The sequence below is a fragment of the Protomyctophum parallelum genome (assembly GCF_964188405.1).
Source record: "Protomyctophum parallelum genome assembly, chromosome: 17".
Lineage (NCBI taxonomy): Eukaryota > Metazoa > Chordata > Actinopteri > Myctophiformes > Myctophidae > Protomyctophum > Protomyctophum parallelum.
In genome coordinates, this window is record NC_139719.1 from 6,185,575 (window position 1) to 6,329,197 (window position 143,623).

Consider the following 143,623-nt stretch of genomic DNA (forward strand, 5'->3'; position numbering starts at 1 on the left):
CAGTCCGGGTGAACGGAACAGACACACATGCCCTGGTGGATTCCGGCAGTGTGGTGACTCTGGTGAGAGGAGACCTGGTAACCAGCGGTGGGCCCGAGACGATGCCGGTCAGCTGCGTGCACGGCGACCTACGCCGCTACCCCGTGGCCCAAATACACATCCAGACCCCCCGAGGCAGCGTGACCGTCCCCGCCGGAGTGGTTCCGGACCTCCCCGTCCCCCTCCTGATCGGCACAGACTGCCCACTCTTCAACAAATACTGGGCACCGGGCCTCCGCCCCCCACAGCTGAAGAGAGGGAGAAGACGCCGTCCCAGACCCGAGACAGGGGGACACCGCGCTTGCCCCGCCCTCGGGGAACCCGCAGCAGAGCCTGCATCACCGGCGACGACCGCCGCCTCTGACGAGACCGGCCCGGGAAGGCCCCACTCCTCAGCAGAAGAAACCCCACCACTGGACGAGGACCCCTTCGTCGACTTCCCCCAGGTGGAGGGACCGCCCACTCGGCTACAAGGAGAGTTTGCCACAGCCCAGTGGACGGACCCGAACCCCGCCGGCGCGCGGAGAAACCTCACCAGTGTTGAGGGGAAGCAGTGCGATGGGGTGAGTGAAACAAACTTTCCTCATTTTCTAGTACGAAATGGCCTACTTTATCGTGCCGTCAAAGATAAAGTAGGCGCTGTAATTGAGCAACTACTCGTACCTAAATCTCATGTATTACGCGTGTTGTATTTGGCACACTCACACCAGCTAGGCGCTCATTTAGCAGTACAAAAGACGTATGATCGCATATTGGCTCGGTTCTACTGGCCGGGAATAAAAAGAGCGGTGGAGGATTTCTGCAAGTCATGCGAGGAATGCCAACTCACGGCCCCGCGGGGGGTCGTGCACAGCCCTCTCATTCCCATGCCTATTATCGGCGTCCCGTTCTCGCGCATAGCCATGGATATAGTGGGACCCCTACCCAAGTCGGCGCGCGGGCACCGATACATTTTAGTCATCCTCGATTATGCCACACGATATCCCGAGGCTATACCCCTACGGGTGGCCAATGCAAAAACAGTCTCTCACGAGCTCATGATGCTCTTTAGTAGAGTAGGCTTAGTGGACGAAATTCTGACTGACCAAGGGACATGTTTCGTCTCGTGCGTTATCAAAGCGCTGTATAGCTGGCTGAAAGTGAAACAAATACGCACCTCTGCCTACCACCCCCAGACAGATGGGCTGGTAGAACGGTTTAATCACACGCTGAAGAAAATGCTAAAAAGGGTGGCCGAAGAGGACGGACGCGGATTGTTAGATATCGCCAAGGAGACGTGGGAGAGCCAACCCTCGCCTCTGCGAAGCGTCATCGAACATGTAGAAATACTACAGGCGCGCGCCAGGCGCATCTGGCCGCTCGTCCGACAGCATATGGCAGAGGCACAGGCCGCCCAAAGTAGAGTGTATAATAAAGGCGCACAAGTGCGAGAATTCCAGCCCGGGGACCAGGTCCTCGTTCTTGTGCCCACAACAGAATGCAAATTTCTAGCCCGCTGGAAGGGGCCCTACGAGATTGTGAAGAAACTCAGCCCTGTCAACTACCGAGTGGCCCAACCAGGGAGGAGGCGGGGCCATCAGGTATACCATATAAACATTCTGAAAAAGTGGTTTCCGCCGGAAACCATCCCGTTACCTGCTCTGTTAACCCGCCTCCCTCCCCAGACCCCGCCAGTTGCTGTAGGAGAGGGCTTGGCCCCCCAGCAACAACAGGATATCCGAGAGCTCCTAGACCGGAACAGAGATGTCTTCTCCGAGCTGCCCGGACGCACCTCGGTAGTACAACATGACATCGATACGACCCCTGGTAAGGTAGTCAGGTTACGGCCGTATAGGATCCCGGAAACTCGTAGGCGGGCCATACAGGAGGAAGTAAAGAAAATGCTCGAGCTCGACGTCATAGAAGAGTCACACAGCCCCTGGTCGAGCCCCATAGTTATCGTTCCCAAACCAGATGGAAGCTTACGCTTCTGTAACGATTTTAGGAAACTAAACGAGATATCTCAGTTTGACGCATACCCCATGGCTCGCGTAGACGAACTAATTGAACGGCTGGGCCCCGCTAGACACATTAGCACCTTAGATTTGACTAAAGGATATTGGCAAGTTGGCCTCACAGAGCGAGCCAAACCGAAAACAGCATTTACCACCCCAGACGGTCTGTTCCAATATAAAGTCATGCCCTTCGGTGTACACGGAGCCCCTGCCACCTTTCAACGATTAATGGACAAAGTCCTTAGACCCCATAGTGCCTATGCGGCGGCATATTTGGACGACGTTATCATCCATAGCGCCACCTGGCGGCAACACCTGGAAAGGCTAGATGCGGTACTTAACGCCCTGCGCCAGGCGGGCCTCGCCGTTAACGCCAAGAAGAGCTGAATCGCCTGGAGCGAAACAGACTATCTAGGCTATACAATTGGACGTGGCTGCATCAAGCCACAAGAGAAAAGAATAGAGAGAATACAGAACTGGCCCCGACCCGCCACAAAAAAGCAAGTGAAGTATTTTCTCGGCCTGGTATCATATTACCAAAAATTCGTAAAAGATTTCGCCGCCATAGCAAGCCCGTTGCACGATCTCCCAAAAATAAGTCTACCCCACCACGTAAGATGGACCGAGGGAACAGAGTGCGCATTTCAAGCGTTGAAAGACGCCCTCTGTGGAAGCCCAGTGCTGATCACGCCTGACTTTAACATCCCTTTCGTCCTCCACACAGACGCGTCTAACACAGGAGTGGGCGCTGTCCTCGCCCAGACGCTAGAGGGAGACGAACACCCCGTCACGTTCATAAGTAGAAAGTTGCTCAAGCACGAGAGAAACTACTCTACAGTGGAGAAAGAGTGCCTCGCAGTGAAGTGGGCAATCCACCACCTACGTTACTATCTGTGGGGGCGAAGGTTCACCTTAGTGACAGACCACGCACCACTCAAGTGGATGTCCACAAACAAAGATCGGAACGAGCGGGTTACCCGTTGGTTCCTAGAACTACAGAACTACACATTCACGGTGGAACACCGACCCGGCAAGGACATGCGCCACGCAGATGCGATGTCCCGAATGCATGAAGAAGAGGAGGAAAATAAAGCCCCTCGCCTCAGCAAGGATCTTAGGGGGGGAGTGTGTGGGGTCTCGCGAGCGACACCCCGCGATGGTAAGTGCGTTGCCAGGGCAACCAGACACGCTGTCAGACAGAAGACGCCTCGGGCCGTTAGGAACGCCCTCGGCCGCCTAATAGGGAATGTATACGTCCCGAATCTCCTCCTCCGCCAGATTGAGCTGATGGACCGACCGCACCCAAATCAGCAAGCGGCCACACCCGTCATATAAAAGGAAGACTCAGTCTGCGTCTGACAGCGGCTGGTTCACACACACGCTCACGGAGGCACGCACAGCAAACCGTCGGGGGGTAAGAAGACACACACACTTCCACCGAACACACACTCATGTGTATAGCTCTGCATGTCTTAACTGTCACTCTCCTCTCGTCACAGGCTTTTAGGATCGGTCCAGGAAATGTCCAGGGGACAGAGTCCGCGGGACTGTATGAATAAAATATAGGAACAGGAGTTCCAGTTCCACGTATCGAGCTGCGGGAGGAAGGCAGCCCCGCCAGCGACGGTGACGTGGGAACTACAAATAATAAGGTCGGAAAGGAACCTATAATTCTTGATATTGCATTGAGTCCTGTCTGGCAAACAGGCGCTCATTATATACGCCGGAACGGCTTGACGGCTTGTGCTCTCTCTGAGCTGAACCCCCGCTATGGGAGAAGATCCACTACAGTAAAAGATAACGACCGATGACGTCACGAAGCAAGGCATCGCCGTCACCTCTTATCGTTTGTTAAAACCCTAAGCCCTCCAGTGAGGAGTGAGCTATCAGAGACTGTACACACCTAAGTTGAAATCTAATCTTCTGTTCTCATCCTTCTCCAGGCTGGCGAGGACGCCTGGGAAAATAATATTGTATAAGTCATCTGGAACCTATGTGGGGTTTCTCCTGCCTGCTGTATGATTTACTGAACTTCAAATAAAAAGCCGTTTGAAACTGCTGCAATCCCCTGTTCCGCCTGCTCATTGGACACAGACACTCCACAGTATATTGCATATTACACTGTATTTGTAAAAGGAATCTAACTTTGTGCTGAGGAGGGTTATAAAAATAAAAAACAAAAGTTAATAACACAAAGTAGAGAACAAATATACAGGGTATACACTGCAACATCCTCAGTGATGAACACAACCTCTCCGCCTCCACATGCTTGGCTAAAAAGAAAAAATCCACCGGGTCATTATCATGAATTATTAATCAACAGTTAAGTGTTAAACAGTAAATTAGTGACTGTAATTTTGGAGAGAGAGGTGAACAGGGTGGGTGGGTGGTGGAAGGCATTTGGTCCAGTTAAGGCTTTTCAAGTGCACAGCTTTTCACTGTAAAGAGCACTTCAAAGGGAACCATCTGCACTCTCACTCTCTTGCTCTCTGTTGTGTGTGTGTGTGTGTGTGTGTGTGTGTGTGTGTGTGTGTGTGTGTGTGTGTGTGTGTGTGTGTGTGTGTGTGTGTGTGTACTGTGTAGTATATCAGAACAAACTAGAAAAAGGTGTGTTCAAAAAATTTAGGAGTAATATAAAAGAAAATGTTTGTTTTTTGCAACAATTTTCTCCATTTTGTTGAGGAAATGCAGAGCCAGATCACTCATAGCATCTCCGAGGATAGAATTCTGGACATTTGCAGCATTTTGTACAAAACATGCCACTCCTGAAAACGTTGGAAGGCAATCTTAGCTCTTATCTTATCTCAGTATAGAATCTGAGAAATCCAACAGGCTCGTCTCGATCACATGACTACAGAGATCACGTGTACCGATTTGCGTTAGATTTTGATGAAATCTGTACGACTAATGTAAACAATGTGTTTTGCAGAAATCAGCCTCATGGTGGCACGATAACCGGCAGATGGGGAGGGATGCAGGGACAAGGTTCTCCATGGCCTCTATAGGGAGTGCACATACAAAGTTGTATACACAGATCGATGTAGTTATGGGTAAAAACAGGAATTGCCCTGTTATAGTGCCACGTGAAGCTGATTAGGAAAACAAATTGTGGCATGTCGTCCTCGGCCTAGTGGAAATGTGCATGTATAGTTTCACGGAAACTGCACACCGTTTGTGATTTGTGGCGTTTTGTTCGAAACGGACCAATCAAGATGGAAGATGAGAAATGGTGCAGATCCGTGTTGATCACATGACTATGGAGATAGTGTATACCGAATTGTGTGACGTATGGATAAAATGTGTACGAGTAATAATTGCCAAAATTGGCCTCATGGTGGCGCTATAACAGGCCGTTGTGGAATATTTGGGGCAGAGGTTCGTCATTGGCATCCATCGAGTGTGTGTGCACAGTTTGGCATGGTTCGGGCCAATGGTGCCGGAGATTAGCTGGTAACGGACGGACGGAAGGACGGACGGACTCTCACACACACACACACACACACACACACACACACACACACACAAGGACGGATAGTGCTCTCCCCATGCCTTCGGCCTGGTGGAGACAACAAAAGAGGAGGGAGCGCACACCAATAGTGGGGAGGTGCTGACCACGAGGGACAAAACTTGGAAAGGAAGGAGAGATCGCACAGCTCGTAGTCACGACGCAAAAAACCTTTATTAAACCCATTCTGACCGGGCACCCATTTTGGTGTTCACCATGTTATGCTTTAGCTATTGAAAAATAGCAGATCTACAAGCTCATATCGCGCCACCGAGTGGCGCGATACGAGCTTGTAGGTCTGCTATTTTTTTTAAATCGAAGAGCGACTGACATTTTTAGAATCTGATCTCAGGTCAGAATGGGTTCATCAGACCAGTGTGTGTCCGGCGGAAACCTCGTATGAATCTGATCTCAGGTCAGAATGGGTTAAAGACCAACGTTTCGGCACCTAGGTGCCTTACTTCAGGGCGTGATAGCATACCCTGAAGAAGGCACGCAACACCTCAAAAGTGTGCCGAGTATATATCCTGTGAAAGTATGTAACAGCTGAGGTTGTGAAGAAAAAAAAAATCAGTTGTAAGAAAAATGTATACTTAATTGTAATTCTGTGAAGTCGCCTAAACTGAAATAAAAACAAAGTGTGCTGAGATTAATATATTGTATTCATTCATGTATTTCATTATTTATAATGAGTTCAGATTAGAAGCTCGACCTGCCTTTGGCCAGTCTCGCGCCTATAGTGCCACAAAAAAGGTTGGGGGAGTGGGGGGGAGCCTAAAGTGATGACGAAAATGACGCTGTACCACGAAGTAGCCAGTGGAGGTACTGTGTATTAAGGCAGTGGTATGCGTACTGTACAATACAATGTGAAGACATTGAGGGTGGGATACTACCCCTAGAACCTTGGTAGAGGACTTAGCAATTGTTGTGTGAAATGTTGAGTCATTTGGAGCTTGCGTGTGTGAGAGCCTGCGCAAAGCTAGAAGAGAAAAACTACCCTAAGAGCTTCTGGGGGTACACAAGCGAATGTGCATTTATCCGTTCAGGCTTCTCCTACCAGTACACACCACTCCGTTAGCACACATCTCTCCATGCAGAAAATAATCTGCATGCCACAGGAATTCTAATGCCCTACACTGCATCCCTGCAACTGCCATATTAACTGTACAAATATTGCTTATGCGTGCCATATTGTTATTGCGCAACATTTCACTGTGACGCAAATTACATCACAATTTCAACAATTACAGACCCCTCTCCGTTTCACTGCACAACCACACACACACACACACACACACACACACAGTACAGTATGGTACAATACAGTGTGCTACAGTACATTACAGTATGGTACAGTACAGTACAGCATGGTACACTACAATACAGTATGTATACAGTTTTTCGGCGTCAAGCTTTCTCAGCGTGTATTCTGCACAAGGCCGTCTCGAACTCCATGGCCATCCTCTCGGATTAGTGTAGCTGGATTTATGTTATTTTGTCATTCTTTGGGGTAAAAGAATTGTAGCGTGTAGCAGTTGCATCATGTAACAAATAAACAGGTCCATTATCCAGTTCCAATAATATTACATATCATATTACAGTTTTTAGAGCTGGGGGCGTGTAGAATGTCATATTGCAATTTTGGGCATGTTAAGAAACGCTTTCGACACCCCGTGGATTGCGCGAAACGGCCTTGAATTAGTCATGGGAGTGTTTGAGACGTACCCAATCAACATGTCCGTACTATTCTCTTTACCAGTCAGCTGATGTCACATACGGAATGCGCACTTTGGGGATCGTGGTATTACATTTCTTCATGCTGGCACCATAGAAGACATGACATGACTTTGTCACATTTGGGTTAATTATTCCTATTGCACTGCATGCTGTCACCTTTATGCCTCAAAATAATTTGTTTCTATTGAAAAACACCAGTAAAATAACATTTATTATATTTTATTTCATTCAAGTCATGATGAAGGAATGAGTTGAATGGGTGCTGCTTAATGCTGTGCCTGTGGCCCCGATGGTATATGGTCTTCGCTCGTAGCATTTTATTGAAGAAGACTTGAATTGGGTGTGATACAGGGTATGAAAGCAAACTTCCCAAGGATTATGGAGATTATTTTTTTTAAAGGTTGAGAAATGAAAGAATTATGGCCGTTTCTAATCTCAACATTTTACAAAAAAAAGACGCAAAAAGAGCGCTGTTGCCATGTCTCATAGAAACAAGTAAATAGGTCTATAAAAATAATCCCAAAAGAAGCGCATATACCAGGGGTCTGTATATTTTGAATGAAGTGCCATGTTTTTATTTTCTAGATAGTGAGTCTGCCATATCCAGATTCATTTTAATGACACCACATTAAAATAAAAAAACATATTTTGATTGTCCACAAATATAAAGTTCTTCCTTCTTTTTAAATATGTTCTTGCACATTGTTATAATGATCATTATATATGCCCCTGCAGTCAGAGTACATAGTTTTAATGAATGAATGTGATGCATTGTGAGCTGGTAGATCTGCTATTTTCAAAAGTAATCTTGGAAATTTTTAATTCAATTTTTGGATTAGCCGTCCTTAGTTGGGCAAATGCATTCATCTGGGGATCCTTGACATGGGAATGTGCTGTGTGAGGATCACTGGTTTAAACAACATTAGGAGAAAAGCCCAAATAACCACTTTAGAAACAAGAAAAGCAACCACAACTAGTACTACCAATATTTATACAAGCAACTTTACAGAAAAATAAGCCGCTTATAATAAACAGACATGGCAACACTCCAGCAGAGTTCAGAGCCGCTCAAGTGTAAAATCAAACAGCAGTTATGCGCAGAGTGTTTTTAGGTCAAGGGGCTTAATAGCAAATTGCGCAAAGCGAAAATAATTAATTAACATATGGACACTCCCACAATGCTAAAATATTCAGGAACGCCGTATGCCATATGTGTGTGCGTTCAACACGGGCCGATATGCCTTTCATAATACGACTGTGCGCAGAGCAAGGGCAATTTATGTATTACCCCATTGTAAAACGGACCTTCAAAATCCAGCCCAATGTCTTCAATCAAAAAACAATACTTCAGTATCTTCTCATGCAGAAAACTCATTCTGTGAGATAACACATGGAGGATCTCTTCTCCAGCGGCAATGATTGATATTTTCTGTAATCCAATCCAATTTTAAATGGATTTCAGTGTTGGTGAAGGGCACAAAGTTTGTTACAGGGATGTAAAATAGTCTACAAGTAGCATACGCACCTCCCCAGCTGGGTGGGTGAAAGATTGCACCCCGAGGTCCCTGTTTTAATTTGAACTCAGCTATCTGCTAGTAAAACTGGAGGACCATGAAATCACTGTGCAGTCCTAGAAGGCATAGTGGTCTGACGTCAATCATCATGGCCTTTAAAGGTTTTATGACATTCATTTTCATTTATTTTTCTTTTTTCTTTTAGGTTTTATGACCTCAATTACACCCAAAAAACCTGAACTTTGAACATTCAGTGGATTTTCTGTGGTCTGAAGTTTTCTTTGGGGGTTGGAGCTACTTTTGAGCTACAATGAAAACAGGCAACACAGTGAAACAGTGGCATCTGCTGGCAAATCCCATTGATATATATGCGATTTTCAGTAAGTGATGTCACTTACTGCCGGCAAATCAGAGCACCTGTTTGAGCCAGAAAACCCCAGATCACAGAAAATCTACTGAATGTTAAAAGTTCATGTTTTTTGGGTGCAATTGAGATTAGAAAACCTAAAAAAAACAAGAACAATTCCAAAACCTTTTTTTTTATGTCACAATCCCTTTAAAGCCTGATTCTTACTTTGTTGTATGGTCAGGTTAACCTGACTGACTGACTAGTGTGACTAACCTGACTCTGCCAGATGGTCAGGTGCCCAAAATAGACAATACAAGCTCAAAGTGCGTTACATCCGTGACGCATTACAGGGCATAATGTTAGAATGATGGCCGATGTGATGGCATTTCTCATTACTTTTATTAAACCATGTGACGTTGTGCGCAAGTACACATGCGTGCATGTGCATATAAACACGTGCATGACTATTCATTATGCACGTGCACAGACTGACATTTTCAGTCGCTCTCTCACAATTCTTTACTTAAGTAAAAGTATCACATCAATACCACAACATTAAAATACTATGTTACAAGCAAAAAGCCCTGTATTCCCTGTATCACTTTCGCAAAAGTCCAAAAGTATTTGCATTAACATTTTTCTAAATGTCCTAAAAATAGCCCTGAATCTACAAGCGTGTTGCATCGTGAAGTGTTGTGAGCTTTTATATCGGCTTATTTTCGAAACAGCCAAAATTCACATGCCTGCAATTAAGCCAAAAGTGTAAAATAGGACTTAATTGGTTAATGTACATTTTGTAATAATAATCTAGATCAATAAAGCAACTAAAGCTGTTAAATAATATTAATTATAGTAGAAAGAGTAGAAAGTATTGACATAAAAAAAAATCATGTAAAGTAAAAGTACCTCAAAATTGTACTGTACAGGTACTCGAGTAAATGTACTTAGTTACGTTCCACCACAACTCTCTCTCATATACATACAGGCTCCCCCCCCCTAAACACTAAACAGTGTTAATTCTCAGCTGTATATTGCCCTGTTTTGTAATTCGCCAGCCAGTTGCTAAGCAACAGTAGAACTTGTAAATCACATTCGGGCATCATGACTGCGGAGGCCTGCCTTGAGGGGTTGGGTGGTGTTCATAGGGATTGGGTGGGTGGGGGTGGGTGGGGCGTTGAGTGAGTCAGGTTAAGAAGTTCAAGGGACCCGCTGAGTAAGAAACCGTCTGTCGAAAACCTGTATCTCCATTTCAACTTTTTAATGCAGTCGCACTGTGAGCTCAGATCTGCTGTTTGTGCCATTTTTGAGGAGGGCTATATGCCCTCCTAAAGGTCCTTACACACTGGCGAATTGGCGACGCGATTTATTCGTGCGAATAATTCGCATTTTTTTAAAACCAGTTGAAGTCAATGCAAGCTTCCACATCAGTGGCGAATGTGCGAATGTGCGAAAATGCGACAGTTTTCGCTTTTTATTTGTTCGCTCTGGTGTCGAATTTTGCAGACATTCGCAGGCGAACTGCAGCACCTCTGACCAATCAGAATGCAGCCCAAACTTGTTGCTGTGTATAAACAGCGGCGTTCCGTACAGTAGCTGTCAACAGAGCAGCCGTCGGTCCGGCTACGCAGGTCGGGATAGCACAGCGGCACACACTGTTGCACACCTCCCCTCCTACAACTCGTTGGGTGTGTGTGCGCTCGCGTGTGCGTGCGTGCGTGCCGTGGACATGGCACATGGGTGTGCAACGCCAACAGAGCAGCAGTCGGTCCGGCTACGCAGGTCGGGATAGCGCAGCAGCACACACTGTTGCACACGGTCACACCTCCCCTCCTACAACTAGTTGGGTGTGTGTGCGCTCGCGTGTGCATGCGCGCGTGCATGCGTGGTGCGTGGACATGGCACATGTGTGTGCGTGTGCTAACAGCACGCAACGGCAACAGCGAGCAACGGGCTCCGCCAGACTTTGGTCTGTATATGTAGGGTGGTCTCAGGTAAAGTGGGCCATCACTAAGGTAAAATGAGCCAAGGTTTCTGCCTCCTAGACCTTTGCGTTTTAACAGCCAATGCTGCACATCATGTGCACACAGCACATATGTCTTGACACAGCTGTGCTTGACAAAACAATTGATTTGATTGGTCTATTTTTTATTTATTTTTATCATGGCAGCCATTTTTCAAAATGGCCACCAGCAACAACTGTTTTCTTATGAATGATGGATATAATATGATATTTCAGACTCATTTACCATATAGTACTTGGTAAGTGTCTTTTACATAATTGAAAATTGTCATTGAATATTCAAGATGGCCGCCATCACTTGTATGATTGTCTGATATGGGTGATCTCGGTGTCAAATCAGTATTTTTTTATGATCCAGAATTCAAACTTTGGAATTGGCCAGAAGCTTCCTTCTATCTCACAAATGAATATCAACAGGGCATGTGTATAAGCTCAGAAGCCCATACAGCCCGCGCAGTCTTTTTCCCGTGGCCAACATGCTTGACACAGTGTCACAACCCGTCAATGCATGGAACACTGGTAGTTTGTGTGCTTTCTCCTGCCATAGCCCTGCTGCAATTTAATGGGCTGCTATAAGTATCGGAAATTTCTTATGGTGCTGACTATGTTCATGACTTTTATTGACACACCCAATAATAAAAATAGGTATTCCATTGAGTATCTCATGGTCAGAAACCATGAAATAGATACCAAGTTTGCGTTTCTAACTCATCTGGTTCAGAAGTTCAAGCCAAACATATTTTCTGCGTGCTAATATTGTGGCGGCCATATTGGATTTCATGGAAACTTTCAATGCAAAAAATGTTCGTATTCATATTATTGATCAACCTGTGAAGTTTCGTGGAAATATCTCTGTTAAAAAAATTGCCCTATTCACCCCTCATTATAACTAATAGGGGCTAATATTGGGGCGGCCATATTGGACTTTTGCCCAACAATTGACCAGGTTGTCCATATAGGTTGTGATCCTACTGGGTCATAGATATTATTTCTGGTGGACAACGTTGTATGTTATGACAAATGCAGGTCAACCCCCTTTGCCCCCTGGGTAAGTTATTAGTGCAGCCACACCCGGCAGCCAGCAAAAACTAAAGTCCTCAATGGGCCCAAAAATTAAGAGCCGGGCCCTCATCACACCATGTACACTCAAGACACTGCCCCCGCTGCCACCCGTAGATCTCCATATATGGAGCTGACCTGTTCTGACATTCCATATGTTGATCTGACCTCATCTGTACACTCAAGAAAGACACGCTCCATTTATGGCCAGTACATAATTAATTCCATATGTTGATCTGATCCCCCCATGCCAAAGTGCCAGCACTCACCCAGGCGGATGCATGCACGCTCGCTTCTTGCCCTCAGGGTGTCTTACTGGTTTTATTAATACAATGTAGGGCTAATGACATTATTGTGGGTATAGCCCCTCCTATATTCAGCTATAGTGTCGATTTTTGTCCTAACAAAAACATGAAATGCCATTCACAATGAATGGAGAATTTACGTCATGTGTCTGAGCAAATCGCCGATTTTTGTCCTACACAGACTAAATTCCCATTGACAATGAATGGATAATGTACGATGAAAAGAGCACCCCTCACTTCACACGGATGTGATTTCTTTTAAATCAGAAATGACTGTTTTTCTTTGCAGCTTGAGTGGCCCATTTTAGCTGAAAATAAAAAAAGAAGTCGGCTAAGCAGTATACGTGATCACCTTATCATTGACAACTGAGATTGCTTTCACCTGGCATTTACCCTGAGTAGTCATATATGACTGATATTATTTCATCTGTTGCGTGTGATGCATTGCATCTCCCGCCATAACAACCATAGACTGTTTTATGTCAAGTACACTTGTAGCGAGAATCATGTGCATCCATTGGCTGTTCAACTTTAAAAAGCAAGGCTAAAAAAAACGGTGGCCCATCTTAGCTGATCAGGTGGCTTATTTTACATGAAAATGCTACATCTTAAAAATATGTGACAGCTTGTTTCAGAAGCTGTAGGGACTAAACTATTATTTGTTATTAAATACATTTAACTTAAACATGATATTAAACAGTCAATAATAATCATATAACCCCAATTTAGTGTCATGCATTGCTTTTTCTCAGTTTAATTACCAAATTACCAAAAAGTGGCCCAAATTAGCTGACATCCCCCTATTTATTATTTTATTTTATCGACGGCACGGGTGAGCAGCCGACCGGCCGTCGATCCCAAATGACTCTGGACTCCACTTCACGGTAGTGAAGAAGACAAGAAGTGGTGGAAAGGATAGTAGGATATACCAATACAAACAAAAGAGGTATTAGCGCACGCTGCACACCAATTTAGTGAGGATCGAGGTGCATGCTGACCAGTGACCACGGGACGGGAGACAAACTTGTAAAGGATCGGTTGCACAGCTCGTAGGCTAGTCACGAATCACGATACAGAACACTTCTATTAAAGACCAACGTTTCGGCACATGAGTGCCTTCTCTTTAGGGTATGAAATAAATTAAGGATACCAATAATGACATAACGCAGGAGAAGAGTAGTGGAGTGGAGTGGAGGAGGAGAGGAGAGGAGGAGGAGGAGTTGTTCAAGTTAAATTGATGCGTTGACGTTATTATGGTATTTACCATAGGCAATATGCCAATATTGAAAAAAGTTAAAATAACCAGTGAACAGGCTCATCAAAAAGGTAATATTTGCACTAGGCTATTTCTGCTGTGCAGACCCGTTTTTGACCCGAAAATAAAGACTTTATAACCGAAATTCCCATTGAGAATGAATGGAGAATTTACGCCATATGTAGACGGTTATTTTTTGTCCTACACAAATATTAAATTAAATTCCCATTGAGAATGAATAGAGAATTTACGTCATATGTGGACGAGCAAATCGACATGTCAACATGGCATGATGATGTACAATGATAAGAGCGGGTGTGATTTTTAAAGTTAAAATATATATTGGAACCACAGGTTCTTCTTTCATTTTCTGAAAATTAACAGGTTTAGACATACAAGGTTTTCATCCGACAGCAATGAAATGCATTGTAGAGAGAAAAAACTATTTTCCTGCTCTAAATCTTTTTCCAATATGTTGACTATAACCGCCTTAAGCTGGATGCCTTCAGGTCTGAGAAGATATGTATTGGGACGTGAAATCTACGGGGGGGGGGGGAGTGGGTGGGATTGTTTGTTTTTGTGTTCCTTGCTTTTGCTGTTATGTGTTGTTTTATATGCGTTTTGTTTTCTTTAAGTCATTCATGTTGTTAACGTGTCTTATTGTGATTTTTGTCTTAAAATAAAAAACATTTGATAACAAAAAAAAAGATTCTGCAGTAGCTCTGAGAACTGAAGACTATTTTGGATGTGACTGAGGCAAAGGGAAGTTAGGCAGAGACGGTCTGTCTGTCTGTCTGTCAGTCTGTCTGTCATGCAAGGTTTGCTTTGTATTTTTAGAACATTTTTGTTAAATCCATTTTCCTGTTATTAGGCAAGGCATGATTGCCTAACTCAATTCAATTGAGGGGTTTAGCAAATATGAAACGAATCAATCAAAAGTAAAGACTAGATTATGTATGTACAATTAAAGGGCAATAAAGAGACTCACACTAAATGCTTTTTATTATTTGATTGTTATCATGATCAAAAAGACAATGATGTAAGTCCCCCATTATGCTCACTCTGAGCTGTTGCTGAGCTGATTAAGGTCTTACATTGTTTTATATCAAGGTCGCTTTCAGTGCTGACACTTTCCCTCTCTAAGAGGCTTTGTGTTGACTTGTGATTCTTAATCTGCGCTCCTCTGACGACACGCAGGCCAACAAACTGAAGGCCAAGATTGTTCGCAACACACTGAACCCTGTGTGGAACGAGACGCTCACCTACTACGGCATCACAGAGGAGGACATGTACCGCAAGACGCTCCGGTAACCGTTTACGCGAGACACAAAGGTTACAGGGTGTAACCTTTGCTTAGAGAGGATTGTTTACATTGTATATTGATTACTGGGTCTCTCTCTCTCTCTCTCTCTCTCTCTCTCTCTCTATCTCTCTCTCTCTCTCTCTCTCTCTCTCTCTCTCTCTCTCTCTCTCTCTCTCTCTCTCTCTCTCTCTCTCTTTTTCAGCCATCTGCGTATTAGCGTTTATCCCGTTAGGCCCCATCTATCTCTCCCCTCTTATCTCTTCATCTGTCATTCTTGTCCACCGCTTTCCTCCACTTCATTGCTGTCATTCTCTCCTTTCTGTCTTTATTGATCATTTTGTTCTCTCTTTCTCTCTTAATCCTCAATTTTCTCAGTTCCTTCCCATCTTTGTGATCCCTTGATTCCCTTCAATACCCTTTCTTCAATCATTCAATCTTTTCCGCTGTCTGTCTGTCTGTCTGTCTGTCTGTCTGTCGGTCGGTCAGTCAGTTCATCACGCAGAAGGAACATTTCAGAATTAATTGAGTATTTGTTACAGAACAAAAGTCCACCACCTTCATTCAGGCACACAAGGCCGCCAGCGCACAAACAAAATTCCCATGTGACTCGCCTCTTCCCTCAGGGACAAGCTGCAAGCAAGTTTGTCAGGCTTATGCTATGTCCAGACGAGGACGTATTCTGCGTTACCCGGTCAAGTATGTATCCCCTTTCTGTCACACGGAGACGGCGTTTTTGGGGACTACGGGCCGATTCATACTCTATTTTAGAGCAGAATAAAAGTCGGTTCGGCTCTGTAGAGCCTACAATGTGACGTCATTTGAGGTTCGGGGGGGGGGGGGGGGGGGGGGCGGGTACCTTTCTAAAGTCGGCTCTTCGGTGCTACTGAAATTTTCTGACGAGCCGAAATCATTTCGGCACTACAGCGCTGAAACAGCGGTAAAATAGGAGTATGAATCGGCCCTTAACCGGCTAATTTTGAAACCACCTCCCAAAGTAGGAGGTAATTGGAGCTGAGCCATGCCAGGTGGTCATTTATAATAACTGTCTTTGAGTTGGTAATTAGTGCTTTAGAATGGGAACTTAGGTTTCGCTCAAGACTGGCCTTTGTACTCTACAATAATGTTTCACGTTTGTTGAGATCTGCTAAATATGCCATATTCCAACTATACCAATTATAGAAAACTAATATTATACTAAAGATGAAGAGAGGCCTTTTTTTCCCTTACATGAGACTATTTTTATACATGACGCTCATAGAGTTTCCTCTGGGTAGTAACAATAATTTCATTTCTCCTAAAAACAAGACTAAAAAGGTTTAAAAATCAAGGCAACACAGGCTCTGAGTGCAGGCCGTTGCAGTAAACACAACACACGTTAATATTAATATTATAAGTAAAAGACAACACACGTAACACTAAGTAAAACAACACACGTACTAAGTCAAAATAATATGGAACAAACAATCCATGCAACACAAACCATGCACACAAATAAATAACTGACTGTGTTTACAGCACAGCGACGGCTATGGCTATAGGCTACTCTGACCTACGGAGTACGGACAGCAGCGCAGCATACCTAGCCAATAAGAGGGTTCCTTGAAAGGGGCCAATCAGCGTGTTTCTTTTGGCGGCCAATCAGAGGCAGGCAGGCAGGCCAGGCGGGGCGTGTCTCTGCCTATGCTCGGACACAAACGGAATATACGAGTGTGAGACAAGGACTGAAAGAGAGAGGGGAGTTCACACACGGGTGTGATTTTATATATAAATATTGAATCAATGAAAAGTATTAACAAAAGCTTGTGACTATAAATAATGGTCTATACTCTAAATAAACCAAAACTGTTTTTGTTTATCCAAGATGCATACAGCCACCAGCACACTGTTGCTTTTGTTTAGGATAGTTACTATAGTAGAGCTGTGCTACTCCTGTCAGTCAATGCAAATAGATCCACTGCTTTTAACCCACAACGAAAAGTGGATGAGTGGATGTGTGATAAGTGGAGAAATGACAAGACAAGATGAAATCCATGTGGTGTAAACTGTTGGTCAATGCATGTAAAGAGAAAAACCTGTGTCTCTCACGACGGTGGCTCAGGGGTAGAGTGCCTGGATGGGAACCGCAAGGTTGCCAGTTCGAACCCGGGCTCCCCCAGAGTTAAGTGTCCTTGAGCAAGACACTGAACCCCTAATTGCTCCCGATGTGCTAGTTGGTGCCTTGCATGGTTTCCGCTGCCATCGGTGTATGAATGGGTGAATGTAATGCACAATCCATGTAAAGCATGTAAACACATTAATCATTCAGCATGCTAGCCATGGTTCATGACTCTCGTATTCATACGAGAGTCATGAAGAAACTTCACCCTGTTTTTTGCGCTCGCTGCATTTACAAGATTTCCGTATATATAAACATTCAGATTTCAAATATAAAGTACTCACAATTTGTCCCACGGGTGTTAGTTAGTTGCAGCTCCAGCGATTAGAATTTCTGCATCCTGCGTTGTTTAATAAAAAGAATTTTTATCCGAGGTGTTATTTTGCCATTGGCTTTCAACTACGCGCCCCTAACGGTCGGGAGGAGGGTGGCACTCGGTGTGTTCGATATAGGTACGCTGACCGCCCTGCCAATACAGACTAATAGGCGAGTGCGCTCCCGGTGTGCAACTGTGGATTTCCCAAACGAACCCCGTTTGAAAAAAGTAGCCGGGGAGCTCGGACAAAAATGCTTTTTATTAAACAACGCGGGACGCAGCAATTCTAATCGCTGGCGCTGCTACTAACTAACACCCGTGGGACAAATTGTGAGTACTTTATATTTGAAATCTGAATGTTTATATATACGGAAATCTTGTAAATGCAGCGAGCGCAAAAAACAGGGCAAAGTTTCTGCATGACTGTCATGATAATCATCATGGCAGTCATGTTCCAGGGCTATCAGCATGCATACTCTATTCACATACTGTATGCATGCTCACCACACTCAGGGGTGCAAGGTGTAACTGCTATGGAGCATAATTAACAGCTTCCAAGCTAATACAGCTCAAGAATCAAGAGCACTACACGGTACATACGGTACAAGCAGTGAAATATTCAACTCCTTTTTACTATATATTGACACTTGCTTTGGCAATGTAAATTAGGGATGCTCCAAAAGGGAAATTCTTGGCCGAAACCGAATTTCCTACCATTGCTGTCATGGCCGTACCTTAATGCTACCTGATTTATGGCAAAATAAATGGTTATAGCAAAACTTAACTTAAATAATAATCACTATTATGGGCCAATAAAAGATTTATTCAGCTCTTTTGAATGCATTCATTGCATACACTATTCGGTAATATATTTTCTGCCTATTCAGGTCGAAACCGAATAGGCCGAAAATGCATTTTGAGCCATTTTCTGCCGAATATGTTCTGCGGCCGAATATTCTATGCATCACTAATGTAAATGTATGTTTTCTCATGTCAATAAAGCTCCTTTGAATTTAATTGAAACGCAGCTTTATTTACACTTTATTGCCTAAAGATATGAAATATTGAAAATAAATCTTCACATTTTGAAGGTCACCTCGTTCAGGTAAATGACACCACGTTGTATGTCAAGTAAATTAAACAGGCTTAACCCATTCTGACCGGGCACCCATTTTGGTGTTGGCATCATGTCATGCTTTAGCTATTGAAAAATAGCAGATCTACAAGCTCATAGCGCGCCACCGAGTGGCGCGCTACGAGCTTGTAGGTCTGCTATTTTTGAAAAATCGAAGAACGACTGACATTTTTTTTTATCTGATCTCAGGTCAGAATGGGTTCATCAGACCAGTGTGTGTCCAGTGGAAACCTCGTATGAATCTGATCTCAGGTCAGAATGGCCTCAGCAATGTGGGTCTAGTGATGGAGACTGAAATGGTCAACACCCGCCCAGCCATATCTTCACACGGACCATTTACTGTTAGCCTGCATCTAAAGCCTTGGTAGCCTGTGCATGTCATCAGGCTTTATGGCCCCTGACAACTCATGTGACAAATTGCCTTGGGGCTCATCTCTTCCCCCAATACCTGAGAAACATCCACAATCTACGCAACCCCTGTCACCATAATCTTGTGGAGATGAGGAGGGTGGTGGGATCACTAGCAATCTGCCAGTGGAATTCTACTACATCTCACATCACTCACTGCTGGGTTGGGTATAGTGAAAGCATGCCCCCATGTGGAGGGAAGGGGTACGTTTAACAGAGCACAACAGATTGAAAGGGAGATAATATGAATTTGTAGTGGACTGGGGAGAGATGACTGCCCAGTGCCCACTCCCCAAGAATCTCACATGCTGGTCTTAAATCTAGCAGAACAGGGAAAGGAAATCACACTTTTCTCAACCATTATATATTAGTTATTGTTGTAGTATACAACATGCTGTGTACTCATACAAGGTACTTGTACGTGAATATGCAGTGTACTTGAGATGTATTGTGTACACCTGGAGTGTAATAGACTGACTGTCTATCAGCCACTGAGACATAACAATAACGACAGCTCATAGAGGAAGGTCGACTTTGCTCTATGAGCTGTCTCCAGTGGCTGATAGACAGTCAGTCTATTACACTCCAGGCGTACACAATACATCTCAAGTACACTGCATATTCACGTACAAGTACCTTGTATGAGTACACAGCATGTTGTATACTACAACACACATTAGTAGGCCTATATCCCGTTGTTTTTAAAATGTTCATATATTGAGAAGAAGAAGAACAGAAAAATAGCAGATATACAAGCGCATCTTGTAGATTGGCTATATTCTCAGTATTTGTGATTAAAATAGCCTACCTAGTCTGTTGCTATTTCATCATCATGGGAATTGTTGCCTTCATGCATGCATGGATCGATGGAGTCCATGACCCAGGCCTGGAATCCGCCAACTTCACTGATTCTGTAAAAGCAGTTGTACAAAGTGACATAATTGGAATTTCCTAGGCAAATTATGAAATATTGCAGCTCAGTTTTATATTGCACATTTCCCAGATATCCTTCCTTGGGTTACAAATAAAAACAGTAAAATAAAATGGAATTTTTGGGGTGGTGAATGTTTGACAATGTAAATGATTAGGCTACCATGCAGTGTTGGGGAAATTGATTGATTGATTGAAATATTTATTAACAGTTTGCAGAATTTACAGTACATTTCAAGCACAAACTCAATACAAAGACTGTTAACTGTGAGTGGACGACCCAATTAAGCATTACACTTGTTTACAACAGGGTCCACATTGTTCAATTCATCAAAACATTTAGAGACATACAAATAGACATTTCTATGTAGCTAAAGAACAGAAAGACCAGTTGCTGGTCAGTGGTGTCCATTTTGCCAGCTAAAGAGCAAGTTTCTAAATTTGGATTGCTGCTGCCTGGCAGTGCCTGCTGCTGTACATTTGCCGTTGCACGTGTTGTTGGGACGAGGAGTAGGCTACGGCTAACGCATGAGCGCATGTTCGTAAGTGACTGAAACCACCCGAAAGGCTGAAACACTGAATGAACGGCGTCCTGTTTTATAATCTTACAGTAGTACGTGGTTGACGGTGGTTCATTCTCCGCAAGACCTACCACTGTGGAACTCGGCCGCGCCGGTGTCAACTTGATAGTGTGGCCGCTTGCTGGAGCATTTCCTCGGGGCAGGGAGAAACGTTGCAATGGCCCGGTAAGGTTGTCTTGAAAACGTGCATTATAGTAGGTACACTGACACTGTAGTCTACTATAATGCATGTTTAGCATTGTCTTATTAATTTATTAGATATCGCATACATGATCATATCGGCCTACATCCTACTCTCAGTAGTCAGTAGGCCTACGGGCATGCAGGTTCGAAAAATGTAGGCTGCCACATTTAAAAGCTACCGCTTTTAAAATCTTTGAACCAAACACAAATCCAATCGTAATACGTGTTTTGAATTTTAAACCCGTACTGACTGAAGCCTTGTTTGCCGTCGACTCGCTGTGTGTGTGTGTGTGTGTGTGTGTGTGTGTGCGTGTGTGTGTGCGCGCGCGCAGATGTACGGCAGATGACTACAAAGCAGCTATGTTGCTGAGCGGAGTGGGTGATGCCCTTGGCTACAGAAATCAGCTGTGGGAGTACAACCAGTCGGGGCCAAGCATTCACCAGGTAGAGTGGAGTGGACTAATCCGAAAATCCAGACTATGAATAGAGTTTTGGCTAAAAGCACTACTTGAAAAGTTGCACACAGTAAAAGTACACAGTAAAATATTGAGTGTTAAATGATGAAGCTGCAATCTGCAAGTTACATGAAGTCATGAATGATGCACCCCTGATTCAAACCCAGGTCTTCTCTGGGAAATCAATACACTGGTGGAGATCCTGGCGGTGACGTGAGGTTACCAACACACTAATATAACAGGCAGCTAGGGGTCTCTCCAGCTCAAATACATTGTAAGGTGGGACACCAATGACCAATTTCATCCATTTGAGAGAACCCATTTATCATATTAAAAATTATCCAGACCTATCCGTAAGCAACTCGGATGCTAGACCTAGAATGCCTGTGATCATTTAATTATACTTCGTAAATTTTCATGTATCTCAGGCATAGATGGCTTGCACCGGGAGCTGGTCGATTTGAGTGAAAAATGGTCCTATAGTTTTATATCCATGTGAAAGTTCTGGCACAAAACACGTATTTAGTGAATTATCTCCACTTTTTCAAGAGATGCACACGGACATCTTTCTCTCCGGGCGAGGGGACGTATTTGTAAACAGGACGTATTTGTCAAATCAGTTCATCGATTTTTCCGGTCCCCCTCGCCCGGAGAGATAGATGTCCGTGTGCATCTCTTGAAAAAGTGGAGATAATTCACTAAATACGCGTTTTGTGCCAGAACTTTCACATGGATATAAAACTAGAGGACCATTTTTCACACCACGTCTTTGTAATAATTTAATGGGTTAGTACAAACGGAGCATTCATCACATTTAGGCCGCCCATGTAGAACCCGAACTGAAATTAACCTGTGTGTTCTATGGCTCTGTATGTGAAATACTGTACATACTGTATGTAACAACAAGAGCCGTTCTAGGGCTACTCGGATGCTTGCCGCAATTTGCAACAGCATTGACAGTCCACACATCCATCCTGATTGTCAACATTAAACTCACCACCATTGCAATTGTACATTGGAATTGGAAAGCTTGAATTATCCTCTATATCTGAAAAGTTTTTGTTTCATAAAAAGTAGACTTAGAATATGAGCTACTTTATATCAAGAAATTCCATGCATGTGATGTATTGGAGTTTGGAAGTGCTCGTTTTCAATAACGCTACCTCCACCTGCCTCCTGCATTATGTACAATTTCAGAACGAGTGGTACGCACTACGCAGGGCCGTTGAGTGATTTCCAAAAAGCGCTTCCAAACTCAAACACTTTGAAAAATAATCACCTGCACGGAATTTATTGCCAGAAAGTAGCTCATCATAACATGTCTATGGTGGATTATTATGAAACCTGCGAAACAAACACGTTGCAGATAGAGGATAATTCAAGATTTCTGTACAGCTGCAATATTGGTGAGTTCAACTTATTTACCATAATACAATCAGAGAGATAGGACTTTTGTGTTTGGATGAATGAGCTGTCAATGGGAGATACTGAACATGAACAAACACTATAATAATGATTACTAATATGGGAATGTAGAGAAATTCAACACTTGAGTCTTGAATGAAAAAAAATGAAAATCACTCACTCACGCAGCTTTAATTTAACTCTGAGAGTATACAATGAACCGAATGCAGACTCCGTCAGGGTTTTACAGTGTAGGCACTTGTACATGCCTGTATAAGCAAATACTTGATATTGGTGTATTTGGCTCGAAGTGAAAACATTTGTGCTCATATTGTTTTCCCATTCCTATGACAGGAGCTGAAGGAGCTTGGTGGATTGAAAAACATCAAGGCTGAGCTTCCTGATTGGCCAGTGAGTGATGACACCGTGTTGCATTTGGCCACAGCAGAGGGACTGGCCACTGGTGAGGTGTTAATTGTCTTCGATCCAGCCAGGGTTGATTGGATTGATTTGCTCTCTGATTTAACTCTAATGAAGCCTTGTGCTGACAAAACACAAGTCTCATTCCTTACGGGCCTAGCCTACAATGTTTCATATCCTTTTAATTATCTTAGGTCAATTCATTGTAAGTGGAAGGTGGTACAAATTCTACTTAGAATTTGGAGTGACATATGGCAAAACAGCCTCTAGTCTGTTAACAGATTTGCTAAGCCTTTACATTAGATTTGAATTTTTTTGGCATTCTACTGATGGCCTAATTTAGTGTGTGTGTGTGTGTGTGTGTGTGTGTGTGTGTGTGTGTGTGTGTGTGTGTGTGTGTGTGTGTGTGTGTGTGTGTGTGTCAGTATAGGAGGATGTTTTATACCAGGGATTTCCAAACCTTATTATATGTTGTTTAAAGTTGGCCAAGGCTCCAAAAAGTGACAGAATCCAGCAATACCTTTTAGGGTGTTTCATTTCTCCCCGGCCTGACAAACAAAAGAAACACTGAAGACTAAACTTACAAAAGACAGAAAATTACTTGAAAGCCAATAGGAAACCAAACCCAGAACTTGAGAAACTCTATTAGGCTATAAACTCTTCCAAAAAGGGACCCCTAGCAGCTCTCCCTGGATGTTACCTGCTTGTTGCCCCAGCCACTACTGAACCTCGGCATCCTGCAGCCTCCCTTTTAGACTGGGTGAGGCCATACCAAGACACAGAACTAATTGGTAACCACTTAACTCAAATAAGGCAAACTATGGCCCATGACTTACACAATGACTTAGTTTAACTAAACCAATTCAAATACCTTTCAGATACATTACCCAACATCAAGATAAATAGAAAACCTAACACAAGAGCTCTTGTAACACACAGACACCCCTCCTGCTCTATAGCACTTGGTACCTTCCTCCACTCAGTCAAGACTAAAGAGGATCACCAGCACTGCCAGGTGCCAATCAAACACCCATGACAACCAACATATATGCTGTGACAATACCTGCAAAGTACTTGTTCTCTTTTACAATTCACTGTGAGTTACAACAATAAAAATATGCACTCATGTCCATTTCAACCGTTTTCCAAGTCGGCCAGCAAGGTTAGTTAAATGGGTGAAACTGTCGTTTAGGTGTGTGCATTGTTCTCCATCCCATCAGTGTATGTGTGTATAGGGCATGGGCTGCCCCGTGACATGTTGTCAGTTAAGAACGAGCACACCATTCAAAGGGTGACCGAAAAGAACATGGCAGCAGCGTCCATTGAAGTTCAATGGAGAAGTGGCGCCATGTTATAATCGGTTCCTCAAGCTTTATATATATATATATATATATATTCCTCTTGCTGGGCTCCACTTTGAAAACATGTTTACATTGCCTGTAGGGAAGGTAGGGGAAGAGCTCTTGCACGAGGTGGCTGGTCGCTATGTCGAGGGCATGAAAGACATGGAAGGCAGGAAACCAGGGCCTTCGAGCATCCTAGGTGAGACAGAAATACACATTTAAAAAAGAAATCGAGTGTTTCAATAGGTTACCTTGTGCATGAACAACAGAGTAGTGAAACGCCCCCATGCTTTCCCTTGTTTTCTCAGGAGTGTCTCAGCTTCGTCCTGGAGAGGAAGAGGGCTTCAGAGTGCCCTATAACCCTGAGGGTACCGGCTGTGGGGCGGCCATGAGGTCCATGTGCATCGGGCTTAGGTTAGACATTTTGTCCCCTGCTGCATCGTCGTGTATGTGCATGTATCAACTTCGCTGATTTGCCAACCGATCTGTCGGTTTCATGGATTGGGGAAGCTTTGCGTCATGTTTGTGCCGCTTAGCCAATATACCTTAAGTCCCCGATTGGCCAATATAAACCCCTGCTTCATTTGTGCTGCGTTGCCAATATAACTGGCTGTTTGCAATGATACAGAAGGTATGAAAACTGGTCATAGTGAAGAAAGCGAACCCCTAGTGGGCTGGTGCCGGTCTAGTAGTTATAATTTCGGAAAACAGATATGGAGAATGTCCTGAGAAGGGTATTTTATACAGAAATGTCAACCACTAAATTAAAAAAAGTAAAGGTGATTTTGTTGTGACTTGTGACTGAGTTTAGTTTATTTTTAGAATGTGGTTATACATTTCTCTCACGGGAGAGGTCAAGTATGGTATTCCAATAGAATTAGATTTAGGATATTAGGACAGTTTATTCTACACTGCATGATAATGTCAATGCTCTAGGAGTTCTATCTAATTGCTTTTTGTATCTAGCAGACTCGTTTTAGACACCCAGTACTTCTTTAAGGGTCAGACAAGATTTTGCCTAGAAAATCTTACTCATATTTTAGTGCCTGTACGTAATGCCAATAACGGCACACAAAATGTAAAAATACTATGCAAAGTTGCAAACTATAAACTAGTCCACGGTGAAGAACCTAGGGGTTCTTATCAATTCCGAGCTGAATTTTAATGCACACATTGATCAGGTCACCAAGACTGCCTTTTTTCATCTTCGAAACGTATCACGAGTTAGAGCATACCTGTCTTTAGACGATGCCAAAACATCCATGCCTTTGTCTTCTCTCGACTTGACTATTGTAATGCCCTCTTGTACTCGTTTATGAAGCTCTTAATGGTCACATATGTCTCTAACCGCCCCCCTCAGGTCCTCCACTGCTGGCCTACTCGAACTCCCTAGAAGGGTGGCTACTAAGAAATATGGCGAGGCAGCCTTCTGCTTTTATGGGCCAACAGCCTGGAATAAACTGCCACTACAGCTCAGACAGTCGCCCTCTATAGACATTTTTATTTACCGTAGTTTCCGGACTATAAGCCGCTACTTTTGTCCCATGCTTTGAACCCTGCGGCCTATACAACGGGCTCTATGGCCGGTCCACACAACACCTGCAGCTTATGGTCCAGTGTGGCTTGTATATGTACACATTTGTTTTTTCCCCTAAATTTAGCGGCGCGGCTTATATTCAGGTGAGCTTCATAGTCCGGAAATTACGGTATTTCAATTATAATTTTTATCCCACGATTTTGCAACCCATTTTATTCACCTGGGCGCTACACTTCCTCTGCCAACCTGGGGGGGGGGGGGGGGCAGCGGAATGACCTCATGCTTCCTTTTATGCATGAGGAGTCCAAGCTGCTTCTTTTCACCTGACGGGGGAATTTCCCCGGCCTGACGTAGTGCGTGGAAGGAACACGTTATTCCGACCAGTTCCTTTCCCCTCCATCAGGCGGCTTGCCAGGGGGAGGTAGTTTAGAGACCAGGATTACTGCATGTTTTTGTGAGGGTACCTACCCTAGGGGACACGGGGAGAACATGCAAACTTAAGACATTTTTAAGACACAGCTTAAAACTCATCTCTTCACTCTTGCTTTTAGTTGAGTTTTAAATCTCTGTTCATATTTGTGTACTGGTCTGCCACTGTTTTATTGTCTCCACCAGGCCGAAGGCATGTGGGGAGAGTATGTTTTGCACTCCGTCCGTCCGTGTGTCCGTGTGTCCGTGTGTCCGTGTGTCCGTGAACAGCTAATCTCGGCCACCGTTAACCCGGTCGATGCCATATTTTGCACACACACTCCCTGGATGCCAACCATGAACCTCTGCCCCAAACTTTCCAGAACGGCCTGTTATAGCGCCACCAGGAGGCCGCTTTGTGCAAAACAAGTTTTTCGATGCCATATTTTCCACACACACTCCCTGGATGCCAACCATGAACCTCTGCCCCAAACTTTCCAGAACGGCCTGTTATAGCGCCACCAGGAGGCCGCTTTGTGCAAAACAAGTTTTTGCACAGTACACCTACAGATTTTGTCCAAACATCACGCAAATTGGTACACAGTCTCTCTAGAGCCATTCAACGAAACGGGTCTTTCACATTTATCAGACTCCATCCTGATTGGTTAAGATTGGCTTCCAAAGTTCACAGGAGTGCTCAGTTTCAAACAAAATGCTGCAAATCATGAACACATCGCGCGATTTCCGTGAAATTGTGCACCCACATTCCCACTAGGCCGAGGACAAAATGCCACATGAACAATTTCAACTCAGCCTCAAGGTGGCGCTATAACTGGCCGAAAAGTGTTTTTACCTCTAACTGCACGGATCTGTGGATAACCTGGTGGAGACCTGTGCCCGGAAGGGCACTTTTTCTAGTTCTCTTTGGTATTGTCCTATTGTTTTAACTGCCTGCCTGTTTTAATGTTCTTGTTTATCTTTTTATTATTTTTATTCTGCTCTGTGTAAATAAAGTTTATTATTATCATTAAATATAATTGGTTATATTATGACCTCAAGTGCCCAGAAACTGTGTCCAGCCTCGAAAGCGTTCGCAGCCCACCCATCTGATCACTTAAGTTCAGTGTTAAGTGGTCAATAAAGCTGTTATTGCTTTGCTTTGTCTCTGTAACTTGTCTCCCAACAGGTACCCGAAGCCTGACCAGCTGTTGTCACTCGTGGCTGTTGCCGTGGAGACTGCCAGGATGACCCATCCTCACCCCACGGGTTTCCTGGGAGCTGTGGCCTCAGCGCTGTTCACCGCGTACGCCGCCCAGCGACGGCCAATCACCACTTGGGGCCTGGGACTGATCAACGAGGCATGTCCCATCGCCAAGGCCTTCGTCCAAGGTCGCGGCTACGCCGTGGAGGAGGTGCTGAGAGACTGGGGTTACTTCTGCGAGAAATGGCAGTGGTATGGTCAGCACAAGTCATGAGCTGCCGGGGGGGGTTATGTGAAGGATCCAGCTCCAGGCACTGAATGACAATGAGTCAATAATCTCTTTAAGGCTGAAGGCTTAATGGAAGGCTTAATAGACTTGTGGCATGACATTCGGTTTGAAATTCAGTTCAATAACGTGACCTTATGGTTATTATTTCCAAACCACGTAAACATCGCAGACACTCGTGGGACGAAAGGATAAAAGACACATCGATTGCATAGTTCAGGAAGTCAACTGAATGCATACATACAAGGGGTTTGATTCCTCCATGGCATCTCTGGTTTGGCAGGGCACTCCAAAGGACACAAGTAACCATGTGCAGGGGAGGGAAGCCAGCAGGGGAGTGATAACATGTCCACTTGCATTACATTCTCCCGGTGAAACTCCTCGGTGCCAGGTCTGGGGCAATCCGGAAACCCATCGTCAAAAAACACCCTGTTTTCCTTTCCTTCCTGTTATCCTGTTTGCCTCTGGGGGCAACGCCAAACAGAATGTGGATAGCAGGATGTTGCCCGTTTGCCCTCCTCTTCCGGTGGGGTGCCTAGTGTAGCTCTTCTGTTCTGTTCTTGAGAGATTATGTCCGGCCCATCTGGGGAAAATAACTGACACACAAACATGGAGCCAGGCAATAAAAATCATACATGATTACCAATACATAAAATGGATACATCTATCTCTTCACTACAGTGTGAGTTTCTGTAGGAGCCCGTATTGATTGAAGGGTGGTGAGACTGAATAGGACTTCGATTAAACGTTTCATGGGATTTGGTCCACAGCACCTCCAGAATACTATGCACGCATGCCTGGTTTAGGTTGTGCGACTCTGTTGCGCATCAGGCTGCAGGTTTACGACGTCGCAAACATTTTTCAATCTCACCAGCAGAATCAACCACATTACTAGGCTAATGAGATAGTTGACCGACTTGACAATTATGGTCTTATACTTGGTCCTATATAGTGTGAGTCTTTCACTAATGACTGTTTTTCTTGTGGATAATATGCCTTGTTGTAATCTCTACCCTCCACCCCCATCAAGGTACCTGGACACGAGGGGCCTCAGCAATGGTGTGGGACCCATGTGTGTCCCTGAAACCTATGGGCCAGCAGAGAGGGATGAAACCTATAAGACCTTCAGCCTGTCGGGCTGGGCAGGACGCAGCGGCCATGATGCTCCAATGATCGCTTATGATGCCTTGCTGGGGTCAGGCTCAGACTGGGAGGAGCTTATGAGCAGGGCAGGCTTCCATGGAGGTCAGAATTTAAAGACAAGATAATTGCTTTTTTTTAACCCTAGCATCCCTATTTTGGGGCGAATATTCAGCAATAACATTGCGGATTGGCAGTCTCAGAACACCATGTTATTTTCACAAAGAGATTTGGTGTAGAGAGAAATACGGACCTAGTAAATAGACCTGGGGTACCCCTGTCAAAGAAGTGGTTAATTAACCACACACACACCTTTTTTACCCTCTTGTACGTCGACAGCACAAGTCCTTTCATACATCCAGAAGACATTTCTACAGAAAGAGCCATGTTTTTTTTTTCATTCTCTGACATCCTTGAAAATTGCATCATGCACTCAGTGTTAGTGTTGACTTTGTTATAATATATCTAGAGGGCAGACTGTCCAACCTTTTCATTTGAATGAAAGTTGCGCATGAAGCATCCAGAGGTACCTCTACTTCCTGGAATGGCTCAATGTATATGAAATGGAGTCAATGAGAGCTCAGTGACAAACACTATTTCTGAATGACAGATCTTTTGTAAAGTAATCACTTCTGGCAAATAACAGAAGACATACCGGTAACATTGTCTGCTGTGTTGCTTTTCAATGTGTACAAGGGTAATTTTATAGAGGTATCTAAAGAGCAAAAAGTGCGTTTCTGAATGTGCCGCGAGACCGTCCACCGTTTCCTGACTGGCAGCCAAATCTCGCTATTACCCCGAAACAAACGATACATGCTGCCGTTTAAATCCTCAAATAAAATGTACTGTGCACATCGAAGCGAAACGAACTGTGATAAGTCTTCTTTTATATGCCTGAACCGTTTATATGACACAGGTCAATGGTCCATAAATAATGTTCGTTATGAGCTGGTCCAGCTTGCTCCAGTCACTGCTTTGTATTCATGTAACTTCCGGTGCGAGATTTGACTCCCATGAAAGTGTCATGGCGCAGCTGTTCTACCGCGGTTGTGGGGCCAATGGACCATTTGGCTAGTGTGTGACACTGACCTGTAACTGAGACCTGTAACTGCTGAAGTCGCTGTGCAACTTGATAAGAGTGACAACTATTAATGTTTGAAAATAAAGTGCTTCAGTCTGTTGAGATATTAAACGGCTTACATAGCTTTCACTTCCTTTGAATACAAAGCAGCCTTTCTGGAGAACCTCAAAGCAAACTTCAGTCCTCTTCTCATAAGGATGAATGATAGAAGTAATACAAATGGATCGACATTTACAAAAGGCGCTGTTGAAATAACCACGCGAGATTCACTGAATGAAAAGATAGCCATTAAATAATCCTCTTGAATTAAATAATCCTCTTGAATTAAACCTGTTCTGTTCAAACTCATTGTCTGTGCCCTCTCCACACCCAGGTGACAGTGACAGCACTGCAGTGATTGCCTGCTGTTGCTGGGGCCTCCTCTATGGAACCCGCGAGGTCCCCGAGGGCAACTACGTCAACCTGGAGTACAGGGAGCGACTGGAGCGCAGCGCCGAGCAGATCTACGCCCTGTCGCACTGCTGAAAGAACACAGCAGCCCCGATCCCCGTTGCCACAATGTGTCTGGAGGAACACAGACACTATTGTAGAACGACCTGGTGCACTTGATCTGGGTTGCAGTCATTGAGTAACAGTTTGTGGCAAGTGTGGCATTACTCTACCTAGAACCATGCTGTCCCACTGACCCAGAAAACATGTTCTGCACAGCCATAGCAAAAAGAGCTACTCACTTAAGACAAGTCACTAGAGGGAACTCTTACTGCCAGACAATTTCATAACATGTAGTGTTTTACTAAAGGGTTGAATCAGACCATCCCCATGACTAAAACTCATTTAACCCCTTCCCAATATCAAGTTCTCCCCCATGGAAATTCAATGATCTGATGTTGTAGAGGTTTATTCCTAGCCTGGTAAACGCCTCCTCCTTGAACTTGTTTTAGTTATAACAAGGGAGTGGTTTACCAGGCTAGTTTATTCCCTCAAATATTAATGCAGCAACAAATGAGTTTGTTAATAAATGTCATTTTAACCAATCTGTGTGGCAGAGTATGTTAATGCAGCATAACTGCAGTGGTAAGAGGTGGTCTCCCTGCTATTCTACTGCAGTGTGGTCAGGTAGGACAACTACTGGTTGATTGAGGTATTGCATGAAGCACACGTTGTATAATATCACCACAGGGCCTGGTCTGGGCAGTGGTGGGTTCGACTCCCTAGCCCGATGGCCTTTGCCAGGTGTCTCTCCCCTCTTCCCGTCTGTCTACTGTTCACTATCAAAGGCATAAAAAGCCCCCAAAACAAATCTTTAAGCTCTACAAGCTTGTAGATATGCTAAGAAAAAGAGATCACCCACACAGGCTTACCATTTTAGCTCAACTGTAGTTATTTCCCCCCCCCCCCCCCCACACACACACACACACAGTACACCACAAGTGCGAGAGACTCCGGTTCAAATCCCAGGTAAGACACTAATCTTACAGATAAGTCTTGGGTCCAGTAAATTCAATGATTGAATTGAAACAAACAAATGTTATGTAGTTAAGTTGAAAACTTTATTTTTTGGTCATTGTTGTTTTAATGTTTTTTTTTGTATTTTCCATTTTTATTATTTATTATTCCCCTATGGGAGAGAAGAAAGGGAGGGGTTTCACTACTGGATCAAGAGTTAAAAAACAAAACAAAAAAAAACAATCAAATGTTTTGCTAAAAAAAAGAAACGCCTCTCCTCTCCGATTCCCTCCTTTTCATGCCATCGTTCATTTTAATCCGCGACACATAGTGTCATAAATTCCATGAAAGGTTGCGTTTGTCTCAAAACGCAACATTGGAAGATAAAAGTTGTCTTTGCTCCGTTTATCGTCAGAGATTTGTTTTTTGTTGAGATGTAAATCCTCTCTCCGCGTGTGGTCCACCCAGCATGATGCCAGCCTCACGTCTCTCTGAGAGGAAAGGAGTTGAAGTGGAGAGTGGAGGGTTGAACAGGGCTTGGCTGCTGCTTTCTGTCCCGTCACCTCTGTCGATAATTCATTCTCCCAGCCCTCCTCGTTATTTTTTTCCGGGAAGGGGAGGAGGGCTGAGAAAGAGGTTGTTGAACAGCAAGAGGAATAAGGTGCTTTGTGACATAATGGTCCTCTCCTCTCCCCCTGGGCTATTGTGTCCCATCAGTCCCAGTTTATGTCACTCACGTTCACAGTCCAGTTGTCACATCCAGGAGGCGAAGGAGGGTGTCAGGCTTTTTGTTCAAAGGAGCATGATGGGATGGGCCCGGGGGGACAGAGGGTCTTCAGTTTCCAGGCGGATGGAAGGGTGAGGGGTGCGCCTGTACCTGCATCGCTGTGGGAGGTAGGCAGAGAATAAAATACAGGTTCAGTAAAGGCAGAAGGCTGGGTTGTGTTTTCTTCTCAAAATATACTGGAACCACATGTCTCACCTATCCTGGATAAACACAGTTCACGCCTGTAATGTTAACAAATAGACAATCGGTTCTTTAAACCTCTGTAAAGCGCAGTAAACGGGTAAACTCCACTGACTAAATACATACATATATACATACTCGTCATACAAGTGACCAGGGTTTTTTGGAGGACTGAAAAAGTTTTGAGGTTGCCAAACCCAACAGAACCTTGTATTTTGCAACTCTACATAATTTAATGCGTTTTCTTGGGTTTGGTTCAAGACAGAGCATGTAGACTTGCATGCACAGAGGACCATTTATCACAGGTGCAGCTTTTACAATGGCTTTCTTGACCGGTCTACTTCGCAAGAGCCCGAATCTGCGTGGAAGCAAATGGTCTGAACCAGACTCAAAAAGCTGACATGGGTAGTAGCACACATCTAGCCCATTCTGACCGGGCACCCATTTTGGTGTTGGCATCATGTTATGCTTTAGCCATTTAAAAATAGCAGATCTACAAGCTCATAGCGCGCCACCGAGTGGCGCGCTACGAGCTTGTAGGTCTGCTATTTTTGAAAAAAAATCGAAGAACGACTGACATTTTTAGAATCTGATCTCAGGTCAGAATGGGTTCATCAGACCAGTGTGTGTCCGGCGGAAACCTCGTATGAATCTGATCTCAGGTCAGAATGGGCTAGTAGTTGCAAGGCCCCCCGTTACTGCACCTTGTGGATGTCCTATGTAGAAATGTTGATGTGCTCCTTGCTGCGGCCCATGCTGGGGGTGCTGTTGAACTGAACCTGGGCCTTGCTGGGGCGGGCCTGGCTGCAACATGACTAGCTGATGGTGGGTTTGGTTCCCCGAGTGGTGGGGGCCCGCCATGGCTCCCTGGACATGAGCCTGCGGAGGAGGAGGAGGTGGGGTTGGTTAATTAATTCAGTTAAATGGCTCTGACAACATCAAATATCATGCTTGGAAGACGGCGTCATAAGTGATCTCTAACGTCGACATGCCAAAGCTGTAATACCTGTGCGATCTGTCCCAGGTTGTACGTGTGTGGGATCCCTTGGTGGCCGTGGATGCTGTACCCCTGGATGGGGTAGGAGCCCTGGGGAGACGTGTGGCCTGGCGGCATGTTGGGAGGGGTGGGGGCCGAGAGAGGGCCCGAGTGGTACAAGGACTGGGGCTGGGGTCCCGACTGGGCGTTCTACATGGGAGACATAAGCATTAAAAGGGATAGTTCAGATTTTTTGAACTCAAGTTGTATGAAATACTTTCCATTAATATAGTGGTTGCAACTGTATTAATTGATTGCCAGAGTCCCGTGGTGGGAGTTCTGCTCTGGTTTTGGTGAAATATCAAGTAGTTCCGGTCATTTTGTGGGGGGGCACTGGGGGCCACGCAGTAAAGGTAAATGAATCCACAAAACTAACGTAATTTGTATCGTTGACCCATTTCTAAAATATTAGTGCAACTTTCGTTCTTTTTTTTTTACCCCTCAAGACACTATCCACTTATTGTCAATGGGGAATTTAATGAAAATCTACAGTAATAGCTGAATATAGGAATATTGTAATAAAATAATCGATTTCCAAAAACATTTAGCCATTTGCTGCAAAAAAAAAGGTTAAATCGGACCAATCAATTTAGTCTATCATAAACAAATTGTATTAGCCCATTCTGACCGGGCACCCATTTTGGTGTCAGCATCATGTTATGCTTTAGCTATTGAAAAATAGCAGATCTACAAGCTCATATCGCGCCACCGAGTGGCGCGATACGAGCTTGTAGGTCTGCTCGTATGAAACCTCGTATGAATCTGATCTCAGGTCAGAATGGGTTCATCAGGACCAGTGTGTCCCCGGCGGAAACCTCGTATGAATCTGATCTCAGGTCAGAATGGGTTAGAATCCATAATGGAATGGCAAAGCAGTGTTTTCACCTGTCCAGGGCTAGGGGCAGCATGCTGCGGTGGGGGCTGGTTCCCTGTGGGGGTGCTGGAGGGCTGAGGTTGATGCACTGCACCAGAGTGGTGGGCGAAAGACTGGGGAGCTGCCAGGGAGAGAAGAGAGAGAAAAAACACACCAACCCATGGGTTATTCCATTAGCTGGAGGCTATCCAATCTATTATATATATACACACTCTACAACACAGAGCTTTCATGGGAATAGTCCTGCAGTTAGCAGTTCAGATGAACATTAGATTGTCTTGTCTTAATTAAATATGAATATACGAGAGCAGTGATGCGTTTACCATGCAGCCAACTTTCAATACTTAGGGTTGGGATCCAACTTTAGGTCCGACACACTAAAGGTCCGACAGTCATTAGACCCGACAACCTACCCCAAACCCTACCCCAAACCCTAACCCAACCCTACCCCAAAACCTACCCCAAAACCTACCCCAAACCTACCCCAAACCCTACCCCAAACCCTAACCCAACCCTACCCCAAAACCTACCCCAAAACCTACCCCAAACCTACCCCAAACCACAACGCAACGCATGTCGGACCTACCCCAAACCCTACCCCAAACCCTAACCGCAAGCACAACGCAACGCATGTCGGACCTACCCCAAACCCTACCCCAAACCCTACCCCAAACCCTACCCCAAAACCTACCCCAAACCCTAACCGCAAGCACAACGCAACGCATGTCGGACCAGTGCATGATTTACCATTTTCTGCATGTCGGACCTTTGCTGTGTCGATCAGCGTTCGCACCCCCCCCCCCCCCCCCCCCCCCCTCTCTCAACACAGCATCAGGGAACGTAATGTCAGAATAGAACGATAAGATAGAATTTCAGGGTTTAACCCATTCTGACCTGAGATCAGATTCATACGAGGTTTCCACTGGGACACACACTGGTCTGATTAACCCATTCTGACCTGAGATCAGATTAAAAAAATGTCAGTCGTTCTTCGATTTTTTTCAAAAATAGCAGACCTACAAGCTCGTATCGCGCCACTCGGTGGCGCGATATGAGCTTGTAGATCTGCTATTTTTCAATAGCGAAAGCATAACATGATGCCAACACCAAAATGGGTGCCCGGTCAGAATGGGTTAATACTCCCCAAGTTCCCAAAGTCGGACAAGCCATTGCATTCTAATGCATAACAAATAAAGTAATTCGTATAAAAATGCAGAACCAACCTCCGTAAATGCCCTGCTGTGGGGCCTGCTGTCCGTCTCCCTGCCCCTGGAACTGAGGGCCTCCAGGGGGCGCCAGCGCCTGAGGGTGGGGGCCGCCTCCCTGGCCAATCATCCTGGCTCCGCCCTGCAGCATGGAGTACATGGGCTGGAGAGGAGAAGAGAGGACAGAGCGTGTGACAGGGATGGATGAGAGAGAGAGAAGGTGTGTTTGAGCATGAGAGAGCTTGAGAGAGAAAGAAAACAAGTCATTCTCAATTGTTAAAAAATCACTTCAGGTTTTGACTTAAATGCTGGGGGCGACACACTAGAGGTTGTGAACAGTGATTGATTGCTCCCTCTCTGCCTTACACTTCATGGAACAAGCAGCACTTGAAATTCTCTTTATAGTTTATTTTAAAACCCTTGCAATCTGACCTTTAGTTCTTTAAAACCCCTTTCAATCTGACCTTCAGTTCGCCCTTTTCGAATTCCCTCCCTCCCTCCGGAAACAACAAAGCCATACGGCAATTATTATGCATTATTAATATGCAAGAGTGAAGTACAACCAGCAGAATAAGAGATGGTGGGATAAGAACTGGTAAAAGTACTTAATCTTCCTAAATTAGTTTTTTCCTATCATTTACTGTGACGTCTTGAACACAAGGAGAATGTGTCGCTATAATATTCCTTTGTGGTTGATGTAACACAAGTAAATTAGCCACACATGAATATAGCCACCAATTTAACTACTCAGTTCACACACATACCCATGCAGAGGTGTGTGCATCACTCATGCATGAGACTGGAAGTAGATTTCAAAGTAAGTTTTATCTTCTTCAGCTGTGTTTTTGATCAGGCCGTAATACTCATGTTTACAAGTCAAGTTTGCACCGTTTTGAAGTAAGCCAAGCAATGTTGGCCTCTATTTTGTGTGCGTTTTCTTATTTCTTTAGATTCTTCAGTCACAGTAAAGGAATGTAAATTCTCCCTTGTATTCAAACCATCGCAGGTTGAGTAAATGATCCGTTAAATCCTTTTAGGTTTAAGTCATTACTTTGTGTCAAACTTAGAGTAAACAACAGAGTAGCAAAGGGACTTTTCTAAGGGAATTCTAAGGAGTATAATATTATATACTGGCACTCATGTATCAGTGAAGGGCAAGTGTATATTCTCAGGGGTAGGCCTGTCACAATTCATAATCATAATAATTTCCATGTTGAAAAAATGTCATACATTTAAAAACAAAATTGCAGATCTACAAGTACAAAGTTATTACAACTAAATATGTCTGCCATTTCTTTGTACATTTAGGTTATTTTTCATCTGCTCTGTGGTCTGTGCAATTTTTGATTATGAAGCCTAAAAGGCAAATGGAAATTCCATTGTATTCACAAAGTCCAATCGCAATTATTTGTATGACAATTAATCGTCAACTACAATGTTGTAATGGTGACAGCTCTAGGGAGGGGCCCCTGGAACATACATACATTGCCCCACCCCAAACTCCCGGGCGATCCTACCTGTCCAGGGTAGGGCGACATGGCCTGAATGACCTGCTGCTGGCCGTACTGCTGCGGGTTGTACTGTAGGTAGGACTGGGGGTAGGGCGAGGCCACTAGCGGGGCCCCGGCAGCCGACGCCGTGGCCTGCAGCATTTGGGGGGCTGAGGTACCATGATCGGCCCGTTGAGCCACCACTGAGCCTGCATGAGACACGAGACTTTAGAAAGGAACCGTACAAGAACAGCACAGGCAAAGGATATAGCAGTGTGCATTTCGGGTCATTCGAGATCGATCAGGTTATTCAAGTCGATAAAGATCATCACGGCGTTATGATTCCAGACAGGTTTCAGATGACGCCATCTGAAGACTGGAAATATACGTAGCTCTAGGACTTTGCCTTCATCATCTTGTTATAAAGTCACCATTTAACCCATTCTGACCTGAGATCAGATTCTAGAAATGTCAGTCGCTCTTTGATTTTTCAAAAATAGCAGACCTACAAGCTCGTATCGCGCCACTCGGTGGCGCGATATGAGCTTGTAGATCTGCTATTTTTCAATAGCTAAAGCATAACATGATGCTGACACCAAAATGGGTGCCCGGTCAGAATGGGTTAATCCAAGCTTTTGTGATAAGAAAGAAGCTTTAACACTGGCCCTTTCACAGGGTTCAGATCACAGAATCAACAGATAAAACTGTTTTGGAACATTGTCCAAACATCTCGGGTCATCTGATGACATCTCAGGTCTGGTTACGATCATGTTTTGATTCTCGCCGTTTCAAATATTTGACCTGAACTCACCTTAGACATTTGGCATAAACACAATGGTACTTACAATGGATCAGTCTGACATTGCACAGTAATAAACAACCAGGAACAGACAACAGACCACATGTGAATTGAACAGAGTCCATTATTTAACAATGTTTCATGTTTCACAGAATGTAGTGATACAAATTGATGCAGGGAATCGTAACAGTGTGGTGGACTATGCATACCTTTGGGCCTGGGGTATTTCCCCTGGTTGACTGTAGACATGTACTGGTACATCTGAGGAGGCTGGTGAGACATAAGACATTAAATCAGTGGAAGAATGCCTAGATTGGAATGCATACACCTAATCCACAAGTTCTCTGAAACCCCTACAAGTTAACTTGAGCTTGATCTGCATTTTAACTTCTCAAAACTGTGTTGGGTAGCGATTAAACACTTGAGTGACGAAAATAGCCAATACACCATTGCAACGTGTTGTGAACGTGTAGTTCCATTTTGTGGGAAACTTTCACACCACGTCCAGTCCCAAACATTTCCTAACTAAAACCAATTTACATTTAACCCATTCTGACCGGGCACCCATTTTGGTGTCGGCATCATGTTATGCTTTAGCTATTGAAAAATAGCAGATCTACAAGCTCATATCGCGCCACCAAGTGGCGCGATACGAGCTTGTAGGTCTGCTATTTTTTTAAAAATCGAAGAACGACTGACATTTTTTAGAATCTGATCTCAGGTCAGAATGGGTTCATCAGACCAGTTCCAGTTCAGTTCCAGTTCAGACCAGTTCATCAGACCAGGTTTTCCAGTGGAAAACCTCGTATGAATCTGATCTCAGGTCAGAATGGGTTAAATGCAAAAATCCAAATGGTAATGTTCCTCTGTACCTGTACAGAGTGTATCTGTGAGACGTAGGAGAGGTAGGGGGCGTTGTAGAGAGAGGCCTGTCCCCCTGGGTGCTGAAGAACCACTGGGCTGGGGGGCGTGGGCCGAGGTGGGGTGGGGGCTGTGTTGGGTTTAGACTGCACAACAAAAACACAGAGGTAAATGCATCACCGGACCAAAGTAACCCAATGATTTGTTACATTTTGTAAACAAATAATGAATTCTGAATTATTATATCAGATTTATGTTTATTACTTTTACATTCCAATTATCCAGTCCATGTCATGCAGACAAGCATAGCTCTTAAAAGGACCTTCTGCATACTAGAACTTAAAGGTATATTCAGTGATTTCACTCAAAAAACCTTAGGTTTCGTTTTTGGCTGTGGGACCCAGCCTTTCATCCAATCAGGATAGAGAGTCAAAAACGAAACCTAAGGTTTTTTGACCCCCAGGGGTTAACTGGGGACAGGGAGGAACTCCTTATATGGTCAGCACACTCTATAGTAGGGAGGATTATCACAACAAAACAAAAAAATAAGTGTTATTTGAATTAAGTGAAATCACTGAATATACCTTTAAGGGACACTGCACCCCTTTTGCAACCAGATCTTATTTTAATTGTGTTTGGGAGACAAGAAACACTTTCCAGTGGGTAATGTTGTTTTTAGTTATTTTAGTATTTCAAAGTGTCTGTGATGTCATGTAAAGTTCTCAACGGGCCCAAAAATTATGGCCCGGCCCGACCCTACCCTAACTGGGTGGGCCCGAGGCTCGGCCCTACCCTAAAAATTGCCATAATGTTAAGCCCGAAGCCCAACAAAAGCCCGAAAGAAAAAAAAAGAGAGAAAAAAAAGCAGCACTAAATGGCAGCGCAGCGGCGCCGTGTTTCAGTGTGAAAGTGAGAACGGAGATCAGCGGATTTATCGAAATAAAGGATGTATGTAACTCACGTTAGAATAGGCATTAATGTTCCATAACTTCCATTTCCAATCATTCTAATGGATTCCATACAGTGGTGGTGGTGACTGGTGAGTAAACATGAATAGCTGCTGCAGCTCCCTCCCTTAGTTTCCTCTGAAGTGAAGTTGCTTTACGTGTAGCTATAAGTTATATATCACCATCATGGATCGTTTGGTGACGTTGATTAATAATTAGGTTTTATTCATCGCAGCCAGCTGGGTTAACGAGACTCTCAGTGCAACATGACGAAAACCTGACGCTTCTTCAGCTGTGATAATCCGATTGATTTGATAAAATATTTAAGCATATGGCAACTTGGCAAGTTAACTGGTGGTTAGTAGCTCGTTTGGTGCGCAAACTAGAGGGAAACCAGCGGTAGCAAGGCACGCAAGTCTCTCACCGTTCACTGTTCTCTAGTCTACTGCCTGCGCGCGGGGCAGGCTGCAATGCTGCTCTGGCCTCGTACACACATGCTGGACTGACATGATCTGTTCTGTCTGTGTTTCATGGCCGCCTTATTCTCAATGCTTTTCTAATGGAAGTCACGTGGTTTGACATGTGTGTACGAGGCCTCCGAGTCTGAATCTGAAATGCCAGTGCGATGCGACCCCGTCTCCAGTCCTCCTCCTGTCACAAGTGAATCGCCTAGCGCAGCCCTCTTCATAATAAATGCATACACGTATACACAATCACATTACACAAATAACAGAATTGCTATTTTTATTATAATAACACTTAAAAAAAAAAGGAAAAAAAAGAACAAAATTGCGGAAAATCACAGAGCCCGAGGCTCGGCCCGGCCCGACTAATTAGCATATTATTTGGGCCCGGCCCGGCCCTAAAACGTCGGGTCGGGTCGGGCTTGGTCGGGCCTGGTCGGGTTCGGGCAGAGTTTGAGAACTTTAATGTCATGGACACTGGTCTCACTGCTGGATTACTACAATTACCATAATGCTTTGCTGCACTCACCCCACCTTGTGGAGAGGGGTAGGGCTGCATTACCAAGACAACATGTAGTCCAAGAAGGAAGTGAGACCAGTGTCCATGACATCACAGACACTTCGTCTCCCAAACATCATTAAAATAAGATCTGGTTGCAAAAGGGGTGAAGTGGACGTGGACGTTTTTGCTGTTCTGACCACCATGGCTTACCATAGTCATCTGAGGTTTGATTGGGTTGAACTCTTTAGCGTTGGGATTTAGTGTCGACTTCTTCACTTGTCTGGAAGAAGACAAAAGACGACAACAGTCAACCAACAGACAAACACAAAAACTAACCCGTTTATTAGGACAATTCAAATTGACCACTCACTCAGGCATGCCCTCCGTCCGCTCAGCCGATTCCTCGCATCCTGGGGTTCTCGCAGGCTGAGGGACAGCTGGTGACTGCCGGTCTGAAATGGGTCCTGTGGTGGCGGTCGTTGTAGCGATAGGCGTAGCAGCTCTGTCCTTGGACGAGTCCTCACCAGTGGCAGGTGATGGCTGGGCCTGTGGCTGAGAGGGGCTGGATGCCGGGGTCTGGGCTTTAGGCTCCGGGCTTGGGGTCAGGTCTGACGGGGAGAGTTTCGCTGGGTTGGGCATGGAAGCCTCACCGGGGGCAGGGGGTGTCGCTGCTGCCGGGGAGCTTGGGGAACTAGAGCTGCCTCCACTCGGCTGAAGCTGCAAAAGGAGGGTTAAATGGATGAATGGATGGGCAGTAATGTCAGGTAGGAGGGACAGAGAAGAAATATCTAATTTGTTTGCTTTTGGAAAGGGTAACCGACTAAATACACACAGAGACAAATCCGATTTTCTTTGTGAAGAAAGTATCACATTGTTTTTTGAAAAGCAAAACATTTTAGACCACTAAAATTCATTACATTCAACAGCCTTAATGTTGTCTAAATTGATAAGCATTGCTAATGCGCAGGAACCCGTTACTGAAACCGAGTATCACAGCATTTGGTATGTTAAAAATCCCACTTGTGTGAAGTGTTAAATGTTTAGTAGGCCGACAGGAAATGGGGAGAGAGATGGGGGGGGGGGGGTGACATGCAGTAAAGGCCGTTGGGAATCGGATCAGGAGTCGAACCCGCGGCACACTGCCAGGCTGGATTACCAGCCAAGGTGCCTGGACCGCTGAGCCACGGCCCAGTCCGTGACGGGCACATCACATTCTATGCTCAGCCAATCAAAACATCACATTACGTGCCAATACACACAAAGCTGTGCATAGGAGGGCCCCTCAACAACATGTCAACTAGCCACATGAAAGGGGTGCCCTTCTTTGTGAAGTAGTCTTAACTTTGAAGAGGACACTAACATGCTGCCCTTCTGCAATACATTTCCATTTTCTGACGGCTCAACTCTTACCCTGAACTCCTTGCCAAATTTCCGCAGCTCCTCAATCTGAGACCTCTGTTGAACCGAGGGAGCTACAGCAAGGCAGAGGGACAAATGATTAAAGGGAAACAATGATGATTTTAAAATACAAAAGACGGACTGATCATGGGTCATCTCTCCTTGCCACGGTGGAACACATCATTTGAGAAACTCGGGACAGTTAATTTCAACACACACACACCTTTATTATTCTTACTGTCCTCGGTGCTGCTGGGGCTCTCAGCTGAGCGTTGTTCTTTCGCGGCCGTGCTTAGGATCTCGTTCACTGTGGAAGAGGAGAGACAAGACACAAAAGGGGTTAATTAGCTTCAATCTAAAAAATGTATCACTTCAGTAGATTCCTGCGTTAATAATTGTCACATTCTCCGATACCGGCAAGCCTCCTGTGACCGCGGATGACATCCGCTTCATTACAGAATAAAAATGGCTTCGACTTTGACAGGAAGTAGAGCTATAACAAGAGCAGAAAGGTCACTGGCTTTACCGTCTACGGGGAACAAGGGGGCAGGGCCAGAGGTCTTCTGGGCAGGCATGGAGACAGACGATGTGTCCAAATAAGGTGTGTCCTGGGAAGAGCCCGACTTGGGAGAGCGAGCGGCTGGTTAGAGGACAAGGATAACAGAACAAGTCAGTGTCGGATGCAAAAGTTAAAATAATAATGCTATAATGGGTTGTTAAAACAAAGTCGCTCACTGAATGTGACGGGGGAGTGTGCACCTGTGGACTGACTGTGTGCATTTGGAGTGCGGATTGTTCTACTTGACTGTGGTGGTCTTTGGGCCTTGGGAGAGGTTCTGGAGGACACTGGGGGGGGGGGGGGGGGGGGCGACAGAAAAGAGAACGGTTAGCTCATATGTCTTGTCATTTTATGTTACATGAGCAGTCCTCGGTTTCAACAGATTTTATTCCCCTTTAGCACGGACGCTGTGCCGACAGAACAATCAGAAGAAACTGGGTGCAGCAACAGCTGGTTATATTTCAAAATTATTTATCAGTCAACGTGTAAATTACATCAGTGAACGCAGAAAGAAACACCACTCACCTCCATTGACAGGCCTGCCGGCTTCAGACAGTGAGTGAGGGAGAGAGTGTGAGTGGGGGACACTGTGTCCATGTGGAGGGCTGGCTGGGGAGGGTGCTGTGGAGGCCGAGGTCGCAGACACAGGCCCACCGGGAGAAGCAGGGGTGTAGGGGCTGGCGGGCCCAGGGGCTGGGCCGGGGCTGCTGGCATAGGCGCCGCTACGACCAGACAGGGGACTGCTCCGCTCTGAGGGGGAGGCAGCTGGCTGCGGGCCCGTGCCGGATGGGAGGGGAGGCCGGGAGGACGATGGAGGATTGGAGCGGTAGCCACCGCCGCTGAGGCGGTTGTGGGGCGGGGGCCCTCCGGGGCCGCCCCCTGGACCCCTCTCGGCCCGCTCACGCTCTCTGTTCATCTCTCTCTGGCGTTGAGGTAACGGAATGTACTTGCCCTCCCTGACAAAAAGAGAATGATCACATTACACCCATGGAACAAACATCGGACATTAAAGTCAAACAGTACCACCAAATCACCCTACTGCACATGTTTGCCCCCTGCAAGGATTTAAAGAGGTGATGTTGTCATTGCAGGGACTTCTGCCTTTGCCATTGCAGTTTAATGGCCTCTGTTCACCGTACAGTTGTCCATTCTTTATAAACACTTCCCTTATACTCATATCGAAAGAACAAAGGTCAGTTCCTAGTACAACACAAAATGTTTAATACACGCTCCTCCTTCCACTGCCAACTACTAGGAGTTCTATTGGTCAGAACTCAAACCACCCCCCCCTCACCTATTGCCAGCCCCGGGGCTGTCTCGGCCTCTCTCGCGATCTCTGTCACGGGGGCTCTCACGGCCCCTCTCGCGGTCATTGCCTTCACGCACTACGGCGCTGTACTTGTCCTCCTCGCTCTTGCCCTCTTCATTTTCCAGGTTAACGCGGTGGCGGTATGTGGCGCTCGACTCGATCTCGCTGGCCAGGCGGGCAGCACGTGCCTCCCTCTGTCGGAAGCCCTCTGTACTTCCTTTCTCTAGTTGTGTACTGTGGAGAGAACAAAGGGAGATTAAAGAGGGAACCAAAACCAAGGGAATAGCTTCTCTCTCTCTCAGTCGATATAATGACTTCATGAGAATTTCAAAGCTACATTTCAAAGCAAACCAAATTTGTAATCACGAGTGAGAGTTAGTTCCTTTTGTCACTGGTGTCACTTTTCACTGTAATTGTTCTGTCCCCTGTACTATGTTTACTTGTTTTTGTATTGTATGTTTTTGTATGGATAGTTATATTACCACTTTTAAAGAGCCTGCTCAGGGACTACAGATACAAATTTGCTCCTGGCCAACTCTGGCCCATTTACATGGATTTTAAAAATGACATGTTGATTAATGCGTTAATCAACATAGTGCGTTGTCCCTGTTAAATAAATAAAATAACAGCAGCCATGAGGGCTTTGCTACAAAGTATTGTAGACTTGATTAGCTCTGCAAGAAAATGTCTGACATGTGCCCTTTTAGTACAAGGATAATAGTGGCCACAGCATGAGCTATAGAGCACAGATTGTATTTGTACTTAGATTTTTTTATGGCTATACATGTACTTAGAGACCATTTTTGGTCCACTGTAAATGTGGCATATTAATAAATACATTTTACCCTATATTCTGCTTATTTTTGTACTACAGCATTTGGGATTGTTTTTCATACAGAAAAGCAGATCATTCTGGAAGACAATGCATCCATATGAGGACTTACGTGTACATTGAAAGGCTGGAGTCGTACGTTGATGTGACTCCGTATTTCACCTCATTGTATCTGAACATCTCATTGGCATCCCAGCCATTAGACTGAAAGGAATGAAAGAGAATCGTGTCATTAAGGTACAGAGTGTAATTGGGCATTAATAACATTGAATACGTTCAAGCAACACTTGAATGATGAAGCCGATTTCTAAGAAGATTTCTAGTTAAAAATGCTTTCCGATGAGAGTCCTGCAACGGGTCGGATACCCGCGGATACCCGAGTTTGACGGGTGGGAACGGGCGGGACAATATACCTTTATAAATTAGCGGGTGAGGGCGGACCGCAGCGTGGGTGGGGGTGACCTTTTTTTAATCAGCGGACCTGCACTGCACGATGTTAAACAACAACAGCTGAGCTGGGGTTTTTCTCAACAGCGGAGACAAGTTAAATCCGTCACATGACCAAGGAATCGTCAGTGATGTCGATTCCTTCATAATGGCGTTCCGTTTCTGCTGCTGTGCTTCCCTATGTGCTACTTCCTTGTTGCATAGCAGTGACATCACGGTCGAATCCTTGCTTCCCTTATCGTAGCATTTCACGTGTGGAGTTTATTTTTTTATCACCAGGCTAAAGCCTGTACTGTACTTGTACATTACTGTACTTTGAGCTGATGAAGCACCAAGGGATTATAATGCCAACAGTCAACACAAGCTAACCCAGGTAATGTTGGCCTAATGCGTCACTCTAAGTGTAAATAAAGTTAAAAAGATTAGCCTGATGAGTGATGACCGTGTTTCTTTTTTATCATCCTCTCCTTGTTGATACATTATGCCATTTAGGTCGAAATCATGATATAACTTTATGTTGTGATAATAAGCAGCAGTAGCCTCAGTCAACTACATGTCTTCCGTTCCATGTGCAACGCACTGCCGCCGCCGCCCACCACCACCACCACCACACGGTGTTGGATGAAATAAATTCAATGATAGCTATCGGTGCCTGTGATACGAAGGGGCGGATCTGGTTTTGAGTTTTATATAAATCCCGGGTAACGGGCAGGTTGCGGAACTGATGATTGACGGGCCGGGTGGGTGCAGGTTTCGAAAATTGTACCCGTGCAGGACTCAATTCAATTCAACTTCAATTCATTAGTCATTTTTACAAATAGGTGTGCATTAGCATTCTACACCATGTTGTGTGTGTGTTGAAGTGTACTTACAGCATCATTCTCCAGGTCGTAACTCTCACCATTGCTGTCTCCACCCTCCCATCTCTGCAGCACCTTCTCCTTGTGCTCTCCGTTGACACGAGTTGCGCTGATGGCAGTGTCGGTGAACGTGTCTAAACAAAGCAGATAATGCATCACTATGGCTATGTCTAATAACAATCACAAAAGGAAGTAGGGTCACACTGGAAATAATGAAAAGCTCTGCTGTATTTTATTGCGTCAATGTTTCGATCAATCAGTTCTTCAAAAGGACATAAGTCCTGATGAAGATCTGATTGATTGAAACGTTGAGGCAATAAAATACAGCGGGGCTTTTTCAGCATTTCCAGTGTGCAGACTACTTCCTTTTGAGATAAAGCTGCTCGTCTCACACCTGGGCCACGGATGTGCGTGCGCTACCTTCCTCATGATCTAATAATAATCTCCCCAAATATTTTGTTTTGAATGTGGCAAGCGTTTGCCTCTTCAGAACACCAATTTACGATACATTGCACACCCATTTGCTGTTTTTCCTACCACTTGGCGTACACTTTATTTGCTTTAGATTCCACTGACTGATACCCCTTTTCCCTCCAACTGACCGTACGTGTCCCAACATAGCCAGTAGGGCTCCATTTCATATCAAAGCATAAAATGATTAATTATTTCAACTGACCCAAAAGTACACATTGTAGAACAAATGAGATTTTTAAATCACACGACCCATCAGAGGGGAAAAAATAGTTTAATGGGGGAAAATGCTCTTTTCATTCACCAATGTCTGACTAAACCCAATTCCATACTACTACTTGGACCTCAAGGTGAAAATTCTTCTCTAAGTCTCAGTAGAAAGTGTAAATGATAACATCTGAAGACGCTAGCAGTCACCACTTCCTGTTATCAGCCTGTATCAACAGTTCAACAGCATGCAATGCAGCCAGTACAGACATTTGCACATACTGACGTTGTCAGCCATTGTCCGACGTGGCGTTGGTCGCACTGTCCGACTATTACTAACCATAACTAACCATAACTCTAACCTCAGTCTTAAACGGCCACGTAAGTCCATATAACCTCATCAGTCTTAACCGGCCATGTATTACGTCAGTTTCACAATTTTTTCGTTTCAGCGTCAGTAATTTCACTTCCACATTTCCTAGTCACCTGCTCACGGTAGGCAGTATGTGGAATTGTCTATATTGCCTGCATCGCATGGTCCAGATAACATACTGGTGATTATTGGTTGATAATATCCGTAACGGGTGTGATTGCGCAACAGAGGAAAGTGTCATGTTATGTTTCAACCCATAAGTCAAATTTGTTGTGTGTACCTCTGGTTGCGAAGTTCAGGTCCACATCTCTGCAGTTCATGATGACTAGGTCTGCAGGGCTGAAGATCATGGTGTCTATGATCTCTTCCCTGCGGGGTGGGACCGACGACGAGCTCTCCTCCTTACTGCGCTTGTGGACGGCGTCCACTGCTAGCTCACACTGAGGGCAGAACACACAAGACGGGGATGTTTGAAGTGAACGTAAAAGACAAGGCAATGCTTTTAAAATGCCCCATGAACTCAGGCCATACCTTCTTTTTTACTTTTAGTAAATTACTTTGAGCATTTTGGTTAAAGGACCATACCGGTGATCTGGCATGTTTAGCTCAACGACTAATGGCAATACTCACGGCATTTACTGCACTTTTTTTAGTCATACAATGGTTAGTTTCATTGTCGAGGAAGCCAGTGGTTCAATGTCAATACAGTATGGAAATTACTAGTCATATTTGGTAATTATATGTATATATGTGTATATCTGCCTAAACAATGATTTATTGATGCCGATATGGTCCTTTAAAAATCGAGGAGGTTGCATGTTCTTACCCGAGAGCTGAGAGTCTTAAAGACGCCTTCATATACAGTGCCATTCTTAACTCTTACATCGCAGGTGGATCCCTAAGAAACAGTGAGAATGTTTTAGAACAAAACACAAGTCTAGTTGTAGTGGTCGAGGCAGACGCTGCATTGCTCTACATCAGCGGTTCCCAAACTGTGGTGCGTGCACCCCTTGTGGTGTGCAACATGGAAAGGCTAATAGGGTGCTATATATTAACATATTATGCCAATATAATGGCAAGCATATGCAGAATATAGCCAATGCTGCATAAATTATGTCATATTCAGGTTCATATATGTGCATACAGTACATGTGGATAAATAGGAAATATATGTCTCTACAGTATATAGCTTATGCAATTTATATTTCCATGTGGGGGGGGGGGGGGGGGGGGGTGGTGCGTCAGTTAGGTCGGGAGGTAACAAGGGGTGCATGGCCAAAAAGGTTTTCGGAACCGCTGCTCTACATTACACAACACTACCAGATTTTCCCAGACTGGGTCATAGCATTTTAACCGACTACTTTATGATCAGAAGCCATTTGCTTATTTTCTAGGGCTATCAACAGGCCTGACATTACAGATCAGGATCGAGATGGGATGTTTTGGAATGAACTTGCTGTATCCTTAAGTAATATGGCCCTAGTGTATGGACAGGTCAGTCAGTATGCTCCATTGAATCTCTGGGGGTATAGAGGGTATGCGCGTGACATCATCATAGCAGGAAGTTATGCTGGAACGCCTACTGAGTGGCAAAAACTAAAAAAAAAAAACTGCTTTTTTGCCTTGACAGCCCATACATCCAAACAGAAAAGTTACCTCTGATTGCATTAAATTATGTTAAACTCACTTTGCCACTCATGTTATGCATGTGCATACCCTCTATAAGCAGCATTGACTCATCAAGCTGCTTGCAGCATTGACTCATTAAGCTACCTGAATGACATTGATAACATGGTCACATGACTCACCACCACAGCTGTAAGGAAATGGAGCATTCTGGCATTGTTGTACACGCCCTCAAATGCCTACAGATGGAAGAGCAACGTCATTCAGCACAGAAATACAAATCATCAACAATGATGAAGAGCAGGAGCAGCACAAAAACACCTGACACTGCCTGAAACTGTAAAAAATGATCATTAAAAAAAAAAAAAAAAAAGGTGTCTGTTTGTTGTACAGCTTCACTTAGGCTTGGCTACTTAAGTTGTGTGCAGGTGTCGCACATGGAAAATAGATCTACAAGCTCCGTATCGACCGTGCAGTGCATTGTACATTTTAGATCATCATTTCGATGCGCGACAAAGCACACAGCCAAATGGACATACTCACAGCAGACGACTGGAAAGGTGGCTTCACAGATGTTCGATTCCTGAGAGATAAAAGAGACATCAACATTAGAAGGCAATTAGTATGTCTGCCTCAAAACGGGCAGAGAGCAACTTGTTCTCCATTCTTGCTACAGTATTTATTGTAGTATCAGTGTCATTCCACACTTCCTTATGTGTAACTTGTTTGGTGGCTTTTTCACATAATCCTGATTGGTTGGTCTGACAATTCTGTTGCACTTAATGGGCCCAATTCACTAAGATGTTTATATTTTGGCCATAAAGGAATTTTCCGAACTTCCCACGTTAGTAGGCAGTAGTATAGATATAAAATATAATGCATTCTAATGACATACAGCAAGCTTTGGTCACATGCAAGTCTGCATCCAACTCCGTCTATTTGTATGTCTCTAAATGTTTTGATGAATTGAACAATGTGGACCCTGTTGTAAACAAGTGTAATGCTTAATTGGATCGTCCACTCACAGTTAACAGTCTTTGTATTGAGTTTGTGCTTGAAATGTACTGTAAATTCTGCAAACTGTTAATAAATATTTCAATCAATCAAAAAACTCATCCGAGTAGAATTGAGAAAGAGCGACCCTCCGCAAAATACACTGACATTTTTTTTTTAAGAATCAGAATACTAACGTGGGAAATTTGGAAAATTCCGTTACACCCCAAATATGGGCGTTAACAGATTAGTGAAGCGGGCCCGATGTCTAGCACTTACAATTAATTTGAGATTACACTACACTGCGACTTCTAGATTTCTTCTGGCAACAGTCAATTCATTTTAGATTGAGATCACTCACACCTACAGTAGTTGCATCGCTTCGTTGTTGCAAAACGACAGGGGATGCAGTGTGTTGAATGGTGATTTAACCAAACATTTATGTGCAAAATAAGTTTTTCGTATTTTTGCACGATAGAATGGCTAACAAGGAGAAATTATTCACTGATACATGCCTATTGTAATATTGTACATGTTTTGTGGTTGGTGTTTCTGTCCCAGAGCGAACCGATGCAAATTTGCTGCTAGCCAATTGTTCTCCGTCTAAGCAAAAATAAAAACTTGAATATATATTTTTTTGTAATGATATCAATGCACGTCATGTGGTAAGTGGTAGATGACGAGATACACTTTCCATCTCGGACAATCTGCCATTAGATTAGCCTCGCCATGTCGCTTTCACTTTCTCTGGAGTCGCATTATTGTGTCCCCCATTTGTCAATAATGCGGTCAGTTTGGACACTGTGAGATGGACAGTGTATTTTAACCAATCAAAAGCTCCATAGATAGACCCCGTTTCATAGGACCAAGCACCAAGTTGTCTCCGTGACGCGCCCACTTTACGCTTAACCGGTAGGCCTCGACCTAAACGGGGACATCCCCGGCCTTTCCTAAGCACGCGTGGCCCAGCCTACTCACCTCCCAACCGGGGTTCTGTTGTTGTTGTTCCCACTGGTCGCGGAGGACACACCGCTGGGGCCCGGGGTCCCGTTAGACGCTTTGCGCCCGCCGGAGCCGGGCTGTTGTTGCTTCAACATGGCTTTCCTTTCCACGAACACTTCGTTTAGCTGCTTTACAAACACCGATAATAAATCTATTCGGATGTTTAAAAAGAGGATCACCGTTTCAGCCCTGGACGTGTGGGCCCGTGGAAGCCCTCTCTATCTGTATAGCAATCTATCACAACCGGCTAGTGTGGCTAATCTGGCTAGCTAAATAGCCCGTCGCCTGTGGCCTTCCCCTGTAAGCAAGCTGAAACACGCGAAATGCGGTGGCCCACTCGGTCACGTTCCGTTCAAACCAAACACAGAAAATGGCCGATCCACTAGCACGCAAATAACAGCTATTTGCGTAAAAAAGCGAGCCGTTTTAAAAGGACACCGGAGCGATTAGCAGGACTGGCTACTAGTGTTAGCTTGATGTCCCGTCCTGTCCTACTGTCCAGGTGACCAGACTGCTTTCTTTCCCTTTTTACGTTCACTTCTACTCGGCACGGCGGTCCGGTCCTTCGGATTACAAAGAAAACCACGTCTTTTTAGTGTAATTTCTTTGTCGGTTGCTGTTGGGAGTTTCTAATGTGATGGCTTCTTGTTTAAAAACCTGCACTACCTCACGGTAGATGAGGTTCACACTCGCTCCGCGCGCGGGGTAGAGTGGGAAACCGGTAGTACGTTGCGCTTTTTTATGCCGAAATTGGTGACCTATGCGAAATCGGGGACCCCGCCAGGCCGCCACCACTGTAAGCTCGCGTCACCACTGACCACCACACGAGGATGGAGTGAGGGGCCTCGGACGGTTGAGATGAGCCAGGCTATATCATATGATTATCTTCTTTCTTATCTTATCTCAACTTCAATTTAAACGTCATTGTCACATCAAACTGTGACATAATACAGGAAGCGAACAAAACAAACAAAAATGGGAATCCGTATTATCCCTTTGTTTCTTTCAGACCCTCGTCCTTGTTTGAGCAAAGTTGTTATTGTTAAGACAACAATAAGGCGCAACGAATGCAGGACAGGAAGTAATAGCAGAGCAAAGTTGAATCATTAGCCAGCTGAGATTATTATTGTAGTTTTCATTCAGGTCATCTTTATCAAGACGTATTTTGTGCGTAAAAATGCCACACGACAGTGTGATTTGAGTCTATCTTATTAGCCAGGCTATCGATCTGGGCCCTCGGTGGGAAATGTTAATTCTCAACAGCGAAATTGCAAAAAGGCGTCCCCTACCTAGAGACACACAATTCGATGACACTAATATCGGTGTAACACATTCAGATGGGGCATGGTCAAGCGCGTGCGTGCGTTAATAACCTACTAGTGAGCGCGTGCGGGGAGCCCCGTATGATAAATATTTGTCTATTAGCTACAATGTTACCTCTGAAATAGCCGGGGGAGGGTATGTTTTACTGTACACGTGGCAGGCATACCACACACATTAACACGTGATGTTTGACTTTACCAGTCAATGGCTTTCATTAACAATGAATAACTTAAACATCTTCATGTTTTTAATTCCCCGTTTGAGGTTGGACGTTTTATATTAGAGCATTTATTTTTATTGTATATATTTTTTGCATTGGACTTGGAAATTCCACATTATTGTAAGAAAATATGTTGTTGGTCAAGCAAGGCAGTGGGGCCTACCCCAAGCCTGCGGGCCAGTGCGGGGTGACTGGAAAGCGGCTCCGTCTAATGAGGAAATTTAGAACTTCCTGTCTGAGAGCTAGCAGATTTAAGACATCCGGTTGCCTTCAGAATAAAATAAGGTTTTTTAATTCGTTAATTAAATAACTATTACATTACATTATTAGTGTAAAGTGTTCTTTTCGTTAAGAATCACCCAACAAGGATTGTCGTTTAGCCCAGCCGGGCAATAGTTTATTATAAAGTCCCGGCAGCGTCTCGTGAGCAGATCTAATGAAAAGATTTAAGGCTTCCGGTGGACGATCTCTTCAAAATAAGAGTACCCTCTAGAGTATTGAAAAAAAGTTTAATTTGCACATTAAAACGCGTGGGACCCAGAATGGACACTGGAAACGGTACTTTTGTGAGCATTGACGTCAGTAGAAGTTCTGCTGCTGTGAATTTTACACCTCTCCCGCTTAGCGGAGAGTGGGGTGTGGTACAGGACATCTCCCCGAACGCGTGGGTATGTCCAGATAGTTGCCTCGCGGAGGCCTCTTTGTCCAGTGTCCATTCTGGGTCCGGAAACGGTACTTTTTTGAGCATTGACCCCAGTAGAAGGTCTGCTGCTGTGAATTTTACACCTCTCCCGCTTAGCGGAGAGTGGGGTGTGGTACAGGACATCTCCCAGAACGCGTGGGTATGTCCAGATAGTTGCCTCGCGGAGGCCTCTTTGTCCAGTGTCCATTCTGGGTCTGGAAACGGTACTTTTGTGAGTGTTGACCTCAGTAGAAGGTCTGCTGCTGTGAATGTTACACCTCTCCCGCTTAGCGGAGAGTGGGGTGTGGTACAGGACATCTCCCCGAACGCGTGGGTATGTCCAGATAGTTGCCTCGCGGAGCCGTCTTTTGTCCAGTGTCCATTCTGGGTCCGGAAACTGTACTTTTTTGAGCATTGACCTCAGTAGAAGGTCTGCTGCTGTGAATTTTACACCTCTCCCGCTTAGCGGAGAGTGGGGTGTGGTACAGGACATCTCCCCGAACGCGTGGGTATGTCCAGATAGTTGCCTCGCGGAGGCCTCTTTGTCCAGTGTCCATTCTGGGTCTGGAAACGGTACTTTTGTGAGCATTGACCTCAGTAGAAGGTCTGCTGCTGTGAATTTTACACCTCTCCCGCTTAGCGGAGAGTGGGGTGTGGTACAGGACATCTCCCCGAACGCGTGGGTATGTCCAGATAGTTGCCTCGCGGAGGCCTCTTTGTCCAGTGTCCATTCTGGGTCTGGAAACGGTACTTTTGTGAGCATTGACCTCAGTAGAAGGTCTGCTGCTGTGAATTTTACACCTCTCCCGCTTAGCGGAGAGTGGGGTGTGGTAGAGGACATCTCCCCGAACGCGTGGGTATGTCCAGATAGTTGCCTCGCGGAGCCGTCTTTTGTCCAGTGTCCACTTTATAAAGTCCATGCACTCCAGTGAATAGCATTTATCCATTTAGATAACTTTATTATTATTATTATAATGATTGAATTACTTATTTTTACACAGAAACATAATGTGTGTCTTATAGCATCATTTAAATGCTTAATTTGTAGTTTTAATGTGCAAATTAAACTTATTTTCAATACTCTAGAGGGTACTCTTATTTTGAAGAGATCGTCCACTGGAAAACTTAAATCTGTTCATTAGATCTGCTCACTAGACGCTGCCCTGGAAGGCCTGGTGAGGCGAGGTTACGGGGTGACTGACTGTGTGAACTATGTCAGTGCGCGTGTAAACGAGTTATTACGGGATTATACCGCTGACAAAGATGGCGGCCTCCTTATAGCGTCTTGTTATGTGATTTTTCCATAGAGCTATCGGATTTTTCAGAGTGAGGGTCTTATTCAATGCGGCGCAAAATCTGGTTCTTTTAGCCAACGACGTGGGACTTGGGCAGAGACATCACCGGACCCCGGTATTTATTTTAAATAAGTTGCTAAGCGTCACTAATAGTCTAATACTATTACTAAAGTATACAGACTTGTATATACACATGATTGTGATTGAGCCATAATCTCAACCTGTTTCAGCTAGCTCTGTGTAAACCAGGCGTCATAATAGATTTGTCTGTAATCAGCACTGATTACATTACTTGAAGAATGTGTAATTAACACACACACGCACGCACACATGCACACACAGGTCTAGGGGTCTAGTCTGGCAGTCGCTAGGTTAACATAATCCCTTCATTCATTGTCAGTCAATTGACCCAGTCTGTTTTGCTTGAAAGGCCGGTGGTTTCACAAAAGTTCAAGACAGACAACAGAGACATCAAGGACAAGGTTAGAACAAGGATCTGCTCCAATACAAAGCTTCGGAGTTTATAGTAATTTCTCAATCTCTGTACTTGCACTAGTAGTATAGGTGGCTCACTCCATACTGCAGTGCTATTTGATGTGTAACTTGTTTGTGAATTGCTCACAAGTTACATACTCTTGAACTGTTGTCAACTTGTCTGCCTGTCATTATTTATTGACTGCATTTAAAAGTCTTCCACTACATGTTATCTTAACTCAGTAGCCTACACTGCAAGAGTGGACCAGGTATCAATATCCCTACATGTGCAGTCTACACACATTGACCTTGAATAAGTCCTATTGACAAACTGACCTAAATTGTAACCACTTCAACGTCCCAATTCTAGGACAAACATTCAGCAAAAATTGCAGACCTATATCATAGATAGGCCATTTTAAGCTATAATATTATAGTTAGGCTGCAGAAAAGAGGAGTGGTCTGCGTCCACTGTGCAATATTTTCAATGTTTGATTTTGAAGTAATCCAAGAGTATTTAGATTGCGATTGAAAAAAGGGGCCCACGTGGGGGTTAATCCGTCCCTGTAGTATAAAGACTTAATTGTGACGAAGGCTTTCACTCACTTTCATGTCATATGGGTATTTTATAGCTCACCACTGAATATTGTGTCAGGCTTACATAGGCTAGTTAGATATGTCAGAGACATATAACTATACTACATGTAAGTCTGACATCACAAACTCCATATTCGGACTAGGCTGATCTAAGAGCTCCAGATATGGAGAATTATGTGCTTACATCATGCCAGTGTAGAACTCCATATATGGATATAGAGTAGACGAGTGGTTTATAACTGGCAACTCTGTCAGTTCTAAACACGCAATGAGTATTATTCTGCAGTCATTGTGCATCTATTACACAACTATGCTTCACTACCGTCCTAAACAGTCATTTTGTGCTGCTGCTGCTTGCAGAGCTAACTAATCAGTGTTGACATTCTGATCATTTTGACAGCAGTGCACGGCTCATGTTGACACAGAAACTGCCCCCGTTGCAGAGGGTCTTGGCCCAGGCTGCCAGTCATCTTGCCAGTCAGAAGTATGATGTCATTGTGGTGGGTGGGGGCCATGCTGGTACAGAGGCAGCAGCGGCAGCTGCCAGAGTGGGTGCAGAGACCCTCCTCATCACCCAGAAAATACAGACCATTGGTGAGAGAAGGGGCTTTTGGTATGTGTTTTAGGGGTGAAAAAGTTAGTTGAAATAATTCGTTTAATCGATTATAAATAAAGAATAGATACTTTAATATAATAATCATGTAATTCTCAATCCCTGTTTTGAGCATGTCATTATAGTTGAAAAGTAAAAGAAAAACAGTATTGTTTGATTGTGAACTGCAATTTTAGCTATTTTCATTATTTTTGCGTGTACCGTCTAATATTATAGCCTGGTTAACCACTCTCCCCTGAAAGAGGGAGTGGTTAACCAGGCTAGTTAAAATAGGGTTGAAGGGGTTAACCAGACCAATTGATTGCCGTTTATAAAAAAAATACATTTCTATTTCTATTTTTCTGGCCCCTCTTCCCCCAGGTGCCCTGTCCTGTAACCCCTCTCTGGGAGGCGTAGGGAAGGGTCATTTGGTCAAAGAGGTGGATGCATTGGATGGTCTGTGTGGACGAGCGGGAGACTGGGCAGGGATCCATTTCTCCATCCTGAATCGCAGTAAAGGTCCCGCTGTGTGGGGCCCACGCGCTCAGCTGGACCGCGAGCAATACCGCCACTTCATCCAGGTACCACAAGCACAGACATGGCACGAAAGCACACATCAACTATTAAATTAAGATTGGCTTCTCCTGTATAGCTTTTCCTCTGTCTCCATTGAATGATCACTCTCTTCTCTCAGTCGGAGCTTCTGTCCACCCCCAGGCTGACGGTTGTGGAGGGTTCGGTAGAGGAGTTGCTGACAACTGAACCAAACCCAGATGAGGCCGGGCATCACAGAGTTATTGGGATACGTCTAGGTAAGGAGCTCAACACACAACATCCATCATAACTTCAATGTTGTCCAATCAGTTTTTAACTAATGTCATTCAGTTCAGTTTTTATGTTATGTATGTGGAGTTTATTTTTATTTTTATTGCTTCTCATTTGTCTCATTTGAGGTTAAACCGCATAACCCACGTGGCTTTTTCTTTGACTAGCATTGTTTCCGGTTCATTGCATGTTCTCGATCGCCTACGAGCATGACTTAACTTAACACTCAGGAATTGACAGGTATTTTATCGGTCCTCCTCAGTGGACAGAAGCTACCCCATCTTAGCCAGCTCAGTGGTACTTACCACTGGCACATTCCTGTCTGGTTCCCTATTCATGGGTCAAACCACATCGCCGGGGGGGAGAATTGGAGACCCCCCATCGGGCGCCGGGCTATCCCACACGCTGCGGGAAAAGTTGGCGCTGAAGGTGGGCAGGCTACGAACCGGTACACCCCCAAGGATTGTGAAGGACTCTGTAGACTTCTCCCTGGCCCAGGTTCAAGCCCCTGACAAGCAGCCCACCCCGTTCAGCTTCATGAACTCTCACACACGCTGCAAGGTGAGATAATGCAAAACACTGCCTCTGAAGTTGACTCTAGAAGAACTCAAACCCCTCTGAAATGAACCATACTCAGTCTCTCAGACGTTCTCTGGAAGTGGTCGGAGTATGGTCTGAAAACACCCCAAATGATTCCTCAAAACAGTAATGACCAATTTAGGAGAAAACATGTTATAAGCGGTTTCCAGTCTGTAAAAATATTGCATTGTAAAGCAATGACTTAACGGACCACTACACCACTTTTAAACCTATCTTCATATAACGGGTCCTCACTAATAATCATGATAAAATGGCACAATATTTTTCTACTCAGTCTGTGTCTCATAGGAGGGCTGTGGGCAGTTCAGAAACCCGTCCACCAGTGACATCATCGTTAGGCAGATTTTTTTAAAACAAGATTTTTTTTACAAAAATGTTTACATTTGTATTATCGTGGGAACGATGGCTTCCATTTTTGCATTGCAACTTTTCAGAACAAGAAAGCCAGAAGTTTCTGTCACTGGTGGACGGGTTTCTGAACTGCCTACAGCCCTCCTATGAGACAGACTGAGTAGGGAAAAAATGTGCCATTTATCATGATTATTAGTGAGGACCTATTATATGAAGATAGGTTGAAAATTGGTGAAGTATATATAATATAATACTTCACCAAATATATAATATTTATGCCAGTGGCGTATCCAGGAATTACGTTTTGGCCAGGCAAGATATGTTAATTGTCGTCTCCCCGCGCACAATCGTAGCACTAAAGGTTTTCAAAGAGATATACCTGCCAGACGAGTGGGATACAAAGGCTGAAAGGCATGCATTTACATTCCAATGGGTGATTGAGGGTCGCGCTCTACTGCAACGGCCAATCAGCTGTCCATTTTAATAGTTCTCAGGTCTTGTTTTTGTCCTCTTTTTTTCTCATTATATGGATTTTGGCCAGGCCAGAAATGGATTTGGACAGGCCTACCCTCGCCTTATTGTAGATACGCCTCTGATTTAGGCTATAAATAATTTTGTGTTGCTGTTACTTCATTGCAAATGATGAATGCTAAATGATATGCTTTCTATTCTATTCTATGCTAACTCCTGTGCAGCCCGAAGAGCAACTTCCCTGCTATCTGACCTACACCACCCCAGGAGTGGAGAAAGTAGTGACAGAGAGTCTGCATCTCAACTGTCACATAAAGGAAGATGCCAAGGGCCCCCGGTATGTACTGTATGCACACACATACACACACCGACCTCCATCTCAAAATAATTTGTTCCAGGGTCCTTACGTTCGCTGGGAAAGAACATATTCAAAGATTTGCACACGTTTTCGCGATTTTTCAAAAATAGCAGATCTACAAGCTCATAGATCTGCTATTTCTCAATAGCTAAAGTTGCCTGATGCCTGAAGGTCTTTGACCGAAACGTTGCCTAAAAAAAGTTCGTATTGCAAGTGCAGACGGTGTGCGGGTCTTTGTGCACTTTGTGTGCATTTTACATTGAGCCCTGCCTACCTACACACCCGTCTCAGAGCATATAGGTGTGCATGATAATACTTTGTTGCCTAATAGCTAAAGTTTTAAATAATGGTTAAAGTCGGTCAAAGCTACGGTGACACAGATGCATTCCAAGTCTTAATGGGTCAAGTGGTTAAATTGCAGTGTATTCAGTAAAATGATTGATCTGGGTCTCCAGGTACTGCCCCTCCATCGAGTCACGGGTGATGCGGTTTCCTGGGCGACGGCACCAGGTGTGGCTGGAGCCAGAGGGCTTGAACTCTGACCTTATATATCCTCAGGGTCTGTCTATGACCATGCCGCCTGACATACAGCTACGCCTCATCAGAGAGATCCCACCTCTGCACAGGGCCGAAATCCATACACCTGGTACGCTACCTGAACGTTAATGTATTCATAAAAAAAATTAAAGCTACAAAGTTAAATAGGTTTGTTATGATTATGAGGGAAATTCAGTTGTCACCACAATCGATATAGTGGAGGTATACTGTGATCTGTAATCTAAGCTTTATATGTATCGTCTGTTTCCCTCTCCTGACAGAGTGGTAATTGCCAATTAAAAAACTATTAACATTTGCATTGGTGCTTGTGGTTAAGAGTGCCGCCCTGAGATTTATGAGGTTGGGTTTCGATTCCCCGGGCCGGGTCATACCACATGGCTCAGAAGGCTTACTTACTTACTTTACATATCTTATCCAAATCCTGGATTGCAGCTTTAAACTGGATTAATTACGGTAGTTATTAATGAACATGGATAAAAAAACGAAACAGTCCGTTAACCCTATCTCAGTGATATATATACCGGCTCAAGTCAAATATCTTCTAGTCAAATACCCCACAGGCAACATGTTGTCACTTGATAGCCTTTACATGTGATCAACCCTATTCCGTTTGTTTTTGTTGTCGTCCAGGTTATGGAGTGCAGTATGACTTTGTGTGCCCAACCCAGCTGACCCCTGCACTGCAGGTGAAAAGAACCCAGGGTCTCTTCCTAGCTGGACAGATCAATGGAACCACAGGATATGAGGAGGCTGCAGCACAGGTCCGTTTTCATTTCTCTCAGGGAAGGCATGTACTTGCCAACAGACCCCCCCACTTGAAAATAGTTTGCCAGGGTCAGAAATCTTCAATTGTTTTCAGAAATAACCGATATACAACGCATTGTGAGATTGTGGATCAACTATTTTCAGATAAAATAGGGCTGAAGTGCTTAAACTGTTCCTAATTTCACTGGGGACCCTCTGGGGCTCCCTAAACCCCACTTTGAGAACCAGTGAATTATTTAATTCCAAAAAAGAACCCCTTTTGTCCTTTCCATCCAGGGCTTGTGGGCAGGAGTGAACGCTGGCCGTTCTGCCCTCTGTCTTCCCCCGGTCACACTGTCTCGAACCGAGAGCTATATTGGGGTTCTTATCGACGACCTGGTGAGTCGAGGAGTTACAGAACCATACCGTATGTTCACCAGCCGGGCCGAGTTTAGGACCTCGCTGAGGCCAGATAACGCCGACCTCCGGCTCACCCTAAAAGGTAAAGCATAGCGCGACTCACATGTCCCTTTTGACCGTGCGTGTGCGCACTGCGCAGGAAGGGATGTTGATGCTCAATTTACAACTGCATCATGAAAGCCGTGGCAACAGCTGTGTTCTTTGTCCTCTGTCAGGGTTTGAGGATGTGGGATGCGTGTCCTCCTGGCGCCACCAGGAGGCTGTGAGAGTAAGGGACGGTCTCAAGGACGCATTTGTGGCCCTCCAGTCACTGGCTATGTCTGCCCTCCGCTGGAAGGAGAAGCTAGGCAATGTCGGTATCAGTGACACCAAGAGCGGCATTATGAAGTGAGTGACAAATCTTTCAAATTGCCTCTGTATTGCAGTTCCCATGAAAGTAAACCACAGCTCAGCCACCAGCTAAATGCTGATGGTACAGGCTGGTGGATCGCCAAGATTAGAGTGCATACCCCATAAAAAAGGCTATTAGTACTTCCCGGATTTGGATGGTACTGTAGATTAGTCTATTCCACCTGCAATTTTACCAAGCAGTCAGTCAGACTATAATACATCATCTATAGAGTATGCTCACAACATCATCATCATACCCGGGAATGTTATGCGAGAACGCCTACTGAATAAAATAAATAAAGACTTTCTGGCCTTGCCCATACATCCAAACAGAAGTCTTATCTGATTGTGTTAAACAGCGTTAAACTCACTTGATTGATTGATTCTCTCTCTCTTTCAGTGGTTCAGATCTGTTGCAGTACAAAGATGTGTCCTTTGAAATGTTGGCTGACGCCTTCCCAGAGTGCCTTTCTCCTTACGTGGAATTCTCACAAAGGCTCAAGATAGAGGGTAAAGATATATATAATTTAGAGTCACATATTTTGAGACAATTGAATGGGCACTGCAGTTTTGCTGTGGTAGCAAATGAGTGTAATTTTCTACAGCCCTAATTCTTCACTACGATGGAAAATAAATAGTTTGTCACTCACAGTTGTTGGGGAAATTGACATTGTCCTGCAGATTTCTCAATAAGTTGACAACCTATCCTTGCCTTTTGTATAAGCATACTTCCACCACCTTGCGCTCTGAAAACATACATGATGATACACATCTTCTTGTTCTGTGTCATTCAGCTGTGTACAGACCCCACTGTGAACTGCAGAGGAGAGAAATTGAGAGAATTCAGAGAGACGAGAGCATGTCTCTCCCACAAGACTTGGACTACCTATCCCTGAAAGTGTCCCTGTCTCAGGAGGTCCGTGAGATTCTGGACAGGGCTCGACCCAGCACTGTGAGTTTACTCACTTTTTTCTTTTAACTACTTCATCTTTTAAGGCACACTGCTGCGTTTATCGGATCTTTAACAAATGTTTTCCGCCGGTTTTCCGAAAAAACTGTCCAGTCTGCAAGGACATTTAACACATTGTTGTACACCAAATAGCGAAAACACTAGTCTACAAGCTCACAATGTGTTGCAAGCTTGTAAATCTATTTTCACCAAATGGCCGACAATTATCACATACCCAGAATAGGGACGCTGGGGTTTCAGATTCCATTGCTCTTGCATACATTGACTATGGCATATTCCACGGTTTGTCTTTCAGCTTGGAGCCGCTACCCGACTACCTGGGATAACACCCGCTGCCATTGTGAATCTTCTCCGTTACGTCCAGCCAAACCAGAGACAAGCGCACAGAAGAACAAGGAAGGAACAAAAGGAGACAGAGGAGGAGCCGGCACTGTGTGCAAGCAGTGCGTCATTACCTCAGTGAAATTATTACACATGACATGAACAGTGGTTCCTTAAAAAAAAGATTGTATTCTAGAAAATGTATAAAAAATAAGTTAAGGTATATTTAGGAAAATATGTAACATTTTCATTTTGTACAAATGTTGAAATGTTGACTAAAGCGCAGTAACACATTCATGAACAAACATTTGAGAAGTAATTCCTGAATGTACAAGTCCTCAAAACTAAAACAACTGGACCTAACATACTGTATACAAACAATTCCACTAGTGCCCAACTACCTGAACAGTGAATAATTCTAGTAATCCCATCATCATTACAGTGAACAACATGGTGCTCCATGTGACCTTGCTAAGGTCACTGCTCTTACTAGTGGTGTGGCCGTCCAGCTCAGCCACTCCGCTACTGAAGAAACCAAAGGGAAACTTCCAATTAGGCTGAGGTACGCCCCTGGGGGCTTCTGGTAAAACCGTAGTATCAGCAAACCTCACCTCAGTGGTCAGAACCAGAGGGGATGCAATGGAACACTGAAAATAAAGGTTGAATGATATCAATATATTAGGACTTGCATGAAAGAACAAAATTACATTTCATATTCTACTGGCCTTAATAGAGAATATTTTAATAATCAAAGGGTATTTCACCCAAATAGGCACTTCAGATAATCCTTCAGAACAAACGGACAAAATAAACTATTCACCATCGTATATTAGCATTGTATTAAACCAATCTGGGAACCCATCGGTAAAAAGGGAAAAACAGCACCCTCTTTTGGAAATTGTGTAAGTCAACAATCTGTCTCAAGAGACTAGCATCAAACAAATATAATATATAAATTATATAAGCAGCATGTACATATTTAAGCTAAACCATTCACTCAGCAGGAGTGGAGATGTGTGTGCCAGGTGCCTACCTTGACCATATGACAGTGGAAAAGGTATTTGGCCCCCAGAATGTAATTCTGGGGTAAGTTCTGCAGACCCATTCGAGCCCACAGCACTTGAACAGAGAGGGAGCGAGGAAGGAGGCAGCCTGACTCGCATGTGTCCTAAGAGAGGGAACATGTGACAAAAGCAATATTTGTACAGTGATTCTCAACCTTTTTAATCCGTGTTGTTTTTATTTTTTGAGAATGTACTAACGGGTCCATTTGGTTGCATTTCATACACTCTTCTGGGGAGCCCCTGGTACCTCTGGGCGTCCCCAGATACCATGTTGAGAACCATAATTAGGATATACAGACATGTATAGACCTTTACTAATTATATGCTGTAAAACATGGTTATAAGTCATTATCAGGAAAGCAGGTCTTGTCAATTAAAATATAGTGTGCAATTAATTTGCACTGCATTAGTCAAATAAATCCTGAGATATTGTAGTGCAATTTTGGATCTCAGACTATGTGAATCTACCAAACATTTAATACTTTAACATTTTGCATTTCAAAATACTACTGCTGTGCCATACACTACCTGCGAGCTGACTGTACACTGCTGACTGATAACTTGTGTCCATTCTGGCTGGGCTCCTGAGTTCATGGCCATCAGCTCAGGAGTGGCCTGTCCCTGGAGAATGCCATAGACCCGGGATCGCAGCTCAGAACAGTTATTGGACGGGGAACTTACATGGGACACAAGAGAAAGACATAATATAGAAATGAGGGGGAAAAAAGTCAAAATGTACAATGGTGCAGCGACAACATTTGACCTACTCGAAACTATACAACATTCCTTAAACCAGTGGTTCTAAACCATTTTCACGTGAAGGACATTTGGCCACAGACCTCCACCATTTGAGAAGATTTTGTGCCATTAGGTTTGTCTAGCCTGGCTCCAGCCCTGAATCGCTAGCCACGCCAATTAAGAAAATGTGTTCTGGCGATTCAGAATAATAATGAGAGGAAAATTCAGTGTCAGGCTAAAGTTTGTCCACATTTATCGTCATTTTCTAAAATACCTGTACCTGATCTACAACACATTGTGATGCGATGTGTTATGAACTGGTTATGTATATGATATGATATTTTCGAATAGCGAAAGTATAAAGTTGTCCTCATTTTTCAGTCTAGTTTTAGAATGTTTACTAATTTGCAATTTCATCACCAATTTGACTCAAAGTCAGACTGCAAAGAACATCTTTAAACCTCATATAAGAACAGGCCATGACATGCATTTCAAACCGAAATAAACCGACATGACTCTTGACAAAGGGAATGCTGGACAATGCTGCTGCCTCACCTGAAGGTACAGCCAGTGACAGTGTTGTGCGTGAAGAGGATGGGGACTCGAGTGCTGGGATCATGGGAGCACTCTCCTCCCTGTAACATCCCAAGAACAGTAAGCTGATGCTCTGTCAAGGAACGAGTACACTCAGTTTAGACAGTGATAGACGGTCGAATAAGAAGCCACCTTAATATATTAAAGTCTAACTCATGTTGATTAGGTGATGTAATGATGATATAAAACAAACAGAGATAATATGACGTAAATCTTCCCTTCAATGTCAATGGCGTTTTTAAAACAAACATTGAACTAAAAACAAACAGAGCCCCTCAAAAATTCAGTTAACATTGACTTTTTAAATTCTAGTTCATTTCCTGTTTATCGATCACCTAGCAACCCAGACCTTCAATATGGTGAAGAGGGCGATCTAACTTAATCAATAAAAACCCCAAAAGGTTGTAAAAGGCATCTTGCCGCAACCTTACCCACCTTGAACGAACATATGCTGTGTAAAACATGCTAACGTTTTCAGTCTGGGGGAAATTCTTAACCAGACTCCACCAGCTGGAAGAGATGCTTGCTTCACAATCACATTGGTTTCACATTGTGAACTTGTGAATCAATACCGCCCCCATCTGGCAGAGTCAGGTTAGGAAATTCTAGGTTAATTCCCATCTTTTCATGCAGGTTTCCACATTGATAAACAAATATATAAATGTGGTGTCTGAGGCAAGGATACTGGCTGGATAGCTTCGCCAACACGAACAATGACAGGAGACCCCACTTTAAATCCAACTGGACCGACCCCAACGGTTGGTCTTGGTGGACCGAGGCGGGGTGTAGCTAACTGCAGGAGAGAAATTACATCGGTTTAACACAAAATATAAAATATCTTTGAATATATTGATATTAAGGCCACATATTTGAATAAATCCCGAAAGGTCAGAACGTGCAGGTGTGACATAACTACCTGGAACTGCACAGTGTGCGTCTGTGACAGCACTTGATTCACAGCGACCTCTGCTAGGACCATGTTGACTGTTGCATTTGTGATTTCACCGCTCCCTGTGTATCGTATAACAAACTGCACCTGAACAAATGTGAAGGGAAGGTTTAAAAAAAGTTTTAACTGCTTCCTGATGGAACAAATGGAAAGGTAGGAGCGCACACCAGTAGTGGTGAGGTGCTGACCACAGGAGATAATACGTTGACTAAAGAAAAGAGGACGCACAGCTCATAGTCACGATGCTAGAAACTTTAATAAATCAACGTTTCGGCAAGCAGGTTGCCTCCTTCAGGGTATGGTAGGATCTCTCATCATCAAGCTTCCTGATCGAACATAAAGACAACATCTACATTGGTTTATGTGGACAGTCAATAAATGCACTGATCTTGTTTTTGCCCAATTGAGACTGTGGCACATCAACCATTTGTCTTTTAGTGTTTTGGTTATTTTTGCTCTTCAATTGTCCTGAAAGATCAGAGCCTACTGTATGTCCAAGTCCATTTTCTGTCCACGTGATGGACAACCTGAATCTGAGACGCGATTCGTCTTTGGATGGCAGCAGTGCACCCTATTCTATTCCTATGACAAAATGATGACTATCGAAATTAAATAATTACTAATATCTATTCATTCTAAAGATAAATTAGTTCATGGAAGCTGATGTTTGGGGATATGTGTACATTTATGCAAATAATGCGACTTTAATTGACAAGCTATGACAAACAAAGCTAGCTAGGCCAATATTTTCAATAAACAATCAAAATGATCAGGATTTATCCTTCATTACATACAGTTCATAGGTTAACCAGTAAGACGAGGGCGAGAAGCGACCTGAAACAACAGGTCATATGTGGACCTTCTTTGGGGCATTTTCAGGCCGGGTGGGTCGTAAAAAGTGTGCTAATTACTAGTAAGGTCAGGCGTGGCCTCGGGCCAGCCCAGTTAGGGCCTTCATTTTTGGGCCTGTTGAGACCTCTAGTGTTCGCCGGGCCGGCTTACGGGCGCGGGGTGAGGAACATATGGAATGTCAGAACAGGTCGGCTACATATATGGAGATCTAATGGTTTGATGAGGTCAGATCAACATAGTGTCAGTGAGGCCAGATGTAGAGTTGCTGGCCGGCTCCATATATGCAGATCTAGGTGACGATCCAGTCTTCTCCAAGCATGGCTATCCAGGGTTTGACGAGGTCAGTGTTGTGATCTTCATATTATGGAGAAGGCCATATGGAGCATGTCACGAGGTGTGACTGACGGACTGACATGAGGCATGACTGACTGACATGAAATGCAGGTTTTCATAGTAAACTGCGACCTACAGTCGCAATAAATATGCCATATGCAAATGTATCCACTGCACTGAATCCTTGTACTAACCTTTGACACCACATTCAGACAGGAATCATTTTGTAGTCTTGGTGCAGGCCATTTATACTGTGGAGAAACTTGTATCTGAAACGAAACAAACGAGTTTGTGCAGCTAGCATGCACAATGGCATGTCATAATAAAAACCCATATTCATTTAAGCAGAATAAAATATACTCCATTCTTTCAGTGCACTACAGGGCAGAGCCATATTGCAACTAAACGCAGGGTGACAAAGGCTGAATCCTTGGTTGAATTCAAAGAAATAAAAGCCAATGAAATGTTTTCAGAATCTGCAATAATGATTCTCTTACCAGCAAATCTGTTACTTCTGCTGTCTCTGGTACTGGGAGCTGCAAAGAAAACATGAACTGGTTACCATTTGTGCTTTTGCATGTGCAGCACTGAATGGCTTGCATTACAGCATCTACTGTATGCAGAATAACCTGCATGACAGCATGTACTGTATGTAGAATTGCATGCATCAAAATAAATCCTGAAGACCAGAAGTCCGAAACGTGTCCGTGCTGCTGCGGCACATTGCATGCATTTTAAAAGACTATTTTCGTGACTACTGCTGTTCTTTTGATGTACTGTATTGTTTGGAATCTGCATCCGACAGTGATCAAAGTTTCCTTTAGTTGAGCACACTGAGCCTTTGAAGTACCAGAATGGCATGCATGACAGCATGTACATTCTATGGCAGCCTGTACTGTAGGCAGAATGACAAGTATGGCAGCAAGTGGAAACACTGACCTTGATGAGGTTTAGGTCAGAGAAATAGGATTGTGCACCGAGGCTGGGGTCTGAGACACAGGACTGTGGCGTTACCACTCGGGTACAAGACAGGGACGCAGTTCTCAGGAACTCTGGAGGCATGAGTGGGATGGGGGAGGAACAACAAGCAGAGTGCATCATGAGTGAATTTAATCCTGATATTGCTATATCAAATGTAATAATGCGTTCACTTCACACTATGGCAGTTACAAAAGCTACAAACGATAGCCAAGCGTTGGCATGCACGCTGTCATCGTGTCGCTGTTAAAAGTTTTGTACAACATGCAAGTGTACGTCAATAACATGATTATGATTGACACTGCTGTTTTGTAACGTTTGTAGCAGGTGTTAATAGCTACACGCGCATCCGTTTTTCATGTTGCAGAGTTGGAAATAAAATGTGTGTTGTTAAAGTTTGTTGCTTATGCATTAGTCAATGAAGTTACTCTGACGTATTTATACTTGGCTCAGACATGCATCCAGTGTCCATTGCTTGCAACGGTATGAGCCACTGGGAATTTGAGGTATAAGCCTAGAGGCTCACAGCCTGTGTGAGACGTTCCAACTTACGTCAATGAGCCAAGAAGTCAGTCAGGGGTTGACTTACACTTAACATGTATACATTAGGCTTTAGTTTATAAGAACATCATCATTTTAAGATAAGCTGTAAGCCTACTTGCAGGGTTGCGGTTGACACAGGATGAAGATGCCACTCCTGGAGATGGCTGACGAAGAAGACCCCACACAGAGGAATTGGTGAAATAAGTTAGGATGACATCATCAGCCTAAAACATAAAATGGCATCATAATTATATGAACTCCTTCAAATGTAACTTTGGTTGATTATTTCTCCCCTTCAATAATACCAATTGGTATTGTATTTTATATTGTTAATGTTGATTAGTCAGCTTTACAACAAGGTATAACTTGTAAGGATCAGGGAGCACCCCCAAAGCATTTGCCAAAATCTCCCAATATGCTTTTGTTGGTATTCGCTCTTGTTTTGTGTGACCTGGGAGGTGTGTGTGCCAGTTAAGGTTGTGTGACTGGAACCTGAGTATGGGTTCTGCAACTTTGACAGAGATCTGTGATCATCTGTCTGTGGTACTGTCTATGGTTGCTCAGTGAAGCAAGGGTGAGGAACCGGTCTTCTTGGGGTGTTTTCCTGGGATGGCCACTTCCCACGGTCTGTCCTTGACTTCACCAGTCTCACAGAACATTTACAAACCTAAATTTGGAAATGGTACCAGGGCTGCCACCAAATAATTACCGTATGCCACTCTGTGTAACAGAACTGCTTCCACTTGCCCTATTGCACGGGCCTTATCCTGCTGGGACAAACGTGTCATCATTCCATGGTGGCAGTGTTACTGCTTGGACCATACACAACACGACATACCTGCTACCACGTCGCTTAAATATATCCTGGTCTAGATCATTTGAAAATCTCGAAAGAGTTTGCGGTCCACCCATTTTTTCTCTGTGAGCACCTGATCATTCTGCTTTTATTTGGGGCCCAGAGGTTGACAATCACAGTTCTAACTGCCTCTCTCACCCTGTAGAAAGGTCTGGTGTGGAGGGCAGTGGTTATAGGTGGTGGTGAGAAATGGTAGGAGTCCCCTATCGCTGGATACTCAGATAGGGCAGGAAGAGTCTGTGGTACTGTAACATTTCCTGTGGGAACATATACAAGTTGGGAGAAAAGGCAATATGACAACATAGGGGACATGACATTGAAATTGTGGTCAGTATCAGGCTTTATATCACGGCTTTCCACCAGTAGTGTTTACTGTACTGTACCTTGCTTTGCGACACATTTTGAGCTTGCATATAAGCGTACACTGTGATACTGGTGAAGTCGGGCATTCATTTACGGAAAAAAAACAAAAGTTTAAATATGGAGTCAAGCGGTTTGCTTCGAAGACGGCAAACAATGAAATATGCCACTAAGCATCTCACAGGGAGTGTAATGCATCACTGATGGTTATCTCAATCCATTTGATAATGCTACAATGGTAGGACCTCAACTACTGGATTTTCTGTATAAACATTTGTTTATGAAATTGGTTCAGGGCCACATCCCTCAAAGATAATACTGTCTATGATATATTATATTGTTTGCCAATACATTAATCTAATAAACAGTAAACACCACCATAACAATGATGTAGCGTATTTTGCTCATCCCAGATATGATTTACTTGTTTTTAATAGTGTCATACTGATACTTATTAGAATTGTAATACTGTGTGATTAATGTTTTAATAATTGTATACAATTTGTAATGTGTGCTACCTTTTCATTAATCTAAATATATACTCTATTGTCAAATCGTGCTTGCGGGTACCGATATATACTTTTTGTTACGGGCCCCTAAAACCCTTGGGCCAGCACTATCTCTTGACCCTTGTCAGTTTGTTTGTGGGCAAGAAGAGAAGACTTACCTTCAGGTCGAACACAGAACAAGGAGTCGGTGACAGTAATGAGAGAGTCATCCACATTGGCTTTGAACATCAGCCACTTGTCAACGCAAACTCCTGATCTGCAACACAATAGTTATTTGTAATGCTTCATGCTAAAAAGGACTGTGTGCCGTGGATTTTAACACACCAAAGGCTACTTACATGGCTTCCTCTGGACAACCAGTGAAGACAGACCTCAAGTCAGCAATATTGCAATCTTCTACATCACAACAGCAACCGATGTCACAGAAGTCTGGGGTCAAATCGCAGAGGCACACTAAAAGAACATACAGGACATGGCCCGTGTTAGTCAGTGGGTAGCACTGTAGCACAGCTAAAGTTTTTCATAAAACCTACAAGGTAAACAGAGCACAGTGCCATTGGCACAAAAATCAAAACAATACTAGAGAAACGACTTTCTAAGCTTTTAATTTTAAGGACCCCCGGTTTACTATGTATTTAATAGGCCATGGAGCCCCCATAACGAGTGTACAAACATTTGGTTCCATGTGTGCACTCTCAGAGATAAGCATGGCCTTCATTTGGCTGGGGACCCTATGGAACCCACCAATGAACCCTTGGGGTCCCCAGACCACACTTTGAGAACCACTACTGAGTATGTGCATCAGAATGTTATCATGCTTTACCCTCTGTCATCACCACAGGTTGTGCAGTGGCCGTAGATGGAGCTGTAGAATTCTGCACCATAGTGGGAACATGTGATGGAATCGGGTTTGTGCTTGTGGCCACGGTGGAATCAGCCTCTTGGGTTACCATCTCAGTGGTCCCGGTGGCTTCAAAGACCTCCTGTTGTTCTGTAGCCCACCATGGAAAGGAGGTTGTAGAGCTGGACGTTTCACCATCTGCCAGGCTGTTGTCGGTGGTCGTAGGAGATCCTGAAGTCAACTCAGAATCGGTGCCCGCACCACCCAAACGTCCATACAAGACCATAAAAAGAAGCACCGAACACCACAAACGGCAGGCATTCATCTCGTCCAAAGGCGCCTATGTGCAGTGCTGAGGTAGCCTGATTATCAGACTGAAGCTTTGTGACGCTTTCGCGGGGTCTATGGTCTGGATCCAAAGCAAGCTAGTGCTCACTGCTGAGCTAACTAACGTGTTAGCTCCAACATTCTTGCCAATATCATGTTCAAAATTGTTGTAATGCACTTGAGCCAGGGTAAAGAGCGAACAGGTATTTTAAATAGTTTCATTTAAGAAATGGCTCACATCATTGTAATGTTGTGCAAATGTGCTGCAGTTGTCGCTGTTGTTAGCCTGTTAGCTGTTGAGAAGAGACAAGCAAAAGCTTCTATTCGCGTTGCCAAGGAAGCTAATCCGTTTCCATGGTTCTGAGTTACCGTAAATATTGGAGAATTGGGAGAGTACATAATTATAAATGAGCGCAAGTACAATTATTAGTAAATGGCCCTATTTATATTATTATTATTATTATTATTATTATTATTAGGCCTACCTATTTCGAATAAGGTTCGTAAACCAAGGATGAGCATGGAAATAAGACTGAGATGTTTTACTTTTGATTCTGAAGAGCTCGGCCACCGGAAGTCTTATATTGGCTACCTTATATTTGCTGCCTTGACACTGGCCTAACGGGCCGAGAGAGGAAAAAAAAAGTAAAGTAAAGCAACGCTATAGTTACGCTATGATGTTGCTAAGAGCTAAACACATTATTGCTGCTATCACTGAGCGAGTTAACGCGGGTGCGGTAGAAATAATAGAGATAATAGAGAAATATGAAGAGGAACTTCGCCTGGCAAAGGAGGAGATCGACAGACAACGCCAACTATTGACCGCAGCTGTTCCACAACAAACACCACTCAAAGGTATTATGGGGTGATGGGGTCATCCCTATGTTCCCCAGGTTCTATGTTCCCCACTTACCTAGGGTTTAGGGTTAGCGTTAGGTTTCTGGTTTAAAGACTTCAGTGTTTTGTACTATACAATTGTATGTAGGCCTATAAATACAGAACAAAGAATGTTTGTTTTTGCCATCTTTGTTGAAGAATCTGAGCAATATAATGCAATATAGGTTAGGCTACTACGATATCACAGCCATTCCCTATATATTCCACACAACACAAACAGCACTGCACTCACCATGTTTTATATATTGGCTCCACATGGTTACATGCCAGTACACAACACTCAATGTTGTCTCCTGTTTCACATAACACTGAACACTCACAGGGTATAATGCTCAGTAGCCCCTCTCGGAACCCTCCATAAAGCTTTTCTGAAATTTGGATGAGTTTTCAAAAAAATGTCAGAAACTTAAGTAGCATTGGGTTCTGCTTGTAGGGCTAAATGCTCAGGTATGTTTATGACTTATGCCAGTGTTTGTGTCTCCCAGAGGACTTACTTTATGGTTAATCATACTAATTTAAAAAGATTTTAGAATAATCAAGACCAACAACGCAATGTGATGCAGCTTGTAGATCAAAATGTATTTGTACGTATAAGTATAAAACAGCTAATGAGTAATGAAGCTAGCTAATGAATTTAGTCGATTATGAAAAAATAAATGTGTTGATCTTAAACCACTCGTGACCCATTTCTATTTCTTGATTTGTATAATTAATCGATAGTTTCAATCCTAGAAAATGGTTTCTAACTATATATTCCATTATTTGCACTTTCCCCCTAAAGGGCCATTGTCTTGAGAAGCTGTTTCAACATTTTCTCTCGTTTTCTTCTAGATGTACAACGTACAACTCTACAGCTTCACAGAGATGAAGACAAAGAGGAGTCTGACAGCAGTGACTCCCAGTACACAGTGTATCCTGTTTCTATTGCAAGCATCCGGTTTGAAGAGCTCACTGAGTGCCAACAAACGGGCAGGGAAGACAACCTGGCTGACAACATGCCTGTTTGTCATGAGGCAGAGGAGCCAGGAGGGTCAGAAGAGGCTCACTGTAGTTTTTCCCAGATAGATGTAGATCCGATGAGAGAATATGAAGAACCAAAGTCCAGTCCAGGACAGGCTGTAGCCAAAGTGATGATGGATAATCCAGAGATCCAACAGGATGAGGAGATGTCCAGTTCCAGTAATATTGATGACAAGGGTAGTAAGAATACCCAGGATGATACTGAAGAGCTCACTGAGTGCCAACAAACGGGCAGGGAAGACAACCTGGCTGACAACATGCCGGTTTGTCATGAGGCAGAGGAGCCAGGAGGGTCAGAAGAGGCTCACTGTAGTTTTTCCCAAATAGATGTAGATCCGATGAGAGAATATGAAGAACCAAAGTCCAGTCCAGGACAGGCTGTAGCCAAAGTGATGATGGATAATCCAGAGATCCAACAGGAAGAGGAGGATGAGGAGATGTCCAGTTCCAGTAATATTGATGACAAGGGTAGTAAGAATACCCAGGATGATACTGAAGACAATTGCCTTGTCTGTGAGAAAGACTTCTGCTTCTGCAAGCATTGCAGAAGCATGGAAAGGCACATGAAGAGAAAACATCAAAACCACTGTCAGAAAGGGTCCAAGCATCGCAGAAGCATGGCTTGTACATGGATAGATCAGATGAGAGAAGTAGAAACAACGTCCAGTCCCGAAGAGGATGCAGCCAACATGACGGATAATCCAGAGATCCAGCAGGAAGAGGAGCGTGTGTTCAGTTCCAGTAATATTGATAAGTGTAGTAAGAATACTCGGGATGATACTGAAGACCACACAGTGAGTTCAAACTCAAGTCCACGTTTCAAAAATCTGTCCATACCTCTCTACCGCATCCTGTTGACGGAGAACAGCGGTGGAGATTGTGTGCCAAGCAGCCCAGCCCAGCAGATGAGAGACAGAAGCATGAACAGACACAGAGAAGATGGAGAACCAAAGTCCAGTCCAGGACAGGCTGTAGCCAAAGTGATGATGGATAATCCAGAGATCCAACAGGAAGAGGAAGATGAGATGTCCAGTTCCAGTAATATTGATGACAAGGGTAGTAAGAATACCCAGGATGATACTGAAGAGCTCACTGAGTGCCAACAAACGGGCAGGGAAGACAACCTGGCTGACAACATGCCGGTTTGTCATGAGGCAGAGGAGCCAGGAGGGTCAGAAGAGGCTCACTGTAGTTTTTCCCAGATAGATGTAGATCCGATGAGAGAATATGAAGAACCAAAGTCCAGTCCAGGACAGGCTGTAGCCAACGTGATAATGGATAATCCAGAGATCCAACAGGAAGAGGAGGATGAGGAGATGTCCAGCTCCAGTAATATTGATGACAAGGGTAGTAAGAATACCCAGGATGATACTGAAGACAATTGCCTTGTCTGTGAGAAAGACTTCTGCTTCTGCAAGCATTGCAGAAGCATGGAAAGGCACATGAAGAGAAAACATCAAAACCACTGTCCGAAAGGGTCCAAGCATCGCAGAAGCATGGCTTGTACATGGATAGATCAGATGAGAGAAGTAGAAACAACGTCCAGTCCCGAAGAGGATGCAGCCAACATGACGGATAATCCAGAGATCCAGCAGGAAGAGGAGCGTGTGTTCAGTTCCAGTAATATTGATAAGTGTAGTAAGAATACTCGGGATGATACTGAAGACCACACAATGAGTTCAAACTCAAGTCCATGTTTCAAAAATCTGTCCATACCTCTCTACCGCATCCTGTTGACGGAGAACAGCGGTGGAGATTGCGTGCCAAGCAGCCCAGCCCAGCAGATGAGAGACAGAAGCATGAACAGACACAGAGAAGATGGAGAACCAAAGTCCAGTCCAGGAAACGTGACGGATAATCCAGAGATCCAGCCGAAAGAGGGGATGTCCAGTTCCAGTAATATCGACGATAAATGTAGTCCGAATACCCAGGCTGAAGATCACGTAATGAGTTCAACCCAACATCAAGGCCAGTATTCTTGCCATGTCTGTGAGAAAGAGTTCAAGCATAAAAAAAGCATGAACAGGCACATGAAGAACAAACACCGTCTCACCATCAAACCCCAGTATTATTGCCATGTCTGTGGGGATGGGTTTGAGTTTTTCAAAAACATGAAAAAGCACGTTAAGAGGCATCATCGTCATCCGGCTCCGAAACCAGTTTTATTGAGACGTCAAATGAGAGGCAAATGAGCACATACCTAAATGTTATATTTTTGGTTAAGTTTGCTCACAGAAAAATGACTTTGAAACACATGAAACTTCATAGAAATCATCAAGTTGTTTGGTCTGCTGAAAATGTTTTGACCAGCATGGACGTCAGCGTTATCGCATGATTTGGCACACAAATGTGTTATCTTTTTACACAAAAAAATATATACAGAAGTTTGTGTACACATTATGTATGTACATTTATTTGAGTACTATCCCAAAATAAGTGTGCACCCCTGCTTATAATGTACATGGTATGAGCATATTGTACCGTATTTAGTTCTGTGTAATGCACCTACATCTTTAGTTGCTTAAATACAAACATAATTTCAGTAGTAACAGTACATATTGGTCTGTCTGCTTCCTTTGATAGTCATAGTAACACTATGTATAGCTGACATTTTCTTTATTTTTCTTCCTCCCAATTTGATTTCCATTTGAACAATTTAATTTAAAGTGTACAGTATTTCACACATTGAAGTGTTTGAGTTTGTCATTCCTTAATAAGTCAAAGTTGTTAAAACGCAACAAGCAGCCTGTGGTCTACAACAGGAGATAATGCATATGGTCATGGAAACTTGACCATATGCCGTATGGAAGCTTAAATTGTAGTAATATGCTCTTGTCAAGGGGCTTAGCCAAATACATTGCACAGTTTTTTATTTTAACAAAACATTTGAGTCATCAGTATGAACAAATTGAAATGTCGATCCCATCATAAATAAAAAACATTCAAAGAAATCGTGATCTGATCAATGACATTGAAGTATTATTTAACCGCACATTAGGGGTTTGTGAAATGTATCAGACACGTCTCTAGCCAAGACTATTTTGTTCAACTTGAAGATAAGACAAAGAAATTAAAGAAAAATGTGCCAGTAGCTTATACAATCTAATACAGACAACGCATTGTTTTGATATGACTTGCAAACCAACTTCTGGAGAACTCGATCTACCTTTGCAGAACACAATAAAAAAAAAGCTTGTGCAATGTTTTTTATATATTCAAAAATACATTTAGGTCTTACCTGCAGCCCAGTTACAGTGCCACAATTTTTGTATTTGTCCAGTTTATGATGTGCAATGGTGTATCAACTTAATTTATTTTATTATTTTACTTGTCTATAAAGCTCTCAATGGTCTCGCACCTCTCTACCTACTTGACTGCCTGCCTAAATATGTCCCAAACCGGCCCCTAAGGTCTTCCACTGCTGGCCTGCTCGCTTTGTCTAAAGAAATAGCAACTAAAAAATACGGGGAAGCAGCTTTTTGCTTCTACCGGCCGTCGGCATGGAACAAGCTCCCACTGTACCTTCGTCAGGCAGCCTCTGTAGACATTTTTAAAGCTCAGCTTAAGACCCACCTCTATTGCTTTTAAGTGATCTTTATTATTATTATTATTTTTTTTATTATGCTTGTTTTTAATGTCGTTGCCTTATTTTATAGTTTTGTTTTGCTTTTATCTTTTCTGCTCTGTAAAGCACTTTGAGCTACATTTATGTATGAAAGGTGCTATATAAATAAAGTTTATTATTATTATTAACTTTGTATTTAGGGTTTCTTCCTGGAGGCTGAACCCTTGACAGTCAAACGGGCCAATGAAACTAACAGTAATATAGTGACATCACACTATCAGCCCCTCCCCCTTTATCATGCAACTACAGCTGTGGGTGCAGCTTCAGTTCAGGTGGATCACCACCCATCAGGCATACTTAATGAACTGGTGGCCCACATAAAAACATTTTAACAAATACTGTACACCTTTTTGAAAAAGATATACCTCCTTATATAACAATAAGACCTGATGATCATGTTTTAGGGTGGAAAAAAATCACGGCACTCCATCTTCAATATAGTCGTTTTGGGGGCATTTGTCACAGATGGAGCCATTCTCTTAAACATTTACTGTACTACTGCACAACATCTACAAGCTCATAATGAATCACATCGCAAGCTTGTGATCTCCTGTTTTAGATATTTCAGTCTACATTTCCCAAAAAGAAATGCATTTATTTAATTCAGTCTGACCAGATGCAGGAAAAAATATATATCTCCACTGGCGATAAAACATGACCAAAAGGGGCCATATCAAAAGCAGACATTAAGGCCTGGGCCGTGGCTCAGCGGTCCAGGCACCTTGACCCGTAGCCCGAATCTGGCAGTGTGCTGCGGGCTCGACTCCCGATCCCGACAGGCGTCGGCCTTTACTGCATGTCACCCCCCCCATCTCTCTCCCCCATTTCCTGTCAGCCTACTGTCTGTCCCTCTATAAAAAATATAAAATAAAGGCGAAAGCAAAAAAAAATAAGAAAGCAGACATGATTCCCCGGCACCACATTTCCCAGCTAATCGAAACCTGCCCATTCTAACTAATAAGGGACCGAGGCCACAGAAGGCCTTTTTCGAGCTGCCAGGACCTTTCTGTCATGCTTTTCTATGGAAGTCAAGATGCATTGTTGCGCTCCTCTTCCTAGCGCCGTGGTTCATATTTCATAATTTCAGTGCTGTGTTTTTGAGTGGTGCAACCATAGGGTGCACTCTGGACAGTATCTGTGCTCCCTCTGCTGCTTAAAGGAGAATTCCATACTAAAAGGCTTTCTTACCTTTCTTTGTAGTTGTTACGTCTCCACCAAAGAGGTCCAGGTGTTATTTTGTGCAAAAGCTCCTTATTGGCTATTTCCCCTACCATAAGCCCTACATGAATTGCATTGAATGGAATGGGAATTGAATGGGGCTATGGGGTGTTGTGCTAATTCGCTTATTTCCATCGCTCAAAATTATAATTTCTTTGTATATATCCTCTCTTCATAATGTAAATAATATCCCAAGCGGCACACTTTACTACTTCTTTCGATGGAAATAAGCGAACTAGCATAACACCCCATAGCCCCATTCAATTCCCATTCAATGCAATGCTATTCATTGAGGGCTTATGGTAGGGAAAATAGCCAATAAGGAGTTTTTGCACAAAAAAACACCTGGACCTCTTTGGTGGGGACGTAACGACTACAAAGAAAGGTAAGAAAGATAAGAAAGCATTCTAGCATGGAATTCTCCTTTAACTTTTCTGTGGACATGGCCCCTAATATGGCACCCAGGGGGCAGCTGGCAGTAAAGGTCTCAGGGTCACTTTGTTATTTTAGATTATTAAGCCAACGCATGTCTTCAACACCCAAGCTGCATCCATATTTGATTCACAATTTGCTATCAATTTGAAGTTTCACAGCACATTCACATTGCTTGTGCTCTTGCTCTGCAACATGCAGAATTCAGAAAAGAAAATGAATAGTACTAGTTCAAAAGAAGTGCGCATGAGAGTACATGCACGAGTAGACAAGTATTATTGTAGTAGCAGCATAAGAAATAATAAAATATCTCTGTAATATCTCCTCTAGTAAGGATCTGTGCCTTACATTTGCTCATTGTGAGGCAACCTGAGCTACCAGGACAGGTTCACAGTAAACCAACCTGAGCTACCAGGACAGGTTCACAGTAAACCAACCTGAGGTACCAGGACAGGTTCACAGTAAACCAACCTGAGGTACCAGGACAGGTTCACAGTAAACCAACCTGAGGTACCAGGACAGGTTCACAGTAAACCAACCTGAGGTACCAGGACAGGTTCACAGTAAACCAACCTGAGGTACCAGGACAGGTTCACAGTAAACCAACCTGAGGTACCAGGACAGGTTCACAGTAAACCAACCTGAGGTACCAGGACAGGTTCACAGTAAACCAACCTGAGGTACCAGGACAGGTTCACAGTAAACCAACCTGAGGTACCAGGACAGGTTCACAGCAAACCAACCTGAGGTACCAGGACAGGTTCACAGTAAACCAACCTGAGGTACCAGGACAGGTTCACAGTAAACCAACCTGAGGTACCAGGACAGGTTCACAGCAAACCAACCTGAGGTACCAGGACAGGTTCACAGCAAACCAACCTGAGGTACCAGGACAGGTTCACAGTAAACCAACCTGAGGTACCAGGACAGGTTCACAGTAAACCAACCTGAGCTACCAGGACAGGTTCACAGTAAACCAACCTGAGGTACCAGGACAGGTTCACAGCAAACCAACCTGAGGTACCAGGACAGGTTCACAGTAAACCAACCTGAGGTACCAGGACAGGTTCACAGCAAACCAACCTGAGGTACCAGGACAGGTTCACAGTAAACCAACCTGAGGTACCAGGACAGGTTCACAGTAAACCAACCTGGGGTACCAGGACAGGTTCACAGTAAACCAACCTGAGGTACCAGGACAGGTTCACAGCAAACCAACCTGAGCTACCAGGACAGGTTCACAGTGAACCAACCTGAGGTACCAGGACAGGTTCACAGTAAACCAACCTGAGGTACCAGGACAGGTTCACAGTAAACCAACCTGAGGTACCAGGACAGGTTCACAGTAAACCAACCTGAGGTACCAGGACAGGTTCACAGTAAACCAACCTGAGCTACCAGGACAGGTTCACAGTAAACCAACCTGAGGTACCAGGACAGGTTCACAGCAAACCAACCTGAGGTACCAGGACAGGTTCACAGTAAACCAACCTGAGGTACCAGGACAGGTTCACAGCAAACCAACCTGAGCTACCAGGACAGGTTCACAGTAAACCAACCTGAGGTACCAGGACAGGTTCACAGCAAACCAACCTGAGGTACCAGGACAGGTTCACAGCAAACCAACCTGAGGTACCAGGACAGGTTCACAGTAAACCAAGCTGAGGTACCAGGACAGGTTCACAGTAAACCAACCTGAGGTACCAGGACAGGTTCACAGTAAACCAACCTGAGGTACCAGGACAGGTTCACAGTAAACCAACGTGAGGTACCAGGACAGGTTCACAGTAAACCAACGTGAGGTACCAGGACAGGTTCACAGCAAACCAACCTGAGGTACCAGGACAGGTTCACAGCAAACCAACCTGAGGTACCAGGACAGGTTCACAGTGAACATAGAACTCAGCTTAGTGTTTTTTTTATTTTGTTTGTTTTTTTGTTTTTTGAGTGGTGCAACCACTCCAAGGAACAGCTTTGTCCCTATGTCCCAACGTCTGGAATGTGAATCTCTCTTCTTATAATGGAAGTGCAGTGATGCACTGCAGTTGAGTCCGGGTGTTGGCTCAATGTTTCTCAACATTGTGTCCGCCAGGGGCCAGGTCCATTTGGTTCTATTTGCACACTCTCAGAGAGTTCAATAAGCACTGAGGATGTCACAGTGCAGATTAGGGTCCAAGACATGAATATAAAAAAAAAATGCATTAAACGCAATCAACCAGGGATTCCTTCAAATGAAAATGGCTGAGAATCTCTGGGCTACTCGTCAGCATCATATCCCAGTATGGGCCCCAGCCATTTCTCCACTTCTGACACAGTCATCTCCTTCCGCTCTGCATAATCCTCCACCTGGATGGAGGAGAACAGAACAAGGGAGCATGAGTTGTAGGTGGAGACCGGAAGAGACGCATGATGACAGGTAGCCATTAAAGACGTCGCCATCTTTAATGGCGATGTGAAATGTTATATTCTTAATCATTAAAATGTTAACCAGCAATAATGTTACACCACTAAAGTAAGCGAGACGTTCAGGGACCTGTTCTTTAGTGATCTTTCCCACAGCAAAATAGGAGGATTGGGGGTTGGAGAAGCAGAGTCCAGAGACTGAGGCAGCCGGAGTCATGGCTAGAGACTCTGTTAGACTAATACCTGTAGGAACACACACACACACACACACACACCATTATGCATCTAAGCGTGCATACAGCAAACATTTTAAAAACCCTCCTATGACTGGCTGTTTGTCTACAAAAAATATCCTCTACTTTGAATCGAATTATGGCGGGAAAGGGAATATTCCAACACAAATCAATGTCCTCATACAATGAAAGCAATTAAAAGGGTAGAGTACGTAATATTTGTTTGTTAAACTACTGTAAGTGATAAATAACTATATTTTGATCAGGCGATTTGCACAGAATACAGATTAAACAAGTGAAATGGAAGTGATGATGGCACTAAGAAATGAGCTGACAAAATTGGAACTAGAACACTATAAAATCTAAGCTGATGAATGGGTACTCTTCACTGATTGGTTGACATTTTTCCACCCACCTGAGTTTATTAAAGATATGGGAAGACCCCTGCTACTGAACAAACACTGAGCAATGATTACTATCAGAATATACCGTAATGTTTTAACCTTTGAAGAAATAAATAAACATTTGTTTTAAGCAAAAAATATGTGTTTTTGTGAGACTACAATTGGGCAGGGACAAAGTCAAAGCCAGACATTTTGCAGAGCTGATACAGCGTTTTAGGAAATGACATGTGGTGGCACTCAATCTTTTAAGTGAAAGGCTGTGTACCTACCTGTCTTTTCATGTATGCTGGCTAGGTCCCACATGGTGGTCTTCTCTGTGTGGTCAGGCTGGCTGGGGTAGCCTGCAGCGGGCCTGATGCCCTGGTAGCGGAGTTTGTGGAGGTCTGCAGCTTCTAGAAGTCCCTCCTCGGTGCTGTAGCCCCAAAGATCCCTACGAACGCGGGCATGGAGCTCCTCTGCAAAGGCCTGGAGAGACACAGAAGGTGGGTGACAACAGAAGTGGAAGCGAGTGTATAGAGAAATAGAGACTAATGGAAGTGGAGAGAGTTGTTCAGGGAACCTGAATCTATATAGACTCCATATAGATAAGAGTATGCTCCCTTGATTGCTTTGTGAAATGTGGATGTTTGCTTAGTAAAATAAATTGAATCATGAGGATCTCGGGATGCACACAGGAATGGTGTGGCTCCAGTGTGTTGTGCATCTCGGACTTGTCTTCTATGATATCAGTTGTCTATGACATAACTATGACTCAGTCGACTTCCATTATGAAATACAACAAGGGATATCGCCTTTATTGTCTTGTCTCGAGTACTTGGAGCATCCCCACTCTTTGGGGTATTTTTTTTGTCACTGTACATTTGAGGTATTTCTTTTTATATTTGACAATTGCCCTATATGGACAGTGCTGTGACTGGGGATAGCTTGCAAGTGTATGTGTTGCGTGAATGTGCCCATAACGTGTTCCATACCTCAACCAAGCGATCAGCCAGAGCTTTGACCATGATGCTGTTGTAGTCATCTCCCTGAGCTTCAAAGGTCTTACTTATCTCCTCGGCTCCGAAAATGCCCACAGCGAACAGGCCCATATAGTCCGACACGCCGCTGTCTCTGGGAGCCACGAAATCAGACAGACACATGTAGGGTTCCGAGCTGGCACTGTCCTTTTCTGCCTGCACACACACACACACACACAGTAACCACCTTTGTCAAAGAGGTGTGTTATCCACTTTCATTATGTCGCAGTCCCGCCCCCTTTCAGAACGACGAGTGGCCCAGGAAATGATTCTCCATACATTTTCTCCATAGGCTTTTCAAAAAGTATTTATTTAAAGACGGTTACGCCGCGGACAAAGCCAACTCGGATCGTGACAAATCATGACAATAATTACAATGTTTTGGGCCGATCAAATAATTAGTAAGACGAAAAACAATACAAATAGTGTTGTATCCTTTATTTTCTTCTTTCAATTCATTTGATCGGCACAAAATATTGTGTTTGTTGTCATGATTTGTCACGATCCGAGTTGGCTTTGTCCGCGGCGTAACCGTCTTTAAATAAATACTTTTTGAAAAGCCTATGGAGAAAATGAATGGAGAATCATTTCCTGGGCCACTCGTCGTTCTGAAAGGGGGTGGGACTGCGACGCTCTATAGGCAAACATTTTCAATACAATGTTATTATAGTATACAGGGATTAATATCGTAGATATATTATTAGTTTCATCATATCCCTGCAGTTAAAATGTGTTTGTAACAGTAGGCTTCATATAAGCTCACCTGTTGCCGTAGGCCATAGAATGTGGCTATGGGCTCAGTGTCACTGTGTGGCGCTACAACATCTTTAGCATAAACATGTATGTCGTCACCGGCACTCTGAGCAGGCCAGAACCCCACCAAGCCCCGCCCCTGGAGACCTCGGCTGTCAATCAAACAGTTGAGCAGCCGCTGGGCATCGTCGAACACTTTCCTGGCCTCCGCACCTGCACCATTACAAAGAAAAAAGACGTTTCCAACAGAATGACTTCTTGGAATATTAGTTGCGTACAGGTTTTTATTTTAGTGTGTAAGAATGTGTTCCATCATCTACAGCAGGGATCAAATTAAATGTTTCTAAAGATGGCGACGGAAGGTCCGATTACAGCTTGAAATCCGTTGTGCTGTACACCAAAGGTTTGCGTCACATTGTACAAAATGAACAAAAACGCTGGCGAAAATATCAAAGTTAACATCAATCAACTGCCCTTTAACTCTGAAATTAAACCTGCACCACATTCTACCCAAGGAGAGACGGAGAGAGAAAAACATCTATTTAGATCCACTAAGGACAGAAATAAATGTTCACGAATATTCTACTCTAAGGGTGCGTTTAGCGCTGTTGGTCACACTGTCCAGCTTTCATGAAGAAAAAACACTCAAGCAACTGACGTAATTATCCCTGTAGAGCAGTGGTTCCCAACCATTTTAGCTTGAGACCCAAAAGGGGAATTTGATGTCTCCCCAGAACCCACACTAGTGACAATAGGGAGAGAACTAGGGCTGTCGCGGTTACATAATTTAAACTGCGGTGCGATCAAGTGGCTCAGAAGCGCGATATGCGATACTGTGCGATATAGTTCTCAAGCCCCCTTTAAAATGAATGAAAAAATACATTATTAATAAACGAAAGTTACACTAAGCTTTACTTTACTATGTTGCTTTATAAATGGCAGAGACGACAATGTTTATTTAAAATTAATCTTCAATTAGTCCTGGTCTTCATTAATTTAATATATTAATTTAATATATTAAATGAATGGTGTAAAACCGAGAAAAAAAACGTGCAAATTGTTTTGTTTGCTGCTTGTTATTATGATAGTTGCTCCGTGAGTTTGGAAGTAAAGAAGAGCTTGTGAATCAGCAGACCATGAATGATACAGTTTAACACAACTCTTCTTTACTTCCAAACTCACGGAGCAACTATATCAGCCTAATAACAAGCAGCAAACAGAACAGTAACGATATTCCCCGCCTCACGGAAAACTCTCGGATGGTGCACTTATAGCACAAATAGCCTACAGCCCTACACATGTTGCATGCAATTTTAGAAAGTTGAAGGAATCTAGCCTGGTTTTCACGCCACCAGACGAGGATCATCATTGGTAAATAATTCCTTCTGTAGATAGCGAGTGAGTTTGGTTTCTGCTCCAACTCTCTTGGGCACAATCAGCGCAGGAGCATCGCTCATTGATCTCAGCAGAGGTCTCTAACCAAGAGTCCTTTTTTTTGGCTGGATGTGCCACTGGCATTGTTGGCTCCGCGTTCGCTGCGTCTGCGAAGGCCGCTGCAGGGTGTCCATCGGCCCACTGTCAGAGATCCTGCGGTTTATTGCGCCTGTGCGGTTTTTCTGCCCCCTTGCGGTTTCAACTTGTAATAGCGCGATATGCGATAAATGCGATAATTGCGACAGCCCTAGAGAGAACACTGTCCACATACCAACTGTCTTGTCCTTGAAAATCTTGGGGTATCCTCTGTTGGGGTACTTTCCCCTCAGCTGCCACACGTCAAAGAATGGCTTCCAGTCGATGAAGTCCACCAGACTACGCAGGTCATATGACTTGAACACATGGGTATCCAGGAACTGAGGACGTACTGAAAAAGAGAGAGAGACACACACACACACACACACACACACACACACACACAGAGTAATATCCAGAGTGTTAAAGCTGCAATCTGTAAAATGTAATAGGATTAGCTTTCTATGGAGATCCTAAAGGGACATTTTAGGAAAGAAACATGTACCTGGTCTGGGTAGTGAGAGCCAGTCTATGTGCAGACCCTTCTCTCTGGCCTGGGACAGGGACAGGTACCGACGATCCTGAAGGGGACAAATGGGGAAGAATGGTATTGGCGTTTCTGCGCTACGTTTTTGTCAGCGTACTAATCTGATAACCGATCATAACACTAAAGACACCCGTCCACTCTTCGCGCCCATTGGTTGCCATTGCTTGGTTGGACAAGAATCCTCTCTCCATCCACTACCATTTTCCAATTACCTCATATTGATATTTAATGTATTCAATTCTTTTTTTTTTTTTTTTTTTTTTTTTTAAGATATTTTTTTGCGGCTTACGCCTTTTATTGATTTTTGAAGGGACAGACAGTAGGCTGACAGGAAACGGGAGAGAGATGGGGGGATGACATGCAGTAAAGGCCGTGTCGGGTCCGGGAGTCGAACCCGCGGCACACTGCAACTGGATTACCAGTCCGGTGCCCAGACCGCTACGCTACGGCCTGGGCCAATGTATTCAATTCTTATTTTAAACTTGGTTAGTTACTGTGGATCTTCATAAAAAAAAAACTGGATCTTTTTCAAATGTTTTTCGAGCTCGGCAACAACAACCAAGAAGGAGGCGGAACCAGCAAAGGGCCAATCAGAAGGCTGACAATGGGTCAAGTACAGCATGTTGATCCCAGGTAGACCGACCTAAAATTCACGCACACTTCTTAGATGTCAGAAGTAATGCCCTGGCCTGCTTTCTTTATACACTTCATCTAACCACCTCAAATAGGATTCATCAGTGATGTCACAACTCTCGTCATCGTGTTAAGGCGCAAATTTGTGCATACTATAAATAATAAATTCAACCTTCAGGCTCCTTGGCAGCTTTATTCTAGGTCTGTCATAAAGAGCGAGCTGCCAGCAATCTTCCATACCTTTAGTGAATCATAATGCTCATGTCTAATGTCTTCATACTCTTCAGTCACCTCCTCAAAGTACTCGTCCCTCACATTCTCGTCCAGGAGCTGGGCGCACTTGGTAAATACATGCAGTAGTGGCAAGGAACAGACAGACACAATGGTGCTCAGTAGCAGAACTACAATACAGCGGTTAACAGTGAAGTAAGAGAGCGGATGGTATCAATACTCGCATTACATTCAGCCGTGCAACATTAATCCTAGGTACAAATAGAGGCTATGAGGCTAATACGAATGGCCTCAAAATTGATATAATCTCTAGCTAAATGTGGATAAATTGTGTATGTGGCCAGCAGGTGAACAAAACTAAGAACTAAAACAAACTATTTAATAGTTTATGGTCATGTGGATCTGAAACCAGTTCACAGGTGATGGAAACGAGCTCAATCAGTCTTTTTTTGTTATTTAATTTATTATTTTTAAATGTGATGACTTCAGCTTACCACCACTACACTTCTGGAGGCATCCAGAACATGAACGGCAGGAGAACTGTAGCGAGGGGCAATCTTCACCGCCGTGTGGGTTCTACACAACACAACACAAGACCAAGGACAATACAACACAAACACTGTTAACCCATTCTGACCTGAGATCAGATTCATACGAGGTTTTCCACTGGACACACTGGATTTTTCAAAAATAGCAGACCTACAAGCTCGTATCGCGCCACTCGGTGGCGCGATATGAGCTTGTAGATCTGCTATTTTTCAATAGCTAAAGCATAACATGATGCTGACACCAAAATGGGTGCCCGGTCAGAATGGGTTAAGTACTGTATGGTATGCATCATACTAGATCTATGACAAGTTGCAAATATATTCATGACTGAATGACCGTGAGTATGTATGTGTGAATTGAAGACTTACTTGGATGTGGTGGCTCCCCCTATAAGCAGCGGAGTCTTCACGCCTAGTCTCTCCATCTCTTTGGCTACATAGATCATCTCTTCCAGAGAGGGGGTGATGAGACCAGAGAGACCAATAATGTCTGTGAGCACAAGAGAACTTCTCTTTAGCCAAATTAAGTTTGTAAGTTTCTAAATGGCCGTGCGCGTGAGTGATGCTCACAACACGACATGGCGCAACATGTTGTGAGCTCGCAGACTAGCTATTTACAGTCAGTGTTGAGCGACACCGTCAACGAACATACAAATGGGCCCGAAGCCAATGACGGTGCGCAAATGGGGTGCGCATGATTATTATTGGCCAGATTTTGGCCAATCTGGATTGGCCAAAATTGGATTCAGGTTGCCAGTCTGAACATGACCGTGTCTCTCAAGAATCAAATTAACACAGGATTTATGTATTCATTAATGTATTAATTAAGTAATTACCACAGAAAACAAATTCAAAGCCTTCATTGCACCTTCAATGACAAAGACAATGAAGGGAATTGAAAAAGTTGTATGAACTTACCGGCTTTGTGCTCTATGGCTGCTCTCAGTATCTTATCACACGGTACCATTACACCCAGATCTATCACCCTGAAAGACACCCAAGATCTATCACTCTGAAAGACATGGTGGAACACACAGGACTATCATACAGGATCAGCTCTTTACCTGAAGTTGTTGCAGCCCAGTACCACGCCTACGATGTTCTTTCCGATGTCGTGGACGTCTCCTTTCACTGTCGCCAAGACAATGGTGCCCCGATATGGATCCTGTAGCAGGCAGACAGAATGTAATGCCCGATTTATATTCCGTGGTTCAATGGTGCCTCATTGCTGGCAGAGGCATTTAACCCATTCTGACCTGAGATCAGATTCATACCAGGTTTCCACTGGACACACACTGGTCTGATGAACCCATTCTGACCTGAGATCAGATTCTAAAAATGTCAGTTGCTCTTCGATTTTTCAAAAATAGCAGACCTACAAGCTCGTATCGCGCCACTCGGTGGCGCGATATGAGCTTGTAGATCTGCTATTTTTAAATAGCTAAAGCATGACATGATGCCGACACCAAAATGGGTGCCCGGTCAGAATGGGTTAAGTATCACCTAGGCTCTAGCTGACACCGACTATCAGCGTATTCCATTCGGATCAGTTGATCAATAGCATAACTTGCTGCCGACTAACAATTTCCTCCATCACCCCTGAGGCCTCCATCCTCTGCACTCTCTCCTTCTCCATGAAGGGGATCAGATAGCCCACAGCCTTCTTCATCACACGAGCCGACTTGATCACCTGCGTAAAATGGTAAATGGTGCATTTATATAGCGCCTTTATCCAAGGCGCTTTACAGAGATTGTGCATTACATTCACCCATTCATACACCGATGGCAGCGGAAACCATGCAAGGCACCAACTAGCACATCGGGAGCAATTAGGGGTTCAGTGTCTTGCTCAAGGACACTTCGACAGTAACTCTGGGGGAGCCCGGGTTCGAACTGGCAACCTTACGGTTACCATCCAGGCACTCTACCCCTGAGCCACCGCCGCCCCCTGCGTAAGACACATGTGACACAAGTGCAAATGCACATTCATCATAATGCATGCATGTGAGACACAATGTATACAATTAGTATTAGGAGTTGGCGAAAACTCATTCCCTGTCCTGTATACAGGCGTTTCGGAAATAATTTCAGGCTTTTGGAAAATGACAGCAACTGAAACCATTTTCAGAGTATTGGACAGGGAAACATCAGTTTTTTTACATTGCAAAGCCAGAAGGACACCAATACTGTACACACACAGACACAGACATTTATACATTTAACCACATATTGGTTATATTGTGAAAATAGGCAAACATTCAGTGAAAATGCCTATCTCACATTGACTGACTGAGCTGTGTGCTATGGTAAAACTAATTTGTACAACTCGAGTGTGTGTACCTGTGGGAGGAACATCTTGCCAGTTCCAAACAGATCTCCAACCACTTTCATGCCATTCATCAGCGGACCCTCAATGATGTGGAGGGGCCGGGGGTAACGGTCCACCTGAGACCGACACTCTTCTGTATCGCCCACCACGTACTTCTCTATGCCCTGAACACACATGAACAGATGAGGACAGGAAGTGGGGCTCTATGGATAGCTGTGTGTGTGTGTGTGTGTGTGTGTGTGTGTGTGTGTGTGTGTGTGTGTGTGTGTGTGTGTGCGTGTGCGTGTGCGTGTGCGTGCGTGCGTGCGCCTCCATCCAACACTTTGGTCCCAAACATCTTGAAAACTAAAGGTTTTCAACTCTTGCGTCCCCCTTGTGCACCTTCATACCCCCGAGTGGATGACACTTTGTTTTTCCCCCCATCACAAATGGAGAACAGTTTCTAGTTTCTGCATTTTAGGTTTGATCCACTAGGAGGTTGCTACAATCTAACAAATCGGCTATATAAAAGAGGGCGTGAATGAAGACATGACAGAAATGCGGAAAATCTCAAATAATGTTTTTAAAGGCAAACGGACAGACAGGCACTCCTGCTTCACGAGTGGTAAGCACAAGCTGTGTGGTCGGTTGACGGGTTGTCTTACTTTGATGAGAGCATACTCCAGTCTCTCTTCCACTGTCCCCTCTCTCCACTCGTCTGTCTGAACCACCTTCGTCCCTCCTCTGGCATGGTTCTGTAGACAACAACACAGGGTTCCTACACATTTGGAATTTTAAAATTCCACACTTTTTCGGGCCTGTGGGTCGCTCCCCGGGAAAGCTGTGGCCAAAAAACGCGGTGTCAGAGATAAGAAAGTGGACGGTTAAGCAGGGGACTCGGAGTGGGAGGCCCCTGGTCCCTGCCCGGTCGGTGATTCAAGCTCGTGCTGTCACCTCAGGTACCTAGTAGGGCGTCTGTACTCCGAGGGCGGCAAAACTCTATTCGCTGTACAATGAGATATATAAGGCAGTGGTTGTACAGTACAGTGTTTTACAACCGTGTGTGCGTGCGTCCGTACCTGTGCATAGACCAGCAGTTTCTCAGTAGCGTCAACATCTCTGTTCCAGATGAGGTTCTCACACATGAGCAGCAGTTCTTTATCAATGTCATCATACACAGGTAGGTTCCCTGCATTCACTATGCCCATGTCCATGCCATCCTGGGGGCAAAGGTGGGAGCATAGCTTATCAACCCTTTAGGTTTGGAATTTATATACAGTTTCTTATTTAGTTTTCCCCCCCCCCTCTCTTTTCTTGTAATGCAATTTGGATTGTCCTGCTAATAAAACATATTTATTTGAATTTGAGAAAGAGAGAATCAACCATACTCTCGGTGCATGCCTTCCTTCCTTCAAAAGTAATATAGTAGTATACATGTTTGAAGGTTGCCTTTCTCCATTATTGTGACCAAAGGTCGCAGTTAACTATGAAACGTTGCGTTTTTGACACATAACCCACTTTCCCCGTCACCCAACCCACTTTTTTCGTAACAGTCGCACGACCTCCACACTCACAGAGGAGTCAACACCTTAATTGCCCGGGGTTATTTAATCCATTACATTATAGCGCCCAGTCGATTTATAAACACGGACCACTTTTACCGACGGACCGGATGTTGTTGTGAATGTGTGTGTAGCAGCTAACAATAGCCACTCCACTCTAGAGTCGAACGACAACAACGGGAGGTAAGAATAAATCTAACGAGACTATAGCGACTGGACAGTGGTAGGGCCGTCTAACACAGGATGTTTTAGACAGGATGATGTAGATCGCGAGTTATTAACGTTTTAAGATCTTCGTTGTCGTCGGCTAAACAGAGGAGGGAGATGTTCGATGACATGTCACTGTTACGCACAATTGTGCAGTTAACTATGGAATCATGCATTTCCCGTCAGTCAGTCAGTGTACCATTCAAAATCCCCATACATGGGGAAAGCCCCAGGTCTCGTAACATCACACACGGTTTCTCGCCTTAGGCGTCTTGTCTTACTGGTGTATGTTTGACTCCAGCTCAAATTCTAGGTGGTGGCTGTACTTGTATGATGTATGCGTGTTAGTGGTGTGTGTGTACTGTACTAGTGCATGCATGTGATAGTGCATGTAGTGCATGTACCTTGATAGCGTGGTATAAAAATGCTCCATGCATGGCTTCTCTGATGGCCTCCATCCCTCTGAAGGAGAATGACAGGTTGGACAGACCACCACTTACTCTGGCTCCCGGTAAGGTCTCCTGCACACAGTCACACACAGTCACAGTGTCACACACACAGTCACAGTGTCACACACACATTCAGTGACACACACACACACACACACACACACACACACGTGTGCCGTGGGATTTGAGGGCACCTGCCGGTCGATTTAGCAAAATAGCCAATGGAGAGCCCTCATTTGCATAACAGGTTATAATCGGAATAGGCAGTATGCTGACTGGCTCGAACGTCACCTGGCTACGTGTGCAATGGGTTTGCATCGCTCTGTACAGCCGAGTTTGTTGTCCAATTCCGCTAAAAGATTGAGACTACTACTACAGAGGACTACCATCCAGTCTTCGTCATCCGATCATGACGGGGATCATTCGTGTTTCTAGCTCACACAATCTCTATACTTCTTCGATGATATCAATCACAATCTATCACTAATCAAGCACACCTACTACAAACACACATGGTTCACTAGGTGCGTGTAATGTAATGTGTACGACGTGTGCATGCAGTGCACACTAGACACTACCTTAATAAGCCTGGTGGCACGGATGAAGTTGATGGCATAATCACTGTGTTCTTCCATGCCCGTGCCGATGGTGAGGATGTTGGGGTCAAAGATGATGTCGTTGGGGTCAAACCCCACTTTGTCCACCAGCAGGTTGTAGGCTCGAGTACAGATCTGGACCTTATGTTCCGTGTCTGTTGCCTGCAAAATATTGGAAAAAAGAAGAGAGCTTGTGTGTGCATTGCAACATTGTGTGTGTGTGTGTGTGTGTGTGTGTGTGTGTGTGTGTGTGTGTGTGTGTGTGTGTGTGTGTGTGAATGTTATGACACAACTAGAGAGCCCAAAAGCCTCTGGCGGTCCCTAGCAGCCATGCAGCTCCACGTTTCATGGCTATGATATTGAGCTATATTGTATATTGGAAATTGGCACTAGAGGAAATGCCATAGTAAATAGGCTTGTGGTCCATCGTTCAGGAGCCCATCTCCTGTTTCTATAGCGTGTGGCGGCTTGATATCTATTATTACAGTTGAGAAGAGCACACTTTGTATGCAGAAGTGCCGTTTACGACTGTGCTCTGTGGCCGTGATACGTCACTGACTTCACCTCTGCGTTTTCAACCCAGCTTTGTGGCTGCAGTTTCCCTTTCTGTGATGCGATGGAGCGATTATTTGCGGTGAGCACAGAAAAAAAAAACAGTCAGTGGCTAAAGACAGATCGCTGTCTGCCTTCGTTTCAAAATGTACTGTAATGCTTCGTGTGTCTCACTCGGACACACGATATTCACGGAAGAACAACGACGCGGTTGTGTGGTATTAGACGCGAGCACGCCGCAGCCACACGCATGTGTGCTTCTAGTACAAATATATTCCCCGGGCCATGATGCACATGTACACCCCCATGGACATGACGAGACTAAGGCTCAATCCCAATTCCCCCCTTCGTCCTGGCCCTTAGCCCTTGCCCTTGCTTATGCGCGTTCACGTGAGGGGGAAGGGTTATCTCAATTGTCTTTGGATGGAGGGGTAGGGCTGAGGGCGAGGGTTAGAATCCCCTTCGTTTGAAGGGATATCTCGACGGGACTTCAAACGGAGCAACATCACTGAGGGCTGAAAGGCGGACGAGGTAAGAAGCCTTTTATGTCCTTTATTATGGACAAATATTATAATAACCAATATTATTTGAATGTATTAACAATCTGCATCGCCAAAAATATCGCAATCTCTAGCAAAGGTTAACGTTACCTCACGTGAACTAACGATATGATACGGCGTTGCATTCATACAACGTTACCCATTCATTTGGCGCCGCATCGGCGCTTTATTCTTTTTTATTTATCGCCGGTGCGCCGGTGATACAACTCGGATGCAAGCTAGCTTATTAGCAGGCATCAGTCCGACCCCCCAGACCACGATATGTCAACATTCTGCTGTTTTGGAGCTCTTAAAAGCCGTGAAATAGCCTACTGTACCTACATAACGCTGGCTACTCGCTGCAGTGATAGCTATGGTTTTATCATGACCAATGTTAAGCTAATCCCCACAAGTTGCAAAACTTACATAACTAATTAGAAATGGTGTTGTTTTTTCCCCCAGGCAAACCAGCTACGGAACAGATTGCAAGCTGCTGTGCAGACTGTACATTGGATGGAGATGAATCACGATGGCATTTTCATTGATAGAAAATTACTCTGTTCTTAATGATATTAAAAACAATGAACAGTGACCACAGCCCCTTCTTTCTATACTGTAAATAGTTTTTCCTTTTTCTAATCCTGTATATATATCTGTACCCATGCTATACAAACTGTTAATACAATAATAATCAATGAATCAGGTACAACTGAGCAGGTGTCAGAATGAGCTATATCTAGCTGAATTACATTCTGCATGGTGGGCTACCAACATGAGACAAAATTAGCCTACAATATATTTATTTCATCATAACCACAGCAATGTTATATTTACGTTCCATCTCTACAGCTTAAATCAAATGGAAAGTAGTTTCCAAAGTGGGTTATGGGCTAAATGATAGTTTGTACAGAGTTAATTAACATTGATTTTACAATATAAATTGGGGGTCCTAGAGACAGAAATGCCATCAAAGTTTGGGGACCACTGGCCTGTAGTGAGCTTGCAGATCAGCTATTTTCTGAGAACAGGTTGTATATCAATATCTACAAGGGACGTTCAATATTTAGGGATGTTCCAATTCCTAGGGGGATGATTTATCTCCCTACCCCTTGACACTCCTTATGTAGGGACAAGGGGAAGGGGCAAGGGCTGAGGGGTAGGGTTAAAAAAGGAATTGGGATTGGGCCTAATTCTGCACTCCTTTCAGTGCGAATGTAAAACCCAAATGTAAGATTTAACTTAACCCTGAACCTGGTGTGCATTTATCCATTCCATCTGTACCTGTACCCGTGTGTGCGCTACTGACCTGTCCCTCTTCATCAAAGGCCATGACCACCACAGCGGCCCCGTAGCGCCTCACAGTTTGAGCCCTGTTCAGAAACTCCTCTTCACCTTCCTTCAAGCTGATGCTGTTAACGATACACTTCCCCTGGCTGCACTGCAGCCCCGCCTCGATCACAGAGAAGTTGGAGGAGTCGATGCACAGAGGAACCTGGAGAGGAGTCCACCACAAGACAACAGAGCCAGCATTCGATCCATTACCTTTTTTGTTTTTTTTTGCTTTCGCCTTTATTTTATATTTTTTTATGGAGGGACAGGAAATGGGGAGAGAGATGGGGGGGGGGGGGGGGGGGGGAAGACATGCAGTAAAGGCCGTCGGGATCGGGAGTCGAACCCGCGGCCACACTGCCAGGCTGGATTACCAGCCAAGGTGCCTGGACCGCCTAGCCACGGCCCAGGCCGATCCATTACCTTTTGATTAATCAAATAATCGCATTTTTTAAAACAAAATCGATCGATTTTATACTGAACATTTGAAATTTTCACTACTTCTATATTTTTATTTAGTAGTGACATGCCCAAAATAGGTATCTGTCACCATTTGATTATATTAATTTATGGAATATTTGTATACCCGGTAATCAATTTATCAATTTGATCGGCTGTTGCAACCCCTAAGCTCAATTGTCTAATATTCCAAAGAAGCTGAAAATTGAAAAATCCAATAAAATGTTCCTTCAACAGGTCAAAAGCCTCACCTTGGCTATGTCGGGTTCAGAGCCGATGTAGTTACAAAAGCGAGCCATGGCTGTGGGACCATCCAGCATCCCTTCATCCATGTTAATGTCTAGAACCTGGGCTCCCATCTCCACCTGGGCCTTGGCTATACTCAATGCCTCCTGGAGAGGAGAGGAGATTAGCCAACCTCTGCTTAGGCTACACAGAAACATTAAAACGACAGAAAAATCGGACTCACCTCGTAGTCTCCTGCCATTATCAGTTTGGCGAACTTCCGCGACCCCGCCACGTTACAGCGCTCTCCGATGTTGACGAAGTTAGTGTAGGGCCCGATCCTGAACGGCTCCAGCCCTAATAATCGGGAAGATTAAATGAAATTATTGTTAAGCACACCGATGCTGAACAGGTTTTAAAAAAGGAAATTTGACTCTCAAATGGCTCAGACTTTACATATACTGTGTGTGTAGGCACCGTTTCCATAGTAAATACACTAGCAAACAACCCATGATTATTTAATTATGCTGTCCCAAATGGCTAAAAACTAAGATCTCCCAGGCGAGTGTTTTATTCTTGTTTTATTCTAATTTGCATTTATTTTTACTCTATTCTATGGTACACTGGAAAATCTGCAAAGATCATTTAAAGGACAACTTTAGTTTTTTTCAACCAAGGTTCATGTTTTAGGTTGTTATTAGAGAAACTAAAAGGTGAGTGTTCATTTTCTTTCATTTGCTGCTTTCTTTCGTTTTAGGGATTTTAGCAGTTCTTGACAGGGGGGCGGGGGCATTCGAGCATGGGGCTAAATATGTATTTTTTTAACACAATTTTATGGTGATTTATTTTTTTATGGTTTACTATAGTCCTAATAAACGCCAGGAAATTACATCTGGCCACAAAAGATCACGGGATCTATTGAATGTGACAAACTGACATATTGAGCCTATACACACAGTATAAGCCTTCCCCCCAGTAGGCTACCTTCACATTCAGTAGATCCTGTGATCTTCTGTGGCCAGATGTAATTTCCTGGCGTTTATTAGGACTATAGTAAACCATAAAAAAATAAATCACCATAAAAGTGTTGCATATAAATGCATATTTAGCCCCATGCTCGAATGCCCCCGCCCCCCTGTCAAAAACAGCTAAAATCCCTAAAACGAAAGAAAGCAGCAAATGAAAAAAGATTAACACTCATCTTTTAGTTTCTCTAATAACAACCTAAAACATGAACCTTGGTTGAAAAAAACAAAAGTTGTCCTTTAAGTCTGAAAGTGTAAAAATGGACCACAAACACTGATACCTGCTAGCAGCATGTAGTCCCCAAAAATGTCAGCAGGGGGAATTCTAGGCTGGCACTGCTTAACTGCCTCAGCCAAGGCCCTGAAAAGAAACAAGGGTTATATACATGGACCATGTGTAATAATAATAAAGCCAGTAATTACAATAATACAGACAAATAATAACACTAATGACCTTATGTGAGCTGGCGTTGTGCCACAGCAGCCTCCCACTATATTCACAAGACCATCCATTGCAAACTCCTACAGATAAACAGAGAAATGAAGACAAATCAGCCCAACAGTTGCTCCAGAAGAATGTCAACTAGGGTTCAGCCTACAGGAAGGTCATCATCAATATGTTGATATGTGGGATGAGGATCCATTCTTAAGTTATTTAATTGAGAATCTGCAATCAATAAGGTTTTGGCTTAGAAGTTCTCTTGATGTGACGTCATGTCTCATTTCATTGAAATCAGATCACTAAAAAGGCTTTTGACCTCTGCTGAATTGCATGCCAACTAGTAACTAGTAACTACTGGTAAAAACAAGGAATATGTAACCTGAAACATGCAATTAAATGAAAGTGAGAGTGCCCCAGTTTAGCACCAATTTGCCAACGACTACAAATAATAGAAAAGGATCAATAGTGGGATCGATTTAGAATCGCTCGATAATAAGCTGGATCGATAAGGGGAATGGACTGAATAGATGAAAAGACTATACCAATACAGATGCACATTTGTACACATTTCATCTGACAGAGGTGAAATAATGTCCATTGTGCATGTATCAGTATATATGTGTTCCATGCTCCACACACACATACCCTCAGATGGGAGGCCGTCACATCTGGGGTCTCGTCGTAGTCTCCGAACGTGTTTGGGAGGCCTAAGACAAAACAACGCGGGAATCTCAATCTCATCACCAGGCCAGTACTTATTTCAAGTAGGGTCGTCCCGATCTGATCAAGTGATCGGAAATCATACAATACAAGACATACTTTGAATTTATTGTTCAGGGACACTGCACGTTTGCACTGTACAGTGTTGCTATGGCAAATGAATGCAAAGGCCCAGCTGAGGTTTTACAATCAGCAAATAAAAAATAAATAAAAGTAGTCCGGTACTAATCTAGCATAATCACCATGGCAACCTTTTTTGCTTTGGTTTTAGCCAATCCAACCACTGTTCCACAATCCTTAAGGCGGTGTCTGCACTCTGCAATCTTACAAAAATCAGCCGGTACGGCCTGGGCCCGCGGCTGAGTCGTCGAGGCACCTAGGGCCGGTAATCCAGCCTGACAGCGTGTCGCGGGTTCGAGTCCCGAGCGAGTCGGACTTTTGCCGCATGTCTTCCCCTTCCCTCCATCTATCCCCTTTTCCTGTCTAATTACTGTACCTTATCAATAAAGGCAAAACGGCCAAAATAAATCATCGGGTACAATGCCGATCTACAAGTATATATCTGCCATTTCTGAAAGACAACAACGGGCATTAAGCTTATCGAGCTAACAACAGGCATTAAGCTTACACTATGTGTGGGTTTACCTGCATTAGGATAACAAATAATGAGAGCTGTGGTGCTCTTCCCAATAGCCTCTATAAAGGGCCTCATCTCGGTCGCCCCCAGTGCACAGTTCAGACCAATACTGAAACAAAGACATACAATACCAAACTGTTATGGCTCTGACTTATCAATACACTGAAGCTGAAGATGTTACAAAAAACCTTTGGTAAAGAGTAAAACTAACAGGACATTTACAACAGAATACTTAACATTACAAGACCACCGGTAAAATGCATTTTAGACACACTATACAAGGAAGTATATTATTTTATTTGAAAATACATATATCAATATCTATCTAGTTTGTGCACAGGTAAAGTGGAAAAGAACAGATAATCATCATTAACAAAACATGCGCTACAGAGCTGTGTCAGGCTAAACCAGTAGCAGTAAAAATAGTGTTGAAATATGTATGGGATGTACCGATCACACACGATAAGCAAAAATACTAACCCTACTATGTGACAATGGAACATAATGCCTCCTGATGTAACTCACCATAGTGGCTTAGCATGGGATACACTGACGACAAAAGCCTCCCCCGTCTGACCCGAAAGAGTACGTCCACTTCTGTCCACAATAGTGCCTGAGATCTGGAACAACACATCAACAGCACAATGAGAAACCACACATTTACAACTAATTATCGCTGTCCGGCAGAAACCACCAAACTCCTTTTTTTTTTTTTTTTTTGAATAAATCAAAGCTATTGAACACCCTTTATGTCTGTGTGTTGGTTATGAAACAAGAATGACCCGTATCACTAACTGGCAGGTGAAACAAGCGCTCTCCGTTGTGCATCTGCCCCCCCATTTCTATTACCGGTATTTTTTATTATTTTAAAATGAACATTTTGGAGTTAGTTGGTTTCTGCCCTTTCAGCAGAGATATGCGGTACATACAGTACATACATAACATTATACATACAAATATTGGTCTTGGCTCGTAGTTCTTTTCAAAAAGCTTGCTGATGGCAAACAAGGCTGCCTGTAAGATAAAACAAAGGACAAACAAGATTCATATGTTGATCATTATGGATGTTGAACATTCAATTAAAATCCGTATCGGGCTTGTGCCCATAGAGGAGCACAATCTATAGACACATTTTAGTAGGATAAAGCAGTGTAGGGTGAGGGAGATACCTTAGCATTGGCAGTGTCAAAGATGGTCTCCACCATTAGAATGTCTGCTCCTCCGTCTAATAAGCCTCTGGCTTGCTCCGTGTAGGCCTCGGCCAGCTCATTAAATGCTGGCGAGGACACGCATGCGTTACAATTAATATACTTTATATGCATGAGCACTTGTTAGCGTGGCTTTTGTATGAATGTTCTGTGGGAGAGAAGATTATCCCCTTACTGATGTTCCTGTAGTCTGGTCTATCCACAGAGGGCGACACCGAGAGCGTTTTGTTGGTGGGACCCAATGCCCCTGCCACGTAGCGCTTACAGCCTGGTGATGAAACAGGCTACATGTGTTACTGCTTGTTGACTCAGCAGAAGCATATTGATAATGCCCCTGCCACGTAGCGCTTACAGCCTGGTGATGAAACAGGCTACATGTGTTACTGCTTGTTGACTCAGCATAAGCATATTGATAACCATGACATGATGACTGTATGACAATATGAATACTGCATCAGAGGGACTGAAGTACAATATGATATGAGATGCATGCGTGTTGTTCCTGCTCATTCTGTTATCACGGTTTCCATAATCTACTGGGGACGTCATAGATCCACTGTCCTACTGTATATATTCCTCTGTGTGTGTAATAAACTTCAGAATGTATGTGTAACGCATCACTGTGTGTTTGGCATATGCCTGCGACTCGATGGATCCTCACACACAACCCCAAAAGGTGGTTTAGATGGTCACCCTTGAATCATTACACTGATAAGAGAGAAATCCCCTGACAGGCAGGGGAATGGGAAATCCGGAATTATCCATCAATCCAAAGCACTCCGATAGATTTTGTTCTATATATATTATCAGCAAACTGCGATTGACCCATGTTATCATCAAAGCTGTCCAGCCCCCAAACCCAGCTGACCTGTCTTTTTGCTGACATCATCGGCTGCTCGCCTGGCAAGTTCTGCTGATGTCCGGTTGAGGCGATATGCCTGCAAGTCACAGAGAGAGACAATTCAACATCAAAAACAGACAATTACTTACAGAAATACAGAAAACATTTGCACTCTTCAGAATTGGAATGTAAATTGTCATTTTGAAATTATTGTTTTATTGCCATTTGCCAGCCAGCACAAGTCTGTACAAGGCCTTGGTAGAGACGAGCATATAATGAGACACTATGTTGCAATTTTCATACTTGGCAAACCAAATTGATCTTAAAATTATCTAATAATTTACTAACACCTAATGAGATTGATGAGTCAAAACTCAAAAGAGCACATTTATGAATGCCTAAAGAGCAATTGTGGTTTCTGACTGATGGAGTAAGCCCCCCTCAATGATTGATATGTGTGACAGTACAGTAACATAGTTCTTACCATGTGCTCCAGTCCATAGTCAGCCTGAGCGATACTGGTGCTACTAAATGTGTTCGTCTCTATAATGTCCGCACCGGCAAGCAGGTACTCCTGTGGACAAGCACAGAGGAATGAAGGAATGAACAGGGTTTTCCTCTTGGGGTGCAACAGTTGGCGTGCGCACACTTATCCGACACACCACAAGTCTGACATGCGCGAATCACCCGTTGGCCCGACATGCATTGCGTCGTGATTACGGTTAGGTTAGGGGTAGGGTGTTGGACTAATGACTGTCGGACTGTTAATGTGTCAGAACTTATGCCTGTAGCCCTGTACCCCAACAGTTAATCATTTCAATTTAATCAAAAAAATTGTAATCGATAATCTTTATTTTTTGATATAACTCATTTTAAAAAGTACTTCATTATCCCTTATTGTGGGGTTATTTATGGGTGGACGAGTGCCTCTAGTGGCTGAGAAGGGGTCTCACACCTGACTAACAAGACAGTATTTTATTATTCTGGACTAAAGTTTGCAAACGATTCCCAGGGGTAAAATGAGGGGATAATTTGGGTAAATATGTATGTTTATGGGTGACCCCAGAGCTCCTATTTTGAAGGAATCCCGGGACTGATTGTGTTAACAGACGGACGGACACACGCACAGGCGCACACACACACACACACACACACGGACTCACACATGGATGGAGTGCTAAAAAATACTCTCCCCCCATGCACCATGCACCATTTACCATGCCTTCGGCCTGGTGGAGACATTAAATGCACAAAACTCAAATGTCATGTTTGTTGGAGAGGCCTTTCAATCACCACTCATATTTCTGTGGTACTATGTCGTACATTCTGTATACTAGTGCCCGTTGGGCACCGACCAGCGGATTCGTCAATTATCACTGCATTAAATATACAAAATCAAACATTATCAGGACGTTGGAATATGGCCAATATATATATATATATTATTATTATTGTGGGGATCTCTATATCTGTCTGCCCAATTGCCCATGTCCCTTTTATGTCCAAATACTGTATGGAGATCCCTGATGTTATCAGTATACATTATGGCCAGCCATATATGGGCACGCCCATCAACCTTAGGCTGGGGTTGCCATGGCAATTAATTGGCTAAGTTGTGCCATGGCCAAAGCCTTTTCCGACCTGACCAGAGCCTTTTGTGGCGTTTCTGGCCTTAGTTAGTCGGTGGGATACTACCGACTCAGGCACTGTGACTGCACTCCGTGTGAAACATTTAATTGATGGACAGCAACTATGGACAGACACACGAATTACGATTCGTTGGCTAGGGCAGGGGTTCCCACCCCCCCGAGGAGTCACGACCCCCAGGTTGAGAACCCCTGGACTAGGGCTCTGCACACGACACGTGCTACGCTATGCTCTCCAACAACATGGCTATCAGGTTGCCCGGGTCCTGTGCCCTCTTGTGGTTTTGCATGATGAAGGATTTGGACCCACCATTCATTCAGTCATGTGAGTACAGTGTACCAATCCCTGGAAGACTGGACTGCCGTGGGTATTACATATCAAGAGAGGCTGCTTTACTTGTGAGACAAATATAGCTTGGTCAAGTTAGCTTGTACATTAGTCTCAAATCTCAATACACAACAAGTTGTCCTCAGATCACTGAGTAGTATATTTGGCACTGAATGGAAAATCCCAGTGTGCCCCCCCCCCCCATATAGTACCTAAAGTGGCCAGTAGAGTAAGTAGAGTACAGCACAGAGTAAAGTGGGACAGAGTAGAGTACAGCACAGTACCAGTACAGACTACAGTACTGTGTGTATGGATGTCTGTCTCTGTGTCTGTATGTCCGAGCACGGAAAAGCTGCAACACGGTAAAATAACTCTGTCATTTCTCCACCGTTTCGGACGCAGGAAGGCTCACCGGAAAGCGGGCTGCCCCCTGGGCGCCTTCCTTGATGTTTTGTTTTTACCTCATTATTTGAAGCGCTTACAATTATCCGTTCCCTGCCCTTGGCCCCTTAATTAATAGGCTTTCTTGGTGATAGCGTCCTGTACAGTACAGGTGAATATGTGGTTCAGAGTATAGTATATGGGCCATGCTACTGGAATTGGTTGAAATTGCAGTCCCACAATGTTTTAAAAACACATTAAAAGATATATTTTTAATACACCCAATGCTGTGGTCACTACCGAAACAGTGCAGTTACTGGTTGAACTTGTTTTGTCTAAAATCAAAGATAGTGGGTTATCAACCAATATTTTAAGATCGTGATTGTTTAGGTGTATGTGTAATGTCAACTACAAATAATGCTGAAATCAATATAATCAACGTTATACATTTTACAGAGAATATCGCGTTTAGATTTTGATTACTCTCAATAATTCAACATTGTGGAACCACCTACATAAATTCTTAAAAATGGTCTGTACAGGGGGGAATTGAAAAAAATATATAATAATAAAAAATAAGTATCTTTTTAGTCGAAGGTAAAAGTCTATGTTTCGGTAGTGATTTTGGGAGAGGAAAGATATTCCAATAAATTATTAAAATACAATATGATAATTGAGTGTGCCTTTACTAAATATGTGTCCCTTAGATCTGGTGCAACATGAATATGGTCAAAGTTTTTCCAAAATAGCTTACAAATTTCACACAATTTCCAACTCATGGCACATATATGTTCAGTGTTGGATATTTTATTTCTTAGTGATGGCGTTTCTTTTTTAGGGTGATGTCTATTAATCCCGCTGCATCTACAATACTTGTCTTGCCATGTAACTGTATCTTAAGATGCTGTGCTGGCTTTGGCAAAAGAGTTCTTATATTATCTCAGTACCTTGTGTACGTGGTAAATGATATCCGGCTGGGTGATGCTCAGGAGATCATTGTTTCCCTTCAGCAGGTGAGTGTGGTCTTTGAACTCTTTCCCCCTAAAGTGCTCCTCTTCCAGCTTGTGCTGCTGGATCATAGTGCCCATGCCGCCATCCAGGACCATGATCCTTTTCCGGAGCACCGATCGCAGCTCCATCTCCAGGGGACAGCGCATTCCTGGGGAGATAATATGATTAACCCATTCTGACCTGAGATCAGATTCATACGAGGTTTCCACTGGACACACACTGGTCTGATGAACCCATTCTGACCTGAGATCAGATTAAAAAAAATGTCAGTCGTTCTTCGATTTTTCAAAAATAGCAGACCTACAAGCTTGTATCGCGCCACTCGGTGGCGCGATATGAGCTTGTAGATCTGCTATTTTTCAATAGCTAAAGCATAACATGATGCTGACACCAAAATGGGTGCCCAGTCAGAATGGGTTAAAAGATCAATGACAGGTGATAATGGCGTAATGTATAATGCAATTAAACTCACCGGTCAATACTATACATTACAATGTATGATGCAATGCTACGTGGTATCTTTGAAACGTATTAGTCTGGTGATGCGAGTTAGTTATGAGTGAAATATATAGTGAAATTGAGGAAAAACTCAAACTCTGCCCGAACTCGGCCCAAAAATCGGGCCTAAAATGTATGCTGATCTCGGCCTCCATGATTATTTTTTATTCTTCCGTTTGTTCTGTTCTGTCCGTTTGTGTATTTAATATCTATTATGAAGATGGTGCTGACTTGGACTGACTTTTACTCTGAGTAGAGCTCTCAGACTCTACCCAAACCAGACCCGGCCCAACAAGACGTTTTAGGGCCGGCCTTACTTTTCAGGCCCGTTGAGAACCAAGTACAAAAATAGAATAGAAATAATAAGAAAGAATTATTCAGTAACCCAAGGGTAGGAATGTACTTCAGGTTAAGTCAGTGGAAATTAACTTATCATAAACACTTTGTCAAGGTTGTTGAGGGCAAACATTTATATTACAATATTACAGAGAGCTCTGTTGTAGTGTTAAAGGACCACTTCACCACTCCCGAGGGCCGCCCTAGTGTAGCGCTTAGAGCATAAGCATATGCCTTTCATACAGAAGTTTGTGGGTTCGAACCCTGCATGGGGTTGACGTCAGAAAGGGCATGCCTCAACGGGTTCCCAACGCCAAATCAAATGGGTTCAGACTTCAGATCTGAGGAGGCGTGTCTGAAGCCTGTCCTGGACAGGAGTCTCTGGACGTAAAAACAAACTTCATAAAATTGCTCCTCACTTGTTCAACATGAAACACTTGTTCATGATCATGTGTTGGTTGGGCTGTGTGTTGGCAGTTCAGAAACCCGTCCATCAGTGACATCATCAATGGGGAATCCGTTCAAATAGAAACTGCAGGGTTTCTATTCCTGAAAAGTTGCAAAGCGATAATGGAAGCCATCGTTCTCACGATAATATAAATCTAAATATATATTTTTTTCTTATGTTAAAACAAAATCTGCCTAACGATGATGTCACTGCAGGTGGATGGGTTTCTGAACTGCCCACAGCCCTCCTATGAGACACAGATAGCCCCTTTCGGGACCCTCCATAAAGCTTTTCTGAAATTTGGATGAGTTTTATGTAGGGTAGGCTCATAACTATATTTTCGTATGGGAATTCTGGAACGCGGACATAAATATTATCTCTAAGATCGTATTTGACTGCCTTTTTTAGTTTAAGTTATTCTGAATTTGTGAACTATAAGTACCTATACAAACCGCTGCGAATATCTCCTGTGGCGCGGAAGCCGTTAAGTATTTTTAATCTTTGTTTGACCGATTTGGTCGCTTTATTTCTTCTTGTTTGTTTACCGTTTATTGTACCGCCTCCCGGTGTGCGGTTGGCTTGTGCGGCTATGTCCCTGCCTCTGATCTGCTCTGTCATAGCTATAGCGCCACTAGCTAGCCAGATAGGCGGTACAATGAGGTGTCAATAAACAAGGAAGGAAGAGAAGAATCAAAGCGACCAAATCGGTCAAACAAAGATTAAAAATACTTAACGGCTTCCGCGCCACAGGAGATATTCACAGCGGCATGTATGGGTACTTATACTTCACATATTCAGAAGCCCTCACACGAAAGAATGTCGTCAAAGAGCGCAGACAGGCGTTATTCACGTTGTTTATGTTTTATGTATGTCCGCGTACCAGGTGGCAGGATACTGCTGGAACAGGACCCAATGGTCTGTGTCGTCAAAAAGTCAGAAACTTTAGTACCATTGGGTTCTGCTTGGAGGGCTAAGACACAGACTGAGTAGAAAACAATTGTGGTATTTTATCATGAACATTAGTGAGGACCAATTAGCCTATAATGAAGATAGGTTGAAAAGTGGTGACGTGGTCCTTTAAGCAGCTATGTCAATGGTAAATGGTAAATGGTGCATTTATATAGCGCCTTTATCCAAGGCGCTTTACAGAGATTGTGCATTACATTCACCCATTCACACACACACATTCATACACCGATGGCAGCGGAAACCATGCAAGGCACCAACTAGCACATCGGGAGCAATTAGGGGTTCAGTGTCTTGCTCAAGGACACTTCGACAGTAACTCTGGGGGAGCCCGGGTTCGAACTGGCAACCTTACGGTTACCATCCAGGCACTCTACCCCTGAGCCACCGCCGCCCCGGGTCAATGGCTACACTTATGTGCAATACAATAGTCCGTCTACTCTACAGCTCTGGACCAGATGTACATGTATCGATCCCTAGCCCTACAAGCAGAACCCAATGCTACTGAAGTTTCTGACATTTTTGAGACCCAGACATCCAAATTTCAGAAAAGCTTTACGGAGGGTTCCGAGAGGGGCTAATCGATCCCTAGAGGTTCTACCTCTAACTCTAGGCTTTATGTTCTCATATGTTTAATGTTTTGATTTATTTTTTTTGTTATCAAATGTTTTTTATTTTAAGACAAAAATCACAGTAAGACACGTTAACAACATGAATGACTTAAAGAAAACAAAACACATATAAAACAACACATAAAAGCAAGGAACACAAAAACAAACAATCCCCTATAAATCATAAATAAATAATGATAATAATAATAATAATGATTAAACCATGCCCTTAACCAAATCTGCAATACCAGACCAAATCTCAATGTTTTCCTCTTTTGCACCATGCAATCTTGCTGTAGACATCTCTAGATAAATGATATCTAGAAAGGTCAAAGCCCATTGGCGAAATGACAATGTATGAGGCGGTTTCCAGTGCGAAGCAACCATCTTCTTTGCGTCCGTTACGTCAGCAAAGAAGACACGAATACGGGTGTTATTTAATGGCAACTGGAAATTCTGGAATACATCATTTAATAAGAATAGAGATGGGGAGGGTGTGATGTTAACTTGTAGAATAGTCGAAAGGTTAGTAGCAACCAAATTCCAAAATGTGAGGACACTCAGACACTCCCACACCATATGAAAGAATGTACCTATGGTGTTTGAAGTGCAGAAAGTGCAGTTGTGATTATTTAAAATCCGCATAGCACACAATCTACGGGGGGTTAAGTATGTCCTATCTATGAACAAAATTTAAATGAATTTGTTGATGATCAGGATTCCTAGAAGACAGGACAACATTAGACCACACTGTATCCCAGCTCCAATCTGGATCTAGATTTGGTATGTCATTCCTCCATACAGTATCGACAAGCAAGGTCCCATAACTAGATTCTAATAAATAATCATACAATACGAAAACAAAACCTCTTGACCTAACATCACAGATAAGTCTATGCAAAGGGTGCATTGCAAGGGGGGCCTGCCATGGCACCCCATATGTCTTCATGGCAGTTCTCAATTGTAAATAGAAAAAAAAAGAGTTACCAGGCAAGTTAAAAATATCACATAAATTCTGGAAAGAACGTAAACCATTAACATCAAATAAATCACCCAAAGTATGAATCCCCTTGGAACTCTAATGTTTTGATTTCTAGATATTTTTGTGTGATGTTTTATGCAAATGTGTATATTGAAGCACTTTGAGATATATTCAAATGTAATGTGCAAGTGCATTATAAAATGCATATTATACGTGGCTGCGCTGTGGGTCTGCTGCATGGGCGAGCAATATGGTCAGATTGACAGTGACAGCCAGACTTGCATAAAGTAAACAAAAGTTTAGCTAGAAAGCTAACAGGCTATAGAGGCTAATGACAGAGTTCATCATTATTTTACCTGTTTGTGATGAGTATTCGTCGTGGGCTAAGGTCGTGGGCTGTTGGGGGCATTTCGTGCAAAAGTATCCGTCAGTCGATTTCACGCTCACTCTGTTCCAGGGCCTGGAGATCAATCTTGCCCAGTTGAGAAGAGAAATGTTTTTAACTTGCGTCGGTGAACTGCGGTAACTGAACTTTTCCACCCCGGGGTTTTGACGCTTCTACAACTCTATTCTACAACCGTGGTGCGACTGCTCAAAGTGCGCATGCGCTGGCGGTTGATTGAATGAACGGTCACCACTAGTAACGTGACTGGTGGGTGCCCAATGGGTGGGTTGGTAGGGTGTTGGATGCTGGGTGCTGTAGTTCACACCTTAGAAAGCACGAGTGTCACAAGTAACAGTTTTTTGACTGGGGGACCTGGGGGGGGGGTCATATTTTGACAGCAGTAGGCCTAACTGCCTGTCAGAATTCCACGCCCTCCCTAACTAAGTATTGGACCGTATTAAGATGATGATATTACTTTTGTATTCAATTCATCTTACGAGGCTCCAGCTGTCCTTTTTGTGTTTTTTGACTGGGGGGCTGACCAGTGTTCAGAGCGCAGATGCTTCTATCGTTTTAGCCTGTTTAGTTAGATAACAAGATTTAACTTAAACCTTGAACTCTCAAATCACAGAATCATTAAAGGTATATTCAGTGATTTCACTTAATTCAAATATCACTTCTTTTTTTGTTTTGTTGTGATAATCCTCCCTACTATAGAGTGTGCTGGCCATATAAGGAGTTCCTCCCTGTCCCCAGTTAACCCCTGGGGGTCAAAAAACCTTAGGTTTCGTTTTTGACTCTCTATCCTGATTGGACGAAAGGCTGGGTCCCACAGCCAAAAACGAAACCTAAGGTTTTTTGAGTGAAATCACTGAATATACCTTTAACAGTGGTCTGGGTCTCCCGTCTCTCCTATGGGCTATAATATAGTCTTTAAGTGTGAGAGATCCTTGGTTTGATTCCACTCAGTAGTGGAAAAATTACTACATTTCTTGAAATGAGTTTAGTAAAAGTATCAATAAAGAAAAACCAAATGTTTTTGCACTATTTTACAAAGTTGATAGTATTGATAAATAGCTCAAGATAAGCATGTGCAAGACAACGTGCAGAAAAGTCAAGGGTAGACACTTCTTTGAGTGATTTTCGACGAGCTACGGTATGTTGTTTTTCATGGTTTTCAACGACATATGTTGTACGTAATATACGTATGTCATTTTAAAATAGTTTTCGATGCTGCTCCAGAGAGTGACGTGGACAAAGTCGTGACAAATCATGACAATAAACACAATATTTTGGACCAAACAAATAATTACAAAGAAGAAAAACAACAAAAAAAGTGTGTAACCTTCCCTTTTTTTCTTCTTTCCAATTCTTTGTTCGGCCCAAAAAATTGTGTTTGTTGTCATGATTTGTCACAACTTGAGTTGGCTTTGTACGAGGCTTAAAGGGTATTTAAATAAATACTTTTTGAAAAGTCTATGAGGAAAATGAACGGGGAATAATTTCCTGGGCCCTGGTAGGGGAGGGACTGTGACGCTCTATTTCAGGTGGAAAGTCAACTTCCATAATAGTGACAATTAAACGGAAGCTTCCTCCTTTTCGAATCCAGAATTGATGATTTATTGTCCATTGAGATTGTTGGATTTAATTAATTTTGTATGTTTTACCTTTTATTGTTTAATTTTGAGTTTTTTTCTTGTATGATGTTCAAAACAAATACAAAGAAAGAAATAACGACACTAAATTAAATCAAAGTCAAAGTTTTGCTGAATTTATGTTTTTCAGTGATTACAGTTACAGTCCTTTTGACAATCTGAATGGCTTAGCCAATCATATGCACCCATTTTGACTGCCTGGGTGAAATACTAGACCAGCTATTAACTGTACATTTTAGAATTTCAATTTTTTTCCAATGATTGTGTACTATAGACTACAGATCTTATCATTTTGTGTTTGTATTTTGTATTGTAACTAATTTAAATAAAAAATGGTTCACCAAAACAACATTTATTTTAATGTGTTAATCGTTTTATGATTCCTAGAAAGTGGAAATCAAAATAAGGTTTAAGTTGTGTTGTGGCACAACATTAATTTCAAATAATAATGCAGCTTGATTCTGAATATTTAGTCATGCAACTTGAAAATGTGAGCATGAGAGAAAGAGATAGAAATACATTCAAATTAGGCCAGTGGAAACTATGGTACTGTAAATGCAGACCTCAGTCAGTCAAATACATTAAATGCAATATATGTGTTGTCTCCGTGTGTGTGTGTGTGTGTGTGTGTGTGTGTGTGTGTGTGTGTGTGTGTGTGTGTGTGTGTGTGCGTGCGTGCGTGCGTGCGTGCATGCATGCGTGCCATCTTTCAGACATACTGTAGCAATGTACATCTCATCCTACATGCCAGTACTTTTCAGCTTCATGTATAATTAACTGTCAACTTCTTTAGCCATAATGTCAATGACATTACAGTGCTTACTTCTTCTCTAAGGACTCGCAAAATTGGTGCAGCAAAAACACAACACATTTCAAACAGCAACCACCGATTGACGGGATATACCGGTACAAACATAATGGACACAAGGAATGAATAAATGAGATTACACAGAACATTGAATGAAACATTGAATGAAATCTATTCAGAATTAGGATTTAATGGCATTGCAGCTGGGAGGGTAGTTCATTCAGTATATGGCAATGTAGGCTGTGTAATGTAATGTTTGTCCTAGTGGTGCCACACACATTTTCAAAGTGTTGACAGTCCAGAGATTATACTCTGTCTTCTTTAGTTGCACCGTAAGGATGTAATGACAGTATTTTATTATCTTCCTTCTCCCATTGCCATGTGCCTTTTCAAAGTGTACTCATGCACAACCCCAAATTATTGTTTATCACATGCACTAGACAAAAAGAAAGATGAAGGCAAGCCCTACGCTTGCCTCCTGGCAGAGATTTGCCCTCTGCTGAGCACTCCATTCTAGTTTTAATACTGTTTTGCACCTTGCATCTCACATGTAAATCATTACCATTCCATTCAGTGAATGTAGATGTTAGTACTACAATTATTACATAGTCTCCAACAACACAGGTAAACTGTAAATTGCATTATATATTTTTTTATTGCTATACCTGACCAGTTTCAATTAATACTTGAAATATTTTCATTTACATCCAGCACTTTCTTTGTCCAGACAAGGGAAAACAGGATAGGCCTACATTTTGACCCTTGTTCACTGACACCCTTGTTAGCATAAAAACAGGCTTAAAGGTCCCCACACGCCGAGCGCGTTTTTCGGATTCTTAGCTGCGTTTTCCTGTCGGTTTTTCGGAAAACAGACAAAAGTCGAAAATGCGTCCAGTGTGCAACCACCTTAATACTGTGTTCACACTTCACACTGGCAGATGCAAAAGATACAAAGATGCAAAGCTACACAGCATATTTGTAGCTTTGTAGATTTGTAGCTGAAGTTGAAACCAGCTCAACGTTTTTGTAGCTTTGTAGCTGTTGCAGCAGCTACACACGACTGATGTACTGTATGGCTTCCATTGGAAATGAATGGTAGACTGTATCTCTGCCCGTGTGAACGCAGCATTACACCTGCAGTGACTGATCTCTGCCTTACTGTATATGTGTCATGGTTCTGGGACAATCTGATAGACTTGCTAGAACCAATCCCTGAGAAGTAACTGAAACAATTTCAAATAGTAATACAACAGTTAGTACATCTGCTGTTTGCTACTTCTAATACAGTAGGTTCAAACTGTAAAGCTGGGCTTTGTTAAATTGTTTCACCAACGGCAACAAAACATCTTATTTCAACACTTTGTGGCATGGATCTTTGTGACACATATTTCATAGTCAATCAGATGGTAATTGCACTGAATAATGTTTCCTTTGTGACTAAACCAATGTAATTATTCGCTATTTTGTCTATGTCACAAACATTAAAAATAAAAGGTTCTGTTCCCGTGTCTTTGACACATCCCTGGTTTTGTGTGAATGTGCATAGGATTCCCGCCACTGGCCACTAGACGTCGCTTTCTCCATAGAGGGCAGTGGAGAAGGCTGAGTAATCCAGCGCTCCAGGTACTGCGTCAGGCCCCGCGTATGGCGCCATCCTGGATATGCAGTATTCAGCTTGCTCAGGCGGTAGCTCTCTGCGCAACTCCTCAAGCAAAATATAAGGCTAGAGAGAGAGAGAGAAAAAGGGAGGGAGGAAGGGAGAGAGAATAAATATCCCATTAAGACCTGAGGCTGAATGGCAATTTTCTGTATAAAAATAAGGCATAAAAACCAGGAAAAGGTGACATCTTTACCATATCACGATATTACAATATTCTAAATTGCAGATGATAATTAGTATCAAATCATGATATCAATATAATCGATATTGCCCATAGCCCAACAAAGTACTAACTGACGGTCAGTGTCGGTCACTACTATCGATTAAACCAGGTTAAATCAGGTTTAATCGATGAAGTCACCAATATAGAGGGCAGAATGATTAACTACACAGTATTAACAGAGTGACTGACAGACTCACTGACAGACACAGGCATTTGTCTTTGGTATAGGACATTCTAACACAACCAGACCTTTCATTCCAACAAGGTAATGGAGACACGATTCACTGTGCGTGCCTGCCCGCCCGCACGCCCGCCCGCCTGCCTGCCAGCCTGCCCGCCTGCCAGCCTGCCTGCCAGCCTGCCAGCCTGCCAGCCTGCCTGCCTGCCTGCCAGCCTGCCTGCCTGCCAGCCTGCCCGCCTGCCTGCCTGCCAGCCTGCCTGCCAGCCTGCCTGCCTGCCAGCCTGCCAGCCTGCCTGCCTGCCTGCCAGCCTGCCCGCCTGCCTGCCTGCCTGCCAGCCTGCCAGCCTGCCCGCCTGCCTGCCTGCCAGCCTGCCCGCCTGCCAGCCTGCCCGCCTGCCAGCCTGCCCGCCTGCCTGCCTGCCTGCACTGTGTGCGTGTGTGTGTCACTACTGTATGTGTGTGACTGTGTGTGTTCGTCTTGACAGATTGACTCTTACAAAGTGCTGAAATGATCTCTAGTGCAGAGATACTATTATTATTGTGTATTACTTCCATTGGCCCAACAATATTCCACCATGTGAAATTAAATCTCAAATCCTTTAGATTGTTATGGTTTAAATAGATGGATACATTGCTGATCTGATATTCAGCATCAAAAGTGGGAGGTATTTTGATGCAGTTTCTTAAGGTTGTGTGTATCTACTATCTGGTAAAGGTTAAAGTCTATGTAGAGATATGACGGTTTCTCAGTCTGTAGAGCCGTCTTCTTTGCACCACAAGGTTCAGTGTTCACACCCAGGGCACCGCCAAGCGCCAACTCAGCATACTGTATGAGCAGCACGGCTTTGGTAACGTGAGCTAGTAGCTACTGGTTGCGAGCTGATGGTAGGTGTCGCACTCCACCGCCACAGTCTGTCTTGAAAATGGGCACCCCCATTCTTGGCTGATACTGACAATAAGCCTATTTAGGGTGCACATGTACATTGTACATGCATGTGTGTGCATGTGCCTGCGTGTGTGTGTGCTTACCACATCATAGCCCATAGAAATCAGACAGGCCCTGAAGTCATCTGTTTCCATCCCTCCTTTCTTTTTCTGGAAAGAACAAAATGTGTGGGAAATTATTTCTTTTTAACCTACTGGCCTAACCTAACCCTAAAACTAACTAACCCCTCAGGCTAACCCTAAAACTAACCAACCCCTCAGGCTAACTCTTACCCGGTCAAAGTGGTTAAAGGAGGTCCTGAACTAATTTATTTGCTGCTGGCTGATGCCCTTGGCGTCACGTGTTAGAATCTGGGTCTCGATTTCATTCACCGTCCTGGCTATGGTGGTGAGCAGCAGCTCCCAACCAACACGCATATGCTATAGGGAGGAAGAGAGAAACATGAGTCAGCGTTTAAAACGCTAATGTTGAAGAGCAGTGATTTTTGTACTTTTTCCGTTTTGCATGTATCTATGAATTACTCTACTCTAATAGACCCCCAGGTTTGGTTAGAATATTCAAACATGTCTTCCTTGTGCATTTTTGGTTTCTTCCTGAGAGCACACCATTTTTGTGACATAACATCATAACCCTAACCCCTCCCCCATTTTCGAGGCTTAAGTTCAGGTGGGTGGTGCACAGGTGAAAACCAGTTATACGTAATTAACTGGTGGGTGTGGCCACATACAAACATAATTTTTTTCACTTTTTCACAACACTTTCTGTACACTTTTGAAAAAGATCTTCTACCTAGTATAATCATAGTACCTGATGATCATGTTTTAGAAGGGGGGGGGGGGCAATCATGACACTCAATCTTTATATCTATCTTTATATAATCTTTAAATTACAATTGAGAAGAGCACACTTTGTGAACGCACAACTCTGTGAGTAGTTCGGGTGGCCAAGTAATAGACTGTGACGTATATGCGGCGCATGCGGAAGTGGCGTTTACGCCTGTGCTTTGTGGCCGTGATACGTCACTGACTTCACCTCTGCGATTGTGTTTTCAACCGCGCAGAGCTTTGTGGCTGTTTGTAGTTCCCCGTTCTGTGATGCGAATCATGCGACGGAGTGATTGTGGTGAGCACGGAAAAAACACGGTCAGGTGAGGTGACCACCGGAGCTGAAATAACGTTGAGCAGCGGTGAGTAAAAACAGAGAGAAGGGCTGGGGCGTGCGGCTCGTGACGTCATGTTGTAGTTCGGTGGTCAGTGTACCTCACCACCAAAAATCCAGACTATGAATGAGCCTTCACTCGAGCACACGATATTCACGGAGCAACACCACGGACGTGTGGCGTTAGACCAGTGGAGCCTGCCTGGAAAATGACAAGGGGGGTCCTTTTTGTGGGCGTGGCCAAAAGTGGGCGTTACCAAAAGGTGGGCGTGGCCAAAAGGTGGGCGTGACAATGGCCGTCAGATTTTGACAGCTTCAAATTCGTGTTAAAAATAATATAACCCAATTGACTCCAGTCCTCTCTGTTTAATTCACTACAGTAAAAGCATTACTTTTGCACAAAAAGCACTTTTGGGTGACACTACAGCTCTTGTCATTATTTCTGGATACAAAATGCAATCATATTCACCACAATTGCCCAAGAGATGGCTTATTGACATTACATTCCTCCTGGATAGATGGTTGTGAATGGCCCATTGACATCCCACAATCAAAATAGGAATAGCAATGGCCTGATTGATAGCTAAGATCATTGTTCCAGACCCCTTAATGAACACCTAGGAATGGGAAACTAAACTGAGTTCAAACCATATTTACATTTTTTTAAATTCTAAAGTCAAAAGTGCCCCAAGTTGAAGAATCACCCACATATATCTAACTATAAAGTGCTATGACTACATAAAAAGCAATTATAGTGCTGTCTAGATTGATTTGGTGTGTGTGTGTGACACAAGTACAGCACAATAACAGTGAAGATGCATATCTACAAGCTCACATTAGCCTATTCAAAAGACAGTGTTTGGCAATGACATCTGTTTTACAGAAGCTAAGAACATAACAGTGGAATATATCTATCTATATAATGAAACTATATGTATAAACTATGCATATAACCATGAAGTGCTATGACTACATAATGTGTGGGGTCAAACTAGGGGTTTTTCATTACTCTGAATCCATTAAAAGCATTACTTTTTCACAAAAAGCACTTTTGGGTGACACTACAGCTCTTGTCATTATTTCTGGATACAAAATGCAATCATATTCACCACAATTGCCCAAGAGATGGCTTATTGACATTACATTCCTCCTGGATAGATGGTTGTGAATGGCCCATTGACATCCCACAATCAAAATAGGAATAGCAAAAGTTCACATTGTAAGTTCACATTGACACGTCTAACGGTTAGACGTGTCAATGTGAACTTACAATGTGAACTTTTGCCCATTAGAGCGTTTTTCCAGCTATCTTCTCATAGTCATATCTGATGGAGGGTATTCCCCTCGGCAGAGTCCCCATCTGTTCCGATATATCAATATCATGACTGCATGGACTGAATGATAGATAACCTTTCACCTGATGCCTTATGCTGAATCGTATTGACTCCCAGACAAGTGATAACTGATAACATACACAGTGCTGAACTATGGCACCAGTAGAATACATGACATTATGATATTTTAAAGTAGGCCTAATAGTACATTTTGAAAATTACCAAATTATTCTTAAATCAGTTCAGTCCAATCAACAATGATGGAAGGCAGTGTTACCAGTAAGACGCCTGGGGGCGCGAAGCGACTTTGCCCTAAAGGGCAAGGTCACGAGTGTGATGTCACAAGAACCATATATGGTGCATGGGCACAATATATGGGGCTGATGTCACGACGGGGTGTGACGGGAATTGCAACTTCATGACAGAGTGACGGGAATTGCAACTTCATGACAGAGTGACGGGAATTGTGTGAAAAACACATTGCGTGTGTGTGTGTGTGTGTGTGTGTGTGTGTGTGTGTGTGTGTGTGTGTGTGTGTGTGTGTGTGTGTGTGTGTGTGTGTGCGTGCGTGCGTGCGTGCGTGCGTGCGTGCGTGCGTGCGTGCGTGCGTGCGTGCGTGCGTGGGTGGGTTACCTCCATGCTGTAGTTGGTGTGTTTATTGTCAAAGACGAGGTTTTCCTGTATCTGCTGATGGTCTCGCTCCAGTTTGTCAATGTTAGCCTTGTAGTTGATAATCATCTGATCAGATTCAGGAATACCAAACACACAATTATTACTTCATTACAGCTTATGATCAAATCAACATTACTTCAAATGAATTGTGAAGGCTGAATGATAATTATTGCTGCTATAGCTTCAAAATGTATGCATTAGGCCACAGAGCCCGATTTGATGCAATGTTAGACTGCTCTATAAATCAATGAGGAATGGACCCTTGACGGTCCATTTGGTTACATTTATACACTGTCGGAGTTACACAGTCGTAAGGGAGAACCATTGATCTACTGTAAGGTGGGGGGGGGGCACATTTTGAAGGGCATTATGGAATGACCATGTAGTTTTACCGGTACCGGCGTGGCTTGGGGAAGGATCTGTTATCTGTTGTTTTATGTGAGTGTTGTTGTAAACATGGCAGTCATTTCATGGAAGCCATGAAGACCATGGCCTCCGTGGCCCCTCAGGTTGACCTATTGCCCCTCAAAAAAATGATTTTTTATTTTTTATTATTACAAATCAATACTATAATATTCCCACCACCGTTGGGGAAGTTACGTTGAAAACGTTATTACATTACTATTATTACTACTTTTTAGTTTTTTACAATCTAAGATAATTTATTACAATATTACGTTTTGTACCAAATACAGTAAATGTGTTATTTAATTACTTTCACTTTCCCAAAACATCCTCAAATGAAGAGCAAAAGGAATGCCACAGTAACGTTGTGCTATTTTACAACTGAGAGGCTGCAGCACCATCTAGAGGTGCAGTGTATATATTGGACAACTGCAATTAGTGTAGATTTAGAAACTATACATCTTTAATGCATGCTATTGTTCTTTTTTTTTTTTTTAAGATATTTTTTTGCGGTTACGCCTTTTATTGATTTTTTTTTTTTTGAAGGGACAGACAGTAGGCTGACAGGAAACGGGAGAGAGATGGGGGGATGACATGGAAACGGGAGAGAGATGGGGGGATGACATGCAGTAAAGGCCGTGTCGGGTCCGGGAGTCGAACCCGCGGCACACTGCGACTGGATTACCAGTCCGGTGCCCAGACCGTTACGCTACGGCCTGGGCCCATGCTATTGTTCTTACTCATTAAAGTAATTGTTATTTACGTGTGTTACTTCGTTTTTTTTTATCACAACCACCAGCTAGTATTGGAAATGAACGTGTACCAAGAAAATAATTGTTAATTAAAACCACCCTTTGTGACCGAGGAGCAGATGATTTACCTGTTCAAACTGCTTCACCTGGGTATGCTGCTCCTCCAAGGATCCACCCAGTTCCATTGTGCTACGGCTGATCTCCTGGACAGACAGAGAGGGACATGGGACATTTAGATGATGCTCTTTTCCAGGCTGACTTACAGGGGTAATTCAAGCTATAGCTAAATGCCATAAATGTAAATTCATGTACTTTGAGAATGGCTTATAAATGTTCTGATGCAGATGGACACACCAATGTGAAAACCTCAACTCTAGTGACTATGCAGTAATGCAATTACCATCATCATCATCATTAGTTGAGCCCCTGTGAAGCACTGAGTGCAACAACAAAAAAAGTTTTCACTTTTGTTTTTTAAATAGAAAATATTCAGAGTAGGCAAATATTGTTTTATTCCTAATTTAGTCGTCATGCCAATTGATTCCTCCCGAGATTCCTCACACATGTCTGTGTTGTCACTGCTGTTAATTGTATCCTCCTGACTCACCTGCCAGTGAGGAGCCCCCACCGGGAGGACGTAGAGCCTTCGTCCCACTCCTCCCGCCCAACACTCCCTGCTGACCTATAGGTGTTGCCCCAGCCCGTAGGATTGCATGCAATGGCCAATATCACCCTCCCTGCCCGGCTTCCCTCCCTTGTGTTCTCATACTGTAGATGCCAGACAAAGCCAGACACACCATGGTGGTTTCGAACCCACTACCTGGTGGTGGGGGGCAGGGACTGTACCATCAAAGGTTTTCACCTTTTAAACTGTGCACGTGTGTGTGTGTGTTTCTGGACTTTTTTCATTCCTTTCTGTCCAACTAATTGAGTCACAATAATGAACTTACAGTAGTCTATAGCTTTTTTCCGGAGAAGACAAGGTGGAAAAGAGTGCGAAGCTATAATAATGAAGCTGTTTGTGTGTTTGTCTGAGATAGGGCACAATTTGGATGTCAAGGAGAACAAGGACACTGAGGTCATCTGGCCTTAAGCCAAGTGGGGCTCAACTATATGCACACCTCTGGGACTGGGTGGCTCTTGTTGTCTCTGGCCTACCTCCATCCTGGACTGTAGCCAGGGTCCAGCGTTGTTGGCCTGGGCAGCAAACTGCCTCCTCAGCCTCTCGTTAGCATGCTGCCGGGCTAGCTCCTCCTGGAGACAGCTGTTCCTCTGGGGAACCAGCTTCTTCACCTGGGGAACGCACACAGATACTCATGCACGTATCACACCTGGACAGATGTCCACCATGTACTGTAATGTATACAATACATGCAGATGTGATGTGTGCACATTCATATGCACAAACTGCCACTATGGCTGCAATAGGCTCTGTGAACAGCAGCCTTATTGGTAATTCCTTACTTCTCATAATTATGCGGTGTTGAAATTATTATGCATGTTGGCTCACTGGAAAGACTCTGCTACATCATGGGTCTCAAATTGGTTCCAAATGGCCCCTTATGATGTGTGTAACTCTGCAAATGTTCCATTTGTACACTCTCTGAGTTATGGGGGTCCTTGAAATTAAAAGGTTTGAGAACCACTGTGCTACACTAAAATGGAACAGAGCCTACATTGGTATCATTCGTATCTGGAGGAGAGGTAAGGAAGGAGGTCCGATTTCTTTCCAATATGGCTGCTGTGCATATATAGCCTATTGTTTCTGATTAATGACGCCTAGGTCAGCTATGCTGATGGTACTGTAGGGATTGACCAGGTCAGCAGACAGGCCGTAGCTCGTAGAGATCTTCTGTACCTCACTGTACACACTGAGGATGGCCTGTCGTTCACCGTCTGCCTCTGGCATGGTGGCTTTGAACTGCTCATGAGCTGACACCAGACCCTCCCAACCACTGCTTGTATAGAGGTAAATAATGGGTTAAAAATGTTTCGTGTTTTATAAACACAGGGCAAAGTTACATAGTATTTAATCACATTTTTAGCTAACTAAAAAGTGCAAGCCACACAATGTCCTGACAAGAATGATGTGCGAAGATGAGTATGAACGTTCACATCTGTTTAACTAAATTCCATACAAGGAGTCCTGGGGATATTATTTTCTTTTTCATCATCACAAGCACAAAATGTATTAAAGTCTAATGGCTATAGATTTAAACCAGGTGTTCCTGCCCCCCTCTACATAAAAGGAAAACAAAGAAATTATAATGTACATAAAGAAAATTATTTGTTACTAACTGAATCAGTTGAATTAGACAAGATGAGATCGCCTGAGTAATTTGGTACATCTATGCATACAGGTGTAGTCCTTTGCCATCGCTCATGAGAATACTTACCTATGGCCTACTGTGCCTACCCATATGCGAGTATTCTCACTCATGATACAAACTACAAAGACGTGTGGTTATGTTCATAACCTAACATTCTTTGAAATCTCTTGTGAGAATACTCACATATGGTTAAACCACACATGCTGGCCATATGCGAGTTGTCTCGCTCATGATGCAAAGAACCAGGGTTACGTTTGTAACCTAAAGTTCTCTTTAGCCAAGTGCCATATGCCCAGGCATCGAGGGCACACTGCCAGACTTGGACTACCGGCCAAGGTGCCTGGACCGCTGAGCCATGGCCCAGCGAGAACGAATATTTCAATATAAAGTTGATATAAAGGGCTTTGATTTGATTTGATATATTTATTTTATATATTCATGATACAATTCATAGGAGAGCAGTAGGCCTACAGAATTATCATGATTGCACAAAAAGTCAGAGGACTTATTTCCATTGTGATCCAAATAAAGAAATAGTTACAGCATATGATAAGAAGAACATGTGTACTAACATTACAATACTAATGACATTTACAACCGGCCATCATAGATCAATAAACAAGACAATAAATAGATATAAATAGAGCACTATACTAACTTGCCCATCAGCCACTTTTTCAACATATTTTTAAAAATGTTCAAAGACTGGGCAAATTTAATTTCCCTTGGGATATATTTAAATGAGCTTCTACCTACCCAGCTACACTAGTGTTCAAACTATGGAACTGGTTAACATACGGGAAGTAACCTTTAAAATATTTTGGGTACTACAAACATTAAGCCCAACTTATAACATTACTGTCAAATAAATAGGTGATTATCTTTGGGTGCAAGAAAGAAAAGGAGAGACAGAACATACAAAATATATTTAAATAGGCTAGTAAAGCTGCACATAACATATCCATCTGGTGCAGTACTGTATGTACATAAATGTGGTTAAACGTAAGGTGTATGAATATAGCAGTCACTCTACATGGTACGGAAAGGCTGTTGGACATTAATTAAGGTAGAAAAGATATCAGCACGTTGTACACATGGACTGGGGTTGTACATGAGATTAAGGTGCAAAGAGAGTAACAACAACGCATTGTCAGCTTCAACCAAGTTGAAATGCCAAAACAAAGGATAAATGCACAGGTTTATTTTTAACTGAAAATACCAATAATCAAAAATAATAATTGCTTCACCATTTAAGCCCTGTATTACTTTGTAGATAAGATAAGAAGGGCAGACTTGCTGTCATATTGACGAATTTGCCAGTCTGGCTCGTTTTTTTTTTGCTATACCAGCATATATGCAGTTTTAAATGGGCAGTCTCTTAACAATTGTCCTTGTCACTTAATTCGAGCATGGAGGGAGCCAGGTGGTGGCGTCCATCCACCTCATAAATGGCCAGTGGATGAGGAGTGCCTCATATGCAGGTGATGGACAAGTTTCCCCTTGCTTTTTATTGTAGCGACTAGCGAGTACTGCTTCTCACTCCACAGGGCGGAGGAGGCTGTTGTAACTGTGCTCATCAAGGGCACTGCTTGAGAGACAGTACTCATTACAAGCTTCACATTCATTTGTGTAAAAACTGCCCATGTCAATTATTGAAAACAGAACAGCCATGCTGGAGACAACGTGGCCACAAGGAGGCAGGCCACGCTTATATATTCTGGACTTGTCCTAAAATTCAGAAATACTGGCAGGATATCCACTCCACCTTGGAGACCATTCTGTGTTTTAAGATACCTCAGACTTGTTCCTTTTTATTGCTATGGGAAATATCCCTGAAGAGTTTCTAGTGCATGATAAATATTTTATTGAATCAAGATCCTCTTAGCGACAAGTAAGAAAGCAATCACACGACATGGCCATTCAAAGTACATTTTCTGGCAGGAATGAAGGGGGAACTGATTGCAGGTATACTGATATGGCCAATAAGGGAAGAGTGCAGCATGGTGGCGGTTGCCATTATCACACCAGTCTGAGATGGCTTCCCAGGCTGTGAATAAAATTGATTAATTTAGTAATAGTCTCATAAACGTCATTAATTCTGCTTTTGGTTGTTTGTCTCAGAGGCAATTACGCTGATGTGTCCCCCTTTTTTTGGGAGCAAAAACACTGGCATTTATTTCATGGTTGTCCTGCAGGCTCTCCAACTGTATCCCAGCAGTGGTGTTTGGTGGATATAGAGCGCTGCATAAATCAAACGTGTTTTATTAGTGTCAAACATAAGCAAGCACTGCCTAGGTTCAGAATCTTTCTCAAACAGGACGCTCTTCAATGAAACGGGTATATAATTTATAAACAAACCCCCTCAGACTGTCGAGTGAGAATAATCCTTAGGCACACTGTCTTCAGGTGAAACAATATACAGGATATGTTTATTGCTGAGCACTGAACACTTGAGCCTTCAAAGTGTATGAGGCCGACGACAGAATGCTTCAGTATTCTTCTCCCTAGACTCGTGTGTGTGTGTGTGTGTGTGTGTGTGTGTGTGTGTGTGTGTGTGTGTGTGTGTGTGTGTGTGTGTGTGTGTGTGTGTGCGTGCTCGTGCATGGCAGCACAGAGGTGAAGCACTGGAGAACGCCAATGTTTTTATGAAATATTAACAACCGCACCCATTGTAACTACCATCGTCAATGTAGTTACTGTCGGTACATATTTGAGATGCATTTGCAATTGCTGTGGATTTGTGTACAAGGAGGCACTGCTCACCGGTAGAATCTACTTAGGGCCGATTCATACTCCTATTTTAGAGCCGAATAAAAGTCGGTTCGGCGCTGTAGAGCCTACAATGTGACGTCATTTGAGGTTTGGGGGGGCGGGGGGGAGTAGCCTACCGTCCTAAAGTCGGGTCTTTGGTGCTACTGAAAAACTCTGAAGAGCCGAAATCATTAGAAAAAATAGGAGTATGAATCGGCCCTTATACCCATAGAGTACTGAGTGACATGCCTATTGTACGTTGAAAGCACATGCCATGATTTTCTAAGTGTAACTCCAATGCACCTACAGTATAATTATTTGTGTCCTTGTATGCATCTCCTTTGTGTGGAGTGGACATACTGTAAATAAATGGTTAAAATGTGTGTGTGTGTGTGTGTGTGTGTGTGTGTGTGTGTGTGTGTGTGTGTGTGTGTGTGCATACCAGTCAGTGGTTAACCCATTTAGGCCTGACGTCAGAATAAAAAAAATGTAATAACATATATTCAAAGATTTGAGGCACATTTTCAAGATTTTTCAAAAATAGCAGACCTACAAGTTCATAAGTGCCGCGCTATGAGCTTGTAGATCTGCTATTTTTCCTTAAACCTTAAAGCAGAGAACATAACTGTCAGTATGGAAAACACTGCAGATACCTGTAACTCTGTTTGTAATCCATCTGATTCATCTTATGTCATATTAAGAGAAGGCACTGTCAGTGTTTAATACACCCAAGGCCAGATTTACTAAGCCTTTTGGGCCTCATTTTGGATACTGTATGCACTTAAAACATTAATCATTGCATTTAAGATGCCAGGCCCTTTGCCCGAGTATGTAATATGACCGTCAGTGTTTACAACAGTATACCAAACAGTGAATGTATGTCGTTAGTGCAACATACTTTCATTGTATCAAAGCTGTTGCCTGTTGATCAGACCAGGCACCATGGTTTCTCTCTGAGATCACCTGGAAAACATTTCAAACCGAAGTAGGTAGAGTTTGTACTAACTTTTCAGTAAGTATAGCTCATTTTGGGTGAACATTTATTAATGACTTTATGAATGGCAAAATCATCATTGATTTGCTTTTTGCTTTTTGTCGAGGGACGCCAGCCCCTCCTATATTCAGCTATAGTGTAGATTTTGACAATTGACAATGAATGGAGAAGTTACGTCATATGTGTCTAAGCAAATTGGCTATTACTGTATGTCATAACACAAACATTAAATGCCATTGACAATAAGTGGAAAAGTTACATCATATGTAGACTAAATTTGATGAAATTCCCATTGACATTACAATGGATGGAGAATTTACGTCTGAGCAAATCTGTATTTTTATGTCCTACACAATGATTAAATTCCCATTTTTCATTGGATCATTTTACGTCATATGTAGATTCTCAACCCGTGGGTCGCGACCCCTCGGGGGTAAATAGAAACCACATTATTTTGGGGGTCCCCCAAACTGAATGGCTGGAAAATGGAAATGAAGAGTTTACATAATAGTAACACATGCATACACCTTCCCTAATGATTATATCTGGTTTCAGTATTTATTTATGGTGTATTGTCTCCTTGAACCTTTGTTACCACTGTCTCATTTCGTCATTCTGATTTTATCGTACTAACGAAACCATACAAACTATTAACCAACTATACATTTTCATTTCAAGGCACCTTTAGGGACAGCACGGCGGGCATTGGGAGGATGATGCTGCAGTTTCAGCACCATTCAATCCAGGATTTCATGTTGGATTCCGGGTTTGGAATGTCATGGCATCCAGGCGCCTGCTGAGCGTCCTGTACTTCCGGTCGGATGGCGTGTGGAATTTCATTTCTAGAGTGTGTTTAAGATATTTTTCAGAAGTTTGTACTTTGTTGTCTCTCTCTGTGAGTAATGAGTATTGAGTAAGATGTACATAACAAGACCTATTTTCGCCAGTGCCTTATTACACCTTATCCCTAAAACTCTTTGCCATTTTTTACTATTTTGAAGCACATTTTTTTGTACAAATAGCTGAACTACAAGCTCACAACGTGTCGATGTAGATCGGCTAGCTGAACCATTGAACAAAAACATGGTGACACATCATATACATACAAATAGTCATCATGAATCATACAGTCCATCGTTTCAGATTTAGAAGGATTTAGAAGACTTTTTTTTTTTTTTTAATCGGCCTCAGTCCTAAATGTGTTAATAAAAGAAGAGCTCATGTTCCGCATGACTGCATCCCATGTCTCTTTACCGGTTGATGTCTTGCTGTAACTGTGATCATCAAAGTGGTGCCTGCCAGTTCTCTGGGACTGATGCTGTTGGGAGAAGACAAGGTTTTAAAACTGTCTGTTTGTAAAGTGATCCCTATTTACGTTTTATTTTATTGCATTATGTTCATCATGATTACGATTAATTATATTGAGGATATGAGATCATGTTTATTTTTTTTACCAGTTGAGTGCCTGCTGTAAGTGTGGTCCATATGTGTATTGGTGTTAGTCCAGGGGTCCTCCTCACTCAGGAGTCAGTACATCAGGGACTGCATTCAATTCAAACTGGGCACTCGAAAAGTGTTTCTAGTTTAGGAAGAAAAAAAAAGGAAGAATAGTGAACTTTTCCAAGTTATTGACAGACACTGAAGGGGGGGAGTTGCACCACTCAGTTCACACGGGTGTGATTTTTACATACTGTCCTACTCCTACTGTATATCTCACAGTGCCTTGATCCAGGTGTGGGTTTCCAAAGTGTGTAGCCATCACACCCAGCCCTTTTAATGGCCTTTACCCACTGTTGGCTCCTCACTGGGTCATCAGGAGGAAATCTATAAAAGGACGCCTGGCCTGTCCGGGACTTACATTTCGGTGCCGCACAGCCAACCATTGTGACTGTATGTGTGTGAAAAGACGCATTAGATAAAAGACAAAACAATGTGGAGAGTTGAAGAACATAACGTTGCATTCTGAAGACTGCGTTGACTTGACCATACTTCATAAATAATTGTTTTTCTTTCCTCTGTCCATTCATAACGCAAATGACCAATGTCCAGTGGTAAGTCAATGCTATATGTCAGTGGTGCAATGTCAGTGGTACTCAATGCTATAGGCCTACTTCAGTGCTTTTCATATCAAGGCCCATTATGTATTGGGCTACGGACCACCATTTGATGACATTTCACCTCACCCAAAACTTAAGATTAAGAACTTAAGATAAGATTTTGTATGATATGGTACCATTAGGAGAGATTGTGCAGGATGATCCGCACACCAGTCTTAATAGTGGTGCCAGCTCACGGCAGAAACATAAAAAAAAATGTCTTAAAAAGACAAAAGGAGTGTAGAAAAAGAGTAAGAAACCATCGTTTTGGCAGATTACCCTGAAGAAGGCAGTTGCATCTGCCGAAACGTTGGTTTCTTACTCTGCGTCATAATAAATAATAGGCACTTTTTTGGCTATCAGTGTGTGCTGTGCAGCCACTGTTTTTGTCTTTTTAAGACTCATCATTAAGAGAGATAACAGACAAAAAAATATTCTTCTACATTCTCTTTTGTGTAGACTTCTTGTAATTTAAGTGATGCAGATGTTTAACAATAATTTAACTCTTGAGAGTGTAAAATGAAACCAAATGGACATAAGGGTCCACTTGGTTTCATTTCACTCTCAATGACTCTCCGTCATTTAGCTGCATGGGGACCACCTGGAATCCCCTCAAGTGGTCCCTGGACCACTGGTTGAAAACCACTGGCCTACTTGAATACAATTTTGAGGTACCTATAGTAGCCTATACTTGAGCATGTCTTCAATGCTTTATGCAAATATTGTAGGCTACTTTGTACTCCACTATAATTATTTGCTAATTAAGTCAGTGGTTACTTTGCCGATTTAATTATTACAAAACAGACACTATCCATTTAAGACCTATTTCTGCTTCATATGTTCAACAATAGCTAATAACAATAATAATAATAATAATAAAGGTGGCCTATCTATCTAGCTGATCTACAAGCCCATTGTAGATATGCCCTTTTGAAAGGATCTTGACAACTGTTGAAAGCTTGAAAAGATTAGATGAGTAGGACAGTAGGTATTATGCCATTACTTTGGTATTTGTATAGGCCTATTTCTACATTGTGGTATTGATACTATATACTAGTTCAACTATAGCCTTGGACTAGGCTACTTATAATTTCTTCCACCACTGCTGACCTATAGCCCTAGAATTGTGGACTGTGCATATAATAGATTTGGGCAGATCATAAATTAATTCCATGTGATATTTATACATTTATTTCTATTTACAAATATGTCCATAAACATAATTTACCAGATAGACTATAGCCTACTTACATTGTTTCACATTCAGTTCAGTGTCAAACTATATCGGTGTTAGAAGTATTTATCTTCTTTGGCATTTCATTAAACCACTTCTCTTTGCTGTTTCATTGAACTTATATGTGCTGAACGCAGCCCACAAAATGCCAGTCACTATTTACTTCCTTGTGTTGCGTCGTATTTAGTGACCCATCGAGTTCAGTTACCGCAGCCAGCGTCCCCCACGTTTGGCCATTGTGATTGGATTACTAGCTGCTAACCTTAGTCTTCAGCAAAGAAGAAAAGAAAAGAAAAAGTGACTGCAAAAAAGGCTGCTATTTGTTTCAAAGTGATTGCAAAAAAATGCTCCTATATTTGTCCCAAAGTGACTGCAAAAAATGCTGCTATTTGTTTCAGAAAAGCTTTATACCCTTATAACGATGTGACATACGTAGTATAGCTCTGTTTACCAAAAAATGCTGTACCTCCTCCAACTGTATTAATTATACTTTCCATTTTCAACAGATTTTTATGTTTTCTCAATGCCAATACAGATCATTTGAATTGAATTGAGGAACACAATTCGACGGGCCGCTAGATTGGTCGTAACAGCGGTGTCCGCCTATCCTCGCCCGTCGTCACCTGGTAGTGTCCGCCTCCAATAACAAGCAGCACGGACGGCAGCAGCAGCGTGGTTACGACACAATCTTTACAACAATAACACACAAACATGTTCAAAACATGTGCTTCTGTGTTGTTGTGTCCGCGAGCTTTGAAGTGCACATGCTGCTTCTCATTCACAACAGCAACAGGTGTGACACATTTATTATTATTAGCCTGTACAGTATTATTGCAACTAAACTACTTTATTTGTTATTCAGTTTCAGACAGTCCAGCAAAGCTGTCACTCACTGTCAAAGTCTGGCTTTAGTTCAAACTAAAGCCAGACTATGCCAAAATGTAACTGCGTTGTCCGTCGCAGCCTAAAAGAACACACATCTGTCACGTCCTGCCCTAGGACGTACCACGCCTGGACCGCCGTCCCTACCTTTGCCCCTCTGTTGCCTCCCTTCCCCTGGCTGATTGTGAGACTGTGTCCACCTGTGCTTCTAGGCTGAAGAGACTTTTGTTAATGAGCATGGAGGTATATTAGGGACTCTGTGTTATTGGTTAGGTTGCTCTATTATAACACTGTGTGCCCAAGAGTGGGTCTTTCTGTTATGTATGCCCTGGGAGGGTTTTCTAAGTTACAAATAAAAGTGCTTGAGTGCAAGACGTTGTTGCCTGGATTTCTGCATACGGGTCCAAATACAGAGATGTTCCTGACAGTATAATAGAGCCATAAGATGGACCCAGCGGAATTCACTCAGTTACAAGGCGCGGTGGCGCTACAAGGACAGCTTTTGGGCCAACATGAGAACATTCTGGGTGAGATGAATGATCGCCTCGCTCAGCTTGTCGCCGCTGTTCAAAACCTCACCGTCGCTCCCCCCCCTCCCCGTGGGGTCCAGGTTGGACAGGCCGCGGCGGGCCTCCCCCCCATCGTAACACCCACAGAGCCGTGCGTCCCGCACCCAGAGAGGTTTAATGGGGGAGCGGATTGCCGTGGGTTTCTGACGCAGTGCTCCTTGGTTTTTCTTCTACAGCCATCTGCTTTCACTACGGATGGTGCCAAGGTAGCCTACATGATCACATTGTTATCGGGCCAAGCCCTTGCCTGGGCTAACGCCTTGATTGAGAGACAGTCACCTCTGTGCGGTGATTATGATCTGTTCGTCGAGGAAATGAAGAGGATATTCGACCGACGAGTTCGTGGCAGGGACGCGGCTACACGACTGCTTAATCTACAGCAAGGGCGCAAAAGTGTGGCTGACTACGCTATCGAGTTCCGTGTGTTAGCAGCAGAGAGCGCCTGGACGGAGGCGGCATTGATTCCGACATTTGTTTCGGGACTCTCTGATGCTGTAAAGGACGAGCTGGTGTCTCGGGAGTTGCAAGAGGGCCTGGACTCTTTGGTATCGCTGGCTATCCAAGTGGACAATCGCATCCATGAACGCGGGAGAGAGAGAGACTGGTATCGTCCACCGTGGCCTGCTGAACGACGCCGGGAGACGCAGAGTGTTACCGAAGACCCCCGAGATGCTCTGATGAAGTCAGCGGCTGAATCGTCTGCGCCCAGTGAACCGATGCAGCTGGGGAGCTTCAAGCTGTCTCCCGGTGAGAAAGAGAGGAGAATGAAGGATAAACTTTGTTTGTTTTGTGCCCAAATTGGTCATTTTTTTGCGGCTTGCCCTAAGAGAGAGAGGGTCTAGCCCATGTAGTTGTAGATGATTTCTTCCTTTTTTGAGTTTTTGTTTTGCCTTGTGGTGCAGTCTCACACTATACCTTCCCATCTGAATTTGTGACTGGTGTGTGTGTGTTTTGGATGGGTTCCCGAGTGTGTGTTGCTGGCGTGGTTGTTTGTGCTGCTTGCTGTTTAGTGTTGCCTGGATTTCTGCATACGGGTCCAAATACAGAGGTGTTCCTGACAACATCTTGTTAATTGTTGTAAATCTGGTTCTTTTAAGAAATTATCTCTTAAACACATTTGGTTAATTATTTCTGTCTGTCTACATGAGGCGAGGAAATGAATGAATGACTCAGACAGACAGACAGACAGACAGACAGACAGACAGACAGACAGACACTAGACAGGCAGACAGACAGACAGACAGACACTAGACAGGCAGACAGACAGACAGACAGACACTAGACAGACACACAGACAGACAGACAGACAGACAGACAGACAGACAGACAGACAGACATACACTAGGGAGGCAGACAGACAGAAAGAATGTTGAAAATTTTTGCATTCATTTTGTTTGACAGGCAGGGTGCTGGCAGGTCCGTTTGCCACTATGATTATCGGTGACCTGGGTGCGGAGGTCATTAAGGTGGAGAGACCAGGTAGGTGGATGGCACTGTTTGTAATTGGAAACTAGGCCGCAAGGTCTTTTTTCGGTGCTATCCTTTTGGATAAAGGTGCTTTTGACTGTACCATGTACTGTTTTTGCATTTGATATTGTCTAATAAAATAATCAATCAATCAAAAATCACAATCAACTTTATTGACACGTCACATGTTTACGGGTGTAAAACAAGTGGGTGAATTCATTTGTAAATGGTAAATGGTTCATTTATAATATAGTTTAGCGTCTTGCTCAAGGACACTTCGACACTAACTCTGGGGGAGCCCGGGATCAAATGGAAAAAAAGGGAATATTGTGGAAAGTAATTCAATTCAAAAAGTGAAACATTAGTTAGCTTAATAAAACTTTAATCTGACCTCGCGGGTACATCTTGGGATGGCTGAAGCTCCGTACACCACATAATCACTTCCGGTTCAACTAGGCTCAAAGAGCATATGATAAAGAAGGCCTTTCTACTGGAGTTTTCTGACAACTGGTCAGAGTTTAGCCACCATGTGGCGGCATGTAATTCTGGGTGCCTGCCATGCAATGGCAGAAACACAGGTTGAAATCCGCAACACATACTTAATCGTAATAATAATCAACAACTTTGACACCCCTATCACATGGAACTATTTTTTGGGCGTAGTGATATGGACACAAAAAACATAGTTCCGTGTGATAGAGGGGTAAAAAACGAACGAAAGCTGCACTAATATTTTAGAAATAGGTCAACAATACAAATGACGTTAGTTTTGTGGATTAATTTACTTTTACTGCGTGGCCCAGTGTGCCCCCCAAAAAATTACCGGAACTACCTAATATTTCACCAAAACCAGAGCAGAACACCCACCACGGGACTCGGGCAATCAATTAATAGAGTTGCAACCACTATACCAGGGGTCGGCAACCCAAGATGTTGAATGAGCCATTTTCGACCAAAATAATTAATTCAAAATCTACCCGGAGCCGCAAAAAAAATTTAAGCCTTAAAATGCTTATATAATGAAGACAACAGGGCTGCAAGTGGATATTAGCCTATCTATCAAAATAAAAAGTGCGCTATGGTTTAAGCCCGTTCGGAAATAGCGCACTGAGCGCACTGTGCAATGCAAACTAATAGGCGAGTGCACTCCCGCGGTGCGCATTTCCGAACGCAGTCAACGCACCCTCCATTATTATGCCATGTTTTTTGCATTGTGTTCTTATACCCGTTTAATGTGATTTCTGTGTGTGGACATCGCTGGAGAGCTTCTCAACATTGGGCACGTAAAATGTCACTTTAATCTTCACACACGATTGCAAGCTCTCATCGGTGAGGCGTGTGCGGTATTTGGATTTAATGTAGTTCATGTTTGAGAATATCTGCTCACAAAAGTACGTTGATCCAAAGATGGATAATACTCCAAATGCGAGTTTCTTCATGTTCACATAATTGTCTGGAAGAGCATTCCATGTTTTCCACACAAGTGTGTGGGAAGGCAGAAGGGAGCAAACTTTTAAGAAGTGGATCGCAGCTTTAAACTCCACCACTGCTGGCTGCTGCTTTGCTGTTTCGTTGCAACCCGGGAGATAATAAAACGTCTATATGACTCCTTCATATAGTCACCGTCTGTGAACGGCTTGCCACGTTTTATTTATTGTTTGATAGTTTGTCACTGCAGATTTAGCCATGGTGCGTCATGCAACTGCACCCTGTTTTACGCAATCGCTACATTTACATTGTAAACGTGTACATAAACATTCAGATTCCAAATATAAAGTACTCGCCACATGTGCCACGGGTGTTAGAATGTTGCTGGTACAGCGATTAGCATTGCTGCATCCCGCGTTGTTTAATAAAAAGCATTTTTATCCGAGCTGTTATTTTGCCATTGGCTTTCAACTACGCGCCCCCACCCGGTGTGCAACTGTTTCCCAACCCTGTTTGAGAAAAGGGGCGCTCGGATAAAAATGCTTTTTATTAAACAACGCGGGATGCAGCAATGCTAATCGCTGTACCAGCAAATTTCTAACTCCCGTGGCACATGTGTCGAGGACTTTATATTTTAAATCGGAATGTTTATGGACTGCGATTGCGTAAAACAGGCTGCTGTTGCGTCATGACTGACAGTCATGTTTCAGGGCTATAGCCTACTGCAGATTAAGCATACAGGCAATCCATCATAATATTTATTCTACACATTTTTACAAAATTGGGAAACTTAAGAATGTTTCTGTCACGTTTGGCCTCCTACAGAAACCATAAATGAAAAATAAAAATGTGAAAAAATAAACATTATATGTCCGGTTTTTGGTGAGATTTGCCGGGATCCGAATTCCCAAGAGATACAGCAGATAAGCTACGTTCAATACGCACAATTGATTTATTTAATGCTTCAATAATTTCCTTGTTTTACGAATCAAATATGCTTTTTATAGGGTTTTTATTAGTTCATTTAAACATAAAACACATATAACAACATTCACACATTTGTTCAAACTTCCCCAATGCAGACTGACAAATAGTACCCTGGAACTTGTGCATTTGGCACGGCCTTAAAGTCTAATGCCTAACCTACTCTCATTTGGTGAAGTGTGGTTAATATTGAACACATAGTATTTAGTGGGTGGGACACCACAAGAAGTGGAACCACACACACATAGGTGGAAGTACCACACACATAGTGAAAAGTGGCACACGCCACACAAACTAATATGTTCAATATTAACCACACTTCACCAAATGAGAGTAGGTTAGGCATTAGACTTTAAGGCCGTGCCAAATGCACAAGTTCCAGGGTACTATTTGTCAGTCTGCATTGGGGAAGTTTGAACAAATGTGTGAATGTTGTTATATGTGTTTTATGTTTAAATGAACTAATAAAAACCCTATAAAAAGCATATTTGATTCGTAAAACAAGGAAATTATTGAAGCATTAAATAAATCAATTGTGCGTATTGAACGTAGCTTATCTGCTGTATCTCTTGGGAATTCGGATCCCGGCAAATCTCACCAAAAACCGGACATTATACATTTTCATAGATTTCTTTGTAATGCTACAGGGAGCCACTAGGGGAGTGCTCAAGAGCCGCAAGCGGCTCTTGAGCCGCCGGTTGCCGACCCCTGCACTATACTAATGGCAAGTATTTCATACAGCTTAAGTTAAAAAAATCTGAACTATCCCTTTAATAGATTTATATATTTTAATATTTTTTAAATCTGGAATTTGAAATTAGATTTACTGCTATCCATGACAATTTATTTGTGTCCTATACTGAATTCAGTCTGTGTATTGTTGTGCTTATATATTGCACACGGTGTATACATTCTGTACCTTGTTAAAATGTATGGATATATTTAAACCTGTCATGTTCATTATTATTGTGATATTGGATAATTGGTTTGGGCTCAGGTGGCAGTGTTCACCGCTCATCTTTATCCCATTCTAGGTCGGAACGCTTTTTGGTGTTTTAAGCATTATGTTATGCTTCAACTATTGACGAGCTTGTAGATCTGCTATTTTTGAAAAATCGTGAAAATGTGGCGCACATCTTTGAATATATAAATTATTTTGGAGCGAATGTTTTAAACTCAAATCTTTGTTTCTGGGAGGGTCGCTGGAGGAACAACATATTTTCAGATGGGGTCAGCGGCCAATTACATATAATCTTTGGGGCTCCTTGACCTGTAATAGTTTGAGAACCACTGACATAGAAACATCTGAAAACATCTGAAAACTGTCAGGATTTAGAAGATATTTGTAGAATCATCCTCAGGCCAATCAGCTGTCTCTTCCTATGTAAAGGTGGACACCCCATTGGCTGTCAAACTATTCCTGAAGAAGATCCCAGTGATTGAAACGGTGGAGCTGAGTTATTACTTACCAGTGTTGCGGACTCCATTTCTTTCTCTTGTACTGCCATTTGTCCTAGCACCTGGGCTAGAGTGGATGTATATGCTCTATTACCTTTGTTACATTTCAACAAGGCACCTATACACAACACAATAAAAGGATATTGAATATTTTATTTACTTCAAAATACTACAGTATAGACAAATATCAGCAGCATCATTGCACAAATACAAATACAGCAGCATTTATGCAATTAGACTGTGCGTGCGTGCGCGCGTGTGTGCGTAGGTGCAATGCTTTTGAAATTTGCAGACAGAGCACACAACGCTACCCTGCTTTTTATGCTTCAATAACATTAATCGCACAACATGATCTCTGGTGGAGCGGTAGGTGCAGGTACTGTGCAGAGATACAGCAGATATGACAGGCAAGGCAGATTTCAACAAGCCACCTGTTGCAATCAGGCAGAAACGTTGTATCTCCATATTTCCAGTGGTGGAAAGATTACTCAAATGTTTCACTTCAGTAAAAGTAGCAATACTGCAATGTAGATGTACTCCGTTAGAAGTAAAAGTTCAGAATTCAGAAAGTAAAACAAGTAGAAAGTACTCATTATGCAGAATGTACCCATGTCAAGTTTTCATATGAATACAAATCTTTTGAACATAGCAGATCTACATCCGAAAATGATACATTTTTCAATATGATTGTGGCAAATAGATCACAGAAAGTCACTGCACTGAGAGACATGCAGCTGCTGTATACTCCCACAGCTGCTCTTCATCTCCTTGCAACAGTTTTTTACCAGATTATGGTTTATGCTTATTAACACCATAAAACCGCCATTACCCTTTTTATGTCACGCACCCCCTAGAGTGCGTGACACACGCACCACAGTTTGGGAACCCCTGATCTAGAGTAGCCCTAACTCACTCATCATTAATGGTTAAACGTTATTTTGTTTTGATTGTTTTGGTCCACTTTTGCTTTGGCAATGTTAAATGTACATTTTCTCATGCCAAAAAAGCTCTTTTGAATTGAATTGAATTCATTAAATCACACACAACAAACAATAACCAAGAAATCTATAATAATAACAATGACAACCACAATAATACCTATTGTTCATTTGAGTCACAAGCCCGTCCTTGTATCTGTGGCAGATGAAGTTCCTCTGGACCCCGATGCTCTGGATCCACTCGACACATAACACTGAGAAAGCAGACAGGGAGCAATGCTTCCTTAAACACTGTGTTGCAATAAATCACGGTGAGCACGTTAGCTGAGGGACTGACCATCATCATAAATAACAGCACAAGTTGGCTATGAGTTTGAGGGATCACTCTCGGGTGAATCGAATCAAATACAGACATTACCATCCACAAGCACAGAGGTAGCATCTGCACCAGAAACATGACGAGGTACCAGGCCGTTTGCAATGCTCCTCTACGGTAGCTCTTACGCAGAGTCAGTGCCACCTTCCTCACCGCTCGAAAGATCAGAAAATAGCAGGTGAAGATGCTGATGACAGCCAAAAGAAGGATGGTTCCACACGGACCACGAAGAAGCCACAAGTCTGTGTAGGTCAGCTCTGTGATTTGTTTCAACGTCAAAGGGTCACACATCAGCGTGTCCAAGGGCCTCTCAGCAAACTCTAACTTGCAGTGAATGACCACTTGATGGTAGATGTTCAAAAGACAAACTATGGTCCAGATCACTGCCAAAGCCCAGCGAATGTGACGTGTCGTGACGATCCGGAGGTAGTGGATTCCCTGGCAGAAGAAAGTGTAACGTTCAGCTGCCAGTAAGGTCCAAGTCAGCTGGCACGCTATCATACAATTGCCAAATACAGGTACAAAACTTATGCACCATTTATTTAATATTCCAGTTTTCCCCTGCACCACACTGGGCAGCAGATGTACGGATGGAATAATGGCTATTATAATATCACATACCGCTAGATTTGCCACAATTATGTCCTGAGGATGCCTGTGATTTCTGTCTCTTAATGCCAAATAAAGCAGGCAGACATTTATTGCAATAGAGAACGTGAACAAACTCCCATAACTGATGAGGAAGACTGTTAGACGTACATTATTTACAAAAATGTCCCAAAAACCAGATTCACGCTCGTCTAGGTTATCGAGTGGCATTGTTGCACGACTTGTCGGCGCATCAAAAGCGCTACGGAGAATTTTCCCACAAGAATGAGTGGCAAAGAATGTTATTTTATTTATAATATTTTATTTTCAGAGGAGGAGTTATTTCCCACCAATGGTAGAGCAGCTGTGTTTAGGGGTAAGTAGAGGGGGCATGCTCGGCCCCTGTCTGTCTGTGAGCTGCTGTGCGCTCTGTGCTACTGTAAGTGGCATGCGCTGAAAAATTATCTTGACTAGGGGGGGTCTGCAGCCTTAAACATATTCGCACAGCCATTAACACAGCATGCCTGTCGTGATTGCTTGTCACTACAGTTAATGGGTGGCTAATAATAATTTAATTGCCTTTGTCGCTGGACTTCTCTGCTGTGCATGAGTTGACGTCAATGTCAATCGCATGTTGAAAGAGTGTCACTTGGAAATAGTTCAGGTTTTGTGATTGACAGCAATGGTGAGCAGGCAAGGCCACCGTCCAGGCTGACCACAGAAGAGGCAGAGGAATTCTCTTTACACAGTTTGGTGCGGTACACGTGATTTGTGTGCTGTAAATAAAGAAACACATAGTAGAATCCTATCAGCAATAATAATAAGCATCAGTAAACAAATCATAGATAGCAGTTCAAGCCAATAACTTCAATAGTAAATAATATTCATATCATGAAAGAATTCATATCCCAATAATTCATGAATGTATAATGTAGGCCTAATGTATAGGATGAAAGCATCAAGGGTAGCCTATATATACAATATCAAACACATAAATACAATACACACATGAATGCAGATTATGATCCCATTCCCACCGCCGCCACGAACGTACGCTTAGCTTGATGCTAACGCGACCCCCCCCCCCCCCCCCCCCCCTCTCTCTCTCTCTCTCTCTCAGCAGGGAATGCTTCAAATTGACATTGGTTGTTCAAGTTAAATTGATGTGTTGATGTTATTATGATATTTACCATAGGCAATATGCCAATATTGAAAAAAGTTAAAATGACCAGTGAGCAGGCTCATCAAAAATGTAGGTTAGGCTATTTCTGCTGTGCAGACCCGTTTTTGAGCCGAAAATAACGACTTTATAATCGGAAATAACCGATTTCTCTGTGAAGTACTCGATAGGGCTGTGTGTGTGTGTGTGTGTGTGTGTGTGTGTGTGTTAGAGAAATGTTTTGTTGCAGCTCGTTGCAGCGGGTGGTTCCACGCGCCAGATAAGGTGCCCTTTTGTTTCACTTGAGCACCTGCCCCTCAAAGTGTGCACGCCACTGTGAGAGAGAGATGAAACAGGGACCTCTTAGCTGAGAGAGAGATGAAGCAGGGACCCCTTAGCTGAGAGAGATGAAGCAGGGACCCCTTAGCTGAGAGAGATGACCCCTTAGCTGAGAGAGAGAAGAAGCAGAGACTCCCACTACACTACTATTGTATACAAGTTACAACTGTCTTGCAGATGAAACTTTTTCACTGGTGTCATTAAAGATTTCACAGACATTTCACCACTTAAAGACTTATATGTGGTAAACCTGACCTCTGGCTTTGCACTTGATTTGCTCCTTTTTTCCAAAACACTCCGAAAACAGCCAATCTACATCTGCTTTTTACCCACAGTACACTCTCAGGACACTATGGGGGTCACTGAAAGACAAAAGAAACACTGACACTGCTACATATAGAACATGCCTTCATTAGAATCATTGGTAACACCTGTGAAGGATTAAGTAAGGAGGAAGAGGCCCTATTGACCTTATGCAGACAGCGGCCATCTTGCCATTAAGTTAAAGGGACACTTCACCCTTTCCGCAAAAAAACACATGTTAATGCCGTTTATAAGATTTAGAACACTTCCCTGGGGTATTTTTGTGTGTAATCTGTGGTTTTAGATATTTTAGATTCTCGGAGTGGCTCTGACGTCAGAGACACTGCTCTCCCTACCTTCCGGACTACATTTGTCTCCTCACACTACAGTTAGACCAGCCCCAAGACACAGTCGTCACGGATACTGGGGTGCCCCTAAGATTTGTTCCACCTACCTACAGCCTTCGTTGACCCCACCCCCACATGCATTTGTTATTTTGTTTGTATCATGGCGCCGTCAGCAGAGCAGGACCAGAGAGTGTATACACAGAAAAACAACAACTCAGAGACGAGGAAGAGACGAGCTACATGTGTTGCCACGAATTCACCCGTGCACAATTGGCACAATTGCTTTTGGGGGGGGGGGGGGGGGGGGGGGGTAACAAGGCAGCTTTTTCTGGTTTTAACCTTTGTATCTTGTTTGTATCAACGTGTACTTTCATTTGAACTTTGAACAGTATAACTGTAACCGGCTAAAAACGGCCATCGGTCACATTTGGGCAAGTGGCTAATATGACTGCATGTGATTTCATGGACTTAAGCCAAATATTTGACCTAAAAAAATGCTATGCCGTGTTTATTATGTATATAATAAATTTGCTGAATTTGTAATACAATATTATGAAATTGGTCTGTTTTTTTAAAGGGGAGATGACACGCCCCTCGGGAGGTATTAAGGCTATTAAAATTTGCATCTTGGATTATGACGTCATCTTGGGAACGCACAATTTGACTGACCAATGAAATTGATCTTGTATCTGGGCTAAGGGCAGAGCGCCTCTGGGCTCTGCAAGTTAGCATTCCTGGTGGCTATCAACTCATGCTAGTGGTTTCATAGCTGGGTGAAATTATTTTCTCGCTCAAAAATCTTCGTTACAATGACATTGAGTTGACGTGTAAGTTTTAGGGTAAACTGTTGCATAATCGCAATTTCGCACTCGGAGTCCCATATGCTCTCCGTCTCCCCCCGCTGACATGCCCTTAAAGTGCTGAACAGTGCTCCGCAGCACGGAGCCCTGGAGCTTCACAGGTTACCACTGCCTGTCTAGCGCCACTGCGCCGGGCTAACCTGAGCCCTCTCTCACACACACACACACACACACACACACACACACACACACACACACACACACACACACACTCTCTCTCTCTCTCTCTCTCACACACACCGATATGGGGGGGGGGCGGTCTCTCTCTCTCTCTCTCACACACACACACACACACACACACACACACACACACACACACACACACACTGCGTCTTGCAATGGATGACCATTGGATATATCACTATTGTATATATCGCACTCAAATGTGTTTTGCCAACATTGTTTGTTCATGTGAAATGTTTGTTTATGCATAATGAATTCATGAGAATCGCGTGTCCCGGGCCGCCTTTGTTCAAAGGACCATGCATGTTGGCCAATGGTACCATTACGAGAGATAACAGGCCATGTTGATAAAAAGAACATGTTTTCTAAGTTTTCTAATTGTGTAGACTTAAATTAACTTAAGTAATGCAGCTGTTTAACAATTATTCAACTCTTCAGTGTAAAATTGCCATGCGTCTCTCAACCATTCTGTCAAACTTCACAGTGAGTTAATCGCGCGTTTAAAAAAATAGTGCCGTTAAAAGGATTGTGAGTTAACTAGTTAATAGTGCGTTAACTTTGACAGCCCTAATTTTAATCAATTGACAGCCCTAATAAATACGAAAAAAAATTGTATTGCAAGTTTCCATGAAATCCAATATGGCCGCCACAATATGGCCGCCATAATATTAGCACCCAGAAAATAGGTTTGGCTCTAACTTCTGAACCAGATGAGCTAGAAATGCAAATTGGTGTCTATTTCATGGTTTCTGACCATGAGAGACTCAATGGAATACCTATTTTTTATTATTGGGTGTGTCTGGACCCTTATTGTGCATATTTACAAGATGGTGACTACCCGAAACGTGAAAAAGAAAAGAGACAATGTCTCTTTTCTTTTTCACGTTTGCAGCCATATTGACAATATGCAAGCTCCTTCTGGGCCATACATTAGCCAATGGATTAATATTGCTTGTGTTTGCCAAAACAGTCCATTATCATGGTAGAAATCATGGTAAAGCACAATTTCGGGTAGTCACCATCTTGTAAATATGCACAATGAGGGTCCAGACACACCCAATAATAAAAAATAGGTAGTCTCTCATGGTCAGAAACCATGAAATAGACACCAAGTTTGCATTTCTAGCTCATCTGGTTCAGAAGTTAGAGCCAAACCTATTTTCTGGGTGCTAATATTATGGCGGCCATATTGTGGCGGCCATATTGTATTTCATGGAAACTTGCAATACAAAAGTTTTTCGTATTTATATCATTGATCAACCTGTGAAGTTTCGTGGAAATATCCCTCAGTTTAAAATGTTGCCCTATTCACCCCCCATTATAACTAATAGGGGCTAATATTGGGGCGGCCATATTGGATTTCCAGCAAAAAATTGACCGGGTTGTCCATATAGGTTGTGATCCTATAGATATTATTTCTGGTGGACAACCTTTGAGGTCATGGCAAATGCAGGTTTCCTAAAAAAAGGGTGGTTTGCCCCCTGGGTAACATGCATCAATTTCATTTGACCAACAACAAACTGGTTCTAAATGTTCTCCTTTGACAAACAACATTGATTCTAAAGGTTCTAATATGAGAAATAAGGTAAAATAAACATGAAATAAACATGGGGCGAGATATCCGTGCTTTGGGGCGAGATATCCACGCTGTGGGGCGAGATAACCACACTTTGGGAGCGAGCTATTCATGGCTTTGGGGCAAGCCGTCTTCACTTTTCGAAATTCCAGGGCGACCGTTCTTCACTTTTCGCGGGGGTGAGTTGGAAAAGGGGCGAGCATACATGTTGCATAGACACCCCGTGCTGGTTTTCAGTGCGAAACACTGCAACAAGCTTATTCTCCATTTTACACCAGTTCCGACATTTGTATTCAGAGCTGTAGCATTAATTACCTTGAGTTAATATAATATTTGATGTATAAAATGATCACCCATACAAGTTGATCATTATAGCCTAAATAACACTATGTCAATGATTAATGAGATGAAAGTTTCATCATACTTCTGGTGGTGACGGAGACAGAATCACATGCAGTGCGCACGGATACTTGTTATTTTTTCCAGTGGTTCCTAAATGCTAGTTTCTTCGAATATATCTAATCTTCACAAGTTGTCGCGCTGTGATGCGTTTTATTATTATTATTATTATTAGAGAGAGAGAGAGAGAGAGAGAGAGATACGGAGGGAGAGAATGGCGGTGCGTAACCGAAGGAAGGAACAGCGGTACCACAGACAGTCCATATGCGCGCTGATGGCTCTCAGAGTGGGTGTTGGTGACCGGGGGAACGTGGGACTTGAGCCCCCTGCAAGTTCCCCGAAAAAAAACCCAACACCAACCCCCACCTCCTCTCGCAATCTCCCCGTTTTGTCTCCGGTCAGAGTTCAAGGCTCACCGCGGCCCCGGGACACGCGATTCTCATGAATTCATTATGCATAAACAAACATTTCACAATGTTGCTAAAACTAACACATTTGAGTGCGATATATACATTTTATTTTCACACATTTAGAGTCTGACCGGCTGAGAGCAGCCTGCATGACAGCCTGCATGACTACCAGATCGCTGCGGGGACATGAGTTGGGGCAAAGTGAGCTGGGTGGCCGGGGTTCACGCCACACCGGTGCAATTGCACTGCAGGCTCATCGTGTCGTGAGCACAAGTAACTTGACCGATATGGGGGGGGGGGGGGGGGGCTCTCTCTCTCTCTCTCTCTCTCACACACACACACACACACACACACACACACTCTCTCTCTTTCTTCCTCCACCTCCTGCTCATCCTCTTCCTCGTATTCATCGCTGTTTTCTTTTCTGCCGGCGGGGGTGATGGAGGAGGTGAAAACTCCTCCACAAAAATATCCAATATTTCTCATTGTGTGTGTGTGTGTGTGTGTGTGTGTGTGTACACACATGCCCAGTTCAATGCGGGGACCAGAGAGGCTATACGTCCCCCGTGTGCGCAGCCAGCATGAACAGATAGGCTCTGTGCCCCGGCGGTGAGAGGGGGCAGATGGGCTAGACTTTGATGTTGTCATGCGGAGCGACGCGGCGATAAATCATCATAGCGATATTGATTATTACAATGAACAAGCATAAACACACAGTTCACTTGAACAATGTTGTGGTACATAAGATATTTGAAGACGGATATGCATTTTAGCCCGGTGCAGTGCTGCTAGACAGGTAGTGAACCTGTGAACAGGGCTCTGCAGAAGGCTGAATTTGGCCGTGGTTGAGTGCATGTTAGCGGGGTTAGAGAGAGCTGCATCCCAGCTCTCTGCCAGGGCATGGGACTCCGAGTGCGAAATTGCGATTATGCAACAGTTTACCCTAAAACTTACACGTCAACTCAATGTCATTGTAACGAAGATTTTCGAGCGAAAAAAAAAATTTGGTTGAGACTTTCACCTAAAATGTGACCTCAAAACTAGTAGCCTTTAGTGCGCTAGCCACTCAGCTCGCCTAGATGCTAGGTCACGTCAGAGCCTGAGATATAGTCACGTGCCGTTTGAAACCGTTTTCATTCAGACCACGTGATGTACCTTATCAGCAATGTTAATCTCGGGCCGTGACATCCCCCCTTTAACATATGTTTATCGATTTTTCTTTACAACATAGTAATTTCAAAGCAATTATTCACATATATCCCCCCCCCAGGAAATGTCCATGAATACAGAACAAATTAAAAAAATGTCGACAGGCCGGCAGTAGGTTGTGAAGTTGGCTGGGGTCAAGGGCCGGTGATTTCTCAGGGCAATCCTCATTTGAGGAGGGGCCGCCTCCCCAGCAGATGACGCAGTCTTCAAAGTATGAGGAAAAGGTCCCCAGAATGCAGACCGGGCGGCCCCAGAAGAATGAATATGGGCATTGGGGTCGCAAGAGATATAATGTTTACCCAAGGCGTTATGAGTTTCTTTCAAGAGAGCATGTCCAGAAGAATGAATATGGGCATGTTTACATTCAAGAGAGCATGTGCAGAACAATGATGTTCTGCACATGCTCTCTTGATGTTCTGGCCAGGGACACAGATCTGATAGCTGACCACATGTCAAAACGACCAGTACTTCACCCCAGGAGAAGATCCGAAGGCGGCGAGGCCAGGGCGGACTGCAGGAATGGGGACTTTTGAAGTTCCACAACAGGCCCACTGATATATTAAGGAAGTCAGCGGTTTGGTGGTGATTGATGTCATTACTGTGATGAGATCTTTGGTGTTGTTCGCCAAAGTGTTTTTGTATAAATCTATTGTAAAGTTTGTATGGTCAAGTTTATATGGGTACGGTGAGAAGATATTTTATACCCCATAGGATAAAAAGAAAGGAAGCAGCTGACTTGCATGTTGTCCTCCTTATCAGGAGATTATTAGAGACGTACAAATATACTCTTTTATATAGCTAAAGACAGGAAATCATCATAGGGGGTAAAAGGGGGGGAAACATATAGACCGATTCCGTAGCGGGTCTCATGAGCCATTGAGTAATGGTTGAGACGAAGCAGTGAAAGATACATAACGCCAGTCGTTTTTCTGTTTTATTAACACAAGGCTGCTGTACTTTATACCTCATACTTTAAATGCTTAGTATGAGGTATAAAATACAGCAGCCTTGTGTTCATAAAACAGAAAGATTGGGTATTGGGTAAGACTGAAATTATGTATCTTTCAGGACCCTTCACAGCTTTGTCTCAACCATTACTCAATGGCTCTTGTCTCAGCCACCACGGTGGATATTTTGACATTCCGTTTTTTTTTTTTTTTTTATGTTGCCACTACTGTTGGAGCAGCCATAAACTACACAGGTTCATCTCGATGTTCTGGGCATCTTTGTAATGTTAGTGTTAGTAAAAAAGCAGGTAAAGGAGTAAAGTTTGAGGCAAACTAACATCAGTCACTCTGCCGTTCACTGTAGTGGAAGAGGTGCGCCTGGTGAGGGTTTTACCCCCGCAGCTACGTCGAGTCCGCCTACAGGAAATACGTAGGCTGCGACCATGAGACCCGCTACGGAATCGGTCTATACAGTGAGGGGAAAAGGGGGTGGGTGGGATTCAGGTTTTACGGGGGCCAGTTTTGAATTGCAGCCGTATAGGTGCCCTTTGAGAGCAGTTTTTAAGGGCTTACAGATACAGATACATAATGTGAAAATAGCAGATCTACAAACAAATTTTTTATTAATTTCACTCTATATGCTACAAAAATGTGGAACGCCCCACCAACAGCCATTAAGAAAAGTTGATCGGCAAGACTTTACTTACTAATTTAGGGTTATGGTGTCATGCATAGTATATGATGATTTCCCTTTTTTCATATTATAAGTGTGACGGCCCCCTGGGCCTTTAGTCTACTATATGGAGTTCTGTGTGTATGTGTGGCTGTGCCTTGAACAGTTCCATTGCAGTGTTGGAGGGCGGAGCCAGAGATGATGAGTGGAAGGGGAGACACCTGGCCAGTGTCCTCCCCAAACACTATTTAAGACACCTGCTCTCACAGCACTACAGATCTGCTATTCTCCACAGGCTGCAGG

At 43.4% G+C, this 143,623-nt stretch overlaps 7 protein-coding genes and 1 long non-coding RNA gene across 14 annotated transcripts; 3 read left to right on the forward strand and 5 right to left on the reverse strand.

Moving 5' to 3' along the window:
• The first annotated feature begins 20,493 nt into the window (after positions 1–20,493).
• adprh (ADP-ribosylarginine hydrolase) lies at positions 20,494–31,097 on the forward strand. Of its 3 annotated transcripts, none has more exons than XR_014570592.1 (9): positions 20,494–20,770; positions 21,121–21,232; positions 23,002–23,110; positions 24,511–24,609; positions 24,719–24,824; positions 27,542–27,808; positions 28,873–29,087; positions 30,437–30,958; positions 31,030–31,097. XR_014570592.1 is itself a non-coding variant. In XM_083787809.1 (9 exons), exons 2-9 carry the CDS (start codon positions 20,763–20,765, stop codon positions 30,586–30,588), a joined length of 1,068 nt encoding a protein of 355 aa, XP_083643935.1. In that variant the 5' UTR covers positions 20,527–20,567; positions 20,674–20,762; the 3' UTR covers positions 30,589–31,097. The 3 variants fall into 3 exon arrangements, 2 of the variants coding, with proteins under 2 accessions (XP_083643934.1, XP_083643935.1); XM_083787809.1 differs by having other exon boundaries at positions 20,527–20,567; positions 20,674–20,770; positions 30,437–31,097; XM_083787808.1 differs by having other exon boundaries at positions 30,437–31,097.
• Positions 31,098–31,600: 503 nt separating this feature from the next.
• Positions 31,601–51,454, reverse strand: LOC310875005 (ataxin-2-like protein). Of its 3 annotated transcripts, none has more exons than XM_083788011.1 (23): positions 50,708–51,454; positions 49,280–49,319; positions 48,919–48,975; positions 47,937–48,008; positions 47,391–47,550; positions 46,072–46,193; positions 44,865–44,956; positions 43,906–44,154; positions 43,137–43,567; positions 42,812–42,898; positions 42,579–42,692; positions 42,276–42,359; positions 42,065–42,126; positions 41,025–41,371; positions 40,865–40,934; positions 38,753–38,887; positions 38,090–38,150; positions 37,109–37,290; positions 35,610–35,754; positions 34,398–34,507; positions 33,483–33,662; positions 33,181–33,355; positions 31,601–32,394 (listed from the first exon to the last, which is right to left on the reverse strand). In XM_083788011.1, the coding sequence occupies exons 1-23, from the start codon at positions 50,824–50,826 to the stop codon at positions 32,345–32,347; spliced, it is 3,144 nt and encodes a 1,047-aa protein (XP_083644137.1). In that variant the 5' UTR covers positions 50,827–51,454; the 3' UTR covers positions 31,601–32,344. The 3 variants fall into 3 exon arrangements, with proteins under 3 accessions (XP_083644137.1, XP_083644136.1, XP_083644138.1); XM_083788010.1 differs by having other exon boundaries at positions 42,788–42,898; XM_083788012.1 differs by lacking the exon at positions 48,919–48,975 and having other exon boundaries at positions 42,788–42,898.
• A 2,766-nt stretch (positions 51,455–54,220) lies between these two features.
• Positions 54,221–62,215, forward strand: mto1 (mitochondrial tRNA translation optimization 1). 2 transcript variants are annotated; one of them, XM_083786883.1, is made up of 13 exons: positions 54,221–54,366; positions 55,723–55,916; positions 56,296–56,495; positions 56,609–56,726; positions 57,002–57,300; positions 58,386–58,498; positions 58,975–59,165; positions 59,708–59,838; positions 60,119–60,323; positions 60,457–60,628; positions 61,032–61,141; positions 61,426–61,583; positions 61,897–62,214. In XM_083786883.1, the coding sequence occupies exons 2-13, from the start codon at positions 55,736–55,738 to the stop codon at positions 62,062–62,064; spliced, it is 2,046 nt and encodes a 681-aa protein (XP_083643009.1). In that variant the 5' UTR covers positions 54,221–54,366; positions 55,723–55,735; the 3' UTR covers positions 62,065–62,214. The 2 variants fall into 2 exon arrangements, with proteins under 2 accessions (XP_083643009.1, XP_083643010.1); XM_083786884.1 differs by having other exon boundaries at positions 54,227–54,366; positions 55,726–55,916; positions 61,897–62,215.
• Positions 62,100–71,167, reverse strand: LOC310874182 (tectonic-3-like). Its single transcript, XM_083786885.1, has 14 exons — positions 70,522–71,167; positions 70,037–70,151; positions 69,857–69,954; positions 68,968–69,086; positions 68,089–68,197; positions 67,392–67,504; positions 66,950–66,988; positions 66,647–66,721; positions 65,235–65,354; positions 65,004–65,111; positions 64,280–64,383; positions 63,515–63,662; positions 62,956–63,090; positions 62,100–62,569 (listed from the first exon to the last, which is right to left on the reverse strand). The coding sequence occupies exons 1-14, from the start codon at positions 70,862–70,864 to the stop codon at positions 62,309–62,311; spliced, it is 1,887 nt and encodes a 628-aa protein (XP_083643011.1). The 5' UTR covers positions 70,865–71,167; the 3' UTR covers positions 62,100–62,308.
• A 1,881-nt stretch (positions 71,168–73,048) lies between these two features.
• On the forward strand, positions 73,049–75,333 carry LOC310874458 (uncharacterized protein). The gene is made up of 2 exons (XM_083787266.1): positions 73,049–75,006; positions 75,052–75,333. Exon 1 carries the CDS (start codon positions 73,122–73,124, stop codon positions 74,973–74,975), a length of 1,854 nt encoding a protein of 617 aa, XP_083643392.1. The 5' UTR covers positions 73,049–73,121; the 3' UTR covers positions 74,976–75,006; positions 75,052–75,333.
• A 4,914-nt stretch (positions 75,334–80,247) lies between these two features.
• Positions 80,248–107,171, reverse strand: mtr (5-methyltetrahydrofolate-homocysteine methyltransferase). 2 transcript variants are annotated; one of them, XM_083786977.1, is made up of 33 exons: positions 106,998–107,171; positions 102,737–102,948; positions 99,919–100,008; positions 99,462–99,531; positions 98,769–98,861; positions 98,555–98,661; positions 98,340–98,399; positions 97,911–98,005; positions 97,394–97,494; positions 96,674–96,735; positions 96,041–96,108; positions 95,868–95,947; positions 94,806–94,918; positions 94,588–94,728; positions 93,855–94,040; positions 91,440–91,619; positions 90,817–90,933; positions 89,723–89,863; positions 89,309–89,398; positions 88,676–88,828; positions 87,918–88,025; positions 87,400–87,500; positions 87,254–87,321; positions 86,705–86,825; positions 86,282–86,363; positions 85,797–85,895; positions 84,882–84,957; positions 84,573–84,728; positions 82,878–83,080; positions 82,070–82,270; positions 81,368–81,563; positions 80,592–80,704; positions 80,248–80,404 (listed from the first exon to the last, which is right to left on the reverse strand). In XM_083786977.1, exons 2-33 carry the CDS (start codon positions 102,944–102,946, stop codon positions 80,315–80,317), a joined length of 3,771 nt encoding a protein of 1,256 aa, XP_083643103.1. In that variant the 5' UTR covers positions 102,947–102,948; positions 106,998–107,171; the 3' UTR covers positions 80,248–80,314. The 2 variants fall into 2 exon arrangements, with proteins under 2 accessions (XP_083643103.1, XP_083643104.1); XM_083786978.1 differs by lacking the exon at positions 87,918–88,025.
• A 2,960-nt stretch (positions 107,172–110,131) lies between these two features.
• LOC310874566 (alpha-actinin-2-like) lies at positions 110,132–118,729 on the reverse strand (the record flags this gene model as incomplete). The annotated part of the gene is made up of 7 exons (XM_083787424.1): positions 110,132–111,212; positions 112,583–112,648; positions 112,772–112,918; positions 115,625–115,729; positions 116,949–117,023; positions 117,979–118,113; positions 118,679–118,729. 5 exons carry the CDS (start codon positions 118,727–118,729, stop codon positions 112,802–112,804), a joined length of 483 nt encoding a protein of 160 aa, XP_083643550.1. The 3' UTR covers positions 110,132–111,212; positions 112,583–112,648; positions 112,772–112,801.
• Positions 118,730–123,604: 4,875 nt separating this feature from the next.
• On the reverse strand, positions 123,605–124,419 carry LOC310874548. The gene is made up of 3 exons (XR_014570581.1): positions 124,350–124,419; positions 124,150–124,213; positions 123,605–123,737 (listed from the first exon to the last, which is right to left on the reverse strand). It is a non-coding gene; the product is annotated as an uncharacterized lncRNA (long non-coding RNA).
• Between the last annotated feature and the right edge of the window lie 19,204 nt (positions 124,420–143,623).

What these genes read in the sequence shown, in the direction of transcription:
- adprh (XM_083787808.1), top strand. An exon ending in CGGGGCCAAGCATTCACCAG is followed by an intron (nt 21,233 to 23,001) that starts GTAGAGTGGAGT and finishes TTCCTATGACAG; the next exon opens with GAGCTGAAGGAGCTTGGTGG. An exon ending in TCCATGTGCATCGGGCTTAG is followed by an intron (nt 24,825 to 27,541) that starts GTTAGACATTTT and finishes GTCTCCCAACAG; the next exon opens with GTACCCGAAGCCTGACCAGC.
- LOC310875005 (XM_083788010.1), bottom strand. Translation starts at nt 50,826, where the DNA reads ATGTTGAAGCAACAACAGCCCGGCTCCGGCGGGCGCAAAGCGTCTAAC. An exon ending in GGACAGTAAGAATAATAAAG is followed by an intron (nt 42,127 to 42,275) that starts GTGTGTGTGTGT and finishes GCCTTGCTGTAG; the next exon opens with CTCCCTCGGTTCAACAGAGG. An exon ending in AATTTGGCAAGGAGTTCAGG is followed by an intron (nt 41,372 to 42,064) that starts GTAAGAGTTGAG and finishes CTCCTTTTGCAG; the next exon opens with CTTCAGCCGAGTGGAGGCAG.
- mto1 (XM_083786883.1), top strand. Translation starts at nt 55,736, where the DNA reads ATGTTGACACAGAAACTGCCCCCGTTGCAGAGGGTCTTGGCCCAGGCT. An exon ending in CCAGAAAATACAGACCATTG is followed by an intron (nt 55,917 to 56,295) that starts GTGAGAGAAGGG and finishes CTCTTCCCCCAG; the next exon opens with GTGCCCTGTCCTGTAACCCC. An exon ending in GGCCGAAATCCATACACCTG is followed by an intron (nt 59,166 to 59,707) that starts GTACGCTACCTG and finishes GTTGTCGTCCAG; the next exon opens with GTTATGGAGTGCAGTATGAC.
- LOC310874182 (XM_083786885.1), bottom strand. Translation starts at nt 70,864, where the DNA reads ATGAATGCCTGCCGTTTGTGGTGTTCGGTGCTTCTTTTTATGGTCTTG. An exon ending in GTCACTGGCTGTACCTTCAG is followed by an intron (nt 63,663 to 64,279) that starts GTGAGGCAGCAG and finishes GTCCCATGTAAG; the next exon opens with TTCCCCGTCCAATAACTGTT. An exon ending in TCCACTGTCATATGGTCAAG is followed by an intron (nt 62,570 to 62,955) that starts GTAGGCACCTGG and finishes CTTTATTTTCAG; the next exon opens with TGTTCCATTGCATCCCCTCT.
- LOC310874458 (XM_083787266.1), top strand. Translation starts at nt 73,122, where the DNA reads ATGAGAGAATATGAAGAACCAAAGTCCAGTCCAGGACAGGCTGTAGCC.
- mtr (XM_083786977.1), bottom strand. Translation starts at nt 102,946, where the DNA reads ATGCGCTGTCCCCTGGAGATGGAGCTGCGATCGGTGCTCCGGAAAAGG. An exon ending in GTGCCACCAGGCTTATTAAG is followed by an intron (nt 90,934 to 91,439) that starts GTAGTGTCTAGT and finishes GACTGTGTGCAG; the next exon opens with GAGACCTTACCGGGAGCCAG. An exon ending in AGCCATAGAGCACAAAGCCG is followed by an intron (nt 86,826 to 87,253) that starts GTAAGTTCATAC and finishes TTGTGCTCACAG; the next exon opens with ACATTATTGGTCTCTCTGGT.